This window comes from Quercus robur, chromosome 2 (assembly GCF_932294415.1).
Source record: "Quercus robur chromosome 2, dhQueRobu3.1, whole genome shotgun sequence".
Lineage (NCBI taxonomy): Eukaryota > Viridiplantae > Streptophyta > Magnoliopsida > Fagales > Fagaceae > Quercus > Quercus robur.
The window spans coordinates 16,274,223-16,417,333 of record NC_065535.1 but is presented as its reverse complement, the minus strand read 5'-3'; the positions used below and the strand labels follow the sequence as shown (position 1 = coordinate 16,417,333).

At 34.6% G+C, this 143,111-nt stretch overlaps 12 protein-coding genes, 1 long non-coding RNA gene and 1 pseudogene across 16 annotated transcripts in view; 10 read left to right on the top strand and 4 right to left on the bottom strand.

Moving 5' to 3' along the window:
• The window catches only part of LOC126712642 (uncharacterized), a 3,390-nt gene extending 360 nt beyond the window's left edge, over positions 1–3,030 (bottom strand). The window contains exons 1-3 of one of the 2 annotated variants that reach the window (XM_050412049.1): positions 2,574–3,030; positions 2,409–2,480; positions 1–649 (exon numbers count right to left, since the gene is read on the bottom strand). The exon at positions 1–649 is cut by the window's left edge and continues 360 nt beyond it. In XM_050412049.1, coding sequence (XP_050268006.1) covers positions 623–649; positions 2,409–2,480; positions 2,574–2,738 — 264 coding nt within the window. In that variant the 5' untranslated portion in view covers positions 2,739–3,030 and the 3' untranslated portion in view covers positions 1–622. Of the gene's footprint in view, positions 650–2,047; positions 2,303–2,408; positions 2,481–2,573 lie in introns of those variants that run through there. The other variant, XM_050412048.1, reaches the window with a different exon arrangement.
• A 10,679-nt stretch (positions 3,031–13,709) lies between these two features.
• Positions 13,710–14,216, top strand: LOC126695535 (uncharacterized). Its single transcript, XM_050392332.1, has one exon. It carries the CDS (start codon positions 13,710–13,712, stop codon positions 14,214–14,216), a length of 507 nt encoding a protein of 168 aa, XP_050248289.1.
• A 10,648-nt stretch (positions 14,217–24,864) lies between these two features.
• LOC126712641 (3-hydroxy-3-methylglutaryl-coenzyme A reductase 1) lies at positions 24,865–29,204 on the bottom strand. Its single transcript, XM_050412047.1, has 4 exons — positions 28,003–29,204; positions 27,233–27,414; positions 25,594–25,940; positions 24,865–25,512 (listed from the first exon to the last, which is right to left on the bottom strand). The coding sequence occupies exons 1-4, from the start codon at positions 28,962–28,964 to the stop codon at positions 25,270–25,272; spliced, it is 1,734 nt and encodes a 577-aa protein (XP_050268004.1). The 5' UTR covers positions 28,965–29,204; the 3' UTR covers positions 24,865–25,269.
• Positions 29,205–30,912: 1,708 nt separating this feature from the next.
• Positions 30,913–32,937, top strand: LOC126702346 (uncharacterized). The gene is made up of 2 exons (XR_007647733.1): positions 30,913–31,124; positions 32,888–32,937. It is a non-coding gene; the product is annotated as an uncharacterized LOC126702346 (long non-coding RNA).
• A 13,084-nt stretch (positions 32,938–46,021) lies between these two features.
• LOC126712640 (cinnamoyl-CoA reductase 1-like) lies at positions 46,022–50,591 on the top strand (annotated as a pseudogene).
• Positions 50,592–63,727: 13,136 nt separating this feature from the next.
• On the top strand, positions 63,728–66,681 carry LOC126712638 (cinnamoyl-CoA reductase 1-like). Its single transcript, XM_050412044.1, has 6 exons — positions 63,728–63,969; positions 65,067–65,242; positions 65,422–65,607; positions 65,776–65,938; positions 66,064–66,253; positions 66,441–66,681. The coding sequence occupies exons 1-6, from the start codon at positions 63,846–63,848 to the stop codon at positions 66,571–66,573; spliced, it is 972 nt and encodes a 323-aa protein (XP_050268001.1). The 5' UTR covers positions 63,728–63,845; the 3' UTR covers positions 66,574–66,681.
• A 2,136-nt stretch (positions 66,682–68,817) lies between these two features.
• Positions 68,818–71,923, top strand: LOC126712639 (cinnamoyl-CoA reductase 1-like). The gene is made up of 6 exons (XM_050412046.1): positions 68,818–69,215; positions 69,949–70,118; positions 70,307–70,492; positions 70,661–70,823; positions 71,232–71,421; positions 71,621–71,923. The coding sequence occupies exons 1-6, from the start codon at positions 69,092–69,094 to the stop codon at positions 71,751–71,753; spliced, it is 966 nt and encodes a 321-aa protein (XP_050268003.1). The 5' UTR covers positions 68,818–69,091; the 3' UTR covers positions 71,754–71,923.
• A 17,079-nt stretch (positions 71,924–89,002) lies between these two features.
• Positions 89,003–92,692, top strand: LOC126712637 (cinnamoyl-CoA reductase 1-like). The gene is made up of 6 exons (XM_050412043.1): positions 89,003–89,217; positions 89,904–90,073; positions 90,257–90,442; positions 90,635–90,797; positions 91,219–91,408; positions 92,386–92,692. Exons 1-6 carry the CDS (start codon positions 89,088–89,090, stop codon positions 92,516–92,518), a joined length of 972 nt encoding a protein of 323 aa, XP_050268000.1. The 5' UTR covers positions 89,003–89,087; the 3' UTR covers positions 92,519–92,692.
• A 2,696-nt stretch (positions 92,693–95,388) lies between these two features.
• On the top strand, positions 95,389–98,759 carry LOC126712636 (cinnamoyl-CoA reductase 1-like). Of its 2 annotated transcripts, none has more exons than XM_050412041.1 (7): positions 95,389–95,540; positions 95,642–95,851; positions 96,010–96,182; positions 96,556–96,741; positions 97,512–97,674; positions 98,033–98,222; positions 98,405–98,759. In XM_050412041.1, the coding sequence occupies exons 2-7, from the start codon at positions 95,728–95,730 to the stop codon at positions 98,595–98,597; spliced, it is 1,029 nt and encodes a 342-aa protein (XP_050267998.1). In that variant the 5' UTR covers positions 95,389–95,540; positions 95,642–95,727; the 3' UTR covers positions 98,598–98,759. The 2 variants fall into 2 exon arrangements, with proteins under 2 accessions (XP_050267998.1, XP_050267999.1); XM_050412042.1 differs by having other exon boundaries at positions 95,389–95,544.
• Positions 98,760–103,709: 4,950 nt separating this feature from the next.
• Positions 103,710–109,728, top strand: LOC126712634 (uncharacterized). The gene is made up of 8 exons (XM_050412040.1): positions 103,710–104,904; positions 105,249–105,372; positions 106,040–106,169; positions 107,362–107,398; positions 107,520–107,760; positions 108,665–108,775; positions 108,864–108,962; positions 109,255–109,728. The coding sequence occupies exons 1-6, from the start codon at positions 104,674–104,676 to the stop codon at positions 108,760–108,762; spliced, it is 861 nt and encodes a 286-aa protein (XP_050267997.1). The 5' UTR covers positions 103,710–104,673; the 3' UTR covers positions 108,763–108,775; positions 108,864–108,962; positions 109,255–109,728.
• A 3,696-nt stretch (positions 109,729–113,424) lies between these two features.
• Positions 113,425–116,842, top strand: LOC126712632 (SWI/SNF complex subunit SWI3B). Its single transcript, XM_050412038.1, has 6 exons — positions 113,425–113,794; positions 113,882–114,351; positions 114,558–114,968; positions 115,565–115,703; positions 116,112–116,242; positions 116,318–116,842. Exons 1-6 carry the CDS (start codon positions 113,557–113,559, stop codon positions 116,501–116,503), a joined length of 1,575 nt encoding a protein of 524 aa, XP_050267995.1. The 5' UTR covers positions 113,425–113,556; the 3' UTR covers positions 116,504–116,842.
• A 764-nt stretch (positions 116,843–117,606) lies between these two features.
• LOC126712633 (psbP domain-containing protein 3, chloroplastic) lies at positions 117,607–120,540 on the bottom strand. Its single transcript, XM_050412039.1, has 9 exons — positions 120,289–120,540; positions 120,064–120,179; positions 119,872–119,937; positions 119,369–119,449; positions 119,200–119,282; positions 119,017–119,092; positions 118,158–118,276; positions 118,009–118,053; positions 117,607–117,885 (listed from the first exon to the last, which is right to left on the bottom strand). Exons 1-9 carry the CDS (start codon positions 120,483–120,485, stop codon positions 117,859–117,861), a joined length of 810 nt encoding a protein of 269 aa, XP_050267996.1. The 5' UTR covers positions 120,486–120,540; the 3' UTR covers positions 117,607–117,858.
• A 4,801-nt stretch (positions 120,541–125,341) lies between these two features.
• LOC126712631 (AT-hook motif nuclear-localized protein 10) lies at positions 125,342–133,670 on the top strand. 2 transcript variants are annotated; one of them, XM_050412036.1, is made up of 6 exons: positions 125,342–125,523; positions 126,055–126,690; positions 127,771–127,823; positions 131,481–131,612; positions 132,387–132,548; positions 133,037–133,670. In XM_050412036.1, the coding sequence occupies exons 2-6, from the start codon at positions 126,096–126,098 to the stop codon at positions 133,274–133,276; spliced, it is 1,182 nt and encodes a 393-aa protein (XP_050267993.1). In that variant the 5' UTR covers positions 125,342–125,523; positions 126,055–126,095; the 3' UTR covers positions 133,277–133,670. The 2 variants fall into 2 exon arrangements, with proteins under 2 accessions (XP_050267993.1, XP_050267994.1); XM_050412037.1 differs by lacking the exon at positions 125,342–125,523 and having other exon boundaries at positions 125,751–126,690.
• A 1,119-nt stretch (positions 133,671–134,789) lies between these two features.
• Positions 134,790–138,364, bottom strand: LOC126712630 (uncharacterized). The gene is made up of 5 exons (XM_050412035.1): positions 138,090–138,364; positions 137,648–137,990; positions 136,587–136,858; positions 136,180–136,376; positions 134,790–135,590 (listed from the first exon to the last, which is right to left on the bottom strand). Exons 1-5 carry the CDS (start codon positions 138,277–138,279, stop codon positions 135,168–135,170), a joined length of 1,425 nt encoding a protein of 474 aa, XP_050267992.1. The 5' UTR covers positions 138,280–138,364; the 3' UTR covers positions 134,790–135,167.
• Between the last annotated feature and the right edge of the window lie 4,747 nt (positions 138,365–143,111).

The window sequence follows — 143,111 nt, the reverse complement described above, 5'->3', positions numbered from 1 at the left end:
AGATATTATTCAATATGTCAAAGCACTTATTGAGAATCTTAGCCACAAACTAACAGATTTAGATTAAGCTGCCACCAGCAGAACTCTAGCCATTACTCAATAAAAACTGGTAAAAATGGTTATTTAACAAATTTAGAAGGTACATAACATTGCAAACCCTTCAAAACCAACCTAGACATGGAATTCCAAATAAAAAAAAGCAAAATGATTAGGGGATTCATGGCTCATTAAGGTGCTAAGGCTTCCACATGCATACATGAATCTCATCAAGAATATGGATGCCACATTGGATTGAAACTTACATACTTCTTGAGCGAAATGCATGGTTTTCAAAGAGAAACACCAAGAGCTATGTGCCTATGTCCTCATCAATCAACCTATGCACTGTTCAGTTTTGGCTATCCCAGGAAGTCCTCATTTTAGAGCTTTAGCCAATCGTGAGAAGTTGGAAGCTTTCGAATACAGGACAAAATCAAATTGGTTAATTGATCTCATACCAATGGTCTATTGATGCCCTTACTGGGCACTTGCATCACCATGGCCACCTCCATAATCTTCAGTGCTCTTTGAAATGCAAACTAGGACACGATCTTTTACTTCCAAGTGTGAATATATAAACAATCTATGCCCCTAGAGATTTGCAAACACCCTATAGCACAAATTGCAAGGAAGAATAGTGGTCAGGAATAACTACTACTTAAAGACCTTTTCTTCATGGGACTGCCACTCAGTCAATTGTGCTACCCCTTGGGGTTGTACATGAAAGTTGTCATTTTTCCAGGAGTAACACGTTTGACAAAACTGGAATTAAGAGTAGACATAATTACAACCGAAGCTACACCAACTTAACTACACAACAAAACTTAGTACTTAGTACAATAATGCATTCTACACCACAGCCTCAGAAGTCAGAATCATACACTAATTTTAATTGAGATAAGCACATTCAACAACTATTGTCATTACTATTTAATGATTTTATTTTACAAAGACTCAGACCCAATCCCCTGCCAATCCCACCCCTTGGCCACCTGTGCCATTGTTAAGGTGGTAACTATGATGTCATATAAAACATCATGTGATCACACACTTCACATTTCATCATAGTATAACAAATTGTATGATGAAAGCCTTTTTTTTTTTTTTGAACGATCAAAGCCAATTGATTGTGGGTACTTACCTTCTAAAACTAATCACAGAGAATTGCCATCCTACCAAAAACTTCACATTGTGAAGACTAAACCAAAAGCTTTTTTTTTTTTGATAACGCAGTTAACCTTTCTAAAAAAGGGTCATTTCAACTCGCCTCTAGTTAGTACAACCTACGGCCAACTGACACCACCCGCTAAAACCAGTTATCGGATAATCCAGGGGCATTCACCCTAGACAGGATAAGCAATTTATGGCTTCATGCTCATGCCAAGGTACAGAAAACTAAACCAGAAGATAACAATTTTTTTCCTAAGGTATTAGCATATGTGCCACAAGGGATATAGACACACTCTGTCACCAAATACGCTGTAAAGAACCCGGTGGTTCCTAATGGGGATGGATAGGAATTATAGGGGAATTGAAGGGAATTGTAGGAAAATTGACTTAATTTGAGGTAGTCACTCTCCATAGAGAAATATTGAGCAAGAGATTAAGAGAGAAAGATGCACTAATGCACTTAAGTAATGAGTTGGTTTATTTTTCAATTGATATCTAATGTTGAATTACAATCATGTATTTATAGGAGACTAGCTCTAATGTTATTGGCCCACATGGCTCAAGATAATTGGTTAGTTAATTCAACATGTGCTTTATGAATTAAGCTATGTGTTAAATGAGCTACATGTGCTCAAATCCTAACTAACTCATTCTAATCTCAACCAACTAGCTAACTACATAACTAAAGGAATTACAACAATTATTTTATATTCCTAACATACTCGCTCTAATAATCAACACCGATTTGTCATAATTTGAAACATAGTACTTAAAATGCAAGAGGAGAGCTAATCTATATAACTTCAAATTTTCTTTTGGCCAAGCAAAATAGCAAACATGTCATTAAAGGGTCGCCAAAAACTTGATATTATATTTCTTAATTCTTATTGCATCATACAAAAACAAATAAAATAAGCCCATTATATGAATGTAAGAGATATCAACTAGACCCAATTTATGAACCTTGAACTAATGGCCAAATTAACCACAACCCATCAAAGGTCCCACTTACAAGTTTCCCATGTCCTGCTCTTTATTCTTCCTTTTTACTAGTAGTTACTCTATTCTTGTTGCCATATATCAAACCAGTTTCCTGAAACCAATTCCCCCAATCAAATTTAAAACCCCACCAAAAAAAAAAAAAAAAAAAAATGTCACAACCCATGAATAAGAAAGTAATGAAGAACATTGTGCAATACCTGAGGGTCAGGAATTGGTTTTCGTTTCTCAATGTAGCGATTAGGATCCGAAGCTGCAAGCGCAGCCCTTTCCTACAATACAACAATAATAATAATCCTGAGACCAATGAGAAAGCTAATTGAATGAATGAATAAATATATATAGGAGAAAGAAAGAAAGAAAACCTGTTGTTCGCGTTTGAGGTCTTGAGAGGGCTTGACCCAAAGAAAATAAGCGAGGGTTCCAGCTACAGCCCAAGAAGCCAAGTTTGTTCCTCCTCTAAGGCCTCCCATGGTATTGCCAATGAAGGACCTCACATTTCCCAATGTTCTTCTCCAACTGCTCGTCATCGCTGCGAACCCAACAAAATTCGATCTTTGCTTTGGTTTTCACACTTTTCACTGATATTTCATTACTTTTTCTGTGCGCTGCTGACACAAAAACACCAACAGTTAGGGGTTTGATGAAAGCAGGGCCGGTTGGGAGTTGGGACTATGGTGAAAATGATCAACGGTGGGAACAAGACATGTCTACAGAGGAAGATTTGATGAAGGATTTTAGTTTGCGTCGTGTCTGAAATCTGAATATGTCCAGTTTGTTTTATTTAACGGTGTTGATACGCGCTACGTGTTCCTAAGAAATCCCTTTGCTTAAACCATGTTCCAGTACCTGGGGCAAAAATTGGACATGGTTTTAAGCTAGGGGTTTAAGAAAAATGTCACATTTATTGGTCAATTGTTAGTAATTTATTGGTTATTAGGAAAACAAAAATTCATATCCAAAAAAGCAAAGGAAAAAAACGTAGAGATATATGTGTGTTTAAGTATAAGTGCTTGTGGTTAGGGGTGTCCATGGGTCGGGTTGGGTTTGTGCCCAACTTGGACTTGACCCGACCTTCTTGGGTGGGAAAAATTTCGACCCGCAACCGACCCGTGGGAAGTTTCAGATCAAGCGGGTTGGGTCGTATCGGGTTTCGGGTAATAATCGGTCGGTTTCGGGTTTTGTGATTTCGCCGGATTTTGGCCGAAATCTGGCCGGATCTAATGAGATTTGGCCGAAATTCCGTCGTATCTATGGAAATCTGGCCGAGATTTGGCCGAAATCTAAACAGATTTGGCCGGGTTAAAGTCGAGCTTACCGGAGTTTGGCTGAGTTTGAGTAGATCTAGGCTAGAGTCACCGGATTTAAGCATATCTGAGTGAGGATTTGAGCGGATCTGAGTGACGGAAGGCCAAACATGGCCGGATCAGAGCTGAGAAGCCCAAATGTTGCCGGATTTTGGCCTTTCTTTTAGAGGTTTTGTCGGGCGGGTTGGGTAGATCGGGTTTTGGAGGACGAAACCCGCCACTCAACCCGTCGGGGTCGGGTTCTGATGATTGGGACCCGTCATCGACCCGTCGGAGGTGTCGGTTCGACCGTGACGGGTCGGTTCTAGTCGGGCTGATCGGTTCCGTCGGGTCTTCGGGTACTCTGGACACCCCTACTTGTGGTGGGTTTTAGTTAGTTCAACTGGTAAAGTTTTTAATGGTTGTATAAGAGATTTGAGGTTCAATTCCCGCCTACATTAAAAACTGATTGATGTCTTGATTTGATGATAAAAAACTATCATCAGAAACAGATGCCATAAGTTGAAACTTTCTAAAAAAAAGAAGTATAAGTGCTTGTGGGGTGTGAGGGGAAGGGTCGGAGTTCAAGTATAAGTTGAAACTCTCTAAAAAGAAGAAGTATAAGTGCTTGTGGGGTGTGAGGGGAAGGGTCGGAGTTCAAGTTTCTAAAAAGGAGTTTCACTCGCATATAAATTTAAATAGACTAGGGTAAAATTTGTATTTTGTATCCAAAAAAAAGAAAGATATACTAATATTATCATCCCAGTTAAAATTTTGGGAAATTTTTTTACCAAATATGTTGATAAAAAAAGCTCTCAAATATAAGAGTAAAAAGCAACCTTGGAAAATAAAAGAGTAATCAGGTCCTTAGTTTTTATTTTTTATTTATTATTTATTTTATAGGGGTTGCACAATTCGACATGAGCCACAAATACGGCACAACACGAAGTTAACAGGTTACGGGTTAAGTTTAACAGTTTTATGTCATATTCGAGTTGACATGACTGACCCATTTAATAAACATGTCGTGTTCGTGTCCAACCCACAGAATTTGTTTGACCCGTTTAACTAAATGTTATCTTACCAATGTACCTTTCAAAACTTGAAGTATGTAAACTTTTTAGTTTTTGTGATTTATTTTGTTTGATATATTGTGATTAATTATTTATGATATTGAGATATGATTTAGTTTTGAATGACTGAAAAACCACGGCTTGACAGTGAATGTCTTCAATGACGTTTCCATAGGTTGAAAATCCAGCAATACCTTGATTTATAGCATTGATAACCATGGCTGAATCCCCTTCAAAAATTACTCTTCGAAGCCCAATCTCAACAGCACATTCAACTGCTCTTCGACACGCTAAAGTTTCCATATTAGCAATGGAATGAAACAGCGGAATAAAAACAGACAACACGCCAACAAATTCACCCCTTTAATCTCGACCAACTACCCCAATCCTAGCCGAGTTTGCAGCTCTGAAAACGGTTGCATCGAAGTTCACTTTGTGCTAGTTTAGCTTAGGTGGACGTTATTGATGCAGGATGGGAGGTCAAGGCACCACTAGATCCAGTTCTTGAGCTGCCAAAAAATCTTGCAGCAAGTTACCCGCCAAGGAGATGATATTTGCAGTGGGGTGCACCGATCGACCAAAGTGGATTGCGCTTCTCCTATTCCACAAGAACCAAGCTGATATAGTGAACACCTCCTTTCGATAATCTTCCTGAACCTGCAAAAACTGAGAGAGTAAGTCACTAAAATTCAAAGGTTGGGGAGAGCTCGATTGGTGGAAGTAATTGAATGAACTCCAAGCACTTTCCACTTCCTTGCAAGACCAGAAAGCATGCAACGGATCCTCTAGGCAGAGTTGACAAAGCTCACACTTGTTTGAGGAAGTAATCTGCCAGTGAAAGAGGTTGCTCATTATTGGCGAAGCATCATTACAAGCTCGCCAAATAAAGTGTTCGATCTTGTTAGGAACACGTAACCTCCAAACTCCCTTCCAAAATTGTTTTTGAGGTTCAACATTTGAGCTTCCTGCTTGGCCGATTGAGTCATAGGAAATGAGAAGCCTATAGGCGCTGCTTACAGTAAACAAACCCGATGGGGAGTGAGCCCAAGCAATTTTATCAGGTGGGCAATGGCGTTCGAGAGGTATACCCAAGATAGCAGAGGCTTCATGGGGCAAGAAAAGTTAATGTAAAAGTGTGGACACAAGGGTTTGGAGTTGCCATCTAGTTTTTGCAATGGTCTAGGAACCATATATATAGTGTAATTTTCGAGGAAGGACCTTTGATTTTACTACCAAAGTATGGGTTCGGAATTTAGATTCGTTCTTGGGAAGGTGTTAGGCACCCAAGATCGCCCAACCCTAAGGTTGGCGTCCCATTTTTGTATCTTAGTCTTAACCTTATTAAAAACAAATTCAACACTTGTATCCTAACTCACACACACACTAGCATGCATTTAACATATAAACATGACATCATTCATCCCAAAACACATATATATCCATAAAGCAATAAAGAGCCAAACCACACACATATACAAACCCTAGCATACATCTAACATGTGAAATCCTATCATACATCTCAAGGCAAGGTAGCAACCCAAACATGGCAGCGAAGCAAATCATATCATAAATAAAAACATGGCATTAACTTCATGCACATATATTAAGGAGGATTAAACAATCAATATGCATGTTCATGTGAATGCATAACTTACATTACTTACGTTGCAACACTTATGGCATCATGAATGGGCATGTGAATGCATGTTCATGATTTGAAGCAAAAAAAACAAACATAAAACCCTAATCTAGCATAAAATAACAAACAAACATGTGAATAAAGAAAAAGCAACTCAAAAGCATAGAAGAGGGTTAAAACAGAGGCATATTAGGTAAAACAAACAAAGTAAAAGAAATAGGAAAATCAAAATTAGGGCTTCTGAGCACTAGTATGCATGTGCATACATAGGCCTGTGTACGCAGGTCAGTTGTATGCGTACACATACGTTGAGCCTACGTGTGCATACAAAAGTATGCATACACAGACACACCTGAACCCTTATCTAGAAACTGACAAATAGAATAACAGAGCAAAAAAAAAAAAAAAAAAAAACCCTAATTCTAACAACCTAGCATGCTTATAAACATCAAACAAGCATAAGACTAAGCAAACATGTTATAGCATAAACAAAACAAGAAAAATAGATTAAACAGCAAAAGAAAGACTAAAAAGAGAAAGAAAGGTTGAAGCTTGATACCTCAAAAAGGAGTTCTCAAGCTTTGATTTTGACCGTTCCCCTTAGTCAAATATATCACAAGTCATTAAACAAAGCGATTAGCACCGTTAAACTAAAAGGATTGGGGCCAAAAAAGGTCCCAATCAAATAAAATTAAGTTAAGGGTGTTTTGTGAAAAACTTCTTTTTGATTTACTATTTTCTAGTGAATCTTAGATTTTCCTATGGTATTTCTATGTGTTTTGAAAATGTACCATGTAAGGCTTTTTAGAGCATTTTCATCAAGAGTTGTAAAAATTTTAGCATTTAGCATCTAAAAACCTAACTTTATAACATTTAACACATCACTTTACAATACCCTTAATATCAAAACTTCTATTTTTTACCATTTCATTTAAATATTCTTTCTTTATTATTTTTTATTTTTCCTCTCTCTCTCTCCCTCTGTCACTCTTTCCCACAACAGAAAAAAAAAAATTAAAAAATTAAAACATCTTGCTACAGTGCGCTCTTAAAAATGAGAGCTCACTATAGCAAGATGTCAAATTTTTTAGCATATGGCATCTTTGATGGAGTAGGTTTTTGTGGTTATAAATGCTAAAAATAGCATTTTAGCATTTATAACACTCTTGATGAGAATGCTTTTATAGTGAAAAAAATGGGGTTTGGAATGGCTCTCAGACAATGTGGGATTTATTCCAAACCTCAGCAATTATTGCAAAAAACTTACATTTTCCATACTTTTGAAACCCTAGCTGCGTACGCATGCTTTGGCCCACATATGCAAGTCGCTGCGCACATACATGAGCCGATGGCCACTTTGGTCATTTATTTTCAAAAATAGATTTTTGTTCATTTAAAAAGTTATATTTTCCATTTTAACACTTCTCAAGTCAATTTGATTGGGCTCTAAATTGACCTTGGGCCTTAGAGTTTGAGCATCATTAGGGAACAGGGGCCTGAGTCGTAAGGGATATAAAATGCGGTGTCTACAATAAGGTCCGGTTTTCATACATCCAAATCAGAATTTATTAGAACCTAGACTTTGGTCTCGGCTTGCACTGAAGGCAGAGGGGAGATGGTGGAGCAATTAGAGTTCACAGGCAACCATTTATCCTCCTTAATCCAAACATTTTTACCATTACCAATGCGCCAAACCATACCTTTTCGAATCATATCTCTAGCATTAATGATACTCTTCTAGTCATATGAGCCCGTAGTTGATTCCTTAGCATCTAGAATTAAGCAATCCATGAAGAATCTAGCTTTGAAAACTCTATGATAAAGAGAGTCTGGGTTGTTTATCATACGCCAAACCTATTTGGCCAACAAGGCATCATTAAATTTTCCAATTTCTTTGAACCCCATGCCACCCACTTCTTTAGCTTCACATAATTTCTTCCAATTGACCTAGTGGACCTTCCTACTATCACCACTATACCCCCACCAAAATTTGCATATCAAGATCTCCAATTCTTTAATCAAGCCCCTCGGGAGTTTAAAACAACTCATAGTATAAGTAGGGATGGCCTGAATAACTATCTTTATAAGAACTTCCCTTCCCACTTGTGAGAGAAACTCCTTCCAACCTTGTAATTTCTTCCACACTCTCTCCTTAAGGTAAATGAAGTTTTGTTTCTTAGCTCGACCCACTAATGCTGGCAATCCCAAATGTTTCTCATATTGGCATATGGCTGGAACCCCCAAAAGTGATTGGATTTGAGACTGAAGATGTGCTTGAGTATTTGAGCTAAAGAAGATATTTGTTTTGTCCCGATTATTTTTTTGTCCTAATCCTCTCTCATAGATAGCCAAGATCTCCAAAATTCTTTGACACTTTGCTTTTGTAGCTCGACAAAAATGTATGCTATTATTTGCAAAAAAATAAATGGGAAACCCGTGGCCCATTCCGACATATAGAAACACCTTTAATCTCCTCATCCACCTCAGCTTTTTGTATTAACTTTGCAAACTTAGGGCACATAATAAGAACAAATAAGGGGATAACAGATCACCTTAGTGTAAATCTCTTGAAGGTTTAATATTGCCTATAGGTTGACCATTCAGGAGAATTGTATAGATACAAATTGCAAGCATGACATAATAATTCTGACCATCCTCTCATTAACACCTAGGTGGTTCATTATTTTCTCCAAAAACTCCCACTCCACTCGATCATAGGCTTTGCTCATATCCAACTTGAGAGCCATGTAGCCCAACTTCCTTGTGGTCTTTCTTTTAAGATAGTGAAGGGTTTCAAATGCCACAAGGATGTTATTAGTGATAAGCTATCCCGAAAGAATGCACTCTAATATACCCTTCAAAACTAGAAGTATATAAACTTATTAGTTGTTGTGATTTATTTTGTTTGATATATTGTGATTGATTATTTATGATATTGAGATTTGCTTTAGTTTTGAATGATTATTTGTAATGCAGTTACTCGTTAGTTCAGAATTTATATTAAAAAAAAATATTTGTTTGATTTTTTATAGTTCAGATCAATTGGGTTAGTATTAAAATCTGTATAAATATATATATATATATATATATATATTTTTTTTTGCTTTGATAAAATCTGATAATCATGTCTGATTAGTGTTGACTCATATAATTGAATAGTCATGAGTTGACACGACACGAACCCAACATGTGAACACAAATTACCACCCCTAATTTTTTATATCTATTTACTGTTACTTTTATGTTGAAAAGGGAAATATATATTTGTTTACTAAATGATTGTAACGGCGTGAAACACAAACTTTGTATAAAAATAATATTTATAAATGTTTAATGTTAATAGTTGTATTTTTTTAGGTGAGGGACACAAATTATAGCTAAGTCTACACTTTTTTACACTTTTCGGACTAATTGAATTATTAGTAGCCAAACTTCAAATATTTATATTAATATGTTTATTATCAAATAAATTTTATTTTAGGGAGAAAATAGGAGGGGCATCGGGGCAAAGTTCCTAATGTGGTCCATCTCTAGTTGCAATTGTTAGGAAAGACATAAATTGTCGTCATGTTGAGATCTTTTATGAACAACTAGATGCTTGTCTATAATTAAAAGAGAAATGTTAAAAAGCACCGCACGAGAAAATAGGAAGGGCATTGGGGCGAAGTTCCCAATGTAGTCTATCTCTAGTTGCAAATTTGCAATTGTTAGGAAAGACATAAATTGTCGTAGGGTTGAGACCTTTTATGAACAGCTATATGCCTGTCTATCACATGCAAGGGTGGTGAAAAATAACAAGGCAGAAAAATTAGCCTGTGGGAAGAGAGGTGGGGAGGATCATCTAGAGTTACCAAGCAAGCGTAGGTTGGTTTCAAAGGATGATGGGAGTTCTTCTTTTTCAATGGTGAAGGTTGTGTGTCAGCCCCGCCAATCACAATGAGTTGCTTAATTTGGAACTGTTGTGGGCTTGGGGACCCATGTACAAGGAATGAGCTTGTTGATATTGTGCGGGCAAAAGATCCCTCTGTTGTGTTTATAACCGAAACATGGGCAGATGAGGCAAGGCTAAAAGATGTAAAACGAAAGATACAATTTTAGAACATGTTTGTGGTACCAAGAGAGGCTAGGGGTGGAGGTTTAGTTCTATTTTGGAGAGATATGATAGCTGTTACAATTGAGGGTTTTGATAAGAATCACATTGATGTAATTATCAATGAAAATACTAACTTGGAGTGGAGATTTACTGGTTTATGGAGAACCGGAAACACGAAGAAGATCTGAATCATGGAATTTACTCCGACGGTTAAATCGGAAATTTCAGGTCCCATGGTTATGTGTTGGTGATTTTAATGAGTTACTCAGAAGCGATGAAAAATTGGGGGCAAATAGAAGAAGTCACAATCAGATGTAGCTATTTCGAGAGGCAGTGGATGCTTGTAGTTTTTTGGATCTTGGATATTTGGGTTCCAAGTTCACTTGGAGAAAACACTATGCAAGTGGTCAATCTATATGGGAGAGGCTTGATAGGGCTTTTTGTACTAATGATTGGCTTCAAAGGTTTGCAAGAACACGGGTCTTTCATCTCCATAGTACCACTTTGGATCATGTACCAATTTGGATTGTACCCTATGGTCTTGACCCACCCCTTATTTCAAAGCCATTTCGGTTTGAAGAAATGTGGCTTTCGGATAAAGGGTGTGGGCGAACGGTGGAGGCAATTTGGAGAGCTCCATTTCCTTGTGATCCTGAGGTCCAAGTGATGAAGAAAATAGCTAAATGTGGGACTAAATTAACTCAGTGAAGTCATAAGAATTTTGGGAGTGTACGTAGGGAGATAGTCGAGAAGAAAAAACTTTTGGTAAAGGCAGAACAAGCGGCATTGAAATCTAGTAGCAACTCTCGGGTTAGGGAACTTAAAAAGGACATCAATGGATTGTTGATCAAAGAAAACCAAATGTGGAGGCAACGAGCAAAAAGTTTCTGGTTGGATGGTGGTGATAAAAACTCCAAGTTCTTCCATAGTCGAGCAACACAGAGAACCAAGCGCAATAGAATTCATGGAATCATCAACTCTTTAGGCTGTTGGTTCAAAATCCAGATAAGGTAGTTGATTCATTCATAGAGTTTTACCAAGAACTCTTTGGTTCATCAAATCCGGTGGTTGGTGTTGAGGATTTGGACCCATTGCCTAGTATTGTTAGTGACGAAATGAACTCTAAGCTCTCACAAGAATTCATGAAATGGGAAGTGCAGGCTACCTTGAAGCAAATGGCTCCATTGAAAGCTCCTGGCCCGGACGGTATGCCTCCACTCTTTTACCAAAATTATTGGGAACTTGTTGGTGGTGATGTCACAAAAACTATTTTATCTTACCTCAATTCAGCTTCTTTACCCCCACCCTTTGAATCATAGTTTCCTGACTTTGATTCCAAAAATCAACAATCCAATTTCTGTTTCTAATTATCGCCCCATTAGTCTTTGTAATGTGCTATATAAGATTTTTTCTAAGGTATTAGCAAATTGCCTCAAAAAAATCTTACCAAATATAATTTCTGAGCAACAAAGTGCTTTTACAAAAAACCGTTTGATATTTGATAATATTCTAGTAGCTTTTGAGACATTACATAGCATGGATGTTCATAAATCTACAAAATTAGGTTATATGACAGTGAAATTGGATATGAGCAAGGCATATGATAGGGTGGAGTGGATTTTTTTGGAGAGGGTGATGAGCAAATTGGGGTTTAGTGAGAGGTGGATAAACCTCATGATGGTTTGTGTGAAAACTGTATCATATTCGGTGTTGGTTAATGGTGAACCGAAGGGATTGATTCGACCTACTAGGGGGATTCACCAAGGTGACCCACTATCACCATTCCTCTTCCTACTATGCACAGAAGGCCTCCATAGCCTAATTTCTAAGGCGGAAAGGGAGAGAGCCGGTTTTGACTTAAGCAGAAGAAGCCCCAAACTAACCCATCTGCTTTTCAAGGATGATAGTTTGTTATTTTGCAGGTCTAATAGAACTGAATGCCAAAAGGTGTTGGAGATCCTAGCACAATATGAAAGCTTATCGAGGCAATAAATAAATAAGGGGAAAACATCCATCTTTTTCTCTAAATCCACTAGTGAAGCTATGAAGTTGGAGATTCAAGAAGTATTAGGAATTCAAGAGATTAAGCAATTTGACAAATACTTGGGGCTGCCATCACTAGTGGGGAAATACAAAAAAGCTAGCTTTGACTACGTAAAAGAAAAAATTTGGAGAAAATTGCAAGGATGGGAAGAAAAATTGTTGTCTCAAGCAAGAAGAGAAATCTTGATTAAGGCCATGGTGCAAGCAATCCCAACCTATTCAATGTGCTGCTTTAAACTCTCTATAGGTCTTTGTCAAGAAATTGAGGGTTTGATTCGAAAGTTTTGGTGGGGCTAAAGGGGTGAGCGAAGGAAGATACATTGGGTGAAATGGGAGGAGATGTATGAGCCAAAATCGGAAGGTGGCATGGGTTTTAAGGAATTATCCTTGTTCAATGATGTCCTCTTAACAAAACAAACTTGGAGACTCTTACATAATAAAAACTCTTTGTTCTATTGGGTTTTTAAATCAAAATTCTTTCCAACTTGTTCTATCATGGAAGATAAGGAGGGTCAAGGGGGTTCGTATGCATGGAGAAGTATATTAATTGGAAGGGAAGTTATTCGGAAAGGGGCAAAGTGGAGGGTGGGAAATGGGGAGTCAATCAAATTGTGGGGGGACAGATGGTTACCTTCTTTTAGTCACACATCATTGCAAGGAACCCTAGTAGCTGAGTTACAAGAAGCCACTGTTAGCTATCTTATAAATCCAACCACACGCTTGTGGGACTCATCCACCCCGTCTAGAGTGTTCAGCTAGGATGAAGTAAATGAAGTTTAGAAAATCTAGCTTAGCCAACAGCCCAGTGAAGATGCTTTGTTTTGGCCGTATGTGCAGTCTGGAATTTACTCAGCCAAATCCAGGTACTACTTCCTTAAAACAGAAGCCCAAATGTCAGCCCCACCAAGGAATCAAGCTTCAGTGCAAACAAAATCATTGTGGAAAAGGATTTGGCAACTGGCAGTCCCGTGCAAGGTAAGGAATTTTGTTTGGAGAGCTTGTCAAAATGCTATTCCAACAAACTCCAACCTGGTGCGTCGCTGTGTTATTGAAGACTCAACATGTTCCCTCTACTCACAAAGTCCAGAAGATGTGTTACACTCTTTGTGGTCATGTCCAGTCTAACTCGGGTTTGGGAGGATGATCCACAATGGGCGTTTAGGAGCACCACTAGGCTCCAAACCTTTCCTCAAGTCCTCTATCATGTGCTGGAATCGGATTGCAGTGGTGACCTTTTCGCAATGCTCATCTGGAATATATGGTTTCGACTGAATAAGGTTAGGACTTCTCCACTAGGTTGGCCTTTGGACCAGATAGCTTAGCAAGCATATCAGTCCCTTCAAGAGTTTCGGTCAGCACAGTCGAGGATGCCCATTGCAGCAACACCAACTCAGATACATTGGCAGCCTCCACCGATGGACCGGGTTAAAATTAATTTTGATGGAGCGGTATTTAAGGATGAAGACATAGCAGGTATTGACGTGGTTGTTAGAGATAGCCAAGGCATGGTCATGGCTTCTTTATCCCAAAACATCCCACTCCCACACTCAGTTGTAAACTTGGAAACTCTGGTAGCATGTAGAGCACTTGAATTCTCCCTAGAGCTAGGCTTCGACAAAGCAATTCTTGAGGGAGACTCGATGATTGTCATGGCTGCATTGAGGGACCCTTCTCCTTCACTAGCTTCATATGGTCTGTTAGTTCGGGATGCCCAATTGATGGCACATTTATTTACTTGTATTTCCTTCCAACATGTTGGTAGAGTAGGGAATAATGTTGCTCACAACCTAGCTAATCACTGGTTTTTCAGTTTGGATGGAGGATGTTCCTATCTAAATTTTTGCAGCTTATCAGGCGGATTTGCCTACTACTGAATAAAAAACTTCAAATTCTTCCTTCTCAAAAAAAAAAAAAAAAAAAAAAAAAAGAAAAAAAGATGCTTGTCTATAATTAAAAGGGAAATGTTAACAAGCACCGTGCGGTGCTCGTTAAGATTTCCCTATATGGGTTCAACTTAATAAAAAGAACAAAAAAAAAGTTATTAAAAGGGTTGTCAAAAAGGATTAAAAAAAAAAAACTGCTAAAAAATTGTCAAAAAGCTACAAATAGAAGATAAAAAGCTGCAAAAAAGTTGTTAACTAGCACCTTATGGTGCCCGTTAACACGACCCTGATTAAAATACTACACATTATTATTATTATTACTATTTTAACAAGGACACTACATATTATTATTGTAAGTAATCATCACCCTCTCACAAAATCGCCATCTTTACCTGGGACCATTAATATGTACTCATTGTGTAAGGGATCTAAAGCAATGAATTGGTTTGTATTCTACTAGTAGCAAACACCACATAAACAAAGACATATATAATATATTTGTTGTCAATAATATGATATAAGAATTTAATCGATCATATAGATATAGATATGTACACAATTCCTAACATTTATACACGGGGTAAATGACATAATATGATTATTATGAAGAAACATGGAGTATTAGACAAACTATGGCAAAATTATGACATCACAAATAACTTCACAAAAAAAAAAAAAAAAACCTCTTATGGTTGATGTTACTTCCTTCTTTTATAATAATGGAATAAAGGAGAGATCATTACTTCAAGACCCACTAAATACATTGCTCTAAAATAATATGTGGTGTCCTAATTATAATAATATATAGTGTCCTGATTAAAATAGTAATAATAATAATGTGCAGTATCCTAATTATAGAAAAAACATTTATCAGTTCATAAAAGGTCTCAACCCTACAACGAGTTAGGTCTTTCCTAACCGTTGCAACTAGAGATGGATCACAAGGTCCCAATGCCTCCAAACTATTTTCTCCCCAAAAAAATTTATTTGATAATAAACATATTAATATAAATATTTGAAGTTTGGCTACTAGTAATTCAATTAGTCCAAAGAGTGTAAAAAAAGGTCGGATTGCCTATAATTTGTGGTCCTCCTCAAAGAAAAAAAAAGTTTTTAAATTAAACATTATAAAATATTATTTTCTACAAAATTGGTGCTTCACGCAGTTGAAATCATTTAGTAAACAAAATATATATTTTTTAAAATTTGGATATTTGAGTCTTAAGGCTTGACATTTGGGGTTTTTTTTGTTTTGTTATATATATATATATATATATATATGGGTTGGGTTCAAGTTAAACTTAGTATAATTATTTAATATTTTTTAATTGGATGCGAATTTTGACAAATCCATCTTTAGATTACATTATTTTCGTATATTCTCTATACTTGCAAATTTTCAAGGTGATTAAAGATTTATAGCCATGTCATTAATCAATTGCTTAAATTCAAATTTTTGTAGTTTAAAATAATGCATTAAAGATAACTTTATAGAGTGAATGGTATATAACATCTGATTGGCATAAAAATAAGCATATATGTTAAGAACATATAGAATATGTAATCTAACGATGAGATTTTCAAAATATGAATTCAATAACAAATTATTGGGTAGTATAACATTACTTAGAATTTAACCATGTATAACTTGCCATATATATATATATTGAAAATCTCTCTGTTGGATTATACATTCTATATGTTCTTAACATACACGCCAATTTCCATGCCAATCAGATGTTGAAATTTTGCATAAACTCATTTTTATGCATTATTTTAAACTATAAAAGCTTGAATTTAAATAATTGTTTAGTGATATGAGTATTGATCTTTGATTACTTTGAAATTTTGCAAGTACGAAGAATATACGGAAATAATATAATTCAACGGTGCATTTGTCAAAAATCACATCCAATTAAAAAAAATTAAATAATATAACATTACTTAAAGTTACACCAAATGTAATTTGAACTCAACTCTCTTTCTCTCTCATAACCTCCAAAAAAAAAAAAAAAAAAAAAAAACCAAATGTCAAGACCTTAAGACTCAAATAGCTAAACTTTAAAAAATAATATATTTTGATTACTAAAAGATTTTAACTGCGAGAAACACCAATTTTGTAGAAAATAATATTTAAAATATTTAATTATATATATATATATATATTAATTTGAGGAGGGCCACACATTATAGGCACAAGCGGACACTTTTTTACACTCTTTGAACTAGTTGAATTACTGGTAGCCAAACTTCAAATATTTATATTAATATATTTATTATCAAATAAATTTTAATTTGGGGAATAAATAGGTGGGGGGTATTGGGGCCAAGGTCCCAATATGGTTCATCTCTTGTTGCAACTGTTAGGAAAGGCACAACTTGTTGTAGGTTTGAGAACTTTTATGAACAGATAGACGTTTTTTCTTTTTTGATGAATGATAGACGTTTTTCTATACTTAGGATACTACACATTATTATTATTATTGCTATTTTTTTTTTTTTTTTTGAAGAGGACAACATCCTCATAATTCATTCAACAGAAGAATCAAATAACAGAGCCTCCACCACAGGGGGAGGTGAATCCTCAATCCATACAATATCCTCCACTAAGTCCTTGGCATATCTAGCTAATACATGGGCCACATTATTTGCACTTCTCTTAACAAAAGAAACCTGCACCCACATTAGTCCATCAAGCAAAAACAACACGTCTTGGAGAATATGTCCCAGCCAAGACGACCTCCCCTGCCTCGTGCGCAAAGCATCCATGAGAGCTTGGTTATCACCCTCAAGAACCAACTCTGCAAAACCGCACTCCACCGCAAATTCCACTGCTCTCCAACAAGCATAAATCTCCGCCTCGTCACTGCCTATCACCGGTGGACCCTTTGCCGATATCGCCGCCATAACTTCTCCTTTGTCATTTCAGATGATGGCTCTGACCCCGGAATTTTCACCATCCTGGAAAATGGACGCGTCAAAGTTCATCTTGAAGCGTCCCACAGGTGGAGGTCTCCATCTCGACGGCCACGGTATGTGAGGTGAAGTGGAGAGTTGAACGTTGGCTTGCCGAAACTCCGCCAGAAAATCTTGTGCACGCTTGATCAACATCTCAGGTGGCTGAATCTGTTTCCCATGCATTATACCGTTTCGCTGGTTCCAAATGATCCACGCTTGGACTAGGAAAAGCTCCATTTCTTCAGTGGATAACTGATCAATCAGCAACTTCATAAGCTGAAGTATATCGCCTTGAACTCCAGTACATTTCTGCAACCTAGCCGAGCACCTTGCCCAAACATCCTGCGCCACACCACAGTTCCAGAGAACATGTATACCCATTTCAGCTTCCATTTTGCACAGCTCACATCTATTATCCTGTAATACCTTTTTGTGCACCAAATTAACCCGGGTGGGCAGTATATTGTGACAAGCACGCCAGCCGAATACTTTGATTTTGTTTGACACTTTTAGCTTCCACAAAACCTTCCAAACAGCACCTCCCACGCTCCGTTGGAACACTCTGCCCAGTTCACTTCCTTTTGTACTTGCCGAGCTACATGATACCCAGACCTTACCGTGTACTCCCCTGACTTGGTGAAAGTCCAAAACAGAGTGTCATTGATAACCCTTCTGCTTAGCGGCACATGCAGAATAGCCTTCCCATCTTCCTGGTTGAAATGTTGCATGACAAACTCTCTGTCCCACCACCCAGTTTCCGGGTCTATGAGGTCGGCAACCATACAATCTTCGTCAACAACTTGGGCTGGATGTAACACTTTATTGGTAGGATAGTTCGGAATCCTTGCATCCGTAAGAGCCCGGATTGAATTTCCATTACCCACCCTCCAACAAGACCCCCTTTGAATCAATGGCTTGGCTGCTAAAATGCTCTTCCAAGTGAACGAACAATTGGGAGAATCAGTGGCCTCCAAAAAACTGCTTCTAGGGAAATAGCGTGCTTTAAAACATCGGCTAAGTAAAGACTCTTGATCTTGAACTAATCTCCACCCTTGTTTAGCTAACATGGCCAAATTGAATTGCCGTAAATCCTTGAATCCCATTCCCCCATCCATCTTTGGTCTAGTTAATTTTTCCCAACTCAACCAATGGATTTTCCTCTCATTTCTAACTTGCCCCCACCAAAATCTAGCACAAAGGGCTTGGAGTTCTTCACATAATTTGACCGGCAATTGAAACACACTCATCGTGTAAGTTGGTATCGATTGAGCCACTGCTTTAATAAGTATCTCCTTACCTGCTCTTGAAAGCATTTTCCCTTTCCATCCTTGAAACTTTTTCCACACTCTATCTTTAATAAAAGAGAAAGTCTGGTATTTCTTCCGGCCCACTAGAGTAGGTAGACCAAGATATGATTCAAATCTGTCCACTTCCCACACCCCCAATAAAGATTTGATTGCATCTCTCTGTTGTAGTGAAGTATTACAACTGAAGTAGACAGATGATTTATCCATGTTTATGCATTGGCCCGACGCCTCTGCATACAATTTCAAAATCTCCATAACTACCTTTGTCTCCCTATCTTTGGCTTGGCAAAATAGTAAGGAGTCATCTGCAAACAACAAGTGAGAAATGCTAGGTGCTCACCTGCAAATAAAGACCCCATGGATAATCCCATCTAATTCAGCCTTCTGCAAGAGAGATGTGAACCCTTCTGCACATAAAAGAAACAGGTAAGGCGATAGAGGGTCACCTTGCTGGATTCCTCTAGAAGGATGAATCAAACCATAAGGCTTTCCATTAATCAAAACTGAGAATGAAGTAGAAGAGACACAACTCATAACTCTATCCACCCAAACTTCTGGAAATCCCATCTTGATCATAACCCTTTTTAGGAAATCCCATTCTACCCTGTCATAGGCTTTACTAACATCCAGCTTCAAGGCAAGTGCTCCAGTTTTGCCTTTCTTTCTTCCCTGCATCGCATGTAGGACTTCATAGGCAACCAGCACATTATCTGTAATTAGTCTTCCTGGTACAAATGCACTTTGGGTTGGGGGTATAATTTGGGGCAGAATTTGCTTCAACCTGTTAGCTATCACCTTTGCAATAATTTTATAAATAACATTACAGAGGCTAATAGGCCTAAAGTCAGAGACCTTAACAGGATTTTTAATCTTTGGAATAAGCACAATAAAAGTACGATTCAAATCAGGAGGCATGTAACCAGAATTAAGAAATTCAAGAACAGCAGCCACAACATTATCACCAATAATATGCCAGAACTTTTGATAAAAAAGGGCATTCATACCATCTGGTCCAGGCGCCTTTGTAGGTCCCATCTGGAACAAGGCTGCTTTAATTTCATTTGCTGTATATTCGCTGGTCAAAGTTTGTTGCATTTCAGTGGACACCTTCTGTTGTACTGCTTCTAGACACTCCTCAATCCGGGAACATGCACTTGTAGAAAACATATTATTAAAATAATCCACAGCTACTCCTGCCACTTCTTCTATATCCTCCCGCCAACTGCCCTGTGGGTCTAAGATTCATTTAATATAATTTCTTTGCCTTCTCTGAGATGCTTTTGAGTGAAAAAAGCTTGTATTTTTGTCCCCATGTTTAATCCAATTTACTTGAGACCGTTGAGCCCAGTATACTTCCTGCTTTCTCAACCATTCATCCAGCTCCTTGCTTGCTTGGATAAATTCACTTCTGTGATGTATAGTGGAAGGAGCACTATTTAGCCATTCTATTTGCTTTTGTAAAGCCTTTATTTCATTTGTGCCTAGATGGGTTTTAGCAGCACCCCAGGCCTTCAACTCTGCACTACACCCATTTATCTTTAATTTGACTATCTCCAACGCCGACTCCCCAACCCCACTGTTTTCCCAAGCCTTTTGGACAACCTTGGTGCAATCATCCCACAAAAGCCATGCTTCTTCAAATTTGAAACCACGTTCTCTCCTTGCATGTTTTCTTGGAGCTGCATGGTTCTGGAGTATCAATGGAAGATGATCCGATGCATGCGAAATAATGTGTGTAATAGTAGTTGCAGGAAACTTCAACTTCCAAGCTTCATTAGCTACAGCCCTATCCAGCCTTTCCTTAGTATTTGCCGCCCCTGGTCTCCTATTATTCCAAGTATAAGGGTAACCAATAAATCCTAGATCAACAAGTTGACACCTCTCCAGCGCATCCCAAAACGCATCAAGCTGTCTAGATGAAGTTGGTCGGCTACTTAATTTTTCCAACAAGCACAACATCTCATTAAAATCTCCAATGCACATCCAGCTACCATCAGCTAGAGAAGAAATATGAGAAAGAAGGAGCCAAGACTTGAAGCGGTCTTTTGTTTCTGGCCATCCATAGAATCCGGTAAGTAACCAACGAAAATCATCACTTTCGGTCACCCAAGCAGAGATTTGGTTCTCCAAAAATTTAAACACATCCAACCTTATATCTTCTTTCCATAGCATAGCAAGTCCACCACCCCCTCTTGGGTTTTTCACAGCAAACTTATTCTTGTACGGTAACTCCCTGCACCAATATTTTATTCCTTCGATACCGAGCCGCGTTTCCATGAGGAAACATATTTCAGGAGCTTGATCCTTCACTATTTTGTGAAGACTACGAACTGTCCAAGGGTTCCCAAGCCCTTGGCAGTTCCAACTCAACAGTTTCATTGCTCCCGACAAGGGTGGTCATCCACCCCCGCCGCTGTGTTGTCTGGTTTTCCATCTTTCTTGTCTCCCTTAGAACGTTTAGAATACGTAGGTTCTGCCTCTCTGGAATTATCTTCATACAAAAACTCTTCCAGCCCTCTTTTACCCATAATGGACTTTAAATTAGTATTAGATGACACTAAAGGCCCAATATCCATTCTATTCAACCTTGTCCACGTTGGTGTTGGCTTATTGGGCTTTGCCTCTGCCTGGCCCAATCTAGAGTTATCCATATTGGACTTACCGTTGGCCACATAATTTAAATTTTGGTTCCCAGCTTCATTCAACGGGAGTAATGGCACCATATCATCCTCATTAGAATTTATGGTATCATTAACTACCGAAATTTTTTCCGGAGATTCTACAACGCTCCCTTCAATCACGCAGTTTCCATTTCGAGCTTCCTGGCCTGCCCTATACTTCGAAACCCTAGTCACCGCCGTCACCACTTCCGTCTCATTATCATTCTCCGATGCCGATATATCAATTCTACCCACCGGATCAGACCTTATCGGATTCTCTCTGCTTCGCCGTGGCGGAGATTTGGTCCTGCCACTGTCTGCTTTAAGCCACTCACCATATTGGTAGTCAACCTTGTCCGTCCCCTTAGTTGCTGCAAAGTGCGTCGGGCAATGACGAAGATCATGACCAAGGATTCCACAAAAATGGCATAACATGGGTAACCTTTCGTACTTAAATGTAACCCAGTGACGTTTGCCATCCGATCCTAGTAAAAAACCACCTCTCCGAACCAGTTTGGATATAGGAAGGGCCACCCTAACTCTCAAGAAAAGCTTTTGGTCATCTGTGCACCGTCAACGCTCCACATCCTCAACTGACCCCATTTTATTTCCCACATCTGCCGCCACTTTAGGAGACATCAAGTCAAACGGAACTCCCCAGATTTGGACCCACAGTGAGGCATGCTCCAAGACTACATTGTTAGCGCTCATGCCCGCCCTCCATCGAGTGAGCATTAGAAGTTGATTATCAAACGTCCACGGGCCACCCTTCAAGATCCGGTTTAGTTCGTACTCCGAATGGAACTTAAACTGAAAAAGATTACTGCCCACTTCAGATATCTGTAACCCTTTCTCTAACCCCCATACTCGTCAGAGCATGTTCTTTGCTGCCTTCCTATTAAAAGGTTTGCATGTTAAGAACTTTCCTATCAAACTCAGAACACAACCCTCGAGTTCATCCAATTGTCCCTCCTCAGAGACCTGAATATCTTCTTCCTCTTCAGCCGTTAACTTGAGATTGGTCATTCGGTCAACAACATCCTCATCCATTGTTTAACTATTAACCCCTAATCGTTCAGAAGCAAATTGATCAAGGGAGAGCCCTTGGACATACCAAGGGAGGCAAGACTCGTTGTCACGAGAGAGAGAGCTCCTATCCAAGGAGAGATGTCCAGTATTATTATTGCTATTTTAAATAGCAAACTACATATTATTATAGTATGTAACATCACCTTCACAATATCACCATCTTTATCTGGGACCATTAATATGTCCTCATTGCGTAAGGTTTCTAAAGCAATGAATTCGTTTGTATTCCACCAGTAGCAAACACCAACACAAACAACAACACATATAATATATTCATTGTCAATAATATGATATAAGAATTTAATCAATCCTATAGATATGTACAGCATTTCTAACATTTATACACAAAAGAAATGACATAATATGATTATTATGAAGAAATAGAGAGTATTAGAAAAAAAAAAAAAGTATTGCAACATAATAACATCACCCTCATAGGATCGCCATCTTAATCCGGGACCATTGTTATGTACTCATTATGTAAGGGTTCTAAAGCAATGAATTTGTTTGTATTGCACTAGAAGCAAACGCCAACATAAACAAAAACATATATAATATATTCATTGTCAATGATATGATGTACAAATTTAATCGACTCTATAAATATGTACAAGATTTCTAACATTTATACTAAGGATGTCAATACTGTACCGGAGGCCGTATCGGTTTGGCCACCGGTACGATATATTTCGGATACTGATCAATACTGGTGTACCGTTTCAGGTTTACCGCTATTTTTTATATTTATAAATCAATAAATAAATAAATATATATATATATATATGTATATATGTGTTTGTATATATATATTATAATAAATATAAAAGTTTACCATAAAACATTTCCTCAATTCAGAACTAATTATTCATGGTTTTAAACTTCAGTATCAATTAAAAGGGAAAAAAAATAAAAAAACTAAAATAGAAAGCTTAAAAGTTACCATTGCATACTAAGAAAACAAATAATACTAATAAGTTAATGCAAAATAAGTTACCATTCTTTCTTAACAAAAATTCAAAATTTACAAAACTTTAAAAAAAAAAAAAAAAAAAAAACTTTTTTCTATACCGGCCGGTATTGCCCAAAATTGGCCGGTACGAAGCCGGTACGGCCGGTATTTTTTCCGGTAAGAAATAGGGGGGTTGAGCATATCGGATTACTGGCCGGTACAGTATATTCCGGCCGTACTGGTCGGTACGGTACAGAATTGACAACATTGATTTATACACAAAAGCAATGACATAATATGGTTATTGCGAACAAATGGAGAGAATTAGACAAAACTATGGCAAAATTATAACATCACAAATAACTTGACCAAAAAAAAATCATAGTTGATGTTACTTCCTCCTTCCATGATGCAAATGAAGGAAGAGATCGTTACTTCGAGATCCACTAAATACGTTGCTCTTGAAAATAATGATTAATTTCAAGCCCTTAAGACTCAAATATCCAAACTTCAAACATCACGTATACCATAAAAATAATTTCTCTTTTGGTTGGTTAATGCAACCTTGGAGAGAGAGAGAGAGAGATTAGATGCAACAGGATGTTCAAAATGGGACCTGGCTTGCTTGGGAGCAAGTATTTATTTATGGGTTTTGTAGGTAATTATTTCTACTTTTTGCAAATTTTTGTCATTTTTGACAATTTTTTATAAGTTTTTTTACCCTTTTTGACAACTCTTTTAATAATTTTTTGTCCTTTTTGTAAAATAGGACGCATATATAAAAATCTTAACTAGTACCGCACGGTGCTTATGTTGTAAATGGAGTAATTCCCTTTTTTGTACTTCGAAAGAATAGTATGAGGTAGTGAGATCAAGTTAGTGCAAACTGATTTGTTTGTGAAAGTTGGGTAGTCTTGTGTACAAGTTGTGTTCCAAGTGCTTATTTGGTAGTTAGTTGAAAGTTCTTGGCTGAAACAACTAGGGGTGTGTATGGGTTAAGTTGGGTCGAGTTAAAGGGATTTTTTGACCTAACCCACCATGGTAGGTAAATCAAAAATTCAACCCAACCCAACTCAACCCACATGGTCAGGTTGAACCCATGGGTTGGAAAATTTTATTATTATTAAATTGAATAGAAAAAAATATAAAAAACCCAAAGATTAGTATTACTGTAACTCTTTAAAAGCAAATAACACTAATGACTAAATAACAATAGTAATTTACTAATGTTTGTGTGAACTAATTGACTTTTATATAGGATATGAAAAGTTAGTTATTTAAAAAAAAAATAATTATATAATATATTTTAAATATATGGGTGGGTCGGGTTGGGTTTGGAATTTTATGACCCGAACCCAACACAATCCGCTATAAAAAAAAATTTTTGTAACCCAACCGACCAAACCCTAAAAACCGACCCAACTTGGCAGGTTAGGTTAGGTTGGGTAGGTTTTGGTGGGTTAGCGGGTTGACTGCACACCCTTAGAAATAACAAAAAAAGTCTCTGCTTAATAAAGTTTAGAGAGAGAGAGAAAGGTGGGTACCTAGCTTTAATATATGAGTAATTCTTACATATTCCAGGAGCAATCTGACACATGCAGCAAGAGATATTGCAATGGCGCAGAAAATTACAATAAGTCCAGTATACAGAGGCAAATAAAATAAGCACATGGCAGTAACCAAAATAGAAAATCTATTCTTCTAATCAATTTCTGGGGAGGCGCCATTCTTTTGTACTAGCTGACAATAGGAAAAACATAAGGAGCAAAGAGGCCACCTGGTCCCCAGCTACAAGCATTTAATTTCAAATAACAACAAACACGGAACAGAGACTAAAGCGACTATTAAGGACACAAACACAGACCACTTATTTTGGTGGGGGCGCTTTTAAGCTCACGGGGTCGCCAGAATATGAAATCATACACTAATGAAAGCAAAAGCAATCTCACATGGGCAGTTGGGCACCAACTGCTTAATTTTGCTTTGCTCTTCCCCAACCTGGCTTCTATTTATCTCTCCTCCCAGCCTGTTTTTCCTTTTATTTCTAGTTCATTTCAATTGCTGGGGCCGCCTTTTTTTCTTCAAGATGATATTTTGGTCATGTCCCTGCTGGATCGGTTGTATTTCATGTGACTCCTGACAAGCTGCCCAGCTGCAATGGCAGACATCAGGGAGAGCTCCCCTGCCAAAACAGCACCAGCTACAATGGTGGCTAAGAGCCTTGAGTTTGATCCTGGGGACTCTTTGCTTGCACCCTTCACACCAAGCAAATTTAAGCAAGCTGACTGAGAAGCAAGTTGAGTCCCACCTCCAATGGTACCAACCTGACAGAAACATAAATCAAATAAGCCATCAAGTTTGTAATCAATAATTCAATTAATTATAACTAGGGAATTCCAGATTACCTCAATAGAAGGCATAGTCACAGAGACGTGAAGATCCTTCCCATCATTGAGGGCCTCAATCATGGTGATGCAGTGAGAACTCTCAATATTTTGTGCCGGATCTTGGCCAGTGGCAATAAAGATTGCAGAAACAATGTTGCTGGCATGGGCATTAAATCCACCAAGAGCACCAGCGACTGCAGAACCAGCAAGGTTTTTAAGCATGTTGAGCTCTACCAGGGCTGCTACATTGGTCTTCAATACCTTCTTCACCACCTCTTCCTTGATTATTGCTTCACAAACAACAGATTTTCCACGTCCTTCAATCCAATTTACAGCAGCAGGTTTCTTGTCGGAACAAAAATTTCCTGGTCAATTACGTAACGCGTAAATAACAACAAACTGAACTGATATTGCCAAGCTCGATTCTTTTATTTATTTATTTATTTTTTAAAAGACATTTACACAATGAATATGGTTTCTTTAAAATATAAATAAATTGGCCTAGCCTTAGGAAATTAACTCACATACATCCATATGAAAAGAGAGATCTATATAGTCAGCAAGTACAATGGAATTACTTTCTTATTCCATTTTGTTAAATTTCTCTAACATCTCTAATAAGACAACTGCTTATAAAGAGCAGTCCAAATGAAATGAACTTCTTAAAAAGAATTGCAGCATGACATTGAAAGAGAGAATATTTTAAAATTCATTCACAATTTAGGGGCCAGAGTTGGTGCTAATAATTCACCAAGTATGCACATGATACGGTGCTTAAACAACACATAGCGTTCTTTTCAAGGTAAAGTGTGTGTTTGCGTACTGCTTTTTTGGTCTGCGTTTGTGTTTTCCTGAGTCCTATATACTATTTATGGGACCCGCAAGTACAAAATCTAACAAATTTTGCTTTAAAACTGAATCCCACGGTACTATTCACATATTTAAAAATTATTTTGCTACAGTATTTTCAGCAATAAATTTTCAATTTTCAGCAATAAGCGGTATCCAAACAGACCAAAAAAATGAAGGTATCCAAAAATAAAACAAGTGCTGTCATGTGAGAGAATCTGCTTTTGCATACACATTAATTACTGAAATAGCAAACTTGATATTTTACTGCACCAACTAGAAGTCCACAATTTTTTACTCATAGAAACAACAACTAAACCTTAATCCAAAAATTTTACGGTCAACTGTGGATTTCTATGGTAAAACCATTCATAATAAAGTAACAAAATTTTACGGTGACCGTCGACCTAACCACAGTAATTAATACCAAAAAAATAGTTAGAATAAAAGATAGAGCTCAAACAATAAGCTGGTGTTAAAAGTTTTAAACATTTTGAAAGACAGTACTGACATAGATGAGGACAATAAACCCAAACTTATTAGTCCATCGAATTAATACAGATCTAATTTGAAGTATTGTCAAATCAGTTGAATTCACAATTTCTTATGGACTGATGTTGACAAATATCCATGGTAATGAAATTTAAACATCAATTCAAGACAGAAGATAAATCCATTATTGGGGGGTAAAACAAGCCCAAGAAATAGCTTACACATAGCAGTAAATTATATCCAGCCTAAACCAGTCTCACCAACCACTAAACTGTAAATTCTCAGCTTTTATAGTAGCAAAGAGCATGGAACTCACCGGAGATGCCAATTACATCCATGTCAGGGAAATCAGTTTGAAGAAAATCAAGAACATTTTGAACCCCTTTCGACACCATGTTCATTCCCATCGCATCACCTGTGCTGCAGGTAAATCTCATATACAGATTCTTCCCAGCGAGAGAGCAATGAATACTTTGTAACCTCGCAAATCTACTCGACCTGTAATCAATTAAACCAATGTCACTGTCACTGAAAAACTTTTTTTTTTTTTTCCTTTTTTGAGAATCCTATCACTGAACAACCTTAAAATCAATACTCCCTTCAATTGCTATGAAAAGGGGCTCTTCGTTTAATAGTATTAATTATTAGTAGGATCAGATAAACCACCAGCTTTCACTCAAATACTTTTTTCTTGAGAAACACACACACACACACACAAGGGAGAAAGGGGTTCTAACTTTCACTCCAATATTCTCTCTTCTTGGACACAAAATTGTAAAATTCTGATTTCCTAACAGCAATAATTTTTCTCAGAACAGAACCAAAAGAATAAATAAATAACCACTGACAAAGCCAAGCCATCACCGAAAAACCAAAATAGACGTGTCCAGGTATTTAAACCTATCAACATCATCGTTCTTCAATTAAAACTGTGGGCAACAAAAAATACAGATAAATTAAAATCAAAGTCAAACAAAAAACCATAAAGAAAGACAACTAAGCAAGAATCAAATTAAATCAAGTCAGAATACGAGTAGCAAATGAAAACCCAGTGTTAAATAAACCTGAAAAGACAGAAAAACAGACCTATTGAAAACAACAGACAAAGCATCGAAATTGACTGGATCTTCCACGAAGAACTTCAACTCTGAAGCTCTTTTAGCAGAGGCGAACCTCACCACTGGTGCTCTCGTCATTCCGTCCCTCAACAACGTGCTAGTGGCCCCACCTGACACGTGAATGGCTTTGCAGCCACGGTTTGTACTAGCCACAAGGCACCCTTCGGTTGTAGCCATGGGCACCGAGTACTCGAACCCATCAAGCAACAAGGGTCCCGCAATACCCACCGGAATTTGAACGTACCCAATTGGCATTTCGCAACACTGGCCCAGAATCGAAGCGTAATCGAACCCTTCTAGAGGCAAACCCTGGACTGACCGACCTGTGATTCTCTGCAACGCTTCGCGTCGAATCGAGGCGGCTCGTTTGCAGTCACCGAGCTGTGATTCTAGCGAGTGCGAAGCGATTTTGCCGACGAGGACCGATTTGACGATCTCCTCGTCTTCTTCGGAGGAGAGAGTTGAAATCAACGGTTCAGGATGGGGTGGTGCCGGTTGTGGTTGTTGCGGTGGTGTACGGCGGGGATCTCGTTCGTCTTCGATGAGGAAGTTGTGGTGGTTGTCGAGGTCCCACGCGTCGTGAGAGGCGCGTGAGATGAAGGACTGGACGAAGTCGATGCCGAAGAAACCGAGGAGGTAGATGAAGGAAGCTATGAGGGAAACAATGGCGGCGATCTCCGGGAGCGTGACAAGGTGGAGGGGCGTGGAGTTTCGGATCTTGTCGCGCCACCGGTGGAGCAAGTAGTACGCCACCGAGAAGAAGAGCGTGAAGAACACGGCGTTCGTCAAGTAGAGTGGCAAAGGCAACGCGTCCGATGCTTTTGGGGTGGACGGTTTGTTTGGTTGTTGGCGGCGGAGGGTCCCGCTGTCGTGCATGGTGGTGGTGAGAGGCCGTTGTGGCGGCTTCGGGGCCCGCCGGCTGATATCCATTTTATTCACCGGCTGAGAAAAACAAAGTGAGTTTTGTTTGTTTTTCTCTATCTTTTTATTTAGTTTTTTTTTTTAATATACTTTTACGTAAATAATTTTTTTTTAAAAATTAGGAAATTTAAATTTAACAAAAAAAGAGAGGAGAGAGGAGAGTGAAGAGGCACAGTGCGTGAAGTGGCGGAAAAGAGGGCGTGACTGGTGAGTCTTAGGCTTAGCGAAGGTTTAGGACTTGAGTTGGTTTAAATAGAGTGCGCGGGTGTCGACTCTACACGCGTGTGAGATACTGTCCTCGAAGCAGACATTGGCCTCTCTCACAGCTCACTTTCCACCACTTTGCACGTGCTACCTCCTTTTGCTCATTCGTTAGTCGTTACCAAATAAAACGAAAGTAATGTTAGGTTACCATATTTTCCCACAACAGATCATATGTGTGAGTTATTATTGATTCAAATCTTGGTCTAATGGTCTATTATTGAAATTTCTCTTTTATCACATATATATATATATACACTTAAATTATTCTAAAGTAGAATTTTTATCTTGTATATAAAAAAAAAAAAAAATCTTTTACTTAGGATTTGTTGTGGGCGCAGTATTTCTCTTTTATAAAAAATTATAAAAGTACACTCATTTTCACAACCGTCTGATGTAGTTGATTGTGTATACCCACCCCCCAGGCAATGGTAAGGATATATTTAATGTTTTATTGAATAATGCTTTTATACATTTTTAAAAATAAAGTCAAACTATACATATATGTCCAAAAAAAACACACATAGCCATAATGAATCTGTGCGTGTAAGCCAATGAATCATTAAACATGTGTATTTTTTTTTTTAAAGTGTGCATTATAGTTTATAATTGAGTATTTATTAATTTTTAATGTTTGTCCTTATGACACTCGTTTACAAGATTCTTTTAAAAAAAAATAAAAAATCCAAATCCAAATTCCATGGATTAGTGTGGGTGGAATTCAAAGTTGTCCTAAACCATACATTTTGTCACAAACTTTTTTTTTTTTTAAGAGAGTTTTAACTTATGGCGTACCAATTAAATTTTGGTGTAGGCGGGGATTGAACCCCATATCTCTTATACAACTATCAGAGACTTTACTAATTGATCTAATAAGAACCCACCTTACAAACGTATTTGAGCGTCAATTGGTGATCAATTTATACATGAATGGATCACTTAAAGCACTCCAATTACTAATTAATAAGATATAATTATCTGTATATATTTTTTGTATATATTAAGAGGATTCAGAAAATTAATTATTGTTTTTTTTTTTTTTTGTCAAAAATACTCATAAATTAATTAACCAACAACTTAAAAATGGGGTTAAAATTGCAAATTGTATAAAAAATACTCTTACCTAAAACTTAAAAATGAGGTTAAAATAGTAAACTGAAAAAAATAATAAATTCCTACTTCTACGTTGAAATGCCTTACTCCTTCTAATAAACTCCTACTTTTACGTTGATTTAAATTCCTACTTCTAATCACTAACTCCCTACAAAATAGGATCACTCTTTTGTTAGTTTTAAAACTCCTCCAATTTACAAAACTCACCCCACATATTCTTCTTCTTTTTTCTTTTTTTTTAATTATTTTTTTTACAATGTATTTGTTTCTTTTGTCCCCTTTTTTTCAATTTTTTTTTTTTTATAAAAAATTTCATTATTCTAATTTCACGTTTTTATTTTCCCCAATCTCTTCTTTTTTATTAAAAAAAAAAAAAAACTCCTACAATAAAAACCAAGACTATAACTTCTATCCATCCTTATCATCCTAACATCTCCACTAAAAAGCAGTTACTACTATGTAATTTCTCAATCTTTTATTTTTGTTTTTCACTTTCTCACTCACAATCTCCTTATTATCACTAACCTTCACGTTTGTTAGTTAGTTTTATATTTATCTTATATTTGTGAAGGCCAAGTTTCATTCTCATCAATCTCATATTTCTTTTTCTTTGTAAATTTTTTTTGACAATTTGTTCAATTTGTGCTTTTCAATGGTTATTTTTTAAAAATGAAGCCAAACTTTAGCAACTAATTGATGACTTCAATGGATTTGATGTTAGGGACACATTTTACAGGGTCTGGAATTGAGATTGGCAAATGCAATCAAGACTCAAACCATTTGTTGAGCAGACAGGTATCTTCCAAAATTCTTGGTAGTATTGATTTATGCATTTATGGGGGAAATAATTTCTTTATCACACCCTTAGTTAGTAGTTGTTGTTGTTGTTGTTTTTTTATTTTTTTATTTTTTTATTTTTTTTTATGTGATTAGAAAAAGTATAAATCCAAAATTATAATATGCAAATTATTAATCTTTATCCAAAAAATAGAAGAGCCTCTGAGCACGCGCTTGAGCCCGTGCTCAGAGGCTATTATGCATTAAGTACATGTATCTACCTTCTTATATGCATTAAGCGCATGTATCTACCTTCTCACATGAGGTGCATACATGATAGATTTTTGCCTATTTGATGCCCAAACAAGTACAAGGAGGATGCCTACGACCTAAACTTCTTGTGGAATTCAAGAGTTCATGGCCATAGAACATGTAAAAAGAAATAAAATACTTTTTTTTAAAAAAATTTATACTCATGATAACATAGAAAGGCTAGAATCTAGAACAGAGGTATACAAAAAAGGAAGATCATTACTACACCCAACAATGATGCATAATTGCATATGCCTCTTGACAGCTATAAAAGCTAAATTATAAACACTTGGCAAGATAACTTTTGAAACAAAAATGGTGGTGAAGTTCACTCCCTATTGAATAAGGTTATGTAGGTCTGAAATCAGTTAAAACATTTGTGGGTACATTGAAGGCAACTAGGCATTCACTATGTCGGTACGTTTTAATAGTAATTGATAACAACACCTTGTTTTTATGCCATAGGTGTTTGGTAGATATAGATTCCTGTTGCACAAAAAACATTAGATACGTGAGTTACACGTGACTGTAATAGTGACTCGATTCATCTAATTGTATTCTAGAGAGGGAGAAAATACACCATGCATTGGATGCATGTTTCTTTCCTCTCACATGTAGGGCCGGCTCTAGTATGAAAGCAAATGAGGCGGTCGCCTAAGGCCCCAAGTAGAAAAAGGCCCCCAAATTTTGGCCAATACAATAATATTTATATTATAAACTTATTTATTAAGCCCAAAAATATTAGCCAATAAATAAAATAACATTTTTTATCAAATAAAAAACAAGAAAAAAGAGAGAAAAATGCTACGTCCACAACATTTTTCACAACAAATCCTAAGTAGAAGGTTGTTACTGGCTGTTATTAGTGGGGAAAAAAGTAATTTCAGTGGTGGGTTTAAATTAGAACCAGTAACAACTTAATATTTAGGATTTGTTGTGAAAATATTGTGAATATAACACTTTTCACAAAAAAAAAAAGAAAAAAAAAAGCAATATACAAAGAATTTCACAACAGTTGAGCTAGCAAACTTTTACTAGTTTTTATCTAGGTCTACCACTAACATCACATTTTTATTTACCATTACCAATTTGCCACATCAACAACTGTGCAAAGTTTTGTCAATTTTTTTGTGTCTATAGATTTTCTAATGAAAAAAAGATTTTACATGGTTAATTAATAATTTTGCATCTAAAACAAGATTATAGAATTTAAGTAATATTAATTTTTTTATAAAAAAAAAAATCATATTTAAATATATAAAAAGTCTCAAGTCAATTTTCGTTTAAGGCCCCTAAATGCATCAAGCCGCCCCTGCTCACATGGAGGTGGACCCCACATGTGTAAGGTCTACCTCCATGTGGAAACATGCATCCAATGCATGATATACCATCTCCTAGAGAGGATGTGAGACCCATTATTTCAATTTTGTATAGACTCAGACTTTCTTATTAGGTTCTTTTCTTGCAAGTTCATGGGTTTTCAAGCACAACTGGCGTCCTCATTCCCATACAATTTTCTCCTACACCGATCAAGGTTGCTCTGCTTGAAATTGCGGATATCGATGGTAACTAGAGTTGTGGTGAAAAATCTACATGCAACAATGATTTGCAAATATTGGCGATATACAAGCAACATTTAGTGGCGCTCGATTGAGAGAGGACTAAATGGGTGGGAGGAGAGAGAGAGATCTCACTTTGTCGAATGAGATTAAAAATAAATAAAGAGGTGAAAATAAAGAGAGAAAAGTTGAATTCAGATGTTGAATATTCTGTTCACTTTAAAAGAAAAATATTCTAAAAAATAGAATTTGGATGTTTAATATCTTGATTCACCTTTGGATATATAAAAAAGTGGAATTTGAATGTTCACTTTTGAAAAAAAAAAAAAAAAAATCTAGATCTTTAAAATCCGGATTCCTCAAGATTTGATTTATTCATATAATCATATCTATAATTTGTTCTCTTCAAACCTTGAAAACTTAAATAATGACCATAATTTACCAATTTTTTCTTGGTTCTCCATAATTCCTCCCTCCCCCTCCCTCCAAAATGAGAGGATTGGAGTTAAATTCAACAAAAATACGGTGTAAAAACATATGTTTACACTCTCCAATGTTATGCCCCACCAAATATTTTAAAGTCAAGAAATAGACATCTTTGCACACAATTCTATCCTACCAAACAAATTAAAAATAGAAAGAAGAAAAAAAAAAATTTACACTCATCAAAATCTTAGACCACCATGTGACCACTGACCATGGCCAACAATCATCAACTAACTCTTCCACTACCGAATCCAAATGGAGAACACAACCGCTAGTCCAATTTCGAAACCATGTCCTCTCCTCCACTACCACAATCATTCGTTACAACAAACACACACTCACCGATCCCCACCATATCCCACGCCCTATCAAACCAAAGAAGGACGATGAGGATGACCCCAACACTACAGTGTACAAACTCAAAAGCGCAACAATTCGCCCAACGGTCTAGCAATGCCCACCAAACCCCATACTTCAACTTCACTTTTGTATTCTTCTTTTTCTTTCTAATTTTAATTTGTTTTGTAGGATAGAATTGTGTGTAGAGATGTATACTACTTTAAGTTATAAATATATTTGATGTGACATAGCATTATTGAAGGGTGTTAAACATTTTTTTTTTTTATGCTTATTGAATTTAAACTCGGATAGAAGATTCAAATCCAATTTTTTTAGTAAAATAAAACAATCATGGAATATTACTAATTTACTATTAAACTCCTCATAATATTATCTTTTATAGTTCTAATTAATATTCGTCATGCAATTTTGTCCAACTTGTTAGTGGTGCATTCATGGAACTCATTTTATGATTTTCCTTGTCCACAAATAAAAATTTGGGAAAAAACAAATTTTCCAGGAAAATCTATGAAATTGCATAACCGATTTTTTTTTTTAAAAAAATTTTATATATGGTCTAACTCAAATAAAGTACTTTGTATGGTCTAACTCAAATAACGGATTTTTTTTTTTTTTTCTAGTTTTGATTAAATAGATGTTTTATAACATCTTAATAAAAAAATAATGTATATTTTCCAAGGATCAAAATACAAAGGTTTGCTACAAATTTCCAACAAAAAAGTCCAAAGAAATAAATTTGTCCTTACTATTGGGCAGAGACTCCTCTCCTTTTCTTTATCCTCTCATCCAAATTTTAAATAAGAAAATGAATAGAAATGCGGTTCTTCAGTAAAACGAAAGTCACGTGCCAGTTCTGGAATTGGGGCCATCACATCAGATAATCACCGCACTTAACTAACTTTAATTAAAGATCTGCATTTTGCCTTCTCTCACATCTATTAAAGTTAAAAGGGGTCGGTTTAAACTTTAAAAAGCATTTTTTTTTTCTAGCTCATTCCAGCAATGGCGGTAAAACTTTTTTCTTCTGTAGTAAAAGCTAGGCTATTTCCTAACCTTACGAAAATTGCGGCAGATACCATGAGTTGCTAGCATCCTATGCCAAATTTTGGAAAACTGGTCACATTTATTTACCAATACCAAACACATCATATTGGGCTTTTCATGTCCAAATGCCGACATTTTGAGGATGATAGACAACCACAAATTGAGTCCGTGGCAGGAAAGGACGAAGTATCGTAGTGGAAATGACTCCTCCATAGATAATCCAATTGATAGTACCAATGTTCTAATTTTATTGGATGTCTCCAAATGAACAATGTATAGGCATAGTTTGTTGGGTTTAACTTCTGTCAGGATACGGACATGTGTCTAGTTTTGGACATGTGTCCGCAATCCAATGTGTCCAGTGGCATTGGCCATTGGACAGAAGTCGGGTTCTAATTTGTTTGTTTTGTTTGACTTTTTTGTTAGTTCAATAATTGGGGAGCAAGGTTTGAATCTAAACATATTTGTTGAAAATGTTATAAAATATTAGATGAGTTAAAAGGCTTTTGATAATAAATAGTTTTAGTTGTTACCTACCAAATCCTATAGAGTTCCACTGTAGGGGCCAACTTTATTGGAATTGATACGGTTAAGAAACTGGTTTCAACTTTCGAAGGATAGAGAAATGTAAACCAGTGATGACAACTCCTTAGATAATCCTCCTTAGATAATCTAATTGATAATACCATTGTTCTAATTTTATTGGATGTCTCAAAATGAACAATGCATAGGCATAGTTTGTTAGTTTCTTTTGTTTGGCTTTTTTGTTAGTTCAATAATTGAGGAGCAAGGTTTGAATCTAGACATATTTGTTGAAAATATTATAAAATATTAGTTGAGTTAAAAGGCTCTTGACGATAAACAGTTTTAGTTGTTACCTAACAAATCCTGTAGAGTACCACTCTAGGGGCTAACTTTATTGAAATTGTTACTGTTAATAAACTGGTTTCAACTTTCAAAGTATAGAGAAATGTAAACCAGACATGAATGTCAAGCCATTTTGAGGTCCTCCTTGATCATCCTTTCATACATTAGTCATGGTCATGGTCATGGTCTTGGAGACATATTTGTTGAAACTATTATAAAATATCAGTTGAGTTAAAAGGCTCTTGACGATAAACAGTTTTAGTTGTTACCTACCAAATCCTGTAGAGTTCCACTCTAGGGGCTAACTTTATTGAAATTGATATTGTTAATAAACTGGTTTCAACTTCCAAAGTATAGAGAAATGTAAACCAGACATGAATGTCAAGCCGTTTTGAGGTCCTCCTTGATCATCCTTTCATACATTAGTCATGGTCTTGGAGCCGCTTTATTTATGCATTTTACTTAAGCCTTTTAAGACTTCTATATCCTCCCTCCCTTTTTCCTTCCATTTTTGCTTTCTCTGCCTCTCTCCCCCCACCATTTTATAGTCTAAGCCCTTAAGACTTGAGAGTCAATCAATGGAAACTCAAAACACGAATTGCATTATGTCTTGGTTAAACAGGTTGGAAACGAACAAATGAAATTGACTGGAAGTCTTCCACTCAATCCTAGTTGTTCTATTTTGAAAATTCAAATAAGTAGTTTATTACAAGCACTTGAGAACAACTAAATTAGTGGTAAGAGCAATAACAAAAATTCCAAGCAGAGCGTGTTTCACGTACATGAATGATACATCCCCCAACAAAAAAAAAGACATTCCATGTTTTCAAAGTATTGCTACAGATATTATCTGTGTAAATACAAGAAGCTCTTTTCGTTCATCTTGTCAATAAAGAAAATGTCTGAAGTTGAAAAGAAATTTGATTCAATTTGTTGCGTTCTTTATAACACCAATGTCCACACATTCTGAATAATACAAAGCTGAAGTTGGTAGGATCATCTCTGAAACTGTTAAGGGTACAGACACTAAAATTATTGCACTCAAGTTTGTGGCTGTGATTGTATGACTTCTGTTTCCTAAGCGCGTCATTCGACATTGACAGTGTACTGGCCCTTTCAAGAGCCTGGTGTGGATTTTTGATATCATATAGACTTATTGCAGAAAAATGTCAACAATCTTTTATCCATTGGAAAATTTAGATCATTGTCTCTAATTGGACCATTTTCTACTAATAACTTTCTTAATTTTGTATCAATATTTTGTATCTTTATTAGTAGAAAAGGGTCCAATTAGAGACAATGGTCTAAATTTTACTATAGATAAAGATTGTAGAAATTTTTCTCCTACATTTTATTTTTAAAAATTACCCATGGGGAGAAATTTGATAGAAAATGGTTAGTGTATTCAAAATATTTAGATAAAACATTTTGTTTTTGTTGCAAGTTGTTTAATTCAACAACACATGGTAGTGGTACAAATCAACTTACTAACAAAGGAACTAATGATTGGAGAAATATTAGTGATAAGATTAAAATCATGAAACAAGCAAAGAGCATGGTACTAACATGAATGATTGGATTGATTTAGATATGAGATTGTTGAAAAATAAAACAATTGATAAAGATTTACAAGAACAGATTAACAAAAAGAAAGATCATTGGAAAAAGGTGTTGTTAAGAATTATTGTTGTAGTAAAAAATCTTGGAAAAAATAATTTGGCATTCTGAGGAAAAAACGAAAAGATCTATAAAGAAAATACTGGAAATTTTACTCTTTGTGGATTAAGGCTGACAATATGTGGTTGGTGTTTTACTCTTTGTCGGAGAAAGAATGGCGGAGTGACTGTAAGAGTGATTATACCTTGTTTAGTTCCAATTCTTCAATTCTCTTGCTTTGCAACATCAACATCGTTTGGAGTATACAATATCGAGAAAGACAGCTAAACATAACAGTTTACTTCAAAACTAGGTTTTGATTTTGCTCTGAACATGGAAAATAGCCTTAGTGCCTACCTCATCTTGCCTATCCCAAAGCTTTCTTAAGCTGCAACACTTTTCCCCGCGTGCACTATGCAATAAAGATGTTAGGACATATATGGTAATTGTTAGCAACATATGTTATGTAAATTGGCTAATCCTTTGATAAAACACACTTTACTTGTAATTATGTCGATCTAGGATGAGTTTAATACTTCAATGAACAAGAGTTCAAGTTTAGTATTGAAGAAGTGCTGTTTATCAAAACTCGACAGATAGCTCGACAGATCATATCTATCGAGGTTTAATGCAGATGCTCGACAGCAGCTGTATCTATCGAGAATTACGAAATTCAGATTTCTAGATCTGATTTCACGCATATCCATATGTATTTGTGTAGGATTTCTTTTCTCACAACCTTAGACATATATAAGGATTATTTTAAGGGCCGTCAAAGGTGATGCAAAGTGATGCAACTTGATGAAAAGTCATTGTGCATGCAAATTGTGACCGGAGACAGAATTTGCCTTAGTTCATCATATTCTCTCTAGAAGCTACTGTGTCTTTACGCCAAGGGTTTTGTGACCAAGGAGCTTCCTGATCTTCATTGTTAGATGAACTGAAGAACTTTGCAGTCAATATCTTCCACAAGTTGATGTGTTAGTCATGTACTGGGATCTGTGCATTATTGGTTAGCCATTACTGGGATTCGTGCATTGAAATTAGAGATTGCCACTACATTACAAGTCTAACTGGGTATTAAGGTAAAGGTTCAACTGTAAGTTGGTATTAGGTACTAAGATTCCTTTTACTTATTGTTGAGGGCCATTTGTGAGAATCTAGGTGAAAAGAAAGAAAGCCCAATAACAAGGACAGCAAAAAATTGGCAAAGCAGACAGTAAAACCATTAGGCCCAAGAAATAAACAAATGGGCCTTGAAGAGGCAAGTGGACTTAAAGAAGCCCGGAAAGAAAGAAATAACATCTCATGGGCAGTGTATGAGGTAGAAAAGTGAGAAAAGGCCGCTATAGGCCCAAAGTAATGCAAACTAAAAAAGTAAGGGGTTTATGGCAGGCCCATAAATCCCAAGGATGAGAATAAGGTTATTGGGCCGGGGAAGCCCAATGAAGTTATTAAAAACCCATGGGAATGCAGAATTAGCAAAAGGGCTGAGGAAGCCCAAAGAAAGTAAACGAGCTAAGGATGCCCAAGGGGAAAGACAAAAGGGACATAGGAGCTTATAAATAAAAGCAAACCAATGGCCATACCAAGCCACTGGGAGAAGGAATAAACAGCTGGCCTAAAAGAGGCCCAGTAGGATTAAATCATTACAGCAGGAATAACAGAACGATATTGCAAGAAATAAGGGAAAACCAAGGAGTGGGCCAAAGAAATGTAAGGTCCATCATCAAATAAAGCCCAACTCCTGAGAGGAGCTAGAAAACAAAAAGCAGCCCACATAAAAGGTCAAAAAACACAGACGGCGAGCCTCCAGACCATGGCAGACGAATGGGCAGCAGGTAGGTTTTGGACACATATGGAATGAAGGCATGCGCAAGGCCCAGGCACCACCAGCCTGTACCCAGCCAATACAAAGCATGGTGAGGTCGGGGGGTCAGAGATTCAGAGGGCATGGTTTGGTGGTGGGGAGAGGGGAAACATCTATTTTGAAGGTTCCGGCTCAGGCTCTTTTGGGGAGGTGTCTTGCTGGGATGGCTTACTACCCAAAAGAGGTAAGTTGAGTTGGAACCATTAGGTGCATGCCATGAGGGATAGGGAGAGAGAAATAACCCAGACCGTAGTAGGAAAGGATGCCACGCCAGACTAACAAACAAAATACTCTTCCTTATCTGGCGATGGGAGGGCGACACACAGACGGAGCAGTGATGGTCGGACAGTACACCCAGACCAGATAAAGGGAGTTAAGGGCTAAAACAGTAAAATCTGGTCACGACAGGCACTATAAAAGGAGGGTCTTGCCGTGAACAGAGGGAGGAGGAACAACGGGAACTTTGATTAAGAAATAGAAAACTTAAAAGAAATAGCAAAGAAAATGAGTGGGAAAAGAAAGAAAGGAAACCACAAGAAAGAAAGAAATAGTGAGAATTAGAACGGTGGGCATGCACCAGTAAATTGGTCCCTTCTCTCCCTCATGAAATCCGGCCCTCTGTGAAAACCTCGAGAGTATCTACGCAGAAAAACCACTCAGGCCCGTTTCCCTCAGGGCGGTTAATCTCCGCGGCAGGACTCTTTCCTGAGAGATTGACTGTGTTGAGAAGGAACGTTCTTCCCTTTGTGGCTCTGCTCCTGCGGATTAAATTTTGGTTGATTTCCCTAATATTTTGACTAACCCATGCGTATTAATATTTGATATCCTCTGTTATGCTTTTTCTCTTCCACAAAGAAAATGATTAAGTATTGCTGTTATAATTGATTTTAAGGGCTGTTTGGTCAATTCCCCATTAAGTGGCTAAATATTTTCTATTTATTTTATTATTATTATGTCCGTCTGCCACAATTTGCCTGAAACAGTTTCGCTTGCCGTGAACACGTCCCTGGCAGACTTGGCCTAGTTTGTGCACAAGCTGGACCAACTTAAGCTGAAGCTGGGCCAGTCCTAACTCTCTTATCCAGAAAACTTGGGCTTAATGCAACAGGAGGCAGCCCAACACCACTAGCACAGCCCATCCCTTTACACTTATAACCACTTGTTTTAATAATAGTGGATTCTCGGGAGTAGTGACCTTAAATTCACCCGGTGGAGTTTTCCCTCGGTGGTTTTCCCCATTCATAAACAAATCACTTATATCAAATTTATTTTTTGCTGCATTTAATTTAGTTGGTGATTTGTTTGAGCTACCATGCTTTTTGCATGTAATTGAATCTAATTAATTGATTAAGTTACCAAATGAGTCAATACATTCTTGACCTATCAAAAGAAAAGGAAAAATAAGTGAGAGAGCCATGAAAAACATTTAATTAGGCGGATTATGTTACAAGAAAATTAAGTGGATCAGCTATTTTCAATTAAAAGGATATGTTAGCAAAACCTAAATACAAAAATTTAATTAGTAATTTTGCATCTAAATAAATAAGAAGAATGTTTTTAATTAAAATATTACAAAATAGAATTGCATTATAATTTATTAAAAAAAAAAACTCACTTAAATTTATCATCTTAAGCCTTAAACTATATTGAACCGACCTTGATGATGATGAGAGCACCCAAAATGGATGCTGAAAAATTGAAATGATTTGGAAAAAAAACTCTCGTGTGGTTCAACCATAGGTAGCTAAATAGTAGGGGAGGAGGAATGGAGTTGAACCACAGACGTGAAATACCACAAAAGTTATCATTATAATTGAGCTATCACTTGAATCCTTAATTTTATATTATTGAGTAAATAAAGATGCACCATATTCTTGTGCCTGTTTATAGTGCCTAACCATCTTCAAAGTCAAAACAATTTTTTTTTTCAAGTAAATAATTAAAAAAATACATATTTTTTTGCAAATGTGTTTCGAGGCATTTTCCAAGCCCATAAACAGTGTGATGTGCAAAGGCCGAATGCACATGGAATGTTTTTATTTTTAGCTTACACTTGTAAGCTTAAATCCAAAAAACCAAAAACCAATTGGTTTTTGCTTCTAACCTTAATTCTGCCTACACCAAAAATCAATTGGTGTTTTGGTTTGATAATAAAGAACAATCATAATGGAGTATTAGAATGTACATTATAGATTGAAATTCTATCTTTACGATTTTATCTAAATATAAAATAAATAAAAAATCCAGATTAAATGCTAGCTTTATTAAATTAATAACTTTTGCCATGTGCCCACAAATTTTCCAACTACAGATGATGTCATTCGCCTTATAGTAATACACCAAAATGAATTAGGTTGCCAAATCACTATAATCTACACAAAATGAAACCAACATGACCTCTCATAAATCTGACTACCCAATGCTTGAGTCCTGCTAGCAAGGAAGTCAATATTGTATTGAGGAAATATATTGTACTAGCCATTAAACTGGTACTAGTACTTCTCTAAAATGTATCAAATAAAATATTAGGTTGTACCAACCTATACCAGGGATATTTCAGGTGTTTTGGCCCGTATTTTTGGTATATTAAAAAAGGAAAAGGCTCACCTCTAATTTTGAAATCTCCAGTTTCCTCCAATTTTAGAATAGATGAGTGACATGTGGTAATAAAATGATTTAAAGAAAATAAGCAATTTGTGTTTTAAAAAATAGAAGTAGAAGCAAACATTTTTTGAGATAAAAAGTGTAGGAAGAAGGCTAGACTCGTTGGATTCAGAGCCATAGTTGACAACAATCTTAGACAGTGCATGGATCGATGACCAAACTTTAGGCCATGTGTGGCAACACATGAGGCCGGCAATGGAGGTCAGATTCTTGGGTTTTGCATATTGGAGGCTGGCAAAGAGGTTTGTGGCATTGGTTTCGCGAACCACCAATTAATGGAGAATCTTAAACGGCACGTGGATCAACGGCAAGAAATTTCAAGCCACGTGTGATGACGTGTGAGGCCAACAATGGAGACTGGATTCTTGGGTTTGGCATATTAAAGTTTGATGAAGAGATCTATGGTGTTGGTTTTGTGAAGGGATTGAGGAAAACTCACAGATTTGAAGGGAGCATCAGATTGCTTGATGGTTTTGTACAAGCGATAGCTATGGCTTTTGATGGCAGCGAGGTAGCGGCGGAGAGGGATTTGAGAGGCCTTGTGGAGGTGGTGAAGGCAGCGGTGGTCTTGGGTTGAACGGTGGTGATGTATAGTAGATCAATTTGGCACTAGAGATGGTGAAGGGAGAGGCGAGAGAGAGATGAAAAATTGTTGGGTTTTTCTAAAAGTTGGATCACTTTATTTCCATGTGTCACCCATTTATTTTAAAATTGTACATTTTTTAAATATTTTTGGGATAATTACAGCAAACCTACTTGAGGTTTGGTCCGTTTGCGCTTTGCCTACCCATGGTTCAAAACTTATCACTTTGCCCACCTGAGGTGCCTTCCGTTAGAGATCTGTTACCCACCTCTCCCTTTGCCATTAGAAAAACACATTTTTAGAGAAAAACAAACATAACAAAGAGCAAAAAGTTAGGACTTTTTATTGCTTATGAACTTCTTTGAGAACAAAACACAAGAATAGCACACAGATCAAATGCTTAATGAAATCACTTTTAATCTATATCAATATCAACAATCTCATAACAACTCAAAATTGTGAACCAATTTTTACAAGAAGACCAACAATCTAAAAACAACCAGCAACATTATTAACAAAAGAGAGTGAGATAGAGATACAACAACCAAAGAATGAGGTAATGAGAAATCCAGCTGTGGGTTTGGATTGTGGTAGATCAGCCATGGGTTTGGTGGCGTTGTGGCGACCCTAGGTGCTACTTGTGCCTCTCCTAATTCTCAGTCCTTTTCTGCACAACCAAACACCACCAATTAAGGAAAGGAAAGGAACCTTCCAACTTCAAACCCACCCCCAATTCCAACTTCAAACCCACTCCAAATCCCAACCACAGTAGCAAACCCACCCCCAATTCCAACTTCAAACCCACTCTAAATCCCAGCCACAATAGCAAAACACCTGAATAAGCAACTTGACGAAACCGAATCCGACGACCCCACAACTCAGCGAATCCGACGACTCTCCTTGCAGCTCCTCAACCCAGATCATGATCGTGATCAGCACTAAGAAAGCCAGAAATTCAAGCCAAAAGAAACAGAGAAGTGAGAAAAAACAAAGATAGATTTATATATTGATTCCTTCAACTTTCTTGAGAAACTAACAGAAAAAAATAATGAAGGAAAAGTGAAGTGTACCGGCAAATAGGTGACCGGTGAGGAAGAGGAAGAGTGCGGCATTGCGATTGGTGGATCTTCTTCAACTTTGTGTTGTGAGCCAATACGACATGCAAAGAAGAGTGTGAGATCGCTGCTGATAGAGAAGCCATGGCTGCGCCGCTGAAGCTTAGAGAGAGAGAGAGAGAGAGAGAGAGAGAGAGAGAGAGTTAAGTTTTGTTTGGTAGCTTTGTGAAATGTTTGGCAGCCTTTGATAAATAGGAGATTGCTTTTTAGGCAAAGAAACAGCTCAGAGTACAGATTCAAACCAATACATGTTTGAATAACCCATTGGACAAGAGAATAGCAATATTGTTGATTTGTGTTTTGTTCTCAAAGAAGTTCTTAAGCAATAAAAAGCCCTAACTTTTTTATCTTTGTTATGTTTGTTTTTCTCTAAAAATGTGTTTTTCTAAGGGCAAAGGGAGAGGTGGGTAACAGATCTCTAACGGAAGGCGTCTCAGGTGGGCAAAGTGATAAGTTTTGAACCATAGGTAGGCAAAGCGCAAATGGGCCAAACCTCAGGTGGGTTTGCTGTAATTATCCCAAAATTTTTATGTTCTTTAATTCTAGACTCTTTGGTTTTGTACACAATAACTCACTTGAATGGATACTTATATTATGGTCCAACATTTGATTCCAAAATTAAGAAATAAAACTCTCTTTAAAAATAAATAATTTAGGACACATGACGCAAAATTGGTCTTTAATTGTAGAATTTAATTGGATTTTCTCTAAACTTTACCTATATGTATGTGTGTGTGTGTGTGTGTGTGTGTGTGTGTGTGACTTATAAATTTGAATTATTTTTAGTTATACAAAAAAAAAAAAAAAAAAAAGAAGCTCATAAATATAAAATCATTCAAACTATCTCTTCCTCTAATTTTATATATAGAGTTAGATATATGATTATATTTTTTATAATTTATTTATATTAGACTTCTCGTTTCTACACTAAATTAACTCAGTTGGTACAAAAATTTTAAAAAAAAATCGATTAGATGGGACACACACACACACACACACATATATATATATATATGACTTATAAACTATAAAAAAAGGCTCATAAATATAAAATTATTCAAAAATTATGTTTTTATATAGTTTACTTATATTGGACTTCTCGTTTTTTACATTAAATTAAACTCATTTAACACAAAAATTAAAAAAATTAAATTAAATGGGACACATGTCGCAAAATTAAACTCTAATTGAAATCCTATTTTTACATTGAGTTAACTCACTTGGGAACAAAATTTAAAAACTTAGATTAGATGGGTCACGTGGCGCAAAATTAAACTTTAATTGAAAATTTGAAATCTAATTAGATTTTCTCTTAGTTTTACTTATTATTATATATATAGATGGGAGGAAACTAGAGATTTCAAAACTGGATGTGTGAAACAAAAAAAAAAAAAAAAAAAAACCAAAAAAAAAAAAAAATAGGATGTGAGCCTCTCCCATAAAAAAAAACTTATTAAAAAAATTGTTAAAAAACATGTTATTTAACTAATATATTGAGTTAGTGCACTTAGGCTAATATTTAGGCTTATAAAATATGTGGATTATAAATTTTATGCTGATAAACATAAAAATTAATAAATTCATATTTATATAAATAAATACAAACACACACATATCAAGTAGTAATCCTAAATGGTAAATATATTGAAATATTTTGTTCTCCTGATCAAACCAAAACGGCCTCGAATACTAAATTAACTCTCATACCTACCTGTACCGACTATTTTAAATATGGCCGTCTGTCTTTCTTAAGGATTTCCACGACATCCTCAAGTTGCAATGAAGTCTAGAAAACTCTCATGTTAACTCAAGAGTGAAGACATCTAACCCCATTTTTGATATATTTCTGATACCAAAAACTCTGTTTGCGACGTTCAGAAGGAGCAGGAACAATTTTTTATTTCAATTGGCAGCACAAGCAAAGTGACGTTTTTCTTTAGTTTATATTTCTCGTGTCTTTTCTTTGAAATGTTGACTGGCCAAAGTTAAGAGCGCGCCGTAGCCGTCAAGGTTTATTTTACACTTTCTATAATAACACTTTTAATGTAGGACAAAGTGTAGATAAACTTTGTCCTTTAAGGTATGCTAAATTGCTCATATCGAAATCTAAAAAATGTATGCTCATATCAGTTAATTTTGTCACATTAGTTGAAATTAATTTTAAAAGTTGAGCACCAAAAATTGAAATAATTAATACTCCAAGGATACCCAAAAAAAATGAAGGACCAAATTACTGAATTAGTAAATTAACCTAAAATTCAGCAAAATTTATCGGTTATCACGAGATTCATACCTGTCAGCCAGTCGATGCCACGTTGAAAGTTTACCTCATAGAAGAGATGGGATATAAAGGAAGAAGAAGAATGTAGTTGTAAATGAGTGTTATGGAAACTTTGGAAATGGCAGCTGAGAAGGGAGTTGTATGTGTAACAGGAGCAGGAGGGTTCATTGGCTCGTGGGTCGTCAAGCTTCTTCTCTCTCACAACTATGTTGTCCATGCAACCGCTAGACATCTCGGTAATAATGTGTGTGTATATATATAGGGTTGCCCAAATAACTTTTTTTTTTAATTGAATTTTCGTATTTTGAAAATCCCAACGATTAAATGTTTTATATGTTCTCAACATGCATGCTAATTTTCATGTCAATCGGATGTTATTTATCATTTGATCTATAAACTTATGTTTTATATATTATTTTAAATTACAAAAAAATTGAATTTAAAAAATTGATTATGACACGACTATTGATATTTGATTTTTTTTGAAATTTTGCAAGTATAAAAAATATACGAAAATAATATAATTGAATAGTAGATTTGTCAAATTAACATCAAATTAAAAAATATTGGGTAGTATAATATTGCTTAAAGTTATATCAGATATAACTTGAATCCATTTCTCTCTTTCTCTCTCTATATATATATATATGCTTACCTTCTCTCCTTTTCATTTGTACATTTTGGTGTGCTTATTCATTAAGCCTGGCTTCTTGAAGATTACTGTTTCACGATATTGTAGTCTTTTTTTTTTTTTTAATGATTTTTAACTTATATAGTTATATATTGTGGCTTGGAAGTTGAAACCTATGTATATAAATATAAAATGCCCTGTCATCTGAATCATCTCATGATCAGACGATCGATTCATTGTTTAACTGCTAGCCGGTTGTTCATAGTTAATGGAAGAGAAGAAAAAAATAACGAACTGAAAATGTCCATGTCAAATAAAATTATTATTAATTACATTTTAAACTATATTTTAAGCCTAAAATGGGTGCTATAGTTGAAATCCAAAATAATAAATAAATAAATAAAAAATCCTATAGTTTAAAAGTTTCAAATTAAATCCTGAAATTTAAGACTATTACAAACTAAGTGTCCGTTTAGAAACAGTTTATTTAGTTAAAATTGAAAACTTTTTGCTTAAAGTACTGTAGAAAAATGTAAAAGTTAGCTGAAATAGTACAGTGGGACCCATGAATAGTACTAAAAAGTGCATTGAAACCCATGAATAGTAGCAAAAATAAGTTGAATAGTAAAATAAGCTGACAAAAATAATCAATGCCAAATGGACACTAAGGTTCTATTTGGAATCCGTTTATTTTGCTGAAACTGAAAACTTTTTGCTAAAAGTACTGTAAATAAAAGTAAAAATTAGTTGAAATAGTATAGTGGGCTCATGAATAGTACCAAAAAGTGCAATGAGAATCATAAATAATAGCCAAAATAAACTGAATAGTAAAATAAGTTAGCAAAATTAATTATGTTAAACAGACACTAAATCATATATTTTTGTTAGTTTTCAAATTAAAACTTGAACTTTTAAAATAGTATCATTAATTATTCACCAAAAAAAAAAAAATTTCTTAATGAAAAAATTGTTATTTTTTCCCCTTTAACAACCATAGAATTTAGCTATGCAAAGAACATGGTTGGTTCTTAACTTAGCTCATGAGCGATTTTAGTCCCTAAAAGTTCAAAACTATTGCTTTTATAGTCCATTTAGGAACAACTTATTTAACTGAAACTAAAATTTTTTTACTGAAAGTACTGTAGATAAAGCTAAAAACTAGTTGAAATAGTACAGTGCAATTCATGAATAGTACCAAAAAGTGCAATAGGACCTATGAATAGTAACAAAAATATGCTGAATAAAAAAAAAAAGTTGCATTTTTCAACCAATGCTAAACGCAACCTTAGTCTCTAGCAAACTTAAAGTGATCGTTTTTGGTCCTTCTATCAATATATGCTAAATCTTTCTAACAGAACAACCATGTGACCAAACTTAAAATTAACACATCATCCCTTTGTTAGACATAGTTGGGACTAAAAACAATCACTTTAAATATGTTAAGAGCTAAAGGCAATTGCTTAAACTTTAGGGACTAAAATTACTCATTGTCAAAATCGGGGGCCAACTATGTATTGCGGCCAATTTTGCTTTTACTTTTATGGCGACTTATTGTATTAGTCATTTATTTTAATGCTTTTGTATTTTACTCCAATGTTGCCAAATAGAGCTTTTCATACTTCTTAGTTTGTTGTGCTAATTCCATATTTCCTGGTTGGAAAATAAGTTGCAAATCTTCATTCCCAATGAATAATCTATGAGTACTGATCCAAAAAAAAAAAAAAAAAATCTATGAGTAGATACTTCGTTCTTCATATTTTTGGGGTTTGAGAATCCAATTTTCTCACAATGGTTGTTTCTATCTCAATAAACTATAGGATCATTGACTATATCCTAGTTGCGTATGTTTTCCCAAGTGAATTGATACTGGGATTTCAATATCAGTCACAAATAAAAAATAAAATGAAAATCTAATATCATTTTCAATGGGAGAATAGACTCAAGTTTTTTTTTTTTTTTTTTTGTGTAAAATAAAATATAATCATATCAAATACTATGAAAACAAATGGACTCATTGTGAGGAACTATCAAATCATAGTAAGAATTTATTTCTATGGGTTGACCATGTATACTGGAAATGCCATTTACTACTTCCAATTTTCAAAAAACAAATTTGTATCAAAAAAGTTTTTTAGAGTTTTGCCATTTCAAAATAATTTTACTGAATGTTGAGGAAATTCTGTGCAGGAGATGCAAAATATGCTCATTTGAGTACATTTGAGAATGCATCCAAAAACCTGAGACTGTTCAAGGCAGACTTACTGGATTATAGCTCAATACGTTCAGCAGTTGAAGGTTGCATTGGAGTATTCCATGTTTCTAGTCCAGCAGTGCCTTCAACGACAGTAACAAACCCTGAGGTAAGAATACCTAACTGTGATTTCTTTTTCCCTATAAATAAATAGTTTTCCATCAATTAGTTCAAAATCTATCAAGAGACCTCCTTAATAAAATACATATATACGTATATACACAATTAAGTGTGCAATGTAGTGTTGGTGTAGTTATCTGGATATTAACTTCCTAATGTATTTGATATATTATTGCACATACATAATTTTTTCCTTTCACATTTAATATACTTTGTGAAGGTGGAATTGATTGAAACAGCTGTAAAGGGCACACTTAATGTACTGAAAGCATGTGTTGAAGCAAAAGTTAAACGGGTTGTTTTTGTGTCCTCTATTGCTACTTTGCTGATGAATCCAAGCTGGCCCAAGGGTCAAGTGATGGATGAAACTTCTTGGTCTGACAAGGAATATTTTAGAACCACAAAGGTAAACTACCACAAAATACAATTTTATGTTAAGCTTGTTGCTTTATTTTGTACAATGTGTGATTACAATACATTTTTATGATATTTCTTGCATAGCAATCTGATTTATAGATTGTGTTAAAATGTTTCCATACGTTCACTAAAGTGTCTAGTTCAAAAATTTTCCAGAGCTGGTATCAGCTTTCTAAAATAGAAGCAGAAAGTGAGGCATTGAATTTTGCAAAAAGAAGTGGGCTTGATGTTGTAACTGTATGTCCTTCCCTAGTTTTGGGGCCGATTCTGCAGCCTACAGTAAATTCAAGTAGCTTAATTATCATTAGACTTCTGAAAGGTACCTGCCTCTAATGTTAATATTAGCCTTGTATCGTTCCTAGCTGTTACATAAATATAAACATACATAGACACCCATTTATATTTATATATATACACAGTGGAGAACCACTCATTGTAATTTTATATACAGCTCTGTTTATGTATTGATGAGGCTGTCTATTAACATCACAAGTTAATGTTTCATGCTTTAAAAGACCATATATAAAATTTTGACTCAGTTCTATGTTGCTTGAATTTCTACTTTTTTTTCTTTCCATTGTCTTATTGTTCCTTAGCTTAGAAGCAAGTAGCTGCAATGGAAACTTTTTGTGTTGTATGAGTATCAGTGTGTTACTGATAAATTTGTTAGAAAAATCCGTTTTTCTTCTCCTAAACAGGCTTCTTTTGATCCGTATGAGGTACTTCTCTCTTCTTTTACCACTCAATTTCCATGCAGGTGGGAATGAATCAATAGAAAACAAGCTTTCAATGCTTGTAGACGTACGTGATGTTGCTGAGGCACTACTTCTGGCCTTTGAAAAGCCTGAGGCTGAAGGACGATACATATGCTTAGCACACATGATCAATGCAAAGGATTTAGTGGATTTGCTGAAGAGTATACACCCCAACTATAACTATCCTAAGAAGTAAGCTTATCTTTGATGCTATTTAATTTACTAAGGTGATCTTTCAGTGTGGTGTCTACTTATGGATCAATGAGGCCGTGCAATAGAATAAACAAATCTCTAACAATCATATCTTGTATCTTTGGGTGTTTATATAACATATTTGGGTGTCTCAATTCATGTTTTCTGGATTTTGCTTCTATGGGCAGCTTTACCCAGGTGCAGGACGAAAAGAGGCTGAGTTCTAAGAAATTGCAGAGGTTGGGTTGGAGTTACCGGCAATTGAAGGAAACTCTCACTGATGCCATTGAAAAGCTACCGTAACGCTGGAATTGTTGATTGAAAAAATACAACCATGGTTTCATTTCCCAAGTAAGAAGGGTGGGTTTCATAATGAGTAGCGTAATAAAATGATTGTGAAGCAGACCCAAGTATGGACCCCTTAGAGCATCTCCAACAGATTCTTCACATTTTTGTATTGTTTGAAGAATAAACAGTAATTTTTACTTTTTAACTACCCATTTTTTCAAATACATTTTCCAACAGAGTCTCTATCTCATTTAAATATTATTTCTTCATTCATTCTTTATTCTTTTTTTATCATCATTTATTCTTCCTATATTCATTCTCAACAATTATATTTTTCAATGAAAAAAAATGTTATATTCACAACATTTTTTTCAATACTTTCACAAGAATCACATCAAAATCTTATGTGGAAAGTTGTTACTAGTTCTAATTTGAACCCACCGCTGAAATTATTTTTTTACTCACCAATATTAACTAATAACAATCTATTACTTAAAATTTATTGTGAAAATATTGTGGTAGCATTTCTCAATTAAGATTTTTTATTTTTTATATTATTTTTCCTTTCATTCAATTCATTCTCATCCATACGTTTTCATTTCTTTTTTTCTTTTTCTTTTTTCTTGTTTTTCTCCTCCACACACGTGTCCAGCCTATCTCTACCCACCCCAACCCTTCTTTTATTTTCTTTTTCTCCCTCACATTCAAGAACATTCCAACAACTCTCATTCTCTCTTTTTTTTTTCCGACTCTCTCTCTCTCTCTTTTTTTTTTTTCTTTTTTTCTTTTTTGGAGAAGCAACGGAGAGAATGAGAGAAAAAAAAAGAAATCTGGAGGAGAGAGAAAGAATTGATACAATAATAGCTGGTATAATTTTTTAATCAAAAAAATTCAATTGCTAATGTACAGTAGCCCATCAGATTTGATGAGATACTGTTCATGAGCCAAAAAAAATTCAGAGTTTAGAGAATCTATTGGAAACCATTTTTTTGGTCTCATTCTCTATTATAGAGATTATTTTGCTTTTAGCTACACCATTGGAGATGCTCTTAAAACATATTAAAATTCTATCCTATCAAATACTATTCTTGATCTTCTTAAACTGCGTTTGGATGCATTATGAAAGAATACTTTCTTTCTTTTTCTTTTTTCTTTTTTTGGGTAAAAAAATTGCATTTGGTATGTTCTCTTTTTTGTGGTAGGTCTTTGGGATGAATGTGGTTGAGTTTGAAATGTGGCTTCTCTCACCTCTCATTAACCAAACTCTCGCACGATGTGCCATGCAACTTATTATTAGTTTTATCCAATATTTCAATAAGATTTAACTTAGCTGGTGCCAAAGATTTAGCTTAACTAGTTGCCACCTCAATTTCCAATAGAGACATTCAAGATTTAGAACTCCTACACTCAATTATCAATGTATAAAAAAATAAATAAATAAATTTCCTGGTAAAAACTGGTAATCTTTAGTTATTTTATAGACAAAATAGAAAGACACTAAGAATAGTATAATGATTTAATCATACTATATAAATATATATATATATATATATATTTATGTTTACAAATTGAAAATTGCATGACATAGTGGCTTATATAGATAGGCATGTTTCATGTCTACTAAAAAATGCAAATATCCTTCAACTATTTTTTTTTACATTCTTGATTTTGTGTTACTAAATTTTTTTTTTCCTTTTTGTTGGACATTGTTTCAATTGTTGCAAAAACTACTAAATTTTAGTAAGAATACCATATTTCAAATCAATTGTTCATCACTTAAAAAAAATTAATTGTTTCTCATATAAATCTTCAAAAAATGATATTAAAATTTCATTACACTTAAAATAATTAATATAACAAAATAAACATATTCATTCTATTAGTTATTGTTAAATATTAGCATTGATATACCATGTTGAACATGTTAGAATAGATGCAGAAGAGAGAAGTATAAAATAGGAATATAAGAACACATGTTACGTGGCTCTGCCTTACGGCCTACCTCCATGGAGAAGACCCTTAAATGTTACAACCTTATTATATAAGAGTATTGTAGTATAAAATTGGTGTAACAATGAGTCCTAACATGGATATATATAATAGACTAAACCCTAGACTAATATATATCTAGTACTTGGCTTGCAGACAAAATAGAATTAAGCTTGGGCCTAGGCTAATGAACTAATATATATATCTCTAACAATTATCTTTCTAATTACATAGAATAAATACTAGCTACAATGCTCCCCCCCCCCCCCCCACACACACACACACATATATATATATATATATTACACTAAAATGATTTAGGACATTTATAGGGTTAAGATTAATTTTAGTGAATTCAAAAATATTTAATTTTTTAATGGTTTTTGTGTCAATTGTTGTCAAAGCAACTAAACATGAGGAAGAATGTCATATTCTATATCTATTATTATTATTCCAACAAAAAATTATTTCTTATATAGAGTTTATAAAAAATAATCTTATAAATTCATTTAATATAAATAATTAATGCACAACTTTAGATAATTAATATATGCATTTACTCTATTGGCTAATTCAATGAACTAATACTTTGATATAAATACAAACTTTGTTGAAATAGAAGCCTAAATAAAGACAACTTTAACAAATGTGCCACATGGTACAATCTCATACTCTCCAACATGAGGTCTCTATTTTTATATATACTAGTCGCAGACCCACGCTATGCATGAAAATAAATAATTATTTTGTAATTGTAATACAATGTATAATTTATTCTCTAAATTTTTTTAACATAATTTGTTCTCCTTAAAAATTAAACAATTGTTATTCAGTCCAATTAGGTCTACTTCAATCCATTTTGGTCCAATTTGGTCCACTCAGTCAATTTCGGTCAATTTTGGATTTATTGGGCCTTAAATTGATTCTTTTTGTAGGTTGCCTTCACAAGTTTAGCTCAAAAATTCTTTTTATTTTCTTTATTTTTGGTTGAAAAGTATAAAATTTTAATATATTTGAGCTCTTTAGTTTTGAGTAAAAAATAAAAACAAAATAGACATTATAAATTAGAAATATGATCCCTAAAAATGCAATAAAAGTGATAAATATTCAAAAGTCCTATTCGGTCCATTTTGTCCTCTTCGGTCCACTTCGGTTCTATCTAGTCTAGGTTAGTCCTATTGAGTCCATTTAGTCCACATTGGTCCTATTCTATCCAATTCAGTTCTATTCGGTCCACATTGGTCATATTCAATCCACATTTGTTCTATTTAGTCCACATTCGTCCTATTCGATCCATATTGGTCCTATTCGATGCATTTTGTCCACTTCAGTCCTATTCAAATGACATTGGTCCTATTAAGTCTAATTTAGTCCTATTCGATCTTATTTGTTCTTATTTGGTCCATATGTCCACTTTAGTCCTAATCTGTACATTCATTCTTATTCGGTCCACCTTGTTCCCATTCGGTCCTATTCTATCTACTTAAGAATGGAAAAATACAAGTTTGGGTCGAGAGTAACATTACTTATTTGTGTAATATCAATTATGATTATATGATATGTTTTGGTCATCATAATAATCTACTTAAGAGAATGAGAATTTGAATAATAACTTTAAAACTTAAAAATTTTAATTGTACCAAAAGAAATTAGGAAAATATAATGCATAATAAAAATAGTTAGAAGAATATGATCATTTCAAAAAAGAATAGTATCAATCAAAAACATAAAAAAAAAAAAAAAAAAAAATGATAAAATTATGTATTTTTTGAAATTGTTTAATTTTTAGGGAGAATAAATTATCTACAATAAAATTTTGAGAATAAATAATACATATTCAGTATAAGTTTGTTATGAGTTTTGATTATCATAATAATCTCTTTTAAGAGAACGAAAAATTTGAATAATTTATTTAAATAAAAATTACACACACACACACACACACACACATATATATGAATATATATATTTTTATTTATTTATTTATTTATTTATTTTGCTTGAAGGTATAATCAACCTCATGCAATTCATTTAAAAGTAATGACGTTAAAACAAATGAGTAACTGCATAAAAGATTAGATTTGTATATTTATAGCATTAATGTTTAAAAAGATTTTGACTTAAATTTAGCCGGACCAAAGTGGACTAAAATGCTACATTAATGTGGCTTAACAAAAGTGTAACAATAATAAATTTTATGCTTAAAATTTTAGATATTACGTGTTTGAGATATATATATATATATATATTGATATAAATTTAGATTTAGAATAAGCACTTTCAACCCAAACATATTTTTTCCTTATATATAAGTGCATAAAAATGTACCAAAATGGATTGAACTGGACACAAATGGAACGAAGTGGACTGAATAGACAGAATGGGACAAATTGGTCCGAAGTAGAACAAATGGACCGAATTGGATGGAATGGACCGTATAGACTGTATTGGACTTAAGTAGACCGAATGGACCTAATTGAACTCAAGTGTACTAAAGTAGACCGAATTGGACCCAAATTAACCGAAGTGGACTGAAGTAGATTGAACCAGACCAAATTGATGAAGTGGACCAAAATAGACCGAAATGAACTGAATGCTAATCTGTTATTAGCATAGCCAAGATTGTGTTTTGATATAAACTCAAATTCTTACTTCCAAAATAATCAAGTATTAACTCAAACAAAATCAAACCAATCAAAACTATAAGAGATATATGTATATATACACACACGCTACTTGTAATGGACAACTAAAAAAATACAACACCAAAACATATAAACTCAAAATAGAGTTTTAAAAATCACAATGCTACGTTTTTCAAAAAAATGAAGGGAGAGAGAGAGAGAGAGAGAATAACCACTCTTTAAGAGAGAATGTGAGAGATAATAATAAGAAATTTATAGAAAATAATATGAGAAGAAAAAAAGTAAAAATTAAAAAATATTGTAATAAACAGGAGTGTAGTAACAATAAATGTTATGTTTCAACTTATATATATATATATATATATGCATTTTTTGGTATTACTTATGGTGGGAGATTTGAATTTATACATGAGGGGAAGTTTAGATTCTCAATTTCCTTAGAATTTAGGCTTTTGAGATAATTCATAGCTTATCATTGACCAAAGAGCTGAAAATGGTGGATCTGGTTTTTGGTATGTCATTAAAATTTTAAATAATACTGTGCCATTGTTATTGTCTAACATTACAAGTATTTGTATGTCATTCTAGGACTAGATACCTTGAGAAATATGTGAATTAAAGCTAGAAAAATTCTAAGACCACATAAAATGGCACAACTTGTGCCACAACTGTCCGCATGGTAGACCATGAATGGTGGAGAAAAGTGGTGTGTTCATATGAAAGTTACAAGAAACTAGTCACAGTCTAACACATAAGATAATTGTGGTAAAAGTTTTGTCAATTTATGTGGTACTAGAACTACTCGTAAGGCTAACGCCATGTGGGTGGTGTTTTACTTTTCATCAGAGACAGAGTAACGGAGCAAGAGTGAATAAGTAGTGATTATACCTTCTTTGGTCAATTTCTTCATCTCTGTAGCTTTGCAGCATCTGCATCGTTTACAGTATGCAATATGTAGAAAAGACTGCTAAACGTAACAATTTACTTCAAACCAGGTTTTTACTCTGCTCTGAACATGGAAAGTAGTCATAGTGCATGCCTACCTCTTGCCTATCCCAAAGCTTTCTTAGGCTTGCAACAATTTTCCTGAAAATGAATAAAAAAAAGTTTTGAGAGCTAAGTTTTGGTAGTAGCTTATTAGTTTATTTGTTTATACAGTTTTTTTTTTTTCTTTCTTAAACTTATTTTTCAAGGTAAAACTGTACAGCAAATGAGCAAAAAGTTCATCCACACACAGACAATTAGAGGGGATTTGCCTTGGTATTGTTACACACAAAAAATTCTACGTAGTTCTCTCAATGCTTTCAAATTGTCTGGCATTCCTCTCCCGTTGTTCTTGCAGTTCATTTATGATTAATGATTAAACTCATATAATGACAGTAATATGAAGTCTTGTTATATGGAAGTAACCGCATATAATTTCAAATTATGAACTATTTCATATTTCTTGGGGTTTCTTTTAATGTGAATATATTAGTCTCTTTCTAGAAGTTGACAAGAATCTCTTGCCTAGGTCTGTTTAGTGCAAAACCCTCTTATTACACCTGAGCTGGAAATGGAAAACCCAGAATAGAGAATCAACCCTAAGAAAGTATTGTCAAATTCATTTTTAGGCATTTTGTTCTTTATCAATGAAGTAATTTTTTTCAATTAAAAAAATATATATCCTTGGCTTTACCTGTAATATACAAAGTGGAGAACAAGGCCCTCTTATTTAAGGGTGATAAATCGGGTCAGTTTGGGTTCTGATGCCTATCAGCCTAATCATTGTATCACCCAAATTGAACAAGTCGGTTGGTGGGAGTTGACACTTCTTACCACTTGAAAGATTGGTTGGAGTCGACTACACCACACTTTCTTTTTTGGTAGAAACTACACCACACTTTCACATGAGTAGTTGGATCTCAACATGGAGTCTTTAGTTGGGCCAAATTCAAGGTTGTGACGATGTCATAGACTCACAATGATTCCAATGAGTTGGAGTTCCTTGAGATATAGATTCAGTGTTAACTGGAAGTAAAAGGGTTCAAGATTGACATCAACTTATGCATGTCAAGAATGGGGGGCGACAATCCATTTGGTGAATCACGTGGGGAGACAAGTGTATAGATAGAGTATAGATCGGTTGTGTTGAGTTCAGGTGGTTTTATATCAGCAAAACCCAATATTTGAACCGTAGCACTTTAGAAAAAGCATATTTTTTTTCCTATCCAAAAAAATAAGGAAGACTAATTTATTAGTAATATATTCATTAGTTAGGGTAGAAATATTGGAAAAATTAGCACAAGTAAAACAACTTTGTAATTAAATTAGTCGATTGTTGATTTTCAGCCATCTACCAACCACTTGGCAAAAGATGACTTTGTGGCGCATGTGCACACACATATACACATAGATGTCTGAAGTAAGAATGGTCGTTATGTTGAGAGATGAAGTTGAGCTTGTCATCAACAAGATGACTTTGCAATCAAGCATCATTATCAAACAATAATTAAATTGTCAGTTTAGTGAGCATGGGAAGAGTGCTTATCCTTAGCTCGACTTCGGATCTTTGAACATTAATATTTTTAAATCAATTATATTTGTTTGTTGGTGAGCATGGGAAGAGTGCTTATTCTTAGCTCGACTTCAGATCTTTGAACATTAATATTTTAAAATCAATTATATTTGTTTGTTGGTAAATGATTTTTATATACAAAAATTCAAAAACCATAAAATAATAATAATAATGTTGAGAATGGAGTTCATCATTATGACCATAACGAAATTTGGCATCTAAACTTTCAAAAATTGTTCAAGTTTTTTTGAGTTGTTTCATCGGCGAGTATGACTAGAAAATCATAACTTAACAACTTTTTTATAGAGTAGTTATATTAGACTTACTCTTCTAGTTTCTATTACAACTATTTAACAACCAATTTTATCTAAAAATATTGTCAAAATTGGATTTCACAACAAGATAATCTTATAACCAACCCGTTTTGTTGTGAGACCTAATTTTTTAACAAGCCCTTTGATTTTGTACATTGAAGAGAAAATTGTGCCATCTGATAAAAGTCATGAGTGGAGTATTCTGTTTTGATGGACTCCGAACAGTGAGAAATATAAATTGTGCAGAATCCAAGGCTACATTTTCTTCTTGTTTTCCTAACTTCTCTCTCTAACTTCTTTTGTAGAATGTGAAAATTTAAAAATACAACAAAATCTCATAACTTTTTTACAAAATCTTTGTTTTGAATTATGGTAAGTTTCAGTATTTTTTTTTTTTCATTTTTTTTATATATATGTTAAGTTGACATTTTATTTGGTGTAAAAATGTTATCTATACTATAATTTAAAGGGTTTCTCCAGTTTGGTATGGACATTTCGTTGTACAAAAATAGTCCTACATTCCTAGGTTTAAGTAGAAACAAAACTAAAAGGCAACCCCGTAAAAATACATCTTTAACTTCAACTAAAACATTACCTACAAAACAAGACCACTCTCTTAATGGTTTTCAAATTGCTTTATCCACTTATAAAAAAAATTAAAATTAAAATTAAAACAAACACACGTTTCTTTGTAAAAACACATCTGCCGTATTGATTAAAAAAAAAAAAAAAAAAAACCAGTCGTACTCCCATGATTTAGTCACAGACACAACTCCAAACTTCTATCCAACAAATTTAAATCTCCCCATTATCATTAAGCAATTATATTGTTATCAAATTACTTCCCATCTCTTCCGTAAAAAAAATAAAATAAAATACTTCCCATCTCCATCCTCAAGTCCCTGCTTTTTAGTTTTTATACTAAGAGGAACAAACATTTTTGCATTTTGATAATAGGTGACTACGTGCTAGAAGAAGCCACTCAAAAAGGTATTTACTCATCATTTTCTTTCCATTCATGTCAGATAATTTAAGCTTTTATGTTTTTGAAACCTCTCTGTCACCAAATTCTATTTAATACCACTGTTCTATAACTTCTTTTGGAATTCGATGTCCACAGCATATTAATTAAGAAAGTTGTTTCTCAAAAAAATAAATAATTAATTAAGCTCAAAAGCTATGAGACTTACATAGCAGATGTGTTATCTAACTGCAACTTTGGTTAGTTTGTCTCTTCTAGTAATTTTTATTTTTATTTTACATATATATTTACACGTGATATGTATTCTTTGTGATAATTTCTTTTCTTTTTTTTATCAAGGTTGGTAAAGTGTTACAGTCACTGCATAAATAGATACAGGAAAAAGAAACTCTACTTACAAAAACAAAAGGTCTTTTTTAATTGTTCTTGCTCAAATAAAAATGGCTTTTCCATCTCAACAAGTTTTTCTTTTTTCCTTTTTTTTTAGGAAAACAACAGGTATGTCAATGTACATAGTTCTTTTCTTTTTCTTTTTTTAATAAAGAAATAAATAGTCTTCTAACACTTTTTTTTTTTTTTTTTATCACGGTCACCAATAGTTTGTCTATTGATGAGGATTATGCAATTTGTAGTTGGTTTTTGTTAAATTTGGGTAGGTTACTTTTGCTATTCCTTATTCTAATTATATGGACTCTGAAGTACTTTTCTTTATTTCCATATTTCCTTATCATTATTTTTTCTTTTTGTATGATACGCATTTGTGGGTTAAAGCTACTCATTACCTTAAAAAAAGGGAATACTCATTGCTTTTCTTTGATTACAAAATGGAATACTCATTGCTTTTCTTTGATTACAAAATGGAATACCCATTGCTTTGATTACAAAATGGAATACCCATTGCTTTTCTTTGATTACAATATTACAGTACGTAGAACTTTGTTTAAGAAAAAAAATTGATTACAATATTACAGTACGTAAAACCTTGTTTAAAGAAAAAATTGTGCAATTTAGGAATAGTCATTGCTTTTCTTTAATTACAATATTACAGTACGTACATAGGACTTTAGAGGATACTCTCTTTGTGTCTTAGTTTGTTCTTTTAATAAAATTCTTTATTTAGTAAAAAAAAAAAAAAAAAAATTCTTTGATTACAATATTACAATACGTAAAATTTGTTTTTATATAAAATAAATAAACTTTACAATTTGGATTAAGTATCAAACTGTGTTACTCTACTATTAACCAAAAAAGATGAACGAATTAATTATATATATTGCAATCTTAACCAATGAAAAAATAGTATTAAACTTGACAAACTATGCAATTTGGATAAGATTGCAATATAATTAATACTGTGGGCCAGAAAATTCATGGCCCAGGCCCGCCCTATGTCAAGGCCCAAGGCCTGATCTGAGGATACCTATTGTCAAGGAGGAGTTTAATGCACGGATAGGATAAGTGAAAAGACTACTCATACTGTAGTAGAGAACTCTGTACCTGACAAGCCCCTATTCTGGACCAAGCTATTCAACCTTTATGTCTACTCCAACCACTTGAGGTATGGGCGGATAGGACAAGTCTTCTGCCCCGAAGAAAAAGTTTACATGTGGACCCTAAAGAGGAGGAGGAATACGAGTATAAATGGAAACGAAAGCCAAGGGAGAAAGGGGAGAGAGGGGGAAGAACTTAATGCTCCTCGGAATAAGTCCGAGGAGTCCAATCCCTTAGGCTACGAAGCGGTAGGGCTTGGATGTTCAGGCTGAACCCCCTTTTTTACATGAGTTCCCCTAAAATCAGGATCGGACCATCGCCCCGTGATCAAGGGCAAGCCTTTTAAGCCCACTCTCTACAAATCATATTGTGAGGGATCTTTTTTGTACGAGCCCAACGTCATTCTTGGGCCATTAAATAATCGTGTCCTTACAAATACGTTAAACAGTATATATATATATATATATATATTTTTTTTTTTTTTTTTTTTGGGAGGTTAACCTTAAACAGCATTAAAATTGACAAACTATGCAATTTGGATAAGATTGCAGTATAATTAATATGTTAATAGATTACTTAGAGAAAGTAGTTATATTTAATCCTTACTCTCTATCTTTTTTGTCTTTTTTTTAGAGTGACATATCAACAATTTTATTGAATTGCATAATGGGCATATTGGATGAGTTTGGGTGAGACACTTTACAAAATAATTGTATAATTCAAAGCTCACATAAAGTGGAAGTCATCTATCAAGTGGTTGTTAAAAACTTTTTTTTGTATATAAGAAAAAAAAATTATCCTAACTATGCCTATATTTATCAATTTGTGTAATTCTATGTTGGATTCAATTTATTTTTAATTTTTTTTTTGGAATATTAATGTACATATCATTAATTGAAACTCCTATAGTTTAGCTTTATTTTTCTCAATCACATCTCTTCCCTATGAAATTAATTAATTATCCCTAACAATTATCGTGCCTTTCACTACAACTTCTTTTCTTTTCTTTTTTTAAGAAAATACAATTTAAAAATAAATTTTTAAAAATTAAATGATATTGTTGCTCACGTGAGAGCCTTTCCCATAAAAAATAAAATAAAATTTTTTTTTAGGCATTTGAAACTTTTGTTATGGAAGTGTACTAAGTGGCTACATTTTAGGACTAAAAAAACTATGACAACATGAGAGGCTTTCCAATAAAAAAATGTAATGATAACTCTAGCTCATTTAAATAAATAATAACTTCACAATCGTGATCCTTTCCTATATAAATAAATTAATACTATTAAAAAAATTCACAATTGTGAGCCTTTCCCATATAAAATAATTAATACTATTTATATATATTGGTCTTTTTAGGCATTTGAAACTTTTGTACTAGAATTTTGCCAGTTTAAAAAAATTTTAATTAGAAAAAACTTCACAATCGTGAGCCTTTCTCATATAAAAATATTAATACTATTTAAGAGTTTAAAATAAAATAAAAAATCTTATCCGGATCAGTTTTTTATTTTTGTTGCCAAATCATCCGTGTAGTTACAACATACAAGAACAACCGCTACTCTTCATCAATTCTCTTTTGATTCTAATCCAAACATTAGATTCAAAGAATCAAAGGTTAATCCACAAATACATATCTTCACCTTTCTTCCTCTCTCAATTTCTCCCTAGAGAATTTTGAAAACAATATATGTACTACACAATACTAAATTATAGCGTTATCTACCAATCACTTAAACATTGATTACTGCATTAACAAAATTGCCAAAAACCGATGATAATTAAGGAATACTAGCCTCTAAGCACGTGCGTACTCAAAGACTTTTCTATTTTTTGAATAAAAGTTAATAATTTACATACATTATAAATTGAGTTACTACATTTTTCAATTATAAAAATATCTAGGGGTCTGATGAGTGTTTTGTGGGGAAAGGGGAGATTCTGGCATTTTACCCCTTTTTTTAAAAAAAATTTAGCAATATGCCCCTATTTCCAAACTATATAAGGGCGTGCCCCTGTTTTGATACTCAATTACCATAAAATCGAGTTTCAATTAAATACTCGATTTGTAGAAAATCAAGTTATGCCCGATCAAACTTAAAAATAAAAATAAAATAAAAATGCATGGAACTCGAGTTCTTGGAAATCGAGTTCCATGCAAAAACTTTTATAGTGTAATCGTCCCATACAAAGTTTAGGGAGCCCTATAGTGGCGTTTTTAATCCCTATAGAGGCATTTTTCTGCAAATTTTTTTTTAATAAGTGCGATTATCCCATACCAGGTTCAGGGAGCCCTATAATGGCGTTTTTAAGCCCTATAGCGGCGTTTTCCTGCCAAAAAAAAAAAAAAAAAAATTCTAAGTGTGATTGTCCCATGGCAAGTTGAGGGAGTCCTATGGTGGCCTTTTTTTTAGCCCTATAGTGACGTTTTAAAACCCTATGGCAGCGTTATCCTACAAATTTTTTTCCTAAGTGTGATTGTCCCATGACAAGTTGAGGGAGCCCTATAATGGCATTTTTTTTAGCCCTATAGTGGCGTTTTGGAACTCGATCTCCCTAAAATCGAGTTCTATGCAATTTTTTTTTTTTTTTTTTTTAAGTTTGATCCGGCATAACTCAATTTTAAGGTAACCGAGTTCTTTAAGTAACTCGATTTTAGTGTCATCGAGTACCGAAACAGGGGCACGCCCCTATATAGTTTGCAAACAGGGGCATATTGCCAAATATTTTGCCAAACAAGGGCAAAAGGCTAGATTCTCCTGGAGAAAGGTCAATAATTTTAATATTTGGTACAAACGAATAGCACTCATCACACTCCTAGTTATTTTATGATTAGAAAATGTAGTAATTTTAAATTATAATTGATGCAAATTATTAACTTTTTTCAAAAAAAAAATAAAAGAGCGTCACGTGCATGCTCAGAGGCTATTGATATTTTACTGTGTTGTAAATAAAAAAATTATTAAAAAAAAAAAAAAAAGAATAAAGAAGAAGAAGAAGTAAGAAGTAAGAACATTTATTCTACACCGATATAGGCTACTTTTTAGGCCCCAAAAATAACAACTTGGGCTCATGGGCTGCCTCTTGCTTTGGTCAGGGTATCTCCTCCAACCCCAGTTGGGTCCTTTGGACTTTTTGATATTAAAAAAATTGAAACCAAAAAAAAAAAAAAAAAAACAAAAACAAAAACAAAATGTCAAAAACGGCAACTAGCAGTAGGAATCTTCATAGTTCATAGAACAGAGACGAAAAGAAAGAGAGAAAAACAGTGGGATTGACTTTAGTTTGTGGGTGATCCTTGTGTTTGGAAATGGCCGCTGAGAGCGAAAAGGGAAGTGTATGTGTAACGGGTGCAGGAGGGTTCCTTGCCTCATGGCTCGTAAAGCTACTTCTCTCCAACAACTATATTGTCCACGCTACAGTTAGACAACCCGGTAATTCATTTTCCTTTCTATCTCTCTCTTCTTCTTTTTTGATACATTTAAAGTAAGGGAGGAGGGATTTTTGATTTCTTTTGTATATTTGATTCTTACTTAGTACGTCTGACTTCTTAAGTATTACTGTTTCATCAGTCCTACTATGGACTACTTATATTGTTTCAGCTTATGATTGCTTGGAACAAAATTCCTATATATATATATATATATATATAGGTTGTGAATTGTGATCTGATGGTGTTTTTCTTTGTTTAATATGTCATTGGTTCTTAAGGGAAAAGAAAAACAAAAAGAAACGAAAATGAAAATGCATTAAATGCTAATATAAAGCAAATTATACTAGTAGATAAAAATAGAAACAGAAAATATTAATGTAAAATTTACTATTAGTTTCAGTGCAATGAGATACAGGGCCTTTGAGAGAAGGAATTTTACTTCAACCAGGACATTTTTTGTAATCGTTTGCAATTGGAATAGACATAATTTTTCCACATGTTTTATTTGTGTAAAATGTAATATAATCATGTCAAATATTTTTTTTAAAAGAAAAGAAAAAGAAATGTAATCATGTCAAATAGTTTCAAAAACAAATGAACTAACTTAAAGAACTATCAAAAGTCAATATATAATACAAATTCTCTATAGAACTTTTTGTGTTCCACTTTGTACTTTATCAATCTAGCAATCATAACTTGTCATGTATTCTTTTTTACTTTCTTTATAAAATAAATGAAGTTTTAAATGTGGGAAAAAATTCAGACACATGGTGGATTATAAAGCGGAACACAAAAAGTAGTAGAGAGAATTTGTATTCGTCAATATATATTAAGAATTTTATTTCAATGGGATGAATAAATAGTTACAATGGATGGTGGGGGTCCTAGGGGATTTGAACCTTAGACATTTTCATTAGAAACACTAGAAAGTGTCAATTAAGCTATAATGCTCTTAACTGCTACTTTCAGTTTTAGTCTTTTAGAATGAAATTGTATCAAACAAAAATTTTTTAATCTATCTAGGAGAACTGTAATTAATTTGCTGCTAAATCATTTTTTGAATGCTTCTTAAGATGACTTTTAGGAAATTGTGTGCAGGAGATGTGAAGAATGCTCATTTGAGTGAATTTGAGAACGCATCCACAAACTTGAGACTATTCAAGGCAGAATTACTGGATTATGACTCCATATGTTCAGCAGTTGAAGGGTGCATTGGAGTATTCCATGTTGCTAGTCCAGTTCCAGTTCCTAAAACCACAGTACCAAACCCTGAGGCAAGAATACCTATCTATGATTTCTTTTTCCCCATTAATAAATAGTTTTGCATCAACTAGTACAAATCTACTAAGATGCCCTTAATAATATAATTATATTACCTTCCTAAGGTAGTAAATAAATTATGCATAGATTTTTTTTTTCCTTTTCACACTTTTTTCATATATATTTTTTGAAGGTAGAAGTGATTGAGCCTGCTGTAAAGGGCACACTTAACGTACTGAAAGCATGTCTTGAAGCAAAAGTTAAGCGAGTTGTTGTTGTGTCCTCTTTTGCTGCTGTGGGCATGAATCCAAGTTGGCCCAAGGATCAAGTGACTGATGAAACATGTTGGTCTGATAAGGAATATTGTAGAACTACTAAGGTAACTGACCACAAAATACAATTGTATGTTGAGCTTGTAGCTCTATTTTGTACATCGTGTGATTCCAATACAAATTTAGTAAAATTACTTGCATACCAATTCTGAAATATAGATTGGGTAAATTGTATCTACTTGTATACTCAATGATCTAGTTCTAAATTTTTACAGAACTGGTATTGTCTTTCTAAAACGGAAGCAGAAAGTGAGGCCTTGGAATTTGCAAAAAGAAGTGGGCTTGATGTTGTAACTGTATGTCCTTCCCTTATTTTAGGGCCAATTCTACAGCCTTCAGTGAATGCAAGCAGCGTGGTTATCTTGAAACTTCTGAAAGGTGTTTGCCTGTAAGATTAGTATCTCCATTAATCCTTCCATGCTTTTAAATGTATGTCTTCTCTTCTTCTTTTTTTGTAATGAAGGTATACTTATCTCATTTTCTACCACCTAATTATCACGTAGATGGTTCTGAATCACTAGAAAACAAGTTCCGAAGGATTGTAGATGTACGTGATGTAGCTGAGGCACTACTATTGGCCTATCAAAAGCCTGAGGCCAAAGGAAGATACATATGCATAGCACACATAATCAAGGCAAAGGATCTGATTGACTTGCTGAAAAGTATATACCCCAACTATAACTATCCTAAGAAGTAAGCTTCTCATTCGATTCTATTTTATTTACAAAGGTGATCTTTCAATGTTGCTTCTATTTATGGATCAATGTGGTTGTGCAAAAGGACAAATAAAGCACCAATAATCATCTCTAGTATCTTTCTTTTTCTAGTTGTTTATATAAACATATCGGGCTGTCTCAACTCATGATTTCTGTATTGGCAGCTTTACCGAAGTGCATGAAGAAGAAAGGGTGAGTTCTGAGAAATTGCAAAAATTGGGTTGGAGCTTCCGGCCATTGAAGGAATCTTTAATTGATTCCGTTGAAAACTATTGCAAGGCTGGACTCATTGATTGAAAACATTGGATTGTAATTTTTATCTTCCTAACTAAGTATAGGTTTCATAAAGGCAACAGTTATGGCTTAATATAATGATTTCAAAGCAAAACTGAGTTTGGACCCGCATATCTTCTGGCATGTGTCTACATATCACTATTTCATTAAGTCTGTTATTCCAAATTTTAATCTTACTTTTTAGTATTCTCTTTTATGTGGTTGTCTTTGGGATAAGTGATTACTATCTCTTATTTAGAGTGAAAAGGAACTCTACATGTTGGGTTCTACCTGTGGTGGTATTAGATGTTAAAGAAATTAACTTAGCAGCTTCTTCTCAATTCATTTAAAAAACATTGTTGATTTGTTCTCTCTTTGGTCTACTAATTGTCACAAAGTATACGTTTGGATAGCGTTTTGCGCATCCAAACGTCCAGCATTTCCCTAGTTTTTTTTTTTTTTTTTTTTTTTTTTTTTTTTTTTTTTTTTTATTGAGACACGCGTATCTTTTTGACTTTGTTTGTCAGTGCACTGTTTACACTAGCAAGATAAGTAGTGGACAGTGCACACTAGTGGATCCCGTGCACTATTCACGAGAGTTCACAAGACCCACAAATCTCTTTTTTCATCAACTTTTTCATAAAAAATAGGTCTCACAGTACTATTTACACATTTAAAAATTATTTTGCTATAGTGTTTTCAGTCTTCAGCAAAATAAGTTGTATCTAAACGGACTGAAAATCTCAGTTGGCAACTGCCCACAATCCTCCCAGAAGAATTCCCTAATACCAACCCAATGATAGATTCGAACTCTTGCATCCGGAGCAAGAATCATAAGGCAATGGAGGTGAACTCTCTAGCTTTGCAAGATCTACTTCCCTTGGAGCATGTAGTATATACCCTATAGAAAAGATTGACGGTTAAACAATTCTACTTCAAAACCAAGTTTCAATTCTGATCTAAACCTGGAAAATAGCCAGAATGCCTACCTCTTGCCCAACCCAGAGCATGAGGCTCTAATACTTTGGCCCTTGGTCTTAAGTCTTAACTTAGTTCCGTACTTGATGATGACAAAATCTCTTGCCTCGGTCTGTTCAATGCAAAATTCTCTTATTACTAGTTGCAAAATCCAGAATAGAGAATTTAACTCTAAGAAAGCATTGTCAAATTCAATTCAATTCAATGAACTTCATCTGGGACCAACAACGTGAGCCACTAGCACAGCCTAAAACCCTTTTTTTTTTAAATAAAGAAGAAAAGTTTTAAACTTATCCAAGAAATTTTTAATATTTTTGTCTTTAGCAATTTAGGGATTTTTAAAAATCATATATATATATATTTGGGAAAACTTTTAAAACTTTAATTAGCTTTACCAGTACCATAGTATACAAATTGAAAAACCAATTCAACTAGTCAAGATTTATGTTTTCCTAATTAAGCCCTCCTATTGATGGTGATCACTTGTCGATTGGGATCAATGTGCCTATCAATACATCACCCGAATTGAACAGATGGTTAGAGGAAAAAGGATCTCATGTTTCTGTTATATGTTGCAAGTCTCTCATAATTCATGTTTTGAAAGACTCATTGCATAAAATGGTGTGAGACCCATATGTTGTAAAAGTTTCATTATACAATAGAAACAAGAGATATCTTCTTCGGTTGGGGGCGTGAAATTTACTACCAACCGATAAATTTGGTGGAGTTGACTATACCACGCTCTCACATGAGTAGTTGGATACACTTTCACATGAGTAGTTGGATCTTGATCAAGTCCTTATTTGGGTCTTTCAAGGTTATGAACTTTTTTTTAACATAATTGAATTTGTTTTTTACAAAAGTGTCAAAACTTTTGATCCACAAAATGACACATTTTTCCACAATAGGTTGTGTAAGGTACCCGTTAACAACAATTTTTTTGGCAGCTTTTGACAGTAACAATAATTTATTTGGGAGCTTTAGAAATTATTTTTATCTTTTTTGACAATTTTTTTCCCTTTTTTTTTTTTAAGTGAGACCCTATAGGGATATCGTAACAAACACTGCACGCACGGTCGTTGTCAACATTTCCCCTTCCACAATTTACATATTTGTCAACGAGTGGAAAGTGGATAATCACTACTTGCCGCATGTTTAAATTGACAAATGTGTCATTTTGTGTTCTTACTTCTGACTACACTTTCTTGTATTTCTCAATCTTTTGTAGGATAGGATTTTTATTGTACACCTAGACAAGCCATTTTTTGGGCCCATAAAAACCGCTTGGGCTACCTCTTTCCCTGGTCAGGGTAGGAACTATGGACTATTCCTCATCTATCTCCTCCAACACCGTTGGGTTAGGTTAGGGATGGGGACATGGGGTGGTTCCTTTAGGCCTTTTTATAGTCCCTCGGTTCTTCCTTTCGGTAAAAAGAACACTAAAAAAAACTAAAACCTTACATTGGGAAGGGTCATAGAGCACAGAAGAAAAGAAAGAGAGAAGAACAGTGCTGTTGCGTGTTCACTTGTTGAGGTGGGTGAGTGTTGGAAACTGGTTTTGGAAATGGCAGCTGAGAATGAGAAGGGAAGAGTTTGTGTAACAGGAGGAGGAGGATTCCTTGCTTCATGGGTCATTAAGCTACTTCTCTCCAAGAACTATTTTGTCCACACAACCGTTAGACAACCCGGTAATTCATTTCCCTTGCCTTCTCTCTTTTTCTTTCTTTTCTTCTTTATGTATTTTTTTGATACAGTTAAAAGTTTGGGAAAGGAAAAGGGATTGCTTTTGCCTATTAACTACTGTTTCATCAATCTTGCAATTGCCTATTATATTGTTTCAACTTTCATCTTATAATTAAGTGTTCGGAAATAAATTTCTACAGCTTGTGACATGATGTAATCTTTGTTTAGTATCCGATCGGTTCTTAAGGGAAAAGAAAAACAAAATGAAACTGCTAATACATAATGAATTATAGATAAAAATTGAAACAGAATATGCTAATGTACAATTTTATTTTCTATTTTTCCTTTCTAATATAAAATTTTGCTACTACTTTCACAGCAATAAACTTACTGGGCTGTTGACTTAACCCACTTATGTGTGTGGAGGAATTTCATTTTAATCAGAAGAAAGAGAAACGGACGTTTCTCATATCTGTTGCAAATGGAATAGACTCAAGCTTTCTACATGTTCTATTTGTTTGAAATGAAATATAATCATGTTAAATACTTTTAAGAAACAAAAGGACGGACTTTAAACTATAAATGCCATTTTCCACTTTCAGTTTTAGTTTTAGAACAAATTTGTATCAAACAAAATTTTTAAAAAAATTCCCCTCTATCTAGGAGAACTATAATTAATTGCTGCTAAACCATTTTTTGGATGCTCCTTAAGATGAACTTCTAGGAAATTGTGTGCAGGCGATGTGAAGTATGCTCACTTGAGTGAATTTGAGAACGCATCCACAAACTTGAAACTATTCAAGGCAGACCTACTGGATTACAACTCCATATGTTCTGCAGTTGAAGGGTGCATTGGAGTATTCCATGTTGCTAGTCCAGTTCCTTATACCACAGGCCCAAACCCTGAGGCAAGAATACCTAACTATGACTTCTTTTTCCCCATTAATAAATAGTTTTGCATCAATTAGTACAAATCTACTAAGACAACCTTAATAATATAATTATATTGCCTTCCTAAGTCGTTTAATATATTATGCATAGAATTTTTTTTTGCTTTCCTTAATTTTCACTCTCTTTTCATATATCTTTTGTAAAGGTAGAAGTGATTGAGCCTGCTGTAAAGGGCACACTTAATGTACTGAAAGCTTGTGTTGAAGCAAAAGTTAAGAGGGTTGTTGTTGTGTCCTCTATTGCTGCTCTTGTGATGAATCCAAGCTGGCCCAAGGATCAAGTGATTGATGAAACTTGTTGGTCTGACAAGGAATATTGTAGAACTACAAAGGTAACTGACCACAAAATACAATTGTATGTTGAGCTTGTAGCTCTATTTTGTACATCGTGTGATTCCAATACGAATTTAGTAAAATTACTTGCATGCCAATTCTGAAATATAGATTGGGTAAATTGTATCTACTTGTATACTCAATGATCTAGTTCTAAATTTTTCCAGAACTGGTATTGTCTTTCTAAAACGGAAGCAGAAAGTGAGGCCTTAGAATTTGCAAAAAGAAGTGGGCTTGATGTTGTAACTGTATGTCCTTCCCTTATATTGGGGCCAATGCTGCAGCGTACTGTGAATGCAAGTAGCTTGGTTATCTTGAGACTTCTAAAAGGTACTAGCCTGTAGCATATTATCTCTATTGTAATCTTTCCAGCCTTTTAAATGTATGAATGTTAATAAATATAAATATGTATACAATACATGTCACCTTTTATAATTTTATATACTGGTGAAAATGTGTATCTTACTCTCTGCATTTATTTATGAAACAAACTATTAACATCTCAAGTTAATGTTTCATGCTTTATTTTTTTTTTTTTAAGACTTAGGTCCATATTTCTAGGATTCCTGCTTCTTCTGATTTCCATCCCTCTCATTGTACCTTGCTTTGCCACAAGTGGCTCTAGTGATTCTGATTAATATATTAAAGAATTTAGTTTTCCTCCTAAGTCATGGCTTCATTTTGATTTGTAATGAAGGGTATACTTCTCTAATCTTTTACCACATAATTAACATGCAGATGGGTGTGAATCACTGGAAAACAAGCTTCGATATATTGTAGACGTACGTGATGTAGCTGAGGCAATACTCCTGGCCTATGAGAATCCTGAGGCTGAAGGAAGATACATATGCATGGCATACACAATCAAGGCAAAGGATGTGGTTGACTTGCTAAAGAGTATATACCCCAACTATAACTATCCAAAGAAGTAAGTTTCTCTATTGATGCTATTTATTACTAAGGTGATTTTTCAAAGTGGTATATATTTATTGATCAACATGGTTATGTGGTCATGCAAAAGGGTGTACAACTAACAATCATCCCCTGTATTTTTCCTTTGCTAGTCGTTTATGTAACATATTTGCCTGTCTCAACTCATTGATTTTGGACTTTGCTTGTATTGGCAGCTATACTGAAGTGCCAGAAGAAGGAAGGTTAAGTTCTGAGAAATTGCAAAAATTGGGTTGGAGTTTCCGGCCATTGAAGGAAACTCTAACTGATTCCATTGAAAGCTATCGCAAAGCTGGACTCATTGATTGAAAAGCAAACCACAGTTTGGCTTAATGCAATGATTGCAGAGCAACCCTGAGTTTGGATAATAAGTGATTATCAGAATTAATTAAGTTATATCAAGTTTTATTCTTAATCTTATTTTAATCTCCTTGGTGGCAACCTTTTGGGATAATAAGTGATTATCAGTTTGAATCCTATTTTCATTCTACCTCTTATTTAGAGTAAAAAGGAACTGTGTGTTGAGTTCTTCCTCATTGTGGGTGTATTTAGGCTCACATGGAGGATCAATTTTTTTTGGCCTCTTTATGCTTAACTAATTATTGTGACCCTCATGATTGTGGTAGCATATAACGAGAATTTTTATGTCATGCTGAGACTTTAGGTACTTTGACCAGGATGTGGATTGAGGTTGACACAATGTGGGTGTGGAGTTTTACACTCTTTTAACTTTTACAGCTTAGTCCGCTTATTAGTCGAACAGAGAGCGATTGATTATATTTATACCTGTTGGTATATTTCTTCACCTCTCTAGCATTGCAACATCTACTTCCCTTGGAGCTTGTAGTGTACAGAAATGATTATGTTAAACAATTCTACTTCAAAACCAGGTTTTGATTCTGATCTGAACATGGAAAATAGCCCGAATGCCAGCCTGTTGCCCAACACAAAGCTTTTATAAATTATAAGATCACAGCTAATTTTACCCTTATTTTCCTAACTATCCAATATGACTGCCGTTAATAATTAAAAAAAAAAAAGTGCGAGTCTAGTCATAGTTTGCCACAAAGGATAGTTACAAAAAAATGGATGTAGGATTAGTTTTGGTCCTAGAATAACTCAAAATATTTCAGTCCTTGGTTGAGTCCATTTGTTCTAAGTGCTTTTTTTTTTTTTTTTTGGAGTGAAATTTGTTGTTAGTGTTGAATGGCTTCTTGTGGCTTCGTTTAAAATTAAGCCGACCAATTCCCATGCATATGAAGTCTACCATTTGTTCGAGCCCTTGTTATCAAGTGAAGAAGGCTTTGTCAATTGGATGTATTGTACATTTCAAATTTTATTTCTTAAATCTAAAATTGTAAATGATACCAACTTAAAAAAATAAAAATTAAAAAATTAAAAAAAAAAAAGGAAAAAAATACTTTTATAGTACTCCATAATATTTAATCTGATTTAGGAAAGAGAGCAATTTTAAATGAAGAGACCTTCGTTTCGTTTTAAACTAGTTTTTTTTTAGAAGAGTTTTGAATTTTAGTTAGGTTCAAACTTAAACATTAAAATAAATATCAAGGAATCGTGACTTATTCATTGGGTTTTGATTATCTAATTTCATTGATTACTTTAATTTTTTTTTTTGTTATGGCGTACTCAATTTTATTTTATTAAAATATATATTAATGAATGGATAATGTCACATTTCAACTTTGTTGAGGGACCACAATTTAACTTCCTACAACGGCTCTAAACACAAGCCCACAGGGTGCTATGTCAAATCCAATAAAATATTTGAGTATATCTTCCTCGTCAACAATTGATTTTGAGGTGGAGAGTCTATCCATTTGATTTTGAGTATCTAATTTGGATGGTGACTATTTCATTTTTTTAATGAATGAATAATGTCACATTTCAACCTTATTGAGGGACCACAATTTGACTCCCTCCAACTGCTTTAAACACAGCAGGCCCACGGGTGTTATGTCAAATGCCATAAAATATTTGAGTATGTCTTCTTCGTCAACAATTGATTTTGAGGTGGAGAGTCTATCTATTTGATTTTGAGTATCTAATTTGGATGGTGACTATTTCATTTTTTTTTCATATATATATATATATATATATATATAGGGATAAGGGCCCAAAATCATATATTGGGTCTTGGGCTTTGTCTGAGGACGTTAAATGATTCGAGAAGGGACAAATAGTTATAAGGAGTTCCAATTTAAAGTAAGGAATGAATAGAAGATGGTCTGAGGAAGAACTCCTCTTCGGATATGATGAATACAACTCAAGTATGTATTCCAGCAATTAGAGTGACCCTCTAAGAAGCTCCAGTTAGGGGTGTTCACCAAACCGCATAAACTGCACAAACCGCAAAAACCGTACCAAAACCGCCTACAAAATGGCATAACCGCACCTCACCACAAGTAATAATGCACCGCACCGCACCACACTGCATGGTGCAATGCAGTTTGCAGTTTTATAATAAGAAAACCGCACAAACCGCACCGTACCACACTCTCTCTATATATTTATTTATTTATTTATTTATAATATTAAATATATTATTAATAGTTTAATAACCCTAGTTTTTTTTTTTTTTTTTAAGTTTAATAACCTTAGCAAGTGTTGACTAGAAAAGCCAACCCAAAATAAAGAAAACTAGCTCAATAATTTAAAACTTGGCCCAAAAAAAGGGAAAAATTAGTTTTGGGTTGAGTAGGAAAAACCCAAAATTTGAAAAATATACCAACTTCAAACCTCATTTTATACATAGTATCGCACATGTGACTGCAAAAATGAGGTGCGGCATGGTTATGGTTTTGGCTAAACTCTAAACTGCACCACACCATACATGTGACCGCAAAAATAAAGTCCAGTGCAGTTATGGTTTTAGCTAAACCACACCGCAAAGTGTGATGCTAAAAATGGCCCAAAACCACACTGTACCGCACCACGAACACCCCTAGCTTCAGTGATAAGGACGTGCCTCATGAACATACAAGAAGAAAGGAAACCTAAAAATATTTAAGGGAAAGCTGCTACCACCGCATTAAATGCACTGCAGCTACTTTTCTGGCACAGTGCTGTCTTGGCTACCACAACTCACAGAAAGCCAAAGAGAGTGTCTGATGGGACAGACAATCAAGCAAGGGCTTAAATGATCAACAAGTGTAGGATCAAGATGATCTAAAGGGAGTTATATAATGTGAGAGACCCTCTATGAGATGGGGATCAGAAAAATAGAGAAAGAATACTATTACAATCAAAATTATACTTGTACCCAACTGTTATTGATTTGTATGAAAAAATACATTCTCGGACAGTGAATTCATTCAACTTTATTCTCTTTGTTCTTGCTTGATTATCTTTTAAATCCATACTAGCCATTGTCAAATTCATTAAGGCCTAATTTTTCGACCAACTTTCTACAAATTTATTGTATTGGGCTCATTGGGACAAAATCTCATACATCTTGGGCTTGGGCTGCAAACCGTGTCCCTTCAATACATATAAACTGAAGCATAACATTTATTGTTGTTACGTTCCAGTTGAGCCACATCAACATCCATGTCACTATCTTTTTTCTTTCTAATTTTCCTATAATTGTTTTTAACATTTATATTTTTAATATTTACACTTCTCCAACCTTTCTCTTTCCCTTACTTTTTCATCTCTCCACTACTTCTCTAACCTTTCTCTCTCCCTTACCTTTTCATCTCTCTACTACTTTCTACATAAATATCATTCTTCCTCTTTCTCTTCATCTTCCCTAATTTTTGTCTCTTCTTATTCACACATTTTTACAATAAATTTGTTACTATATTTTTCATTCTATACATATTTTTCCCTTTAAAAAAAAGGTTCTCTCTCAATTTTTTGGTAGAATTTTTATTTTTCTTGCATCTCTGCTTTAGGTTGATAATTATTTATATTGTTTAAAACTCTACTTTGGATTAATGTGATTTAGTTTTTTTTTAAAATTTTTTTTTTTTTTTTGTTCTCTTTGATTATTAAATATTACCCTATTACGTTATAAAGAATTAAATATAGTATATAAAAATATAATATTATTCTATTTGTGGGGCCCGATAGTTTATAGGCCAGGCCCACTTGCTCGTGGGGAGCCCGCAAGCCCAAGCTGAAAAAAAAAGTTATGGCTCAAGCTTAAAAGTATAAGACTGAGGATGGCCCAGATATGCAGCCGAGGACGGTATAGTCCTCGGCAAGCCTAAAGCTCCCTTGACAAGAGGGGTAAAAGAGAACTATAAGAACAAATCCGTAAGAAGATCTAAAATATCTCAGGGAAGTTGTCCTTAATACCCTTCACTGATAAGACTTTACACCTAACAGAACCTGATTTTTAGGCTTTATTAATCATCCCCAACAATTTTGGGATTAGATTGACGGGACAAATATCAGTCCTAAAAAAGTTGATCCTACACGTGGACGAGGGACAGCAAACGTAGGCTAGTATAAAGGGAAAGGTAAACTAATTAGAAAAAGATCCCCATCTTACTTCCTGGAAAAAACTCCAGGGATGAGAATGCCCGGATAATATATGTACACCACCACGAGAAACCCCCTGCCGGGTAACCGGAGAAAAACATTAGTGCTCCTCGGACCCTATCCGAGGAGTCCAATCCCTCGAGTCATGAAGTTGTGGGGCTTGGATATCCAGGCTGAAGCCCTTTCTTATATGAGTTCCTTAAAATCCGGTTTGGACCAACGCCCTGTGACCAAACGCTAGCCTTTCAAGCCCACTCTCTACAAATTTTATTGTGAGGGATCCTTCACACGCGAGCCCAACGTCATTGTTGGGCCGTTTGAGAATCGTGTCCCTACACTATTATATAGCATGATTTGGATAATTTGGCATTTATTGTTATTTGATATTTATTCTATTACATATCATGAATTTTTATAGTGCTTAATTTAGATGTTAAATTATGAGACTTTACTAATTTTTGTTTATTTTTTAATCCTTTGTGGTGGACAAAGTACTCTTAATACTTGTATTAGAAGTACATTATATAATGCCATTTATTTAGAGAAAAGAAAAGATTAGTCAAATGAAAATAATTTGATAGGTGACAAATTTTAGTTTTTGCAATTTTTTATTTTATTTATAACAATGCATATATAGAAATTTAATTCTTAGATTTTGCTAATAATTGTTTATTTGATAATATGTTTTGGGTTGATGAAATTAAAATTTATGCAAAGAAAATAACCTTAATAGATTATCAACAAGAAATTGTTTTCCTAATTGGTCCTGTGGGGACCGGCCCAAAATAACAGGCTAGGCCCTAGGCTCGTCCGAGGACGTGGCCCATTCGAGGAGCCAGCGTGACTCAAGCAAACCTTATTCAGACCCACTGGGGCAAAGGAAACATGTCCGAGGAGTAATCTCTCCTCAGATACTGCAAAATCCGAAGTAAAGGTACATCCAAGCCACTACAACTCATTTTCTAAATACGTAAAAAGGAAGGAAACCCAAAATATCTCAGCAAAGGCTGCCACCACCACATTAAATGCATTACAACCACTCTCCTGGCCGCATTAATGTGGAGAAGACCCCTGAACAGTGCTACCTTGGCTACCGCAACTCACAAAGAACTGAGAGAGGTGTCTGATGGGACAGATGCTCAAGTGGGAGATTGGATGATCAACAAGTGTAAAGTCCAGATGATTAGAAAGGGCCTATATAATATGTAGAAGTCCCCCAAGAGAGAGGGACGAGAAAAAAGAAGAAAATACTGTAGCATTAAGAGGGAATCCTATTACACTGATCTGTATCCATTAATCAAGTTTTTTGAGCCCTATCATTCTTGGGGATCTTTCAACACAGTGGCATTTGCTCTTGCTCGTATATTTCCTTAACCCATGCAACAAACCGTTTAAACTTATTTAAACCTAATTCTTAAACCCATACTCTACAAGAATTCATTGTGTTGGACTTCTTGGACCAAGACTTGAACGGCAAGGAATGGGCCATTGAATTGTTCCTCTACAGGTCCAATTAATCATTGTTAAGTTTTATTAATTTTTTTAGTTACATTTTTTGGTGTTTTGGAATGTAGGTAGAAAAAATAAGGTTTAAGAAAGTTTGTTTGAAATTAAAAGAATAATTTCCAAATTTTATATTCTTTTTAATGATTCCCAAAATGTTAATAACTTTTATTAAAAAATGAATATTTTCGTTAACTTGCCTTTTGAATTTTTGAGAAAAATTGTATTGTTTTCATTTTGATAAGATAAAATTTATATTTATGATTGTTCCTATATTACATATATAATTGTCCCTATAATGAATAAAAATATGATTTCGAAATACATTACTATTTATTAAATTAGTTTAAATTGTAAAAAAAATTAATAAAACCGCCATAAAAATAATTATCACGTGCACGCGTGGGTTCGCGGCTAGTCTATATATATAATAATAGGTGAAGTTGAGAGAAACTCAAATTAGAATTCCAAATTAGAGTTCCAATTTTGCGTCATGTGTTCTAAATTATTTATTTTTAAAAAGTTTTATTTCTTAATTTTAGAATCAAATGTGAGACCACATCATAAATATTCATCCAAGTGAGTTATTAAGTACAAAAACCAAAAAGTTTAGAATAAATGAATCGTAAAAATAAAATAAAAAGAAAAAAGAAAAAGAAGAGTGCTTCACAATAAATTTTTTTTTTTTTAAACATGGACAATTTACATTTTATACCTAATAATATCCTTACAAAATTTTTTAAAGAATTAACAAAATATATAAATGACTATTAATAATATTTAAATTATATATATATATATATATATATCTATATATAAAAATTATATTATACATCTTTAAGTGTATCTATGCATATGCATGAGATTACAAGCTAATCTATATATTACTAAAAGTTGTGTTTAATGCTGTTGCTCTTACGTTGCGTCACATCAGCTGTCACGTCATTCTTTTTTTCCTTTTCTTTTTTAAAATATAATTTGTCCTACAATTTTAAAATGATTTTTACAATTTTCAGCCATATAAATGTAGTCCACTACTTATTTATTTACTTCCACTATCACCCTATAATAAATCTATATAATTAATCCAGTTCACCTCTTATTTATTTAGTTCCACTATCAAGTCCAACCCAAAACCTTTTCAGTTCAGTTTTAGGGTTTTGTGTGAGCATTTTTAGCTTAAAGGAAAGGGGGGGGAAAAAAACCGTTGTAGCCTTTCAAGCTTTAGGGTTTTTTTTTTTTTTTTTTCTTATAATTGTTTTTAACATTTATTTTTTTAATATTTACACTTCTCCAACCTTTCTCTCTCCCTTACCATTTCATATCCCCACTACTTCTTCAATATTTTTCCCTCCCTTACCTTTTCATCTCCCCACTACCCTCTATATTAATATCATTCTTTCTCTTTCCCTTCATCTTCCTTTATTTTTATCTTTTCTTATTCATACCCTCTTATTATAAATTCGTCACTATCTCTTCTATTCTATGCATAGTTTTCCCTTGCAAAAATAAAAAATAAAAAAAGGTTCCCTCTCTCTCTCTCTCTCTCTCTCTCTCTAAATTTTTTGGTGGATTTTTTTTATTTTTCTTGCATATCTACTTTAGGTTGATAACTTTTTATATTCTTTAAAACTCTATTTTGGGTTAATGTGATTTAGTTTTGTTTTTTAAATTGTTTTTTTTTTTTTAATTATTCTCTTTGGTTGTTAAATGTTATCCTATTGTATTCTAAAGAATTAAATATAGCATATAAAAATATAATATTATTCTATTACATAGCATGATTTGGATAATTTGGTATTTATTCTGTTACATAGCATGATTTTTTATAGTGCTCAATTTAGATGTTAAACTATGAGACTTTACTAATTTTTGTTTATTTTCTAATCCTTTGTAGTGGACAAAGTACTCTTAATAGTTGTATTAGAAGTACTTTATAATGCTATTTATTTAAAGAAAAGCAAAGGTTAACCAAATGAAAATAATCGGATAGGTGACAAATTTTAACTTTTGCAATTTTATTTTTATTATTATTATTTTATAACAATACATGTATAGAAATTTAATTCTTAAATAATTGTTTATTTGATAATATGTTTTGGGCGGCCGAAATTATAATTTCTACAAAGAAAATAAGCTTAATAGATTATCAAAAACAAAATTTTATCCTAATATTGGTTCAATTAGTTTATGTTTTTTTGGTGTTTTGGATTGTTCCTATATTACATTTATGATTGTTCCTATAATAAATAAAAATATAATTACAAAATATATTACTCATTATTAGATTAGTTTAAATTGTAAAAAAAAAAAAAAAATTAATAAAACTACCATAAAAATAATTATCACGCGCAACACTCGGGTTCGCGACTAGTTATATATAAAAGCTAAAACATAGCATTTATTATTGTTACGCTCTTGTTGAGCCACATCAACGCCACATCATCCACCCATTTTTAACATTCTCTCTTTGTGGATACCTAAGGCATGTTTAGGCATGCTTGCAACGTCTTAGGCATGCTTGGCAACGTCCTTGGCCGACCTCGGCGTGCCTTGCAACGTCCTCGGCATGCTTAGCAACGTCCTAGGCATGCTTGGCAATGTCCTTGGCCGACCTTGGCATGCTTTGCAACGTCCTAGACGTCCCACATCAAAGAGAAATCCCCCCACTTTCTACCTTATAAGCTTTGAAGCGAATGAGTAGTGTACCACTACTTCTTAAGGCCAAGGACGTTGCCAAGCATGCCTAGGTCGTTGCAAGCATGCCTTAGGTATCCACACTCTTATTTTTAATTCTTTTTATATTATTAATTTATCAACTTACTATTATACTTTCTCTAATTTTTTTCTTTTCATCTCCCCACTACTATCTACCTTAATATCACTTTTCCTCTATACATTTATCTTCTTTTATTTTTTGCTTTTCTTATTTCCCTCCTCTTACTATAAATTTACAATTCTCTTTTCCATTCTATTCATTATTTTTTCACACACAAAATGTTGTTTCTCTCTCTCTCTCTCTCTCTCTCTCTCTCTCTCTCTCTCATTTTTGATGAATTTTTTTAATACTTTTTCTTGCATCTCTACTTTACGTTGATGAGTTTTTGTATTATTTGGAACTCTTCTTTGAGTTGATGTGATTAAGTTTTGTGTTTTTAAATTGTTATCTTTTTTATTCTCTTTGATTTCATAGATGTTATCATATTGCATTATAAAGATAGTATATAAGAATGTAATGTTATTTTATTACCTAATATGACTTGGATAATTTGGTATTTATTACTATATTTTTTATTTTTACTTTTTTTCTTCTTATATTATTTTCAATAAATTTCTTTTTATTCTCGCCACATTCTCTCTTGAAAAGTGGTTATTTTATTTCTCTTGATCTTTTGTTCTTTTTTGCAACTCTACTTTATATTAATGAATCATTATGATTTTTAAAACTCTATTTTGGGTTCATACGTTTTGGTGTTATATTTTTTAATTCTCAATCACAAGTAGTCTCTCTCTATATTTTTTAGTTCTCAATCACAAGTAGTCTCTCTCTCTCTCTCTCTCTCTCTCTCTCTCTCAAATAAAATTTAGAAAATAAATTATACATATTCAGTAGAAGCTTAATTTGAGTTTTGATTACCATGATAATCTCTTTTAAGAGAATGAATAATTTGAATAATTTATTTAAATAAAAATTATACATACATACATACATACATACATACATATGTGTGTGTGTGTGTGTGTGTGTGTGTGAGTAAAGACAAAAAAAGCAGTTAGTCAACAAATGGAAAGAAATAAAGGTTTTACTGCTTGCTATCACAATAAATTTGTTTAGAGATGGGAAGTCAAATCTGATTATGATATCCAGTGTGCGAACTTAGAATGTTTATGTCATAGAATTGAACAGGAAAGGGTGCCTCTTTTATTAATTCACAATTTAAGAACTGGTTAAGAAAAATTACAAGTGTTGGACCACGGGTCTAGTCCGAGGTTGGATTTACAAATGGATAGATTCTTTTCTTTCTTTCTTTTTTATCCTTACTCTGCATCTAGATCTTCCTCTTGCTTTTATATCCACCTACAACTTATCTGGATCTTATAATTGGAGGGCTGAGATTGCCCTTCCAAAACTCTGGTCCCATCCAGAACATACTAGCAAATTTTACCCTATAATCTTAGTTGTGCCACCACTATTCACGATCATTACCTCATTAATGTGACCAGAGGAGTGGTTGTCTCGTATTTAATGCGGAGGGGATGGCTTCTATACCCTTCTTTCTTCATCCTTCTCGTATTTTGTGTCAAGTCTACTTTCTTTCCTTTTTGATGTTTTAACTTTATACGCCTCACATAACTAGTGCTCGTCGTCAAGGTCCAAGGTGCATCTTCGAAAATAAACTTGACTACCCATTTAAATTAGATTTGGGATCCTCGTCCCCACAATAGCCCCCCAGAACCTCATTTTTCATTCCCGACCTAGAAAAGTGAGGTTTTGGCTAATAAAAGTTGTTAACAATGGCACACTCGCAAATACGCTCCCACGTGAGCACGTCTTTTCAACTGATTGTGACCCGCTCTTGACGTTTTGGAATCCCCATCTCCGCAATAAATGCAACAGGCGGCCTGCTGTTTCCCACGTTCTACGATGAGATCGTGATCAAATGGCTCTAAATTCGACATCAGAAGGGCGGGAAGATTACTGCACCTTTTTTCCCAGCCTATATATAGAGAGATGTGAGGTTCTTATCTCCATTTCGCCTCCCTAGAAGCAGAAAAGAACATAAATATGCTCCTCACACTCGATAACCTCATCCGAGGAGTCCTTCTTCCCTGAATTCGTAAGTGTGCATTTTTGTTAACAAGAGTTCTTCCCTTATTCTTTCATACTAGTAGATTTTTTTTTCTTTTTCTCAAATGGGTAGATTTTTTAGTTTGGTTGACACTCCCGAACACCGAGAGGAGTTTAAGAGATACTATAGGATTCCTAGCAATGTGTCAATACAACATTGCAACCAAGGTGAGTGGCATGAGAAGAGGCCTATTGGAGCCGTTTCAATTCCCATGATTGCTTTCATTGAAGGTGGTATGAGGATTCCTATGGATAGAGTCACTAGGGATTTTTTAAATCTTTTTAGGTTGTGCCCTACCTAATGTGTTCCAAACATATTTAGAATATTAGGTAGTGTAGATGCACTAAATGAAAAGTTGGGTATACATCTTACCCATCACGACATAAACTGGGTGTACAGTTGTCAGAAAGGCGTCAACGGGGGGTATTACTTAAAAACTAGGGTTCCCGCAGTTAAGCTAATCTCTTGTCTCCTTAAGATGAACAAAGGCATGGACGAGGACTTTCTCATTGTTTCAGCAGGATGGAACTCCAAGTGGGATGGCTTAGGGACACTTAAAAAGTCTATGTTAGCTTAGGCAATTCTATGAACAGCTCATTTACATATCCACATCATCATCATTCCAGTTTTGTATAAATATATTTTTTTGTCTTAATTGCTAATATTTGAGCTTGTTCGGCCCGCAAATTAACATAAATTCTTATTTGATCTTCCTTAGATAAAAAATCCACTACCAAGAGTCGAAGCTTGGTGAACTTCGATCTATTGAATTGAGTTCTGAGGTCCAAGATCTTCCTACATCGGGATGGTCAGCTCTGCATAGTTCACGTGATTTTGAGTTTTAAACCCATCTCCAATCTCTTCCAAGTGTCCAAACACGTAATCAAGGCCTGAGATTCTTGTCTTGTCCTAGATCACATGGCTATTGAAGGATTTATACACAAGCCTCCTTCAGAGGGAACGCAATTAGTCGAGCTTCCTACCTTCAAGGATCCTCAACCCATCGTAGAGGAAATTACATCCTCGAACGAAGAAACTAAGACAAGATTTGAGGATAATAATTCAGAGGAAGACACTGAAAATCCCGTTCGAGATGAGGATTTTGAGGTTTTTTACTGTACAGACGAGTTCGAGGAGGAAGGACTCAGCCCACATCCAGCTACAGCCCTAGTTAGTGAGGACCAAGAGGCTATCGAAGTGTTTGAAGGCATGGTGATAGAGAAGAGATTGCTAGATCTCCTCTCCCTACTATAATCCCACTCAAGGACCACTGCTCTCGAGGTCCCAATAGTTCCCAAGCCTCCAAGTGCAAGTCCTCCAACTCCTACACAAACCGAACCAGCTGATAAAAAACGAAAAAAGGGACAAGAAAGGAGGTAAAGGCCCCATCGAAGAGGATGAAGTCCAAGAGGAAGCACTTCCTGAGCCCATCAAGGTGGCGAAGATGACCCGAGCCTAACAAAGAAGGGGAGGGGAAAGCTCGGACACTGTCTTTGAGTGACGATCTTAGGTTCCAAACTAGAATCCTGCGTTTGAATTGGACAACTCACCTCTCCGTGAAAATGCTTTAATCTGTAACTTTGACGGTGGAAGAGCAGGTTATGTGGCCAATGCTGTGGAACAAGCGCTTCTTCTCCTAAAGGATATGGATGAACTTAGGAACCTGAAGAAGCATGAGCTTTGGTAAGATTTCCTTATACTTATTTTTCTACCTCCAAAACTTCATTATTACAATCTCGTCCATTATATGCATACTTTCCTACTAATTTCTATCTCAACTATTCACGCACAAGCCACCTAAGCAGCACATGTAGCAAAGGAGTGCGTCAACCAAGCATTCCGTGATCTGAAGGAAGAGGAGTCCAAGCGCTATGTCGTGTAGAAGTCTCTAACCTTGACGGATAAGAAGCTGAAGGAGACTCTCCTCAAGTTGGCAGAATGCGACAAGGCCAGAAAGAGTGCTGAAGCCTCAATAGAGAGCATGAAGAGGCAAGCTTAGGAGTAGCTCTTACAATTAAGGGAGGTAAAGAGCCAGCTCGCAATTACTCGGACGACCATCTCCGAGCTAAAGAAGGAGCTAAGCCAGAAGGATGAAGAGATGAACAAGGTTGAGCAAACCACATATGACCAAGGGCAAAAGGAAATTGAGGCCTACCTTAAATCTCAACTCCCTGTCGTATGCTGTAGCTTTTGCCTTCAAACCTGGATTGAGGCCCTCAATGCTGCTGGAGTAGACCCTGCTTCTGAGCTAAGGAATCTAGAGAGAGCCTTCTATCCTCCAGCTGTTAAGGCGTGTCTAGCTACTCAGCCTCCTGGTAGTACTTCTGGCTCGGCTCTGACAAGCTCCATCGAGAACCCTTCACCAAAGTCTAGCGCTAGTGCTCCTACCCAACCCAAACCAACTGAACAACAATAGAGCACTATTGTCCCTGCTAAAGCCAAGCAAACCGAGCCACCTGTCTCCAAGCCCACTACAGCGGCTCCATAAAGCAGCGAGGTGGTAGCCAAGGTGCCTCAAACAAAAGAAGGCTCCTCCACAGCTATCTCAACGACTAAAGTGGCTTCCCCTGCTCCAACTCTGATTTCTGAGGCACAACCTGTCATGGGAACGGGGAAACAAAAGACTCCCAAGGCTTAGGGAATTTAATAGTGGGATTATTTTGCTACTTTTTTTTTTTTTTTTTTTTTTTTTGCAGAAGGCATTTTGTCTTTACTTACCTTCTTTTTTATGTGTACCCAATTGAACTTCATTTAATGAAAGACTTTTTTTGGAACCTTGTCTTACTAATTTGTACTGATATCTTTATGATTTACTATTTGTTTACCATGCCCATACATAATTAAGTATACTGAGGTGTTAATTTCCTGAGGTAGGCAATATGAGAAATCGAATCTAACCAAGGTTAGATTGAACACAACAAACATAGCTTAAGTGTTAATTTACCCAAGACAGGTGACCCGAGGAATCAAACCTAATCGAGGTTCTATTTAACATAAAATAATCTAAATGTTAATTTACCCAAAGTAGGTGACTCGAGGAGTCGGACCTGGCCGAAGTTCTGTTTAACATAAAATGATCTAAAGTGTTAATTTACCCAAGACAGGTGACCCAAGGGGTCAAACCTGGCTGAGGTTCTATTTAATATAAAATAATCTAAATGTTAATTTACCCAAGGCAGGTGACCCGAGGAGTCAAACCTGGCCAAGGTTCTGTTTAACATGAAAATAATCTAAATGAGACAACAAGTATCTTAAAAACACATCTAATTGCATAAAAAAAATAAAAAATAATAAAAAAACCCCCTTACAATACTGTTGGATTAGAAATGATACTTTCGTAAATTGTTTACATTCCACGGACGAGGTACAATAAGTCCATCCAAATCCTCTAACCTATAAGCCCCCACTCTAGCTACTGAAGTTACTCGATACAGTCCCTCCCAATTAGGACCTAATTTTCCTCAAGAATGGTTTCTTGCACTCTCAACAACCTTTCACAGGACCAAATCCCCTGGAATAAAAGCTCTAACCTTTACCTTTTTTTCGAACCCCTGCCTAAGCTTTTGCTGATATTGTGCCAACCTAACTGCGGCCACCTCCCTCAGTTCCTCATCCAAGTCAAGGCTTTGAGCAAGGAATTGCCATCACCAAAGGGTTGGTCGAACCTCAGAGTTGGGGACCCTGTTTCTGTAGGCATAACTGCCTCAACTCCATAGGTCATGGAAAAAGGGGTCTCACCCATGGATCTTTTTGGTGTTGTGTGATAGGCCCACAGAACATGGGGTAGCTCATCCACCCATCTTCCATTTTCATCTTCCAATCTCTTCTTCAAACCGTCCAGTATAACCTTGTTTGTGGCCTCAGCTTGCCCATTACTCTGAGGATATGATGGAGTAGAGTATCTGTTCTTTATTCCCAATTCGCAGTTGTATTTTCGAAAGGCCTTACTGTCAAACTGAAGTCCATTATCCGAAACAAGGATGCTCGGGACCCCAAATCTTATGAAGATATTCCGCCATACAAACCTTTTTACATCTTGATCTCGGATATTTGCTAGTGGTTTAGCCTCTACCCACTTAGTGAAATAGTTAGTAGCCATCAGGAGATACCTCTAATTCCCTGTGGCTTTAGAGAAATGTCCTACAACGTCCAATCCCCATTAGGCAAAAGGGCAAGGGCTACTCAGTGGGTTTAGCAGTCCTCCTGGCTAATGAATATTAGAAGCATACCTCTAACACTGATCTCATTTCTTAACTTACTCCTACTAGCCTTTTTGCTTGCTTGGCAACCAATACCCCTATGTCAAAGCTCTATAAGCAAGTGACCTGCCCCCTGTATGGCTACCACAAATCCCTTCATGTAATTCTTCTAACAACATTTCAATTGCCTCAGGATGAACACACAAGTATGGTCCCAAGTATGAGCGTTTGTACAGTTTTTGGACCTCAGAAAGCCAAAACCTTGGCGCCTTTCTACGAACCTTCTCCATCTTGACCCAGTCCTCGGGTAAAATTCCATCCTTCAAAAATGCAACCAATGGGTCTTGCTAGCTAGGGCCTACCCTCATAGAATTAATCTCTACTAGAAGCAACTCATTATAAGTAGGCGACACATAACTCTCTACGAGAATGATCTGAGGTAAATCTTCCCTACTAACCGTGGCCAAAATTGCTAGTGAATCAGCATGGGAATTCTTGCCTCAAGGAACTTACTCAAGCTTAAAAGAATGAAAGTCCCTTGACAATCGCTTTACCCGACCTAAATACCAAAGCATCCTCGGATCCTTCGCTTCATACACCCCTTGGACTTGTCCAACTACAAGTCTTGAATCACAATATGCTCTTATAATTTTGCCACCAAGTTTTTGCATAGCCTTCAAACCTACCAACAAAGCTTCATACTTTGCTTCATTATTTGTTGCTACAAACCCGAGCCTAAATGACTTCTCCAAAGTAATGCCATCTGGTGAAACCATCACAATTCCTATTCCTGATCCCTTCTTGTTTGCTACACCATCCACAAATAACTGTCAGGTACACTCAGCTACTACCGTTTCCAAATGCATAGACCCTTCAAATCTTCCCCCCACCTCTGAGTTTCCCAGTTCCTCAGTAAATTCTGCCACCAAATTTGCTAGAATCTAACCCTTCATAGCTGTTCGAGGCATATACTCGACATTGAATGCTTTGAGCATGGCCACCCTTCCTGTATAATTTGATTTTCAAAGCAGGGACTGTATTGCTCTAAAGATTACATTTGTATATTCATAGCCTTTGTGTTTAAAAAGACTTTCACTTAAATTTAGTCATACCAAATTGGACTAAAATGCTATATTGATGTGGCTCAATAAAAGCACAATAACAATAAATGATATACTTGGCTTTTTAATTATGGCGTTTTAGACTATTACTTTTACAGCTTGGTCGAACAGAGGGTGAGTGATTATATTTATACCTTGTTGGCTATATTTCTTCACCTCTCTAGCTTTGCAACATTTACTTCCATTGGAACTTATAGTGTACAAAAATGATTATGTTATACAATTCTTCGTCAAAACTAGGTTTTGATTATGATCTAAACATGGAATATAGCTAGAATGCCAACCTCTTTTATCCAACACAGCTTTCAGGGAGATCATAATAATAAAAATTATAAGAGCACAACTAATTTCTCACCGTTTTCACAACTATTTGATGTAGTTGTCTGTGGGTGCTTAAAAAAATAAAAAATAAAATAAAATCGATGAATCCATGTGAAAATGACAAACAATCAGTCATAGTCTGCCACCATTTGATCTAAGTGCAAAATTGGTTCTTTTGGCTTAAAAAAAATAAAAATAAAAAATAAAAATTAAGCCAACCAATTCTTGTGCATATGAAGTCTACTTTGTTGGAACCCTTGTTCTCAAGTGAAAAAGGCTTCAGAAAAGGTTACTGTAGCAAAATTGTAAATTTACATAATTATACACCAACTAATGTGGGTTATTTTTAGGTAAAATTGTGCAAATTTGACACATTTTCTATTATAAACCCACTGATATAAATGCTCTAACGCTACGTTTTCTTCTTGTTTCCCAAAACTAACTCTCTCTCTCTCTCTCTCACACACACACAAAACGTAGTAACTACGGACCATTCCAATCTCGAACAAAATTACTTTCCAAACTAGTTTAGAGAGAAATTCGTCAAACTTCTCATATATTTGAGTGTGAAGTTTGAAAATCTAACCATTGAATTTTATATTCCTTATGTTCTTAACATTTATATTCCTTATGTTCTTAACATACATATCAAATATCGGTTTAATCAGATGTTATTTACTATTCGATCAATAAACTTATATTTTATTTACAATTTTAAATCACAAAAACTTGAAATTTTATTATTTGTTTAATGACATAGTAATTGATATTTGACCTTCTTGAAATTTTATAAACATGAAATATGTAATAAGAACATTCAATCAAATAGTTAGATTTTCAAAACTTACCCTCAATATAAAGATATATAAAGAATTTAAAAGGATTTATTTTGGAGAAAAACTTTGTTTCTCAGTCTCCTCCAACCCAGTTGGGTCCTCTTACGTTAGGATGGGCCGGGTCCTGTCGGCCTTTTCCAGTTCTTACTTTGAGCGGAAAAAAAAAACACTAAAAAACTAACAAAAACGTTTTAAATAAAAAAAAAAAAAAAACAAACACACTTAAAAAAAGAAAAAAAGAGAGAAGAACAGAGCAGTTTGACTTATTGAGGTGGCTGATCGTTGTGTTTGGAAACTCGTTTTGGAAATGGCCGCTGAGACTGAGAATGAGAAGGAAGGAGTGTGTGTAACAGGTGGAGGAGGGTTCCTTGCTTCATGGGTCATAAAGATACTTCTCTCCAAGAACTATTTTGTACACGCAACCGTTAGACAACCCGGTTATTCACTCACTTTACCTTCTCTCTTTTACTTTCTTCTCATCTTTACTTTACATCTTTTTGATACAGTTAGAGGAGAAGGGATTTCTTTTGTATATTTGTTTCTTAGTATGCCTGACTTCTTAACTAGTATTACTGTTTCATCAATCTTGTAATTGGCTATTGTATTGTAACAACTTATAATTGCTCTGTGAAATGAAATGAAATGGTAATATAAACTATAAAATGAATTATCGATAACAATAGAATCCGAAAATGCTAATGTACATTTTCTTTCCTTCTAATGCAAAATTTTGCTATTACTTTCACTGCAATAAGCTTACAGGGCCTTTGACTACTATAACCCACTGCAATAAGTTTTCTTCATGTTCTATTTGTTTGAAATGAAATATAATATGTTAAATTTTTTTTGATAGGTGAAATATAATCATGTTGAATACTTTAAGAAACAAAAGGACTGACTTTAAAGAACCATCAAAAGTGAACATATAGTAAGAATTATTTCATGGGATGACCATATATATAAGCTATAAATGCCATTTTCCACTTTCAGTTTTAGAACAGATTTGTATCAGACAAAATTTTTTTATAAAAAAATTCCCCCTATATAGGAGAACTATAATTAATTTGCTGCCCAATTATTTTTGGATGCTTCTTAAGATGAACTTCTTGGAAATTTTGTGTAGGAGATGTGAAGTATGCTCATTTAATCGAATTTGAGAACGCATCCACAAACTTGAAACTATTCAAGGCAGACCTACTAGATTACGAATCCATATGCTCTGCAGTTGAGGGGTGCATTGGAGTATTCCATGTTGCTAGTCCAGTTCCTTCAACCAAAGTCTCAAACCCTGAGGCAAGAATACCTAACTTTGACCTCTTTTTCCCCATTAATAAATAGTTTTGCATCAATTAGTACAAATCTACCAAGACAACCTTAATAATATAATTATATTATCTTCCTAAGTTATTTAATATATTATGCATAGATTTTTTGTTGCATTCCTTTTTACAGTTTTTTCATATATCTTTTGTGAAGGTGGAAGTGATTGAGCCTGCTGTGAAGGGCACACTTAATGTACTGAAAGCATGTGTTGAAACAAAAGTTAAGCGGGTTGTTGTTGTGTCCTCTGTTTATGCTTTGATGTTGAATTCAAGCTGGCCCAAGGATCAAGTGATGGATGAAACTTGTTGGTCTGACAAGGAATATTGTAGAACTACAAAGGTAACCGACCACAAAATACAATTTTATGTTGAGATTTTTTTTTGCTGAATATGAGCTTGTTGCTCTATTTTATACATCGCGTGATTACAATACAAATTATAGTAAAATAAATTGCATACCAATTCTGAAATATAGATTTTGATAAATTCTTTCTATATTTATACTGAATGACCTAGTTCTAAATTTTTCCAGAACTGGTATGGTCTTTCTAAAACGGAAGCAGAAAGTGAGGCCTTAGAATTTGCAAAAAGAAGTGGCCTTGATGTTGTAACTGTATGTCCATCCTTTATTTGGGGCCCAATTCTGCAGCCTACAGTGAATGCAACTAGCTTGGTTCTCATTAAACTTCTGAAAGGTACTTGCCTGTAATATATTATCTTTATTGTAATCTTTCCGTGCTTTTAAATGTATGAGTGTTTATAAATATAAATATGATAATACATGTCACATTTTATAATTTTATATACAGGTGAAAATGTGTATTTCGCGCTGTGCATGTATTTATGAAACGGACTAATAACATCTCAAGTTAAAGTTTCATGCTTTAATTTTTTCAGGTCCATATTTCAAAGATTGCTACTGCTTGTATATATTTCCATCCCTTTCATTGTGCATGTATATATTTCCATCCCTTTCATTGTGCCTTGCTTTGCCACAAGTGGCTCCAGTGATTCTGAGTATATTAGAGAATTTAGTTTTTTTTCTAAACACGGCTTCTTTTTGATTTGTAATGAAGGGTATGCTTCTCTAATCTTCTACACTTAATTACTATGCAGATGGGTTTGAATCACTGGAAAACAAGCTTCGATTGATTATAGATGTACGTGATGTAGCTGAGGCACTACTCCTTGCCTATGAGAATCCTGAGGCTGAAGGAAGATACATATGCACGGCACACACAATCAAGGCAAAGGATATTGTTGACTTGCTAAGGAGTATATACCCCAATTATAACTATCCTAAGAAGTAAGTTTCTCTATCGATGCTATTTATTATTAAGGCTGTGTTTGTTTCAGTGTAAAATATTTTCCGGATGTAAAATATTTTCAAGTGAAAATATTTTTGGGGAATGAAAATATTTTCAAATGTTTGGTTGCATTTCAAAAAATGTTTTGAAAAATATTTTCTGGTATTTGGTTGTGTTCTTGAAAATACCATAGAAAACACATTTTCTACTTGTTGCTTACATTTTCTCAGTTGCCAAACAAATATATAATATCATTCCTCAATACAGAAACACAAAAAAAAACAAAACCCAGAAAAAAATTCATCAAATTCGGTCAAATTGAGAGAAGAAGGAAGAGAGAGAGGCGACTGGGTTCGATCTAGAGGCGATATCGCACGGCGGAGGCAAAGGCGAGATCGTGTGGTGGAGGCAAGATCGCGCGGTGGAGGCGAGATCAAGTGGCATTGGAGTCGATCTTTGCTTGATCGGCGCGGTGCTGCGATCGACGAGACCGGGTGCGATCGGTGCGGTGCTGCGATCGACGAGACCAGTGGAGTGTAGGTTGTTGGACTGGAGCTCAGTCTGTTCTTGCTCACCATTTCTCTCTCTCTCTCTCTCTCTCTCTCTCTCTCTCTCTCTCTGCGCGTCTGAAGCTCGGTCCGGAAATGGTTTGAAGTGAAAATAGAAATGTAAAATAATTTCCGGGTCAAAGGCTTCTTTTTACGGTCAAATGAAATGCAAATCCGGAAAATTCTATTTTCCACGCGCAACCAAACACACGGTTTTACAGAAAATGATTTCCTGAAATGGTTTGAAGCCAAAACAAACGCACCCTAAGGTGATTTTTCAGTGTGGTATATATTTATTGATCAACATGGCTACGTGCAAAAGGGTGAACCACTAACAATTATCCCATGTATTTTTCTTTTGCTAGTCGTTTATGTAACATATTTGGCTGTCTCAACTCATTGATTATGGACTTCGCTTGTATTGGCAGCTATACTGAAGTTCCAGAAGAAGGAAGGCTGAGTTCCGAGAAATTGCAAAAATTGGGTTGGAGTTTCCGGCCATTGAAGGAAACTCTAACTGATTCTGTTGAAAGCTATCGCAAAGCTGGAATAGTTGATTGAAAAGCAAACCACAGTTTGGTTTAATGCAATGATTGCAAAGCAAACCTAAGTTTGGATAATAAGTGATTATCGGAATTAATTCTGTTATACCAAGTTTTATTCTTAATCTTATTATACTCTCCTATGTGGTAACCTTTTAAGATAATAAGTGAGTTTGAATCCTATTTCATTATACCTCTTATTTAGAGTAAAAAGGAACTCTAGGTGTGGGTTCTTACTCATTGTTGGTGTATTTAGGCTTAACTAATTATTGTGACACTCATGGTTGTGGTAGTATACTACGAGAATTTTTATGACATGTTGAGACTTAGGGTACTTTGAGCAGGATGTGGATTGAGGTTGACACAATGTGGGTGTAGTGTTTTACACTTTTACTTTAATAGCTTTAGTACGCTTAGTCGGACACAGAGAGAGAGAGAGAGAGAGAGAGTGATTATATATATATATATATATATATATACGTTGTTGGGTATATTCATCTCCCGTCTAGCTTTGCAACATCTACTTCCCTTGGAGCTTGTAGTGTACATAAATGATTATGTTAAACAATTCTACCTCAAAATCAGGTTTTGATTCTGATCGGAACATGGAAAATAGCCTGAATGCCAACCTCTTGCCCAACACAATGTTTTCATGGAGCTCACAATAGAAAATTATAGGACCACAACTAATTTCACACTTATTTTCACAACTATTTAATGTGGCTATTTGTTAATAGTGAAAAAAAAAAAAAAAAAATGATAAGTCTAGGTGAAAGTAATAAATAGTCCGTATAGGATAGTTGCAAAAATGGGTGTAAGATTAATTGTGATCAATAACTCCTTACAATATTTCAGTCCTTGGTTGAGTCCATATGTTCCAAGTGTTGAATGGGTTCTTATGGCTTTTTTTTTTTTTTTTTTTCTTCTTTTTAAAAAAAAAAAAAATTGAGCCAACCAATTCCTTGGTTGTATCCAAATGTTCCAAGTGTTGAATGGGTTCTTGTGGCTTTTTTAAAAATTTAAGCCAACCAATTCCCATGCATCTGAAGTCTACAATTTGTTCGAGCCTTTGTTATCAAGTTTAAAACTTTAAATGGCTTTGTCATTTGTGATATATTGCACATTTAAAATTTTATTTCTTAATCTAAAAGTGTACATGATACCAACAAAAAATAATGATATTTAAAAAAGGAAAAATATTTTTACAGTAATATTTAATCCGAATTTGGAATGAGACCAATTTTAAATGAAGAGAGCCTTCGTTTCGTTTTAAAGTAGTTTTTTGGATAAATTGCAAATTACACCTCTAAAATTTAGGGGATAAAATTCAAATTCTGAAATTTCAGGGTATAAAATTCAAACACCTCCAAACTTCATGGAATAAAATCCAAATTCTAAAACTTCAAGATGTGAAATTCAAATACTCCCAAACTTTAGGGGTGTAATTTGCAATTTACCCTAGTTTTTTTAGAAGAGTTTTTTTTTTTTTTTTTAAATAATATAAAATAGAAATTCTACTCTAGAATTATCTAAATGTATATGTGTATGAAGCTCTTTCCTGAAAATTTGAACCTCGACCCTTGTCCTCCACACCTTACAAGCACTTGTACCTGTAGAGTAACCACCGCACCATAGGTGCGCGGTGGTTTTTAGAAGAGTTTTAAATTAGTTAGAACTTTTTTTTTTTTTTTTTGAGAAGAAAACTTAGGTGCAAACTTAACCTTTAAAATAAATATTAATGAACTGTGACTTTGATTATCTAATTTGATTGATTACTTAAAATTTTTTTTTTTAGTACGCAAAGTTTAGCTACTCAATTTTATTTTGTTAAAATAAATATAAATGAATGAATAATGTCACATTTAGCCATGTTGGGAAACTATAATTTGACTCCCTGCAAATGCCTTGCCGGACACAATGTCAAATCTCATAAAATATTTGAGCGTTTCTTTCTCATTATCGATTGGTTTTAAGATGCAAAGCTTATCCATTTGAATTTGAGTATCTAATTTGGAATAAAATACATTATGCATCGGATGTATGTTTCCTTCCTCTTACATGAAGGTGGACCCTATACGTACGGAGTCTATCTCCATATGAAAGAGAGGAAACATACATCCGATACATGGTACAATACTTTTTCTTTTTCTTTTTTTCATTATCAATAGAAGAAGGTCCACAATTTTCCTTTTTTTAAAACCTTGACATCAAATTATCACCTCTGCCTGTTTGACTCCCACAGAATTGTAAGTAGTGGTGCATTATTGTGTGATGAATCCCTGAGGGTAGAAGCTCCTTTCTCTAGACTTTGACGGTTCACTAGTTTGGGTACACAGGACAGCAAATCCAACAAAGCCAAATATACGTGCGGAGTCTACCTCCATACGAGAGAGAGGAAACATACATTCGATACATATTACATTGCTTTTTCTTTTTTTCATTATCAATAGAAGAAGGTCCACAATTTTCTTTTTTTTAAAGCCTGGACATCAAATCATCACCTCTGCCTGTTTGACTACCACAGAATTGTAAGTAGTGGTGCATTATTGTGTACTGAATCCCTAGAGGTAGAAGCTCCTTTCTTTAGTCTTTGACGGTTCACTGGTTTGGGTACGCAGGACAGCGAATCCAACAAAGCCAAATGTGCTTTCAAATCAAAGTGTCAAGGAAGTCTGTCCCTATTGGGCAGATTAGTTTTACTAATTTCTGTTGTTTGTTTCTGCAACATTGATTTCATACCCTTCTAGTTTTATAGTCCCAAAGGTATGTACTAAGCACCAAATACTAGAAAAACAAGGTACGGCAGTTTGATTTTTTTAGTTTTTGGATTTTTTGGTTATATTACTATATATACTCGGTTTTTTAGGTACTAATAAGTATACTTTAAAGTTTAATCAACTTTAGCAATCAAGCAAAACAGCAAGCTGGTCTGTTGGTCTCATCTCAGAAACTCAAGAACAGCTTGCCGGCTTTAACGGTTGGTCACAACTCACAACCATGCAAGTTGGGCCTACTCTGTTAATGAATTTGGTCCTTTTCATGTGGGTCTGATTCCCTTTATATTTTTCTCTTGCTTTGTTTTCTTTCTCTTTGTATTGTTTCCCCCGTGATTTTTATTCCATTCGAACCTCCATGCTTATAGATGGAACTGAGAAATACCACTGAGACCTCTTGGCAAGAGTTGACGTTAGTGTCAAAGGTATCTTCATAGGGGGGAGAGAGAGAGAGATGACAGAGGTAGAAGGGAAGCAAAGAGTGTGTGTGACTGGGGCAGGAGGATATTTGGCATCATGGGTCATAAAGTTCCTCCTCTCAAAGGGGTACATGGTCCATGGAACTGTTAGAGACCCAGGTAATCCTATGTTCTATACGAGTAAGGATTTGTTTTGGTTCATGTAATTTTAGTGCTAGGAATGTTTATTTCATTGAGTGTTTTGATTTCTGGAGAAAAAAAGTGCTATCAATCAGTTACTATAAATATCATATGCACAAAACTTAAAAATTTTTCAGGTGATATGAAGAATGCTCACTTGACAAAATTGGAAAACGCTTCAGAGAATTTGCAACTTTTCAAGGCGGACTTGCTTGACTATGAAGGTCTTTGTGCTGCCACTGATGGTTGTACTGGGGTTTTCCATGTTGCCTGCCCTGTTCCTGCCCGAAGCAATGTTCCTAACCCTGAGGCAAAACTTTTTTAGTCACTATTAATTCAACCTTTTTTTCATCTCACTTTTACTCTGTGTAGTCTAGTCTTTTTAGTAACACATGCATATAATATGTATTTATATAATAATAAAAAAATTTAAGTGTAACATATAAATCAACTTTTTTTTTTTTCCATTTGAATGACTTGGATCCAATTTTGCCATAAGATGGGAAACTAATTTCCAACATCCTCAGTAGACTCCCTTCTCAGTCTTTTGATTGTGTGATGAGACAACTTTGACATTTTGGTAAAGGCTTTGTTGCTTGTTCAGATTGGACTGAAGTCTGAACTGAAGTATGGTTATTATAACCTGGATTTGCCAAATGACATGAAAATAAAATTTTGCACAGGTAGAACTAATTGAACCAGCTGTTACTGGCACAAGGAATGTACTAAATGCATGTACGAAGGCAAAAGTGAAGAGAGTCGTGGTTGTTTCATCTATTGGCGCTGTTGTGTTCAACCGCAGTTGGCCCAAGGATCGGCCCATGGATGAGGAATGTTGGTCTGAAACGGAGCTCTGCAAAGCAGTTCAGGTATCTCATATGCAACGTTTACAATTGTTTCTTAAATGTCTGGAATTAGCATTTTTCTTTTTCCTCTCCAGGCTCCAGCACACGGCCTAACTCTGCTGTCACTTTAATCTTTACATTAGGAAATTCTAGGATACACCCACTTTCTTTGGGGGTATGATACCTCTGTTAGTAACAGATTTACACATGACAATAACTTTGTCACATCTCTTGGTAAGTCATGTTTAAAAACAAGTGTGTACAGTCTGTAAGAGACTAAGAGTAATGTTAGGAATTCATGGGTAGAACTCACCCTTGAAAACTGGCTTGCAAGGGGAGGGTGCCAAGAGCTTTTAAACGCATAGTTAAGCTTACACTTTACATTTAATCTGTGTGGAACATTAGGATCATAACAAGTAATTACCGATTAAGTAATAACTCCACTTTTTTCTCCTTTTTACATTAGACTGTGATAAGGTCAAATTAATAAGATAGTGTCTGCATCAACTTTGCTAATACAAACTGCCATGCCACACAATAACCCATTTTTAATTTTATTTCTTTTTAAAAAAAATCGATTATTTTGATTTTGGATAGATAATATTAAGGTCACATACCACAATAAATTTAACACAATTTTTAGTAACTTGTGTCACCTTAAACAATGACTCCATGTCACCCCTTAAAAACATTAGAGATGTCATAAAAGGACCCTCTCTTTATATCATATAAATGTATAATCATCTATTAATTTTTGGTACATATAAGGTAACTCCTATTCGTATGAATTCCAGGAATATTATTGCCTTGGCAAAACAGTTGCGGAAAGTGAAGCTTTGGAGTATGCAAAGAGTAGTGAATTCAGCATTATAACTGTTTGTCCATCCATTATTATCGGGCCACTGCTGCAACCTACAATGAATGCCAGTAGCTTGTTTCTCCTAACACTTTTGAAAGGTTTCCCCTCCTACTTCCACGTCTATTTGTGTTATATTTAGTCATTCCATAACAATTTATATTGGTCAAAATGCCTGACAAGTGAAATGAGAGGTGTTGCAATGTTAAGTGAAGGAAATTGTGTTGGTATATTTCAATCATTGCAGTTACTAATCATAAAGCAGAGAGTGTTGTTGCGTTAAGTTGAGTTGATTTCTGTCTGATTGATGACTATAACAATTGCAGATAGATTATATAAGTACATTTTAAGAAAATGAGGCTTTGGAGATTGCTACCATGTCATGTTCATACACACGCATACATTTTCTATTTCTTATTTGTTTTGAAATTCTAATAAAATTGGGTTCCATGGGATCAGGTGGAATCGAATCACTGGAAAATAAGGCCCGACCTGTTGTAGACGTGCGAGATGTGGCTGAAGCGTTGTTGCTTGCATATGAGAAGCCTGAAGCAAATGGGAGATATATATGCACATCATATGTAATAAGAATGCAAGATTTGGTAAACAAACTGAAGAGCTTGTATCCTAACTACAATTACCCTAAAAGGTAACTTCCAATTTCAAGTAATGTGTCCAGAATAGAAAGCTTGAAATCAGTTTTACCCTAATATGGATGTGTTTTACGTTTCCAGTAACCTATTTTCAATAGTCATCTAGTTTAATGTCTTTTGAACACTATCTTTTTCTTCTTCTTTGATATTTTCATTGACTTCATGTGTACCATGATAGTTTCACTGCTATAGAGGAAGACGTGAAGATGAGTTCAGAGAAATTGCAGAATTTGGGTTGGAAGTATCGGCCACTAGATGAGACAATTGTCGATGCTGTGAAGAGATATGAAGAGAGCGGTTTCCTGAGTAAGGACCAGGACTACTGGACTAGCCACCTGCTTTGGCCAAGAAAGGTCTCAAATCAGTTATAGCTTATGCAGCTTATGTCAAATATATCTTTGGATTTGTAATTTTTAATCTGAAGTATAAAATTGATCCATTTCAAATAAATAATATCTTAATGCTAGCGTGGTCCTATTCAATGATTGTAAAATTTTGTATCTATTTTAAATAAAGACTCATTTCATGATTAAGATTTAATATTACATATTTAAGTGTCATTTAAATAACATGACATTTTGTATATTATTAAATCTAAGAAATAAAATATTAACGGCATGAAATGATGGTTACATTACAGTTTTTCATTTTCGTTTCTCATGAATCTTGTCATCTAAATCAGTTTTATAAGCAGTATAATTAGCAGTACAATTCAATGTATGCGTTCAAGTTTCTTCCTACTCAATCTTTTTCTCTAGGAATAGCACTCAATCAAGCTTGGGCATGTTGGAAAATCTTCATATATTTAAAAACGTCAAAGGTGAACGTCCTCTTTTTGAATTGAATTGAGGTACTAACAGTCCAAAGCACCCACAAACAATTTCATTATTTCTGTTTAGTCCAATGGGTTGTAAGTAGGCAGCTATTGCAGTGTAATTCAAGAATCTTGGTGCTCAATAGGTGAAAGGACATAAGGGAATTACAAAATATCGATATACGTTTATTTTGCAAGACATTCCATATTACTATGTTAGGTCTGAAAAGAGAATTTAGCATGCAATCAAATAGTCTATTTCTTTTGCTTATACCAAAAATTGATTGATATCTTGATCTGATGATATAGAGTACAATCATCAGCAGCTGACACCATAAATTATAAAACTCTATCAGAAAAAATAAATAAATAAACACAGTTTGAGGCTTCATTATTATTGAGAAAGAAACAGAGGCAACCTTTCTTTCCTTTCTCCTAACCAGTCATCTAACTAGTTGTTGTTTTTCGAATGAATAGTTCTTAACACCTAACCAGATTCTTGTGCCCTTAGCAATGTTCAGTATCTATCTAAAGAGTGAAAGTCTAAAAGTCTGAGGACCCGGACCACAAAAAATGTTATTGACCCAAGATACGCTGGTGCTGTGGTCCCTTTAATTACAATGCTGCAGGGCAACAAGTGTGGCCCAAGACAGGTGTAATTGGGCCCCCTATCGAACCCAAATCCCAGCCACTAGCTTCAACATGTCTCTATTGCAGAGCCACTGACCCATGGATTGTGACCCTTTCGTTTTTCCCAGTTTTGGAACAGTATCTGATCACAACCAAGAAAATTACAATAACAGTGGACAAACAAATACACTCGACCTCACGTAAGCTTTGTGCAGCGGATATCATTTATTATGAAATGCAATTGGATTTTCAATGATAAGCCATTATATAAATGTTTAAATTAATCTTTTAATGGTAAAATAGTCCTGTTCTGTTTATTAAGAGAATCCTAAGTTGGCTACTTAGTCCATTTCCATGATAAGGCTATACTAAAGTGGTGGATACAAGATTGTTCTAATAGGAGACTATCTTTGAATTCCATTCCTCAAATACCAATTAATGTTTTGACTTGATTATAAAATATATAAAAAAATTATTGTGGAACAAATGTTATATCTATCAAAAAAGTAGTGGATATAAAGTGGGAAGTTCTTAAAATAGTAAATAAGTGGAGCTGAGCTGAGTATTAAAAATTAAAAATTTATTTATTTAATTTTATTTCGGATACAAATTGAGCTCAAGCTCATCACTAAACTCGATAACTTGTTTAAACTCAATTCAATTTCTTGTAAAACAAGTTTAAATTTGTTCATAAGTTACTTGATTAGTTTATTCTTTCCCATCTATAATAAACACTACATCTAAATTTTTTTACCCCATCACAAATCTATGATAATTATTATTATTATTATTTTAGAGAGTTTCAACCTATAGCGTCTGCTCCTAACGAAGCTCTTTATCATCAGACCAAGACACCAATCGGTTTTTGGTGTAGGCGGGAATTGAACCCCAAATCTCTTACTCAACCATCATAGACTTTACCAAATAATAAACCTTTTTTTTTTTTTGAGAATAATAAACTATTTGATAATGACTATATATACTAGCAATAAATAATGAATAACAATTTGATATCTTAATTATGAACTTATTCGAAGATTAATCTTATCAAAGAGTACTGTAGATTAATGACATTGTATCATCTCCTTTACACAAAGAATCAAGGTTCGAATCCCTGCCTTCCATCATTGTAACTAATGAAAAATAATTTTTTTTTTAAATACAATCATATATATATGTATGTATGTATTTATGCATACATATAACCATATACATCATTACGTTTAAATTTTGGTTGTTTAATAGTCAACCTAAGCCTGGATTTAAGTTTAGCTTATTTACTATCTAAACAAACTTAAACAATTTTTTTCCCTTCGGTTCTTCATAAATAATTCTATTCATTTACAAGCCTTCCATGATATCACTTTTGGTTTTCTTTAAATATTGAGACAATTGGAGTTTTAATGATAGTTCAACGATAATAACATTCTTTGCGTGGGTTGTGCCTATAGTTTGAACCTTACCTTTCCGTTATATATATCTTGAGCCAATCAAGTTTTCCATATGGTTAGTTACTTAGTGCCTACAATGGGGCCGAGCCCTTGTGATCACTGCCAATAAAATAGTTTATGAGCGTACCTACCCGGTTAACGAAGGAAACAATGATTCATGTCACAACCTGCATCAACCAAAGTGAGGGTCCCTTTCTTGACTATAGTAACATGGACAGCTCCGTCAGCTTTATCCAATCACTTCTGTATATTAATACATAAAATTGAAATAAATAATTTCACAATAAATGGATAAATAAAATCATTCATGAAATGAGGGGGAAAAAATTAACTCTATTTGATTGGTTCCTCCCTTAACAAAAAGTCAAAAAAAAAAAGTTGGTATCATCTCACTATTTGTACTTTTTAAAATCAATAAAAATTAGTTTATTTAAGCTCTTAGCGTGCCTAAATATATAGTGTTGCCCACATTAATGATTTTGTTTTTTATAAATATATTTGAATGTACAAGCCTAGTTAAAAATGGAAGTGTTTTAAAGAATTATCTCCCATTTCAAGGAACCATCAATTAAGCTAAACGATGATCAATTTCACTGTCATTTGATGGAGATTTCATAAATTCATGGTATACTAAAACAAAATGTCAAAATCCAATGACATAACAAAGATGTGCAACAATTTATAGGGAAGAGTCTTTTCATCATGGACGTTATCAATTTATAGAGAATATACTTCATAAATATTACGTTTTGTTTCTGCTTAGATCTTACTGTTTCTACTTATTATTTTCTTAATGTGTTATAAATACAAAAATTTCACTCTTTCTCTCACTTAAAATTTGTCTCGTTAATATCAAGTGTTTTTTCTCTTTAAAGTAGTTAAGACTTAACTCTTATAATTTTTTTCCCTTAAAAAAAAAAAAAAAAAAAACCTCCTATAATTTGCCTAAATCATCTTTTATTTTCTTCTTTATATCTGCCAAAATTTCATGGACTAAAATTGTAGCCAACACTTCAATATTACAAAATCAGATCCTCCACAATATATTACAAAAACAATAGAATCCGAATTATATGTGCAAAAAAGGTTACTAAGAAAGATTCATTTTTTTCTTTTCTTCTCTTAGAGCATCCGTAGCAGATGTTCCAAAAATTATGCCATTTTACCACATCAAATGCCTACTTTATTATTTTACCACATCATTTTACAACATCCCATTTATCAGATGTTTTATAATTCAATTTTATACATTAAAATAATATTTACTACACATTAAAATAATATTTACTACACATCAACACAATAAACAAACAACAAACAATATACCACATCTCTTCCGTACCGTGGCAAATTTGCCACGGTACTGTTCAATGTTGCAAAAAAAATAAAATTTACCACATCTACTAAATGGGCTAAAATTGGGTTTGGTGTGGGATATGTGCCAAATATTTAGCATTTGGCACATATCCCACATCTAGTGCGGGTGCTCTTATAAGGCTGTAAAAAAGTTACTACTAAGAAAGTTGGTAACTTTTTTTCCATTACTTTTGATCCGGTAAGTTATTATTAATGTAATATTACACTCACATTGATACATTACTAACACCAATTTTATTATTCACAAATCACAGTAACTTTAGCCGTTATAAAAAATTAAAAAAAAAAAAAGAAAAAAGAAAAAAAAGAGTAAAGCTTTATGTTACTAAATTTCTTGTTAGAATTATGTAAGTTTCATGTTAAACCCAAATAACTTCAATTGTCAAATCCAATACAGACTATAAGTGTCCTATAACCCTATATCCCTAAATCAATTTAGATCGTAGCACAATTATTTATTTATAGAGTGGAATTGAAATAGAATCGTGAGCCGAATTGTGGTATCATAAAGTTTGTTTCTTTGTGCGTGTGTGTGTATATATATATATATATATATATAAAATCTGTCTTGTCATCATAAGAAGAAACTTAGTTGCTAATTAGTGCAAGTGTGCAACAGAACAGGGCAATCAAAAAAACATCCGCGTTAGGTCCGTGTTTGGACCTTTGTTAGATTTGTATGCGCTGGACAACCTTATCCCATTCTATTATATGAGAAAGTATACTGTCACAAACTTTGTCACAATTTTATTACATAACAAGTAATAAGTAGTGAAAATAAAATTATGGATCCATGTAACAAAATTGTGACAATGCTATAAAAATGTTTGTGATACAAAGCCTTGTTTAACATATTATTTTAAACATATATTTTCAATTTTTAAACAACATTACATATTTTTTCACCTATACATATTTTTATAAAAACTAAAATTTATTATTTAAATACACCTCCCAAACCGCCATTAATTATCCCACCCAGTACGTGTAAAGTAAAGCAAAGCGGACAAGTGAAATAAAATGAGCAAGAGAGAGAGTAGTAGTAGTAACTAGAAATAACAAAGAAAGAAGGTTTCTTTTCTCTCTTTTTCTAAATTGAGAGAGAGAGAGAGAGAGAGAGAGAGAGAGAGAGAGAATAACGAGGTTTTCTGGGTTGGCGGAAAACAATAACATGGGACCCACAATCCACACCCTCCTTCTCTTTTGTTTTGAGAACTCTCGAAGACAAAAGGGTCCAACTTTTTCCTTCTTTTTCACTCTCTCTCTCTCTCTCTCTCTTTCTCTCTCCTCTTTCAGTGCAAATCATGACTTTCTCTCTCTCTCTCTTTCCTCCTCTCCCTAAATCCTAATCCCCTACACTCCTCCTCTTTCCATTTTCTTTCTTTTTCTTCAACCCAACAATGAAAAAACAAAAAGAAGAAGAAAATCAATTCTCCTACAACAATTACTATCCATGTAGTACTAAATCCTCAAATACCATTACTAGGTATAATTAGACGCTATTTTAGTACTATCAAGTTTCTATTTCGATTAGTACCCTCCAAAGATTCTTTCACCTATATATCTCTCTTTCTCTCTGAGCTGACCTGAGCAGTGAGAGAGAGACCAACCTTTTCTCTCTTTTTTTTTTCTTTTTTTTTTTTTTTTATTTCTTTCACACACAGCCCAACCCTAAAAGCCCATGCTTTCTCTTTCTCTCTCTATATGTTAAATTCCATTATCCAATCTCTCACCACCATCACCGACCTCTTGGCCCATCACCGACCTCACCTCCTCTATTCTAGGGTTTCCTTTCCTTTCTTTCTTTCTACTTTCTCTCTTTTTTCTTTTTTTTTTCTTTTTTTTTTTCTTTCTATTTTTATGTAATTATTGATTCTTTTTTAGGCTGATATATATACATATATTCCTCCGATCTCTTCCTTCTCTTTGAAGATTAGCTTCACTCTCTATCTTTCATGGATTCCCTTTAAATTCTATGTGGATTCTCAGTATATCTCGCCGTCAAAATCTAGGGTTTTTCTAGGGTTTTTCCTTTAATATGTGGCTTAGTGTTTACTGGGTCGACTTTAGTATCACTCAATTTGATCGAATCTTTTTCCTTATCTGAATTTCAATTGGGTAATTTTTTTTTTTTTTTAAGTGGCAAAAAAAATTAAAAAATTAAAATTGTCATTCATGGCGTACCAGTCGATTCCGGGTCCAGGTTCGGGATCGAGTTCGGGTTCTGGGTATCAGTTCTTGAATTCCCCTTTTGGTGATACAACTTATACGAAGGTGTTTGTTGGGGGACTTGCTTGGGAGACACAGAGCGAGACTATGCGACGCTATTTCGAGCAGTTCGGTGAGATTCTTGAGGCTGTCGTTATCACTGATAAGAATTCCGGTCGATCAAAAGGCTATGGTTTTGTGAGTATTTATTGTTTTCAGTTTCTGGGTTTTTTTTTTTTTTTTTTTTTTTTTAATAATAAATGTCTTTCATTTGAAATGAGTATTAGTTTAGTACACCTAGATGTAAACGATATTGGTTGTTCTTTCAATGATCCTAGGATTGATCAGAACGGTCTGTAATGTGTGCCACCTTGGAAATTTGAAAATTTTAGCTGTTCTTAGTTATCAGTATCTGCTTGATTGAGTAAATTGGTTCTGCTAGTCAATGTATTTGAATCTGTGCTAGTTTGTGTTGATGAGGGGTACTTGTTTCACTATTGAATGACTTGGTTTTCCCCCCCGTATTTACATGGAGGGTTTAGGTAACTTTTCGCGACCCGGATTCTGCTAGGAGAGCCTGTGCTGATCCTACCCCAATTATTGATGGCAGGCGAGCAAATTGTAATTTGGCTTCACTAGGGCGACCTCGGCCTCCTATGCATTATGGTATGATATTTGGCATTTGGCTAATAATTCCCCTGTTGCTGTTTTCATTGTTAGGTCATATTGTTCAATATTTTGTGGTGGATTTTTTTTTCTATACATTTTTTAGAAGATTCATGACCATGTATGTTATGCTGTATACTCGTACCAAAGACCTCTCTGTCCTTGTGCTAATATGAGCTCTAGCTCAAATGGCACTTCCTCCCCTATAAAAACATGTGGAGGGTGCATTGTAATTACAAAATTACAATGTCATTTTGTGCATAGCTGTATGTAATTGGATTTGCAGTTTTCTTAAAAGCAGATATGGTTGAGCTATGTTGTTGGGGGAATGAATATTTGACATGCACTTTGTGTTGCCTTGTTAGTAGTGGACTCTCTTTATGCTACCCTCAAGCCAATCTGGAAGCTTTTTGTATGTGCATGAAGTAGCAGTTGTTAGTGCAATAAATGTGGAATCAATGTTGAGTTGTGTGTTTGTTGTTTTCCAAAAAAAAAAAAAATGGTTATTAAACACTTAAGCTAATGCCTAAAATTGGAGATAATTGAGCTAGTGTGGTTTTTAATTTCACTCAGTTTGACTTTCAGCCCTTAAAATCATCTATATGTGTCAGTTTCTTTAAGTAAGATTTATTTTTTGTATTTTTCTTTCTGCTTTTGTTTATCATAGGACGTTTGAGACCACCAGGCCCATACATCGGAAATATGCAAGCCGCCCGAGGGGCTTACGTTGGAAGTTTTGGCTACCAGCAACCAGTTTCTTATGGCTACCAACAAGGATTAATGTATCCTCCTTATGGGTAAGTTGTGCATTTCAAAGCAGCTAGTCAGCTCAGTTTAGCTAGGTTCAAGTTTCATGTCTAAACCATAATTAGAAGGGGGGCGAGGGGGGGGGAGAGAGAAAGGTATGTGTGAGTATATATGCTGTTTTTTTTTTCTTGGGTGGGGGGGAATAGAAGGTTAACTGAAATTATGTTTTAAAACAGTGTTCATTGAACATTGTTTGGCTAATAGTGACATGCCCCTTTTATTTGTCTTGAAGTAATAACTTTACTTAGATGTTCACTTGCAATAGGAAGAATAATTTAGTTGATTCAATCCTGAAAATATTGTTTGGGTTTTGTCTTGCGAAAGTTCTATCACTATTCTCATAATTAAGTGATAGCCTTGGGGCTGATGTGTATTGGAGCTGAATGTGTTCCACTTAGGCCTATGTATTCTTGGTTCAGTGGCCTTAGAATAATTGGTGACCACTCTGCTCAATTCAGTACACCCCTTTGCAGCTACTTTATCTTTTGCATTTCTTTTTATGTTGCATATACCAATCACAACATGCAACCTCACTTTTAGAATCGTAATAAGAATACTTAGTCATTCCTTCAGATGTCAGGGTTGGTTTCGTCCAGTGATGTTACATATTGTGATTGGTAATTGCAGGAATGCAAAAAGTGGTAGTCGCGGTGGATATGTACCCCAGCTCAATGTTTATTGAACAGGCAAGAATCATGATAGGGGTAGTTTAATAAGAAACACAGATTAGGGTTGTTAGTCTCACCATTTTCTTGATTTATTCCTTAGGTTTGCATGAGATGGCTCATTGATAGGAAAGGATCACTTCAACCTGTGGTTGCTTGCAAAACCTTGGTCATTTCATTGTTATGAATGGTGCTGCATGTTGTTCTTGTTCATCACGCAAATGACTTTGGTCTAAGCAACATTCTCAATTTGAGTCAAGAATTTTTTTAATAAGTAATAAAATTCATCTAAAAAAGTGCAATAAAGGGTGCAACCCTAGTACACAGGATGTGTACAAGAGAAACACCTAAAAGCAAATCTAGCATCTAAATTTGAAAAGATACAAAAATTCCAACATTTGCTTAAAGGAAAGTGATGTGGTAGCCACTGTCCAGACCTTAAGAACAATCGCTTTAGCCTCAATTTGTGTCAATATATAATCTTGTAAAAAATTCCAATGGTGTCTTTTCTGTGCAGGTATGCAACATATGGACCTGAATATGTGTATCCACAGGTCAGCATTGCTCCAAAATTGTAGCAGTTATTGAAACCCACATTTAAGTAGGGTTATAAAAGAGTGTGAGAATACTGTGATTTTCTTGCAATGATTTTTTATGTTTTATTTCTTCTTGCAGGGTGGTGTTTACAACCCTTATGCAGGTCAGCAATATCTTCAGATTTATGGAGTACCTGGGACAGTTAACACTGCTGTTTATCCTTATGGACAAATGGGTCAAACAATTCCTGGTGGTCATGGTTATACAGCAGTGCCCAGTTATGCTATGCCAGGTCATCAAATAGTACAGTTTGGTGGACCCGGTGTTAATGCAATAACAACTTCGCCTATGCCTACAATTCAATCACCATATCCTACAGGTACTTCATGTCCTGCAAAGTAGCTCTGTTTCTTTATAACATGAATGGCCACTTGCACCTCACAACGAGGATTACAACATGAAAGATTTTAATCCTTTTCTCTGCTATCAACATTCTGGAAAACAAAATTTTGCAATTTTCGTTTGTAAAAAAATTATTTGTCGATGTATTTAGCAGTTTTTTTATGGTATGCAATAATGCAAGCCATATTGAAGAACCTTACAATTTGAGTCAAGCCTTTAATGTTTATTTCAGCAATTTACCATAGTTATCAGACTGTTTTAACAGAAAATGTGCCGAAACAACTGCTTAACATTCAAATGATTTACCAAATTCTTGTGAACCCAAAGGGTAGCACAATCAGCTAGAGACCACACCTCATGAAATGGAGTTCACTAGTTCGAATCCACTCCCCCCCCCCCCCCCCCCCTCCTCTCTCTATCTTCCTCTCCCTGAGGCCATAACTAAATCCCCCAAAAAGAATCTTATCTTGTAGCATGTGTCTGTACAGCCCATAAGATAGAGAAATGAGAATGCAAAAAGTTGTAAAATACCATGAATTGAGGCCATTGTTCGATTGGAATCTTGGGAATCAGCTTTAGAAAAAGATTTGGGATGGTGTTTTAATTTGGAGTTGTGAAATGGTGATGGAATCTCATAAAATTATACATCTGATGACTGGATGAAGTAAAGTTTGGAGAAAGATAAATGATTAAAGTAGGAAAAAGATATGGAGGTGACATTCATGAAAGAAAAAGTTCACCAAAAATGAGGTCATAAAGCAAGTCTTCCACTCCTGATGTGAAAGGGAGGGGAAAATTCAAAATGAAATTTGCTCCGTAAAATTCTCAAAAAAGATTATAACATTATATAGACCTGAGCAGGGAAATACATTTGTTTTCAGGTATAGCAGCACCTGTTGCAGCACAACCACAGTTTATAGTTCCTGCTCCTTCTCCTCAGTATATGCAAGGTAGCGGTTCGGACCAAACAACTGGGTGAGGGGTTGATCAAGGTGAGTGCCATTGCAGGATAGATACTGCCATGATCTTGCTTATATTTACCACCTGTATGATATTATTGTCAGAGTCTCTTGTTTTCAGGTATCCTTAGATTGCAGCAGGACTAAGAGCAGCGGAACTGCTACTTGAGTGGCGGGCTTCGGATCTAGCCTTGCAAATTAAATATTTTGCATTCTAGAGGTACAAGTTTTAAATTTATTATTTGTAGCCTCATTGAATACGAATTTAATATTTAGTCCGATTAATATGAGATGATGGAGAAGTAGAATATATGATGGGTGCAATTTTTTATTGAATTTCTTTAATTATATTTTCATATTTATTTTTCTGGTCTATATCTTGATTTTAATGAGGTTCTCTGAAACCCAATTACAGTTTTTAGACTCCCAACACTTTGAATCCCTAAATTAACTAGTTTCTGATATGAGTATTTATGCCGCAGGCATTCTTATGTTATTTTCATGTTATGCAGGTCATACATAGTCATGCTCACCAGAGAAGTCAAATGTCTGAGTCGCTCCAGATGGCGGAGAAGGGATGTGGAAGATGCGGGCTGCACTTCCATTAGGACCTTTACCCTAGTTTATTTAAACCCTCATATAATGCCCCTGCTCAGGAAGAGTAGCAGGCATTCATGGATTGATGGGTGCTGGAATCGGTTTCTAGCACCCATGTAGTAATAAAACTCTGTAAAAATCATCATTTAGAATCAACATATGATTCTTTTATAGTCTAGTCCCTGCATTTTGGGTGTATAGATAGTCTCTGGTGCTCTGTGTGGTGTTGGGTCCATTGTATTTATAAATGATTTGTGTTCTGTTCTGTGCATATTAGTGCTAGGATTTTTATTGGAAAAACATTAACTCTTGCATCTTGGATGATTTTATTGAGGGCCTGGCTTCAAAACATGGGAGAAGCTTCAGGTATATATCCTATTTGAGAAGAATTTGTGTGTTTACTAGTTCTCGTTATGATTTTTGATTGCCTGCCTTATGGGAAGGTTAGGAATCGTCAATTTATGCTAAGATTAATGGTCAAGAAATTAATCTTATTTTTTTGATGAACTTCCAATTGAGTCTCACTGTTTGCTCTCGAACCTCGTTAACTAGGTGGCAATTTAAATGCCACATTCGGTGCCTTGATTCAAGGTCGTAGGGCCCTTTATACATAGGGGAGGATGTCTTTTGCTGATCTTGTCCTATCCATGTGTTAATTAACAATGGCATTGGCATTGGCATTGGCATGTGATGTGTGAGCCAGGTGGTAAGGAAAGAGAAATAATAGGTCCCAGCACGTGCATGTCGAAGTTAAAAATGTGTTAAATCATCATGAATGTTTTTTGTCGATGTTCGTTTTCTTAGTCGACTGTCCCTTGTAGAGAATGTTTGCTTGCTACTTGCTCGAGTGGCATCATTACCTTTGTTGTTCGATAATGTCATTATAGTATGTATGTCACTGTCCTCTGCTCTAAGCCTCGTTAGAGGCATAGGAGATCATTTCATTACCCCCTTGATTCTGTATCTTTTTCAGTTTTTAAGGTTATAATTTTGTTTTGCATTCTTTCAAAATGTGTATCCACATTCGATTGTAAATAAACTTCTTTAAATACAAATCCTCTTCAATTAAAGTTTGTATTTTTGTGCTGGAACTGGTTTTATTTTTTCATAAAAGTTTTGTTTGTGTATGAGTATGATGACATTGTGCGTGGGTTGTTATTACGTCATATATTCTACACCTCGTTGTCGGTGATATCTTCTATACTTTAATTATTCATTTTGCTCGAGGTGGTCCCTTTCGGAAAATTAAAAAAAAAAAAAAAAAAAAAAAAAATTATGGTTGTGGTCGGTCATAGTAGGCTGGGTCGGTCCAATTTGTTTTGGTGGCATGCGTTATTATCATTGTCACAGTTGTTATTTGTTGGGATCATATTTTGTTAGTTCCCGTCGTGGAAACCCACGACACTTGTAACGTTGACAACTTTGTTGCGACTTCTTGTATTTGTACAAAGTGAAATAAGTTAAAAAAGAATTTAATTTGTCCCAAACAGACTGGATTCCATTTCAATTTACTGAATTCAATTGTTCTCATCAAATTGAGCTAGTGTCACGCTCACGCTCACGCACACCCACCCAATTCCTCTCAATTTTTATTTTTTAAATGCATAAAAATAGGGTCCGGTTAATACATGAAAAGTTAGTTATCTTATTTCTTCATTTTCTCATAAAATATTTTCTTTAAATTGTTTACTAGTATCCTCTAGGGTGATCCAATTTCAGTCTGGTTGACCATTATCAGAATAGGTATTGAAGTTGTTAAAGATTTAATGACAAATAAAAGAAAGGAAAAATATTAAAATGGTCTAATAATATTGTAAATTATATCTTTGAAGTCTGATAGATATAACCTTTATTAATTTCAGTTTTTTTTTTCTAAAGTAGTAATCATCATGAAAAACTGTTAAACAAGAAACTAATAGAGATCCATCTATATGCAAGAATCCATGAACCTCATAAAAAGATATTTGGTTACTATAGCCAAAAAGGCTCCAAAAGCTCCAAACGAGCACCTAAACATGATGAAGGATTCCAACTAGAAATCCATGCAACATGAAGTCATGTCATTCACAATTTAACGGCTTTAAGAGGTTTGAGGCGCTTGCTTCAAAGCCTATAATACGCTAGACAAGCTTTTTAAAGCGCAATGAAATTGATGGATATTTCTCTGAAAACGACAAAATAAGCCTATTTAGAAATAAATTATTTCTATAATCATGAAATTTCTAAATTGAATCAAAAAGGTAAAGTTCAAATAACTTGAGTAATTTGGTAGAAAAAAAAAATAGTTGAGCAAATAACGAAGCTATAAAACTTCAATATTTTCAAATAGAAAAATTGGAATTTTTTTTTTTTCTCTTCTAAATTTTTGAGAAAGCAAAAGGCTTGCTCACTCATGATATTTTTGAAGCATTTCAACAAAGGCTTGAAAATAAAAGACTAGAAAAATCTTGCTTCAAAGTCATGATATATCAATATGCATTAATGAATACCAAAGTTAATCTCTTTTTAATCATGAAAAATGAAGTTATAGTGTGCGTTTGGTCCGGTTTGGATACCGCTTATTTTGCTGAAAATTAAAAAAAAAAAAAAAAATTCTGGTTAATGTTTATTACTGTTCACTACTGTTTAGCACTATTTATTGACCTAAAATACACTGTTCATGTCTCATGAACAGTACATCAAGCGCTGGTAAAAAAAACAAAAAAAAAAAAAAAAAAAAAAAAACCCAAAAACGCCAGACGCGTGAACACGGATGCGCAAACCAAACGGACATATAGAATGGGGAATAGCTTACCAAGTATTTTTCTAGTTTTAACAACAAACCAATGATATCAGTTTTTTGCTATGTTTAAAACATTGCTCTCTTATTTAGTAAGAACCTGAAATGGGGTAAATATTTCACCTTCAGCAAGAGGGTGAGTTAGATTAAAAAAAATTTCCAACCATATTAGATTCGGTTTCTAATAGCAACAAGCGAAAAAATAATTATGTGAAGATAGAATGATTAATTCCTTTGAATTACCACATGTTGAGGAAATAATTTATTGTAGCACAAACCCTACTTTTTCTTTTTCTTTTTTCTTTTTTTGATAAGAGCACAAACCCTAATTAATTTGTTCAATTAAGCAAAACAAATTAAGGAATCAAATTTCAAAATATCTGTGCTAACAAATCGTACGAGGCTTATGGTTACTCAAATCCCAATTAAGTACATCCACTACAAGTCAAATAAAAAAAAAGTTGGAAATTTGCTAGAAGCCATTAACCACAAGAAAAAAAAAATCTTGACCAGATGACATAAGCCTTATGTCGTATAGATGACATAAGCCTTATGTCATATAGATGATGAATAATATCTCAATCTTATCAACAAAATAAAGGAATGAGATAAACATGTGAAACCTCTTTTACAAAAGTAAAGTATCAAGTATCAAGTATCAACTCATGAAAAAGAATAAACCTATTTTATGTAAAGTTACAAATAACTAACAATGTACTTGTTCTTATTTTTCTTATTAACATGTTTCTTATTAACTTGTATTCGTCTTCTTTTACTACTCTTCTCCTATAAAAGGAAAATAACTATATATGGGTAAGGACCAACATATATGGGTAGTTATATTCTAAGAATCAATGTTTGTATTTTTTTTTTTTTTTTTTTTTTTGATAAGAACCAATGTTTGTATTGGGGTTGGTAGTTTGCTTTTTTTGGCTAATGATCAAGATTATGCTTTAAGGTTCTAGTTTATAATTTTTTTTTTTTATTTTTTTTTTATGGAAGTCTAGTTTATAATTTTGATATATACTATTACTAGAGAAGTCTCTTCTATTTGGTCAATGCTTTCTTTCAAAACAGTTTAGAAGAAAATTTCTTTAACCCGGACGACTCAAAAAAATTATCTTAAGGTCCTACCTTTCGGTAAAAAAAAACGTGAGAGAGAGAGAGTATTCGGCTGGGTCCTGGGCTCAGGGCCTTTTCTTACAGGAATGGGCCTATTTATAATAATGATAAGTTCCAAAACCCAAATCTAAGCCTATTGGGTAACTATATATACATATTACATACCAAATCCAAGGTCCGTTTCTGAAGTGGGTGATACACAAACCCGTTACTATTTTTTCTGCCCACCCGAACTGACTCGCTCGCGATCTCAAATTTGTATCCTCTATCTCTCCCTCTCGCCTCTCAGACTCAGAGTCAGAGAGGCTAATTCTAAATGGCGACTACTATCACAACTACACCGGTTATATTACAACCCCCCGGACCCTCCACCACCGAAATCGAACCCGATTCGGAAACCCCTTCCAATCCCAAACAACCCCAAACCCAAACCCCAATTAAACCCGACACTCCCGCCACCGCCACCGCCACCGCCGTCGCCATTGCCACTCCCAGACCCCCTGATCCACCTCCCTCCTCCGATGCTGACATCATCCACATCCCCAGTTATTCCCGTATGTCCCAACTAACAATTTATTTATTTTATTTTGTTGTTTTATAATTTACGTAATTAATTATTTTGGATTTTGAATTTTGATTAGGTTGGTTTTCATGGGACAACATTCACGAATGCGAGGTTCGGTTCCTCCCAGAATTCTTCGATTCTCGCTCTCCTTCCAAGAACCCTAAGGTTTACATGCACTACAGAAACTCCATCGTCAAGCAATTCAGAGAACATCAACGTCAACAAGCCCCTTCGAGAAAAATAACCTTCACGGACGCTAGAAAGACTCTTGTGGGCGACGTGGGGTCCATTCGTAGGGTCTTCGATTTTCTCGAGGCTTGGGGTTTGATCAATTACTCTCCCTCCGCACAAAACAAGCCACTCAAATGGGAAGACAAGGATACCAAGTCTTCTTCTTCTTCTCAGGGCGCCGAAGCTAAAGCCGCTGCTGCTGCTGCGGCCGCGGCAGCAGCTGATTCGTCGGCGGGTCCTAGTAAGGAAAATTCTAAGGTTGTGTGTAGTGGTTGCAAGCTTGTTTGCAGCATTGCTTGCTTTGCTTGTGATAAGGTCAGTTTTATATAATGTTTCTGCTTTTTTTTTCATACATTTTATATTTATTTTAAGTTTTCCGAATAAATAACAACTACCCAAATCTTAATTGGCAGCATAGTGCTTGCAACTGATCTTTAGTATGCCTTTTTGTAATCAATTTCATCTTTAATTGATTGGTGCCAAAGGGTCTGATCCTTGGGAATTTGTCTTTTGTTGAGCAGTATGACTTGACTCTTTGTGCAAGATGCTATGTCCGTGGGAACTACCGGGTTGGTGTCAACTCTTCGGATTTCAGGCGGGTTGAGATCAGTGAAGATATGAAGACAGATTGGACGGAGAAAGAAAATTTGCATCTTATGGAAGCTATTTTGCACTATGGTGATGACTGGAGGAGGGTGGCACAACATGTTGGTGGTAGAAGCGAGAAGGAATGTGTCGCGCATTTCCTTAAGCTTCCCTTTGGGGAGGAATATCTTAAACATGCGGACTCCGGGGAGGTTGATGTCAAATATAATCAAATGAAGGATCATGTTGATGCTGAACGTAGATTAGAAAGTTCGGGTGCATCATTCCCCAGTAAAAGACTGTGTCTCACACCTCTTGCTGATGCAAGCAACCCAATTATGGCTCAGGTATATTTATGGGGTTATTTCAAATCTTGGTAATGGGTATGGCTTTAATTTGTTTAAAGAACTTGATTACAACTCCAATAAGCAGGACCTTATGATTAGGACGGATTAGTGTATGCTCGAATCCATAACAAGGGTTACTTTTTGTCTGGGAATCATTTTGTAGGCCTTGCTATTTAAACAGGGTCTTTCTTTCTGGAGAATTTTATTAGGTTGGGTTAGACTGCTGCAGGACTTCCTTGTGAAAATCTCAATGGGCTGAACATAAAGTGCTCTAACAATAGTCATAGCCTTCGCCCTCCCTTTATGATTTTGCTGCACCATGTCTTTTAGTTCAAGGGTACCAGGGTTCACTTCTAATCTAATAGTGTTACATATGGAAATCTATATAGATAACAAGTGCTCAACCAGAATGGATTTAGATTATGGACTTTTTATCTAGTGATCTTTTGTAGTTTATTCCTATTACTGAATCTTAAGTGTGCTTTATCCAAGTATATGTGGTTGGCAGTATAATTCTTGATTTATTTTTTTATTTTGAACCAATGCGGGTTATTCCAAAGGTCAACATTGACTTTTGTGCTTGGAACATTTCTCAGGCTGCATTTCTTTCAGCATTGGCGGGTGTAGATGTTGCAGAAGCTGCTGCCCGAGCGGCAGTTACGAGTCTCTCTCAGGTGGGCCGTGGAGCTAATAAAGAGCCTCAAGGTTCTCTTGCCAAAATTACAAAATTGCAAGGTATACAAAAATTCTTATTTGGAGCTGCTCTCAGGCATTTAGGATTTGGACTGACATATTTTACTGCATATGGGCTGGAATTGTGCCTAGGATGTTACTGATTTGAATTTGTAAAACTTAATAAGTACTAAGTATGCAACTATTCAATTAGTGCTTTCTAGGAGGTGTTACCCAATTGATTTGTGATATAAGTATATTGTCAGTTGGGACCATATTGCAAATATTACTAATGTATGGCAGCCTTCAACCTGTCAGGTCTGGGAAATTTTAAAAATTTACAACTGAGTAAATTTTTGGCCAAATACCTATTAATTAGTAAAAAGCTACAGAGAATGCTAGTTGGGGAATGTGTTATTGTGGAGACCACTCAACTTTCAGCGGAATAATGGCTCTATATTTCTGATGCAGAAGCTGATGTTACACCTAATGGCGACGCCACTGGGAATGCATCAGAAGGAGCTTTTGTGGAAGCAAATTCACAGCTTCAGAAGGAAGAGCTGGATGTGGAGAGAGCAGTTTCTAGGATTGCAGAAGTTCAGGTTTATATGATTCTCAGTCATTGCTTTGTGCTCCTGTCACATAGATTATTTGCTAAACATTAGGAGTCAATGCAGATGAAGGAGATCCAAGATAAGCTTGTTCATTTTGAGAACCTAGATATGCAGATGGAAAAAGAATGGCAACAACTGGAGCAAATGAAGAACATGCTTTTTGTTGATCAGCTTACCCTCTTGTTTCATAGAAGTTCTGCACCAAAAACTGATGAACGCATGGAGCAGAAGAGTGTAAGAATAGATTGATATTCCAAGATTCATGAATATCTATATACTTATCCTCTTTTTTTCCTAGTTATCTATTTACTTACCAAAAATGCCATATTTTTCCCCCATGCCTGTTAGTTGACTTTCTCTCTGGATCTGCAAAACTTACTCTCAAATCAAATTAGATTGGTTGTAGATGCAAAGCTTCTTCCCTGCCCAGCTGTCCCCCATGTAGGTTTTTCTTTTCCTGTCCCCCTTGTAGGTTTGTGCTCAATTTTAAAAATCACACTTATCATTTGGCAACATTGGCATGCATCTGCCAATATCTTTCTACATGTATATTACTTTTGTTTTTATTGAGTTATTATATTGAGAATCTGAGTTATTACTTTTGTTTCCAATAATTCATGAAGGTTTTGTATTTATCTGTAAAACTTCCTGAGAATCTTTTAATTCTCATGAACATGAGAATTCTAATCCTTATATTTTAGGTTGGAGAAGTCAATTCTGACATATGTAAGTATTCATGAAAGTGAAGTGTAAAACTTGAATTCGACCTTTTCTGAAAAAGCAACTATATAGAGTAAATATTATATACCTATAATCTTTTTTTTTTTTTGTCATATAAAAAATCATTTATAATGGCAAAACTATTAATTTTTGTAGGCTGTAGCTACTAGATGAGCACATATAATTATTTTTTAAACTATCACGTTTTTATTTTTAAATATAGTGTTTAAAGTTTAAACACTAACTTTAAAGTATGTTATAAGTGGGTAGTCCCTTGGCTTGTTTCATTCCGGTTCTGTGTATAGTGTTGAATAAGTGTAGACAATTTCTAAGAACTAGTGTGTCATGTCATCGATCCTAGAAGTTTATATGAAATATAACCTTGAACAGTCGGTGGATTGCCTTTGTAACCTGCAATTTTTCACCTTCAGTAATCTGCTGCAGTTGGCTTTAGTATTTACATTTCTTTTAGGGAAAAGCCCAAAGAACATTATTAGGAAGTTAATACTCTGTTGTGGATTTCTCAACTGCGATTGGTGTTTGTCTGCTTCAGTTATCCAAGATTCCAATCCTTACCAAAATCATTATGGGAAGAAAATGATTGAGCTGCAACGCAATCTCATATATAATACTTAAAAAAGCAATCTCATGATTCTCATCTCATCTATATAAATCTGTTCAGAACTTGCATAAATTTAGCAATCTGTGTGCCGGTTAACTGCTGGATTGAATGCAGTGAATTTAGTAACTTAATATCATTCAGAATGACCAACCTAAAAAAAATAAATTAAAATTCCGTGTAAAATGTTTGATATTCAAAGCTAGTGAGACAGAACTTGAAACTTGAAAGCCAAAACTTTTACATTCCACTTGCCAAAATCTTTTCAAATGAACCCGAAGGATGCTATCGCCTGCAAATAAGATGTGCATTTCAATAAGTGAATTATCCGCCAGTTTCGTGGAGCAAGCCCAAACCTTAAACCTTTAGTGAGTGAAAACAGGAAATAAGGAGCTATAAGTTTACATCACTTCACCTTCTCAATTTTGGAACTGTATTTATCTGATTCTTCATCAATGAACTGCAGCAAAATATAAAATTATATGTACTTAGTATTGAATGTGCGCTCTGAACCTTGGACTAACTGCTATGGAAGTACAAGAACTACAATGTGGTAAGATCTACCTGGCCTGTTACGGTGTATAGTCTGTTATACCAGCCGTTGGATGCCATCCCAATTGCTGTAAACAAATGTCTGCGACTTTCACCAGGATTTTGTAGTGAATACTCAATGTAATAGATTCCTGTTTCATTGAATGATATTGAGAATCAAGTTTTTTAGATTAATATAACGAATGAGCCTCATGACAAAGTCACTATTTTGCATATTCCTTTCCTCTATTCTTGGAACTAAAATTTACTTTTTGAGAGAGAGAAAGAGAGAGAGAGAGACTGAAAACATATGTCTGCGACTTCCACCAGAGTTTTGTAGTGAATACTCAATAAATGAAATTGGGAATCAAGTTTATTAGGTTAATATAAAGAATGAGCCTCAGGACATGACATGGAAGTCACTAGTTTGACTATATTCCTTTCCTCAATTCTTGGAATTAAAATTTACTTTTTGAGACTGAGACAGAGACAGAGACAGAGATTTTTTGATAATCGACAGAGACAGATTTAATATAAAGAATGAAATGTAGAATATTTATGCATCTAAAAGTTTTTTCTTTAAAGAACATTAGCCGAAAGTGAAGTGATACATAGAAAATGCAGGATGGAAATCCACCTCCTAGATGAGAACTTGGTCAAAACTTCCATGAGTCCCATCTCTTTTTTTTTTTTAGGCGCTACGTAATCTCTGATTTTCGACGGTCAACAAAAAAGTAAATTTCCATAAGGTATAGGGTTTTATACTGAATTTGACACACACCGACAGTTTTATTTGAATGAAGTGCACCAATTAGATTTTAGACAATCCCAAACAAATTTTCTCAAAAGTTCACATTTCATTGCATTGTCAGAGTAGAGTGGCTGCAATTACCTTTACTGGATCTACAGTCTATGAGCTTCGCAGCCACACCTGGGGGCCTTTGCCAGCTTCTATCCAATCCATTAACCTGTTTGACACATTTGGAATGTAAAAAAAATTGGCATGTTACCTAAACAAGCTCTCTACTTAAACACACTAAATTAGAATATTTGAGAATTGAGAATAAGATCTCACCAGTGTCTCAGCAAAAGCATCGACCTTGCCTAACGATTCCATCCTTGTAAAATCAGGTCCAACCCCCGTTATTACAACGCTGACTGAGGCAACCCAGTGAGCAATTTCAATATTAAAAGAAAGTTTAGTAAATTACTGGAGACAGATCCATCAAGAAACTTTTGTGTACCATTTGAATTAGAAGAATCTTCTGGGTAGAAAGCCGTTATCGATTTAAATCCATTAGGTTCCCCAGCACCTACTTGCCAATCTGCATAAACAAGAAGTCACTCAATCACTATGTTCAGGTTATGTGCTATATAATTGCTCTAACAACAAATTTCATTTTTCTTTTTTTGAGCGTGAGTGTGTGTGAGTGTGTATTATATCCCAGAAATTACTTCTATTTTTTGACAAATTGGGAGAGATCATATATGAATTTAGATTCTCCTTTATGAGAGAACTGAGCAATGTCATTGAGTCAGGCCCTTGACTCAAAAACTACAATGGTAGGATCAAACCATGATCATCATTCACTGGTGTATCATTATCATACATGAGAAATATGTATCATATCATATGACAAGGGAAACACAAAGTACAGTGCTTTCTAGACTTCTAGTACTTTCAATACTATCGAGGCTAATGTCTATATTCTTAATTCACTTTACGCTTTCGCTTTAGTCTATTCACCTTGTGGAATCAGAATCTTGAATTTGTTCACATCGTCGGTATAAACACGAAAATTCTCAGGTACATCTGAAAAAAAATGATATAAGATATAATTTGAGTAACAAATTAATTTCAAGTAAAAATTTGAGAAAAAAAAAGACAAGAAAAAGTTGAAATCTACTAGGAATTGAAAGTGAGAGATGAGAACCACACCGTTCTCAGCAAATGCTTTTGCACTTGAAATGATTGCTGGAAAAGAAAATGCAGCAATTGTCAACTGAAGTACAACTTCTCTTCTTTTAGCTCCACATAGCTCTTCAACCTCAAAACTGACCCAAATAAAAAATACATAAACATAAACAAAGAAGAAAGTGAACCCAAATAATAATAATAAAAGTACGATGAAATAGAAATTATAAAGTTTCTTTAGACTTTTACCTTTGTTCTTGATGCTGCTCGCTGTTCTTGCAACATAATACATTATGTTTGGTGGCTGGAGAAACTGAACCAAGAACATAGAAAGTAGAGTTAGAATTTGAAGTTGGTGGAGCTTTGTTATTGGATAAAGCTGTGTAGTGGCAGATGAAATTGGAAGGTCGCAGGAGCAAACGATGTAGTGAAGAAACAGACGCCATGACTTTTAGATGGGCTTCTCGTATCCGCTTGTTAGTACTTTTGTGTGTGTGTGTGTAATTTAATCGAATATTCCTATTCTGGGTATTTTGTATTTATTTTTATCAAATATTTTCTATTTTGTTTTTATTTTTATTTGGGCGTATATTTCTCTCTTTAGCTAAATTATTATTTATTACTACTATTTTATGATAAAAAAAAAACCTAAAAAACAAATAAAGATATCATTTTCTTCTGTTAATTTATTTTTTAAAAATAAACTTTTGTTAATTAAGTTGAATTAGATAGGTTTTTTTTTTTTTTTTTTTTTTTTTTTTTTTTTTTTTGAGGAGTAAGTTGAATTGGATAGTTAATATTTAAAACAATCACAAATAATTTCTCAAAAAAAAAAACAATCACAAATAATTTTGGGTTTCCAAAATCTTTATTTTTTAATTGCAAGTAGTTTTCCGAAAAGTAAATTCTAACACAGTAAAAATAAAGTTAAATATTAACACAAGTAAAGTATTAGTAATAATTAATGCAAAAATAGACTGACATAGTCCTCTCAAGTATCAACAGTAAAAATAAAATAAGATATCAACACAATAAAATATTACCATTGGCATTGACCTGTGTAAAAATATATATCTATTTTACATAATTACTTTTCAAAAACACTCCATTAAATTATCTATTCTATATTTTATTTTTTATTTTTTATATAAATACTTATATTTATTCTTTCATTATTATTATCTTCCTATCAAGAGAGAATCTTATGAGAGTAAGAGGAGAGAAAAAAATTAAAATACAAAATTACAGTAATGGTGTAAATAAACAGTAATTTTACAAATCCAAACATTTTTTTAACTTGACTAATATGAATGATTTTAGGACTTAATTGTGTAAAATTAAGCATTTTTCTATTTTGCATTATCTGATGTAAACACTCTTACACTGTGCTTGGTTGGGGTGATTTTAGAGAGGATGGAAAACATAGGAAGGAAAAATGGGTGGAAAACAGTGTTTTTCACTGTTTGGCAAAAGATGGAAAACACTGAGGATAGAAAACCCGGGAGAAAATTTTCTCTCCCGGGCCCACAAATCTCATCCTCCCAAATCGGGAGGAAAATTGTGGGGGAGAAAACTCAGAAAAGTGGACTTATGGCATTTTTACACAAATGCCTTCTGGAATCAAGTAAAAAAAAAAAAAGAGAGAGAGAGAGAGAGAGAGCGCTAGAGAATGAGAGCTGCACCATCCCTAGCTGGAAGCTTGGAACGTTCTTGAATGAGGAAGACAAAACAAATAAAAGAAGGGGGATAGAGATATAAGGACAACGTGTGGAGGAGAAAAATAAGAAAAAAAAAACATATGGATGGGAGGAAGGCTGAGAAAGGACAAATGATATAAAGAATAAAAAATTTTGAGAAATATTACCACAATATTTTCACAATATTATTTAACGAGTATAAATAAATCTATTTATTACCTATTATGTAACAAGGGTATAATAGTCAATTTATATAAACTACTTTTTCTATCCTCTCACTTTTCTTTTCAACCAAATTAAAGAGTTTTCCACCCTCTCACTTTTTCATCCCTCCAACCAAACATACACAAGGGAAAATTAAATATTTTCTATCCTCCCACTTTTCCATTCTCCTATTAATTTTTCATCCTCCCAATTTTCCACTCCTCCATCCAAATGGACGGTAAACACTCTTAGGGTATTTTTCAAGTTGTTTCTAGTTAATTGAGATGTTCAGCTAGTCTATGTACGGATTTTTAGGAATTAATATGTTTTTAATCAGATGCTTATTCAGTTTAATTTGTTGTTCAATCATTGATGAAGAAGCAGATAACGGAGAAGGATTTGACAGAGTTAATTTAAAATTATAGCAAAGTGGATTCAAGCCTAAAAAGTGTAATTAAAATTTAAAAGTCATTTGTCCATTACTTCCGTCTTTTTCTTTCCGACCAAAAAGATTCCAAGGTAATCATGAATTCATGACATAAAATAAAAAACCATCTTGCCGACTTGAACTTGTGGGCGAAACTTGCAATAGCGTATTCATGTGAATAGGAAAACTTTTTAAAATTTATTATTCTTTATTGAATCCCCTTTTTATAGGTCCAACTTTTTATTATCCATTGGATAAGAGCTAAGAACAATAATTTTTTGCTTTAAAGAACAAAAAAAACTTTAATGCATCATTAAAAAACTTTAATGCATCATTAAAAAACTTTAATGCATCATTAAGTAGGCAATTAATTGATAATAGTGTTGTAATTTAACTAATTTTTTATAATATTTCCAATGAAGACGTCTTGTTTCTAACTAGCACCTTGTTCTAGCCAGCTCTTCGTTTAGCTCGAGCAAGTAAAATGTTGATATCACTATTTTGTATGCCAAACTAAGTAATTGGTTTATTGGACGACAAGTCTTGTTGTATGACTTCGCTCAAGTGAGCCACTAAAACTTAGTTTTCAACTTTAACTCATCTTCATTCTTTTACTAATTAATGGAAGATCACATATGTTATAATCGACACTTATGAGAAAGTTGTTTACCTCATTATTGTTAAAAATAATAAAAATGAATAACAAAGATGAACATAGATTCAAATTGAATTTATTTCATACTGTATGTTTAAGACTTTAATTGATCATATCAAAAACTTGAAACCTAATATGAGAAAGTTATTTACCTTGTTACTATTGTGTTCCTTTTAGGTAAGGCTTTGAAGTTTAGTTAGATATAGATATATATATATATATATATATGTATGTATATATTTAGTAAACAGTAATACTTATTAGAATATACACAAAAATAGTAATACTAGTGTTTTAAACCAAATTTATAATATATTATATAACCAGAGTACATTACCTGGTCTGTTGGTCACGGTGTAGGCCATAGTGCTCAAAAGTTTAGTTAGATATTGAGTCTTTAATGGAGTAGTATTCTATAACCACCCATCCCCTCCCCCCTCTCTACGTCTATGTATTGTTTTATCAAATTATATCTATGTATACGTATGCATTTATTTATTTATATAGAATATTTTGACTGAGTGGTTGAATAATTTGTTTCACTTTCACACTCATATAGATTATAATATTAAAACATCAAGATGTGTGTTAATAGGAAAATAATTATTAGGTATTTTTTGCTTTCTACCCATAAAAATTATTAGATATTTTTGGAATATAAGCACATGATACACGTTAACAATAAAAGCAAGTGACGTAATACAAAATTTTTTTTTTTTCACATGACTTTTTAAGCTTATGTCATATTTTTGTATTAAATAATTTATTTCTATTGGTATGGAATACTAGGTCGGTTGTAATCCGGAAATATCTAATAATTCTCTTACCAATCTCTCTCTCTCTCTCTCTCTGCTTGGTTTGCTTCATTATTGAGTTAGGTGGATCATAGTAGCTCAATCCAATGCTTCTGGTTACTAGAGGTTGAGATGATGTGTTGGCTAGAGTGTGTTCATGGAATGAGATGTTGTTGGCTTTGAGTAAGAATTCTGCGAGTCTACTCATGGTTTTTTATAGGTACGACAATGACCATTTATAGTAATTGGCGATTGTCCTTCATGGTTTTAGTTGTGGGTTTTGTTTGGGTGACTAGGTTGGTCAACATGGTTTGTTGGTTTTGATTCGGTTTCAGCCAAAATAGAAAAGTAGATGTTCAGTTAAAATATGAGTAAGAATTTAGTTAAGTTGTTGAGTATATTCTAAATTTCTAACCATAAATCTTAAGCATTAGTCAATTTTATTTTGTGTGTGTGTGTTTTTTTGGGTAAGAAGAAGAGTTTTTTTGTCTGCAAATTTTGGTTAATGCATGATATAGGTAATTAAAATTGAACATTTACACTTTTTTTTCCCTTCTTGCTGAATAATTGAAAATTTACAAATAAAACATATTTTATAAGCCTTATCTATCCAATAATGGATAAACTATTCAAGAATGTTTATTTATTTTTTAATATATACAATAGTATTTCCTTCAGGCTTTAGCTCATTGGCATAAAAGTATAGTACAATGGACAGGATAGAGTGGAGTAAACTAGGTGCCGTGGGGTTCAAGTTAATCTTGTATTGAGGAACATGAGGGGATGACAAGATTTTCAAAGCCTAGTAGATGCTAGCATTGCATTGCAAAGGCAAGTATAAAATAGATGGATCTAGATATCTAATCCAAGTAAAAAGGCATATGCTAGGATATTAATAAGTCAATATAAATCTTGGGTCTTCAATTCCTTACTTGTTTACTACTGTTTATTCCTTTATGGACCAACTACCCATCACCAACCTCAGCTTGATAACCAAAAGATCTTTAATTTTTTCTTAAAAAAAAAAAAAATTTAGAAAACTTGAACAAAAATAATCAACAAATCACAAAGCCAACAACTGTACAACTACAAATAGACAGAATAATTATTATTATAATTGGAGTTATAATGAAGATTTTTTTAAAAAAAAGTGTGAAAAGAATAAGAGAGAAAATACAAAATTGACACAAACCATTTTCACACAATACCGCAAGTAAAGAAAATTAAGATACTCGCCTTCTATTCATGACACACAATCCTTATCAAGATATTTTACCTATTTCAAACACGTGGTATAGTATTAAAGCGAGTAAAAAAATAAATACTTGATATATAGTAAGTAATAAAATTTGAAAAAAAGAAAAGAAAGAGTAATGAAAGCGTTTGAAAAAAATAATATATATATTTTTTTTGGTACAAAAGCAAATTAGGAATGCTTTTTACCTGTCTTTTTTTTTTTAATTTAATTTTTTATTAAAGGCTTCCCCGTGAGAAGCAAGGCACTAAAAAGTGGAAAACCCCAAAATACAAAATTTATTTATTATTTATTAAAAAGGAGAAAGAAAATAAAATATAAATAAATTTCACAATTCTCGCATTTCTTAGAAAAAGCCCTCTGGAGTTCCTCTGCGTTTTCGTTCCAAAAACCCTAGAATTCCTCCTCTTCTAATTTTCAGCCTCCTCTGCTATTTTTTTTCTGAATTATTGGTAAGTCCCAGCAATTTTTTCTGATATTTTATGGTTTTCTTTAATTTTCATTGTATTTTTCGACATGCTTTATCTCTGAATTTCGAAAATAGTTTTTATTTTTATTTTTTATTTTTTTATTTTTTCAATTTATTTTCATATTGTTCATTTTATTTTCGGTTTTAATCTTTAATAATAATAATTTTTTTTTTATTGATCCCATCTTGAAATTTAAGAAATTTTTTTTTTTTCCTTCACTCTCTCAAACTAAGTTTTTTGAAGTAATTTAGGGTTTTATTGTTTGTTTGTACACTTTCACTAGATTTCAGCCAAAAAGATTTGATTCCAAACTCACTTCAAAGTTTAAAACCCACTCATCACTGCTTTTACTCACTCACTTAAACACAAGTGTGAATCTTTCTATTCTCACTGTAAAATTTTTCATCTTTAGGGTTCTTAATGACCCTAATGAATTTTGCAAGGTTTTTAAAGTTCCTTTCTTTATAGGTTAAAATGTAGAATTTTAATGTGTGAAAAAAAAAAAAATTGCAGGGTTTGTGATTTTATGAGAAATCAGTAAAAAAAAAAAAAAAATGTCAGGATCAGAGACAGGAGTGATGACAAGTAGAGAGCCATTTAACGTCGGTGCACTTCAACAACAACAACAACAACATCAACAACAGCAACAGTCGTCGTCGCCGCCGCCGGCACAGCCGCTGGTTCAGAACATGCGCTTGGGTTTTAGTTCCGACGGCAACGCCGTTTACAAGCCCATCTCCGCCGCAACAAACGCCACAGCTGCTACGACGACAGCAACAGCAGCAGTAGCAACATCACCGACTTACCAGCTTGATGGTGGAAGTGGTGGTGGGGCTGTGAATGTGAATGTGAATATGGGAAGTATGAGTGGCGGCGAGCAAGCTAAGAGGAAAAGAGGGAGACCCAGAAAGTATGGCCCAGATGGCTCTATGGCTTTGGGTCTCACTCCTACGGCTCAGCCCGTACCTGTAGCTCAGACTCAGTCAAGTGGTGGAGGTGGGTTTTCATCTCCTCATCCAGCTCCAACTCCTCCTCCTTCGGCTCCAACATCGCTTCCTTCTGGAGGATCAGCGCCACCCACTTCGTTCAAGAAAGCTAGGGGCAGACCGCCTGGTTCTAGTAGCAAGAAGCACCAATTGGAAGCTTTGGGTACTTAATTTTTTTTTTTTTGAATCTATATCTGGGTTTGCTTTTTAAAGTTTAAAGCTTTACTGGGTTTTTTTCTTTTATGTTGTTGTCATGTACAGTGTGTGTTTGGGTTGTTTTTGCAGTTTATTTTGTCTTTCACGTGGCCCCGATTGGAATATTTGACATGTTTGGTTTTTAAAGACAATAGTAGTTTTGACTTGTTCTCATCCTTAAATTGATTCCCCGGAGTGTTTTTATATTTTTATTTATTTTTGGTTTTGGTTTTCTTTCTTTTTATTCTCAGCGGTATGGGGTTTTGTTTAGTTTGGGGTTTCTGACAGGGAATGAAATGGTTGGTGTTGATAATAATAAAGGGATATATAGGTGATGTGTATGTATGCTGATGACTCTGCTTAAAAGAATAGGAAGATAATGTAGTTATGCTGGAACCTGGGGACCTGTTCGACCTGATGTTAGATTCTTAATTGCCAAAATTACATATATGTCCCTCTTTGCTATTTTTTTTTTCTTTGGCACTCTTGGCTATCAGAATTTTCTTGATTCTTCATTTTCCTGTTATTTTTGTAACTACTGTAATGGGACATATAATAGTGAGTTTTAATATTCAAAGAACAAATGTTTTTTAATTCCAATATTTTCTGTGAATTGTTTTTGTATCACATCAATACACTTTCTTCTAACTGTTTTAAAAAATGTTCTCTATTTTATGACTACATAAATATTGAGGTCAATTTAAACTTTCTATCTCCAATTTTTTTTTTTTTTCCTTTGATGATACAGAAGAATTTTTTTCACATAAGCAAGTACACTTCCCCAGCACTTTCCCCTCCAAACTAAAAACATTTGAAAAAGATCAAGGAAAAAATGAAGATGACCCTTCATATTTAAATAAAAAATTTCTATGTCAACCAAAAACAAAAACAGAAAAGATAGTAGGAATGCATGTCTAATGGGTTCTGTCATGCACTGTATTTGAATCAATCTTTATTACCTTCTAATGGAAATGTAGTTTCAATGTGCTATTGGCCTGTAAGTTACTTTATCATAACAAGTATCTTAAATGGAGGTTTCTGCTTGCAGGATCAGCAGGTGTTGGGTTTACACCTCATGTTATCACCGTGAAGGCTGGAGAGGTCTGTTTGTCCTTTTTAATTATTTCCTATTGACCATATATATCTTTTCTTTACGTTTTTATTTTGCACTTGAACATTGCTGATATTTGGTTTCAAGTGTAATCATTTTTATATCTTAGCTGCTATTCTGCTCTACGTAAATGACTGTGCATGCATAGTGAGATGTTTCTTCTAGTTGCTCAGTCATCTTAATTACAGCATGGATGCTGTAATCAATGAGAGTTGTAGAGTTCCTTTACTTTATGTAATCAATGAGAGTTGTAGAGTTCCTTTACTTTATGTAGATGAAGGCTTTATTTATTTGAACAAACAAGTTATATGCAAATTTAGTAACGTGTTTATTGTTTAGTTGGACTCAATGTTGTTAAAAGCGTGCTTAAATGCGCTTAAAGCTCAAAGCCCTAATGTCTACGCGCTTCGCTTGGTCAAAGCAAAGCTCATTTAATGAAGCGCGCCTTAGGCAAAGCTCACTTAATGAAGCGCGCTTAAATGTGCTTAAAGCTCAAAGCCCTAATGTCTTCGCGCTTCACTTGGTCAAAGCAAAGTTCACTTAATAAAGCGCGCCTTAGGCACGCTTTTCCGGAAATTTTTGAATAAGCGTTTTTTTTGGGTTAATAAATATATGAATCATTAAAATTAATTGCTCAAACTTGAAGGAAATGACGTGGACTATTAATTTATTATAGAACACTATTCTTAAGCTGCTGACTTACACAAAAAATGTATACATATCAATAGACACTAACCACTCTAATTTATTATTCTTGTGCCTTTTGCAAATATTTTGATTGAACCATATACTTCTTTTGATCATAGTTATCACACTTATGATTCTTCTAATAAGCACAAGAGGATTATGTAAAAGACAGTATTTAAACTTTCTACGACTAAATTATTATCGAATTGTCCATTGATAATTGTTTTCAAATTTACTATATAAAAATTTTAATATCTATTTTAGTTATTAGGTAAAAATACATTTACTATTTGAATTTATAAATTTTTTTTAATTGTATGCAATAAATTTATTTATTAGAGTTTATTATATATTGTATTTTAAAAAGTGCACTTTACTTCAATCAAGCTCTTTGCTCCTAGGCTCCAAGAAGCCTGTGCGCTTAAGTGTGCTTGAAGCTGTTACCTGCACTGCCTGGGCTGTTAGATAATGAATATGCAAAACTGTTAAATGTTAGCCTAATGGTATTTCTGTGCAACTATGAAACAATTTGCTATATCTAAATACCTAAAATTGAAGGAAATGCAAGAAAGAAAAACTGGATGCCTAATACCTTATATTACTTAAGGATAATGCAATTTCAGTTTGTTGAGTTTCTATGTTTCATTTTGCCTTTATGAAAGGCTGTACAAAATAAAACTTATCTGACTTTATAGTTTTGTAGATATAGCTTCCGCAGATATCTAGGGCTTGTTTGGTAAGAGATTTCTAGTAACGTTGTTTAAGTTTTGTGAATATACGTGTGGGTGAAAAAGTGTGTGGAAATACGTATTGTGGTGTTTAAACAACAGGTTCGTTGTTTAAACACCATTACCAAATGGGGCCCTAATGATGTGGGGTAGGAGTGTTGAATTATGACTTAGGTATCTTATATATGAGATGGGTTCAAGTTACACATTTATTAAATGGTAGATTTGTAAGAGATATGGTGTTTAAAGAAACACTATTGTCCACATCATTATTAAATATATATTGCTTTCCATCTTAGCTTACCTAATAAATTGCATTTTTCCTCTCTCTTATTCGTTAGATTCACAACTATCTTAACATTTTGAGAGAGTCTCTTCTCCTTGAAAAACAAATAAAACATTTAGAGAGGGAGAGAGAGGGGAAAAAACTGTCGTATCCTTCTCACCCCATCACCGGTCCAATTAAGCACTTTCCACTCTTTCTGTTTTAGAACAAATCCCTTCAAGCTCTCAAAACTAGTCTTTTGCTATTCTACAAATGCCGTTAGTGCTAGACTGTTCATAAACATCACGCATATCATTTGGTGTTGTATTCATTTCAGCAAGTTAAGGTGTCAAATCCCAAATATTGCTACTTTTCTGTAGCCAAACAACCTCAGTCTCTATGACAAGCCAAATGACCACAATGGGGATCTATGAGGAGGAAAGGAAAAATAATGGGCTGCTGGCACTGGTTTGTAGAGAAAGTAGCGGCTGCATCTTTGAAACCAGTGGAGCTATAGAGGCTGGGTTGTTTGGTTGGTATTGACATCTCAGTTTGCTTAGTCGGTGATATGCAGAAATTGCATATCCATTAATTGCAGGTGATATGCTCCCATGAAGTAGGTAAGTTGATGTGGAAAGCAGTTATTATTTAATAATGATATGGACGATAGTGTTTCTTTAACCGTCATATCTCTTAGAAATCTACGATTTAAAAAAGGTGTGACTTGAACCCATGTGTACAAGTGAGTGTTGGCCCCAAGGTATCTGAATATTAAATACCTTAAAAATAATTATAATTACATGGCAAAAAACTATAGTCTGGCAGTGTTTGCTTCCAATGTTATATCTGCAAGAAGTTAGTATTTGATTTTTCTTCATGACATAATCTTTGTTATTATACTTTTAGGTGGCTGATCTGTAGATTTACAACCTTAGTAAAATGTCTGAGAAAAAGTCTAATAATGCAAAGGGCACTTGTATGGTTGTATTACTAGAATATTCACCTTCGGCTGATAAAACAAGGTTCTGAAGAAGATTTATCAAAAAATAAAAAGGGTTCTGAAGAAGGCTCTGGTACAAGTCATTTGGTACTAATTACGAAACTGTGCCAAATAAGCCCACATCTATACCCTTTCAAATATTTATGACAATGGGCTTTGAGTTTAATATTATTTTATATAGTAGTTACTAACATCATTGTTATACTTGAGGTACTTGATTTATAATTGATGGTCTGCATTGAAGATGATTTTTAGGAGTCTTCAACAAGATACCATGTAATGTCTGAATCTGATTTCTGTATGAAATGGGTATATTATTCTTACTAATTCTAAAGTTTGTGCAGCATAATTACCAGCATTTCATACTCTGTCCTGGATGTGACATCTTTTCTGTGATACGTATCCTTTGAGGTCAACTAAGCAAAGCTTAAACTTGAATTAATAATTTTTGTTGACTTGTCATAAATAGTAGGTAAATACTAAACTCATAATCAAGAGTCAGAAATCTAAGTGCTGCTATTTCAGGAAGAATTTGTTAGGACCAATTTTATTAATTCCAGAACCAGCATAAGGTTTTTATTTGCTTCAGAAGACGATTATCAGTTATCCTTCCTACAACTTAAGAAGTCCTAACATTAAAAAAAGAAAAAAAAAAGAGTGGTGGGGGTGGGGGTGGGGGGGGGGGGGGGTGTTTGTGATATAATGGGCAGATCCCATTGACAAGTTTCCGTCATATAAGTGCTAAGTGCAAAACAGAAATGGAAGTTTCAGGATATATGATTCTTATGGATAGTTGACATTCTCTTGCTAGTTTAGTGGATTTTGTAGTACATTTCAGAAAGTCTTGACTTTCTTGTGCTCTATATATTCCAACTTGGTATGGTGCTTGCAAATTGAAGATTTATGATTATATATATGAAAAATAAGTTCATCAGGCAATTCAACGTTACTTGTTTTTGGTTTTCAGGATGTATCCTCAAAAATTATGGCATTTTCTCAGAATGGCCCAAGGGCTGTCTGCATTATGTCAGCTAATGGAGCCATATCTAATGTGACTCTCCGCCAACCAGCCACATCTGGTGGAACTGTAACTTATGAGGTTTGTGAGATTGCTAACAACTTTTCTCTGACCTTCCCTCTAAGTGAGGAGAAACTGCAATTTCTAAGACATGCCAACTATAATTGGAAGTGTTATAAGCATCTTAATATTTTTGGGGTATGTAACTGCATTGGAATTGACATGACAATCAAGAGATATTCATGAAAGATGTTACTTATCTATTATAGCAGTTATGCTAGCAAACCCATTGTTTCTACAACCAAGCATGTTTTTCCTGGTAGCAATTTATCATACTATATAGATAAAGGCATAGCCAATCTTTAAAAGAAAACTTGAAAGCAAAAAAGAATTAGATAGTAAACTGGTAGAATCTTAAAAAAAAATAGAAGAGCAATAAAGCCATTGCATTGGAATCATTCAACATACATGAAGAATTTCTTGAACACTGTTAATTGTAAATAGAGAGCACAAGAGGAGGGTTTATTTTTGTTTTGGGATTTCGGGGTGGGGGTGTTAAAAGGATCCTAATAATCAACTTTGACTTGTGCAGTTGTGAATATAGAGTTCAACTTACCTGTACATTTTGGTCAAAAGTTGAATATATCTTTTGACTTATTTGCCGCTTGGCCTTGGCTTAGCTTCAGTGCTTCACATGGATTTTGCCCCTGCAGTTATATGGCCTATTTGCAATCATAGACAGCTATGATATGGATTTGGGCTCATGCTATGTTTATGGCTACATGTGAACCTTGCTTGGCTAGCTCTTGATTTTCATGCTCTCTCTTTTTTCTTTTCTTTTTCCTTAATATGCAGGGGCGATTCGAAATTCTGTCCCTTTCTGGTTCATTCCTGCTAACTGAAAATGGTGGTCAGCGGAGCAGAACTGGGGGTTTAAGTGTGTCTTTATCTGGTCCAGATGGACGTGTATTAGGCGGTGGTGTGGCTGGCCTTCTTACAGCTGCAACCCCTATTCAGGTGCTTTATTTTTTCTTTTTTCTTGTGTGTGAAATTTATGTTATTTTAAATTTTCAGTTGTAGAATGTATTTTTGAAACCTATTTGCATGGTGCCTAATGTTTTTTATCTTATTTTTGCAAATTTTCTGATACACCAATAATATTTGGGTTGATTTGTATACAATCAATAATAGTTGAGTTATGTATTAAAAAAAAAAAAAAATAGTTGAGTTAAAACTATGTTGAAGATTCCCAGAATATACGTGGATCAAAACATTGTGAATTATAAATTTTTCTTTGTCGGAAACTTTTCTTTTAAATTTGGTAAGATTTTAGTAACTTTACTTCTTTTTTTTCAAGAATCCTCATGTTCTGTTCAATTATATGATATCCATGATAGAGAAATATTTAGAGTCCCCTCTCTCTCTCTCTCTGTGCTGTTGGTTCTTTAAGCATATTATGTCTTCTAATCTAATCGAACCGAGAATATTGACCTATCCCATGGCAGGTGGTCGTGGGGAGTTTCATCACAGATGGTCGGAAGGAATCAAAGTCAGCAAACCATATGGAGCCTTTGAATGCCCCATCAAAGCTTGGCCCTGGAGGTGGGCATACAGGGGCCAGCAGCCCACCATCACGTGGAACTCTTAGCGAATCCTCGGGCGGACCTGGTAGCCCACTTAACCATAGCACTGGAGCTTGCAATAACAGTAACCCGCAGGGCATGTCTAGCATGGCATGGAAGTAAAACCCCTTGTAACTTGGAGTCTTTTCACTGATTTGTGTTGTAGGCATGGGCTCTAATGTTGTGTTTCTATCTATTTTTTAAGTCGTACTAGACCATTTGTAACTCAGGCCTTTTGTGTAGGTGAGTAGAATAAGGACTATAGAATGCTTTCTTTGTTTGACTTCATTGGCCATTGCCAGCTGAAAAGTACCAACCAGCTAGTGAGAGGTGCCCTATGCACTTTGAGGTTGTAAGCTAGGAATTAGAGAGGAGCTTGTGCGTTTAGGAATTTCTAGATTGAGATGGTGTTTTAGCTTGTCATTTGTTGGCTTACTGTAGTTTGTTGCTGTCGCCCATCAAATATACCGGAGTTTCCCTTTGTTTTGCAATTGATCATGGCTAAATATTGTATCAATTTTCTCTCTGATTCTCTGTATTTAGCATGGACTATGCTTTTTCTTTCATACCTTTTGTTTTGGATAGGGGGATGCCTCCATTTTATTTTTCTTTTTAAATACCAGTTTCCATCTTTTTTCTTTTTTCTTTTTGATGGAAAGCAGTAAACTTTTTATTCAAAACCGAAACTGGAAAAACAAAAGCTACTTATCAAGATTAAGGTGTTTACTCAAGAAGAATTACATCAACAAAAACAGGAGCAGTCTCCACTTAATTTAGAACTCCATTTAGTTTCCTATAGAAATTAGGAAAATAATTGTTTTTTGTTCTGGTGGATTAAGCAGCAAATTATTCAATTGTAAACTATTAATCTATTATCAATTACTTGAAAAACCAACATTTTTGGGACCATTTTACCCAGATGTATTGCCATTGTTTTGTTTTGTTTTTTTGTTTTTTTTTGTTTTTGCTTGGGGATGATTGAGAGATGCAAGATTTGAACTTTAGATGTCTCTTTTGGAAACAAACACCAAGAAGTGTAAGTTGAAAACCAAGAAGTATAAGTTGAGTTAAAAAAAATTTTGACGACTGTGAAATGTTAACATTGCCCCTAAACTAATATGAAGCATGGCAAGAGTTGCATGATTGTGCGGCATTTAGTAGTTGCAGGTTCACCATTGGCGTGACTTTTGGCATGTGGCATTGAGAATTCATCATGGAATGCAGGCTGCAGCATATTTCGGTCACTGGCACATGTTAAGCATTGAGCCTATAAAGGCAATGTAAGGCACACGTATTACAAAACTAAATGCCTACATTCCATGGTGTTTCGTATTTTTCAGTAAGGGCATGTTTGGAACAAAGAGGGATGGAGGGAGAGAAATGGAGAAGGGAGTAGATGAATATACTAAAATCTAGTACAACTTATCATATTCTATTCTCCTCTCCTTACCTCTCTTCTCATCTCCCTCCATCCAAACATAGAGAAAATTCACCAAGAACATTTTTTGGATTTTGGGAGTTGTGAGAGACCATAAACTTGCTTAATTTTGGTACACATTCGAGTATGTACAAATATCTAAAGTTCCCAAACGTACCCATAATCAAATGATGCCACAATCGGGTCTTGAGATGGGAGGGAGCAAAATAGAATTCATTACTTTATGCACGAATAATGGCATTACTATTATCATTATTTTTTGTTGCTACAGATTATTATTATTATTTCAAGGGAATAGACAGAGGTATCACCCATGCTATGACTGAGTCTTGGTGGTGCTGGCATTTAAATCTTTAGAGTGCTAACTGCTATCCTTCTTTAACATGATCTGCAAACTGCTCCCTTCACCATTTTTACCTCCCGTGAAGCCCCTTATTTTCCTTCTAACAATAAGAAATGATATTTCTTTCCATTTCTCTTCAGAAACATGAGAGAATCACATTTGTTTTCATCATCTTTAAATCAAGGGAACATCTTCTACAACTATAGATGAACACACATAAAGGGAGCGTCCCTTTATTTCCTTGCTCTCTTCAACAGAAAACGCAATGAAAAGATCCCGAGAGCAAGAGTCTGCCAAAACCATCCTCTTCTATTAGCAGGATCCACCCTTTTTGCCAGGTGCCATGCATATATAGCCTCACCAATATGTAATGCAGTAGATACAAGAAATACCATCCTTACTACCCTCATGGACCGGAAGAAGAAAAGACCAATAGCTGTGAAGAGTGGCACAGGTACATAAGCAGCACAGAATACCATGCTCATTCCAACGACGCAGAATAGCCATGCATATATCGTAGGCCCATCCAGAGATTTCCTTTTCTTCTCCTGCCAGTAAGAGATGGTTTCAGCCATGCCCTCTCGAGGGGTTACCATTGGAACATAGCCCAGCTCCTCCTTTGCTTTAAGGAAAGAGAAGTAATGGGTCACACCAACCTGTCAATAGGTGACAAATTCAGCAAATATGACATGGTATTCACCATAACGTAAATAGGCACACTACAGAAATCCATCCATATTATTAAACGAAAAGGAAGGGACCTTAATGATATCCTTGCAGTGATAATTTTGATCAAGAATAACAATATAAATTATCAACGTTGAAAAGCAGTCCATTCATCAATGATTTAGCCTAAAAGATTAGCATACATTGCTGGCCATCTTAATTATGGTAGCAAAATGCATTATGCTACTTTCTATATTGACCTCTTGGTTGGAAAAAAAAAAAAAAAAAAAAAATCAAAGGCAAATTCCTGGATCACTTGGCAAGAATGTGGAGAAGCACCATTATTTAACATGTATCTACATGGGCAGCAAAAGATGCATTGTGGACTCCAGAAAGGTCAGACCTCAGAAAAAAGTAAACCAACATGTAACTAAAAAAAAACTTCATAATGCAGGCAAAACATCCTTTTCCTTGAGAAGCATGATACAATGAATTGGAGACTAGTTGCCTGATGACTATGCACATATATGAACCCATATATGAACGTGAATTATATTCAGCAATGAAGATACAGTGAACCTTGTATACTTCAGCAGGAAGGAGGGGTGGTTGAGGAAGCCACCACTGATTCAACCATGGATACAAGATTGTATAGATCACCGAAAAAAACTTTCCCAAAAGAAGTGCATGGGGAACAGCTAAGGAAGCTTTTGGCAGGTCATAATCCAAGCTTCTAAGCAGAGGCCGGATGAATTCAAAAGTATTGACTGGAGACCCTGTAAAAACAGTTTAGTTAGTTCTTCCTGTCACAGTTTAAGCATTATTCTCATCGTCTAAGAAAATTCAGGCGCAGTTCAAATAATTTTTCTAAAATTTCCAATTTATTAGAAATGCCTCAACGATAAAGCACTTCACTACCGCTAGAACTAGTTCAGAGATTGGAGGGAAATAGAAATACAACTTTGAAATTATAATTGGATCTTTACCATCAGATACAAAGTATGGCTGGCCAGCAGCTACTGGACGTTTTTCTTTTCCAGGAATGTCATCCAACAGTCCCATGCTTGCCAATATTAGTGCAAGAACCAGGTTATCGACATAAATCCAGTCCGTTTTTACACTTGCTTTACCAATTTTAAATGGCATCAGACCTAACTTAGCTGTGGATACTATCCTTGGCAGGTGTCTTTCTTCACCTGGTCCATAAATAGCAGCTGGACGAACTGCACAGGTATAAAGACAATTGCCATCCTTATTCCTGTATATCATGGAAAAGTGGAAAACCCACAATTCAGATACAAAGTTCAAACTTAATTAAAAAAAGGAGCCACAATTGGTAACCAACATCACATAATATTGCAGTGAGGCAATTCATATTCTCTTCATTTATTCCCATATTTTCTTTCCTACAAATATACTCACAGCCATATCAGTTGATATAATCATCACAGAAGCATGCTCATGAATATCGATTTGAAAGGGGGTCTCATGCCATGCCAGATTTTAATATGTACAACAAATAAACCATACCTCCAGCACAATAACTCTTAGGCTTCCATCAAGGAATTAAAGATAGAAAATTTTCAAAAAAAAGTTTTATATTCATTTTTCATCCCTGAAATATGGTCCAAGTTCAATTTCCATCCATTTGCCTATAAAGAAACTGCATAGGAATGACAAGATTGATACCTTTTGTTGCGTTTGTATTTGAGGATTTAAAGTTAAGGGATTTGAAGAACAATTGCAAGTATCAACTGTTTGATATAAATAAAGCTCGAACAACAACACCTGTGAATTTATGATTTTGAAGAAATGACATTTTACCCCAAATCATTTCAAATCACATACTAATAAAGCTCAAATTCATCCATAAATTTCATCCATGCGAAAAAAAAAAAATCATTTCATAGACTATTCAACTCATTTAAACTAATAAATTGAAATCCCATATCCAAATGAAGCAAAATATTAGAGATATGAAATTACAAACAACAAAAATTGAAAGGATGTTTGAACCTAAAAAAAGAAAAAGAAAAAAAGAACTCACTTAAAAGGACGACCATTGCTCTTTAGAACCAACTGTTCAGCAATAGATTTACTGCGTCCATAGGAATCAACATGTTGATCAATTGGGAAATAAGGCAAGGCCTCATTCCCATTGACAATCTCGTTTCCTCCGAAAACAACATTGTGGGTACTGACATAAACAAGCCTTTTGATCCCATAGTCAAGACAAGCATCCAACACATGACAAGTCCCATTTATGTTAACCTCGTCGACACGACCGAACTGGAGCATTTCTTTCCCCGACATTCCGTACGAGGCCAAGTGGAACACACAATCCGAACCTCGTACCACTTTCTCAACATCTTTCTTCCGTGCAATATCACCTACCAACCAATAATTCCCATTTACCAAAATTGTCCTATGAAAACAAACTCAAAAGTCAAAACCCAGAAAGAAAAAAAAAAATTATCTAATATTATTACCTTGGACACAGCGGACGCCGTTGTTTTTGAGGTGTTGGGACCAAGGGGAGGTGGTTCGGAGATCAAAGGCTCGGACCTGGCTGGCCCCTCTTCTGACGAGCTCCAAGCAGAGAGCGGAGCCTACGAATCCAAGCCCTCCGGTCACCACGAAGGTGTTTCCCTCTATTCCTTCGTTCTCGCTTAAGTGCATTTTTTTTTTTTTTTTTTGGGGAGGTTTTCTCTGACTTTTTTTTCTTCTTCCTCTCTCTCTCTTCTCTCTTGCAGCTGCAACTGTTTTAAATTCACTCGAGACTCAAATGGTGAATGTAGACTGGCCCATATTATGACAAATCAGAATTTGATCTGATGTGCTGGCGGTGTATGGATTAGGAATTAGGATTTTGTAGAGTTACCATCTCGTGAGAATTAAGATTTAATTTTACGTTTAAATACCGTTTATTTTGTTGAAAATTGATAATAATAAAAAAATTACTGTGTAAATATGCATATTGGCATTGTTCATGTCCCATAAACAGTGCAAAAGGCACTGGTAAAAAAAAAAAAAAAAAAAAAAAAATAGCAAAAAGGGCCAAACGTGAAACGCAGCTATCCAAACGGGGCTTAAGAGTAATGTCGCGTACACAAATCTCAGATATATTTGTATCCACCGCTAATATCATTTTCTTACTCACTAATTATAGTCTATCATCTCATATTTATCTTAATATTTAATATTATTAATGGCACACTTGGCACTATTAGTGTGGAGATGATGAAAAAAAAAAGGTAAACTACATATTTGGTCCCTATCTTTTACAACATATTTCAATTTGGTCCTTAATCTTTTAATTGTGTCAATTTGGTTCCTAACATTTCAATGTCGTGTCAATTTAGTCCCTGTTGTTATATCTTGGATGAAAGTTGATGACATGTCAAATGACCAAAATAAAATTTTATTGTATTGTCACATCAATGAAAGCTAATTTTTTATTTTGATCATTATACGTGTCATCAATTTTCATCCAAAAATTAACAGTAAGGACTAAATTGACACGATACTGAAATCTTAAGGATCAAATTGACACAATTAAAAGGTTAGGGACCAAATTGAAATATGGTGTATAGAATAGGGACCAAATCTGCAGTTTACTCAAAAAAAAAAAAAATTTGAGTAGGAGTATTAGGCCATGGGCCATGTCCAAGGATGCCAAGGAACCCAAGGATAATCAAACAACAAGATAAGCATGTGGGCTAATGGGCCAAGGATGAGGACAAATAGCGACGAACAGGTGGTGTCTCTCGAGAATCCGAACCTCCTCGGTATGCATTGTGGAGGGGTGGAGTCAGGCTGCCTAAAGAATACTATACAAGAGATAACCATGTTTTTGAGGATAAGTTTTAGAGAAAGGAGTTAACAGTGAACTAAGAAATATTTGTGAAGAAGGCTGCTATCATCACATTAAATGTTTTGCACCTAATCTCCTGGCCACATTTATGTGGAAATGACGCTAGAACAAGGATATTTAGTCTTATAGTTACACCCAAAGCTTCTAAGAGGGTTCTGATGGGACAAGCATCCAAGAGATCATCTACATGATCAACAAGTGGAAGGCTAGGGTGAAGGTAGAGGGGAAGACTATATAAGGGGAGGGCCTCCATGAAAGAGGGGGCATCTAGTCCGCAGAAAAGGAAAAAAAAAAAAGAATTCTTTGTACTTAGAAAAAGTTGAAATAAAGATAAGAACTTATCTTCCTCGGATTTGACTGAGTATTTTTCTCTTCAAATTATACTTCTTAGTCATTCTAACACTAAATCAATCTACTGTGGCCCACACTTAATTCATTCAGTAAACTCCACTCTCTTACAAATTTATTGTTGTGGGCTTGTTAGGCCATCACTCACTTCTCTTGGGCTAAGGGTTAATTTTAGGGCCTGTTTGGGTAACCTTTTTTCATCACTCAATTTCTGTCACTCAATTTCCATCACTCATCACTCATCACTCATAACTCATAACTCATCACTCATCACTCATTTTTTCACACTCATTTGGCAACATCACTTTTATTTTCATCACTCAATTTTTTCACACTATTCATGGGTCCCACACCTGTTAGCCAGTACAGTAGTTTTTTTTTATTTTTTTTTATTTTTTTTTTGTTAATACCCAACTCACCGAAGCTTAAAAAAAAAAAAAAAAAAAAAAAAAAAAAACAAACAGCCAACCCAGGAAAAGAAAAAGAAAAAGAAAAAAAAAAAAAAAAAAGAACAACGCCAACCCAGAAGAAAAAAAAAAAAAAAAAAAAAAAAAACACTGAACGGCCAACCCAAGAAAAGAAAAGAAAAAAAAAAAAAAAAAAAAGAACAACGCCAACCCAGAAGAAAAGAAAAAAAAAAAAAAAAAAAAAAAAAAAAAAAAAAAAACTGAACGGCCAACCCAAGAAAAGAAAAGAAAAAAAAAAAAAAAGTCAAAAGGTGGTCAAAAGTTGCGGCTGTGGGTTCCTCATGTGTGTTTATTTATGGAAATGCCATTGAGTTATGAGTTATGGAAACTGAAAACAGCATTTTGTTGTTTTCAGTTTCCATAACTCATAACTCAAAAATCAGAGAATTGAGTGATGGAAACAGAGTTATCGTTTGGCCAAACAACCTTTTTACTATGGGTCCCACCATTTTTGAGTTATGAGTTATGGAAACAGAGAAAACGGCCCCTTAGTCCTTACAATTAGCTATTAGTTACATATGTTCATTATTCAGTTAAACACCGCCTTAGGTTATTACACCCAGATTCATGAGTCAAATTCTTGATTTCAATTATTGAAACACACATACTGTGTGTAATAATCTTTCTCTTATGCCATAAATTTGACATGTCATTACTTGGCTAATACTAATAAATTGAAGCTTTTAAAGAAAACAAGTGACCTCATGTTATTGGAAACGAGTGAAAGGCAATTATGCGATGCATGGCAGAAAGGACAAAATTAGTCGATAAAACCTCAAGTATAAATAGAGAAGAATATTCTCACACAAAGCACGCATCCTCAAATATTAAAACCCAAAGAATTGACTCTCTTTGTATTAGGATTATCTTTAGACTTGTAATTTCATGCTTGTAAATATGTCATTACACTAGGCTTTGTAATTTAAGCACTGTAATTTAGGCTTGGTAATCTAAGTATTTATCTTTGTTCTTATCGTTAACTTATTCATTTATATAAAAAGTCCGATTAAGTTAGGTTGTACCAATCTCATATCCTCTCTAGCGAAGTCAAATAATTGTACTTTTTTTTATTTTGTTGAGAATACAAATAATTGTATTTTTTTTTTTTTTTTTTGTTGAGAATACAAATAATTGTACTTGATTGATCTCTAATCACCTCAAGTGACTGAAAATTGGTTTGTGCTCAAACCCATCTATTTTAGAAAAGAATGAGCCAATTGAATTTTTCTACCCCATAAATATTAGTCAATTAATATTTTAAATATTTAATTAAATTATTAATGATGTAACAATATTTAACCTACTTATATGAATAAATTAAAAATGCAATGATTTCTCTCCAAAAAAAAAAAAAAAAGCAATGATAAAAGTATTATTAAAAACACTAAATATTTTATAATTAAATGCACATGCTACTTGAGAATTGAGACGTGAGAAACTGCCCCCTAAGGCTATTAGTCAATTAACTATTTAATACAAATAACAAAGAGAAACTGTGAAAATTTCTTTAAATTTTTGGCGTTCATAGAATTATGATGCCAATATGAGAGTTGTATACTGGTAGCATTTTTCCTTTTCGACCTAGGCAGAGTTTGGATTCAACTTTTCTGCGTTTGCGTTTGCGTTTTTGTGTCTTTTTTTTTTTTTTTTTTCTTCTGCCGTTGTTTTTGACTTTTCAGCCTATTCACTGTACACTTTTCATCAAACTCAGGTACTGTTCACAACAAAATAAGCCGTGGAATGCACAGCAGTGGGTCCTATTTACTGTTCACGGACCCACAAACTCCACTTTTCAGCAACTTTTTCATTAAAAATGGGTCCCACGATACTATTCACACATTTAAAAATTATTTTGCTACAGTGTTTTCAGTTTTCAGTTTTCAGTTTCAACAAAATAAGTTCTATCCAAACAGACCCCTAGTCCTTCTCGTTTTTTGAGGTGCTTGATTTTTTTAAAATATAATAGTTCAATATTTATAAGGGGGAAAAGGGAGATTTGAACTTTGGACATTGTAAGGACTCAATTTGTAACGATTCCAAACTGGTATTGGGTTCGTACGTTAAAGGCCCAAACAATAAAATTTGTAGAGCGTGGGTGTCCAAGAACTAGGTTAACTTTAAAAGAAAAATGATTAAACCTCACGTTTATAGATAGATTAGCACAGATATAACGATCAATTTATCCTTGAAACAAGTTCAGTTCTTTGGTTCATAAGGTTTTCTTCTGAGTATTCTTTGTTTTTGGCGTCCCGATCTCCTTTCCTCAATGCTTTCTTTCATGTTATATACTGCTCTCTTGATATCATCTTCACCACACACGTGTAAGTTGGGTTCGGGGGATTTCTTTCTGTCCCATCTAACACCTTCTGGAACCTCTAACTAGCAGCTGTAAGACTGCTTTATCACTGTTCAGGCATCAACTCCACATTAATGCGGCCAGAGAGTTGGTTGAGAGGCAATTAATGCGGAGGCAGCTATTGTTATAGATATTTGTTTGTATTTTCTTTCTTACCCTTGGTCCCATATCTCACTTTTAGTGGTAACGTAGCTCCGAAGTACGTTTGTAATAAGGTGGCGTTCTGGTCGTCCTCGGACTCATATTATCGAGAAGGATTTTGTCCTCAGACGAATACTGAACTCACCTTACGTGATATCTACTCTTCCTTTCGTTTGGTTACCCTTACAACTTGATATGGGCCTCCTCGGATAGCTTTACGTCCTCGGATGGGCCACAGGTCCAATTAACTAGACTTTAATAATTTATTGATTAATCGGCCCCCACAGACATTTTTGTTAGTACCAATTGGGTTACAAGGTTCTTA

Excerpts from the sequence above, each read along its gene's own strand:
- LOC126695535 (XM_050392332.1), top strand. The coding sequence starts at position 13,710 with ATGCCCATTGCAGCAACACCAACTCAGATACATTGGCAGCCTCCACCG.
- LOC126712641 (XM_050412047.1), bottom strand. The coding sequence starts at position 28,964 with ATGGATATCAGCCGGCGGGCCCCGAAGCCGCCACAACGGCCTCTCACC. Across the intron at positions 27,415-28,002 it reads TTGTCTGTTGTTTTCAATAG|GTCGAGTAGATTTGCGAGGT; the intron begins GTCTGTTTTTCT and ends AATTGATTACAG. Across the intron at positions 25,941-27,232 it reads GGATGTAATTGGCATCTCCG|GAAATTTTTGTTCCGACAAG; the intron begins GTGAGTTCCATG and ends GTAATTGACCAG.
- LOC126712638 (XM_050412044.1), top strand. The coding sequence starts at position 63,846 with ATGGCCGCTGAGAGCGAAAAGGGAAGTGTATGTGTAACGGGTGCAGGA. Across the intron at positions 65,939-66,063 it reads TATCTTGAAACTTCTGAAAG|ATGGTTCTGAATCACTAGAA; the intron begins GTGTTTGCCTGT and ends ATTATCACGTAG. Across the intron at positions 66,254-66,440 it reads AACTATAACTATCCTAAGAA|CTTTACCGAAGTGCATGAAG; the intron begins GTAAGCTTCTCA and ends CTGTATTGGCAG.
- LOC126712639 (XM_050412046.1), top strand. The coding sequence starts at position 69,092 with ATGGCAGCTGAGAATGAGAAGGGAAGAGTTTGTGTAACAGGAGGAGGA. Across the intron at positions 69,216-69,948 it reads CACAACCGTTAGACAACCCG|GCGATGTGAAGTATGCTCAC; the intron begins GTAATTCATTTC and ends AATTGTGTGCAG. Across the intron at positions 71,422-71,620 it reads AACTATAACTATCCAAAGAA|CTATACTGAAGTGCCAGAAG; the intron begins GTAAGTTTCTCT and ends TTGTATTGGCAG.
- LOC126712637 (XM_050412043.1), top strand. The coding sequence starts at position 89,088 with ATGGCCGCTGAGACTGAGAATGAGAAGGAAGGAGTGTGTGTAACAGGT. Across the intron at positions 90,074-90,256 it reads CCAAAGTCTCAAACCCTGAG|GTGGAAGTGATTGAGCCTGC; the intron begins GCAAGAATACCT and ends TCTTTTGTGAAG. Across the intron at positions 90,798-91,218 it reads TCTCATTAAACTTCTGAAAG|ATGGGTTTGAATCACTGGAA; the intron begins GTACTTGCCTGT and ends ATTACTATGCAG.
- LOC126712636 (XM_050412041.1), top strand. The coding sequence starts at position 95,728 with ATGACAGAGGTAGAAGGGAAGCAAAGAGTGTGTGTGACTGGGGCAGGA. Across the intron at positions 96,183-96,555 it reads GCAATGTTCCTAACCCTGAG|GTAGAACTAATTGAACCAGC; the intron begins GCAAAACTTTTT and ends AATTTTGCACAG. Across the intron at positions 98,223-98,404 it reads AACTACAATTACCCTAAAAG|TTTCACTGCTATAGAGGAAG; the intron begins GTAACTTCCAAT and ends GTACCATGATAG.
- LOC126712634 (XM_050412040.1), top strand. The coding sequence starts at position 104,674 with ATGGCGTACCAGTCGATTCCGGGTCCAGGTTCGGGATCGAGTTCGGGT. Across the intron at positions 106,170-107,361 it reads TTAATGTATCCTCCTTATGG|GTATGCAACATATGGACCTG; the intron begins GTAAGTTGTGCA and ends TTTTCTGTGCAG. Across the intron at positions 107,761-108,664 it reads TCAATCACCATATCCTACAG|GTATAGCAGCACCTGTTGCA; the intron begins GTACTTCATGTC and ends ATTTGTTTTCAG.
- LOC126712632 (XM_050412038.1), top strand. The coding sequence starts at position 113,557 with ATGGCGACTACTATCACAACTACACCGGTTATATTACAACCCCCCGGA. Across the intron at positions 113,795-113,881 it reads CCACATCCCCAGTTATTCCC|GTTGGTTTTCATGGGACAAC; the intron begins GTATGTCCCAAC and ends AATTTTGATTAG. Across the intron at positions 114,352-114,557 it reads CTTGCTTTGCTTGTGATAAG|TATGACTTGACTCTTTGTGC; the intron begins GTCAGTTTTATA and ends TTTGTTGAGCAG.
- LOC126712633 (XM_050412039.1), bottom strand. The coding sequence starts at position 120,485 with ATGGCGTCTGTTTCTTCACTACATCGTTTGCTCCTGCGACCTTCCAAT. Across the intron at positions 120,180-120,288 it reads GAGCAGCATCAAGAACAAAG|TTTTGAGGTTGAAGAGCTAT; the intron begins GTAAAAGTCTAA and ends TATTTGGGTCAG. Across the intron at positions 119,938-120,063 it reads AAAAGCATTTGCTGAGAACG|ATGTACCTGAGAATTTTCGT; the intron begins GTGTGGTTCTCA and ends ATTTTTTTTCAG.
- LOC126712631 (XM_050412036.1), top strand. The coding sequence starts at position 126,096 with ATGTCAGGATCAGAGACAGGAGTGATGACAAGTAGAGAGCCATTTAAC. Across the intron at positions 127,824-131,480 it reads TCACCGTGAAGGCTGGAGAG|GATGTATCCTCAAAAATTAT; the intron begins GTCTGTTTGTCC and ends TTTGGTTTTCAG. Across the intron at positions 131,613-132,386 it reads GTGGAACTGTAACTTATGAG|GGGCGATTCGAAATTCTGTC; the intron begins GTTTGTGAGATT and ends CTTAATATGCAG.
- LOC126712630 (XM_050412035.1), bottom strand. The coding sequence starts at position 138,279 with ATGCACTTAAGCGAGAACGAAGGAATAGAGGGAAACACCTTCGTGGTG. Across the intron at positions 137,991-138,089 it reads CGGCGTCCGCTGTGTCCAAG|GTGATATTGCACGGAAGAAA; the intron begins GTAATAATATTA and ends ATTGGTTGGTAG. Across the intron at positions 135,591-136,179 it reads TTCCTGCTGAAGTATACAAG|GTTGGTGTGACCCATTACTT; the intron begins GTTCACTGTATC and ends ACCTATTGACAG.